Source organism: Cetorhinus maximus, chromosome 1 (genome assembly GCF_964194155.1).
Source record: "Cetorhinus maximus chromosome 1, sCetMax3.hap1.1, whole genome shotgun sequence".
NCBI classification, from domain to species: Eukaryota; Metazoa; Chordata; class Chondrichthyes; order Lamniformes; family Cetorhinidae; genus Cetorhinus; species Cetorhinus maximus.
The window spans coordinates 101,811,030-101,932,925 of record NC_135879.1 but is presented as its reverse complement, the minus strand read 5'-3'; the positions used below and the strand labels follow the sequence as shown (position 1 = coordinate 101,932,925).

General features: G+C 44.3%; 1 protein-coding gene across 1 annotated transcript; it reads right to left on the bottom strand.

Annotated features, from left to right (window-relative positions):
- Positions 1-8,853: 8,853 nt before the first annotated feature.
- On the bottom strand, positions 8,854-47,642 carry znf518b (zinc finger protein 518B). Its single transcript, XM_078554151.1, has 2 exons — positions 47,197-47,642; positions 8,854-15,315 (listed from the first exon to the last, which is right to left on the bottom strand). The coding sequence occupies exon 2, from the start codon at positions 14,991-14,993 to the stop codon at positions 9,519-9,521; it is 5,475 nt and encodes a 1,824-aa protein (XP_078410277.1). The 5' UTR covers positions 14,994-15,315; positions 47,197-47,642; the 3' UTR covers positions 8,854-9,518.
- Positions 47,643-121,896: the final 74,254 nt, after the last annotated feature.

The following is a 121,896-nucleotide window of genomic DNA, read 5'->3' as shown; positions in this document are numbered from 1 at the left end:
GTGGGGAGTCGGAGTCTATCCCGACAGGCAATGGGCACTAAGCAGGGTACACCCAGGACAGGATGCCAGTCCATCACAGGATACACACTTGCGCGAACACACACACACGTACTGGGAGGCAATTTACCATAGCCAATCCACCTAACCAGCGTGTATTTCGATGGTGGGAGGAAACCGGAGCACCTGGTGGAAACCCACACAGACACAGGGAGAATGTGCAAATTCCACACAGATAGACACCCAAGGCCAAGATGGAACCCAGGTCCCTGGAGCTGTGAGGCGGCAGTGCTAACCACTGCGCCACCATGTCGCCGCACTGTCATACCTTTTAATGTATTTTCCTAATCCATCTCAGCCAATTTGCCCCTCATACCTTCATAATATTCTTTGTTCAATTTTAACACCCTAGCTTCAGTTTGAACTGTCTCACTTTAAACATAATGTAAAATTCTATCATATTATGGTTACTCATCCCTAAAGGCCTTTTACAACTAGACTATTTATTATCCTTTTCTTGTTACATAATGCAAGATCTAAAATAGCCTATTCTTGAGTCGGTTCCTCAACATACTGCTCTAGAAAACCATCCCTAACACACACCAGAAACTTGTCCTCCACTAATTAGTGCTCATTAGATTTACCCAGCCTATATGCAGCTTGAAGTTGATCATAATTACTGTATTACCCATGCTACAGGCATCTCTAATCTCTTGATTAATACTATGCCCCACACTACCACTACTGTATGGTGGCCTATAAACACCTCCTATGAATGTTTGTGTCCCTTGCTGTTTCTTAGCTCCACCCAAACGGATTCCACATTTTGTTCTTCTGATCTGAGATCCTCCCTTACTAATGTACTGATCCCATCCCTTGATATCAGTGCACACCACTTCCTTTTCCTTTTTGTCTGTCCTTCCTAGATGTTGACTATCCTTGAATATTCATTTCCTAGTCTTGTCACCCTGTAACCCCGTTTCTGTAATGACAATTAGATCATATCCATTTATCTCTATTTGTGCCTTGTTACAAATTCTGCGTGCACAGCCTTTGATAGCATTAAATCCTCCCATGACTGTAGAAAATCTGATAGTCTCCCCTAAGATTCCTACAACAATGCAGTCCTGTATTAATTTATCTTTGATATTCGTCTAAGTCAGTTAGTCAATATAAATTATTAATCAAGGAATCTATGCTGTCTCCCGGTCTTTGGGTACATCTATTGAACTTCGCTCTTTCCATGATTGTGTCCTTCTAAGGCTGAAATATGTATCAATGGCCTTTATAACACCTTTGTATGTTGCCATTTCTTCATTTATGCCTTATCTGACCAATAAGTCGTCTGCATTACCACCTATGACATAGGGAAGGGTACTGACCTGCTCCTTGCTAGGCTTCTCTGCTAGTCCCTAATGGTTCTGTACCTGGTAAACCTATGACTCTAATTCTGTCACTTCCCAGCTTTATCTGAGCCTTGTTTGTGGTTGAAACACTCCGGTAAGGATAAGATTTTCTCCACGGCTTTTCTTCATTCTAGCCTTTCTTGAGTTCTGTTGCCATTTTTCATGCACTATACTTTCTTGCAGTTGTTTTCCTTGCTACTTTTTCAGTCTCTGGACTTTTTCCCTCTATCTTCAGTCTTGCAAGGAATTTTTACTTGGTACTTTTTCTGTTATCTATGCTGCTACCACCATCTGTTATCACCATTGTGGGTCTTTAGTTGTCCTTGGTTAGGATCGATAGGGACTGCAGTTAGTAAACTTTACCTTTTATTAAACATTCTGCTAACAATATACAGGACAAGTCTTAGCACGAGACTTCACACAGAACCATCCCTCAATGGGCTCTGCTGTCATGTGATCTTGCATCACTGATGATGTAGTCTGTCTATTTACATATTTAACATTGACCCGTTACATTGCACCCTGCTTTCAATCTCAGTTCTTATAAATAATTCTTTCGGAAAAACAATTTTTAAAAATTTCTGACGCATGGGAGTTACGGAGTTAGTTTGGCCAACTCACGCGATCGATCACAAACAGTTGTAATTATGATCTTTTAAAAGCTTTTAGCTTTTTGTAATTATGATCACTGAATCACCTCAAGTTTATCAATGTAACTCATCCTTTTGCATTAGCTGCATGTATACTGATTTACTTGATTCTCCAAAATAATTTAAGCTTCACAAGTTGCAATGAAGATTCAACTGGCCATTGATACTGCTTGAGAAGCAGAACAGCAATGTGAATATCATAATTACAGTAAGTTTCTTCAGTATATTCTGCCTTTGTTGGTACTACATTGGATCTAATTACTCTAATCCAATACCCTCACCCCGTCCCACCGCCTCCCCATTCTTTCCTCATTATCTTCAATATTTATGAGGTGTTCATCTTAAATATAATTAGCTTTTTGTGCTAATGCATTTTATATTCTAATCAGTCTTTGCCGTACAACCGCAGACGGGAACAGAAACACAGTAAAATTTGAAGCTACCGCTCACTTTCCCAGCTCAGCCGCATGACGTCCCAATTTTTCCCGCGCAGTCAGTCAGTGAGTTATGCTTGTCTGCCTCTGTCTGCAGCAACTGGGGTACAAAAATCCAGAGCCCATTTTACACTCGCTGCTCCAGGTGCTTCCCAAGGTTAAAGGGGCTTTGGTCTCACCGTCTACCCCTTTGCTATTTGGCAATAAACAGCTAGTGTGTCCAAAGCTGCCCCACCAGGGTTTGCTCTCCATATTCGTCATTGCTGCCTCGGACTAGAAGAAGCTCGCAACCCCAGAAATACATCTTTGTGACCCCATTGGGGGTTGCGACTTTCAGTTTAGGAACCATTGCCTTAGAGGATGAGAGTGGGGAATTAATAATGGAAACGAGGAAATGGAAGAAACTGCTAACAAGTATTTTGTATCTGTCTTTACAATATAAGGCACAAAAAGCTATCCCAAGAGTAGCAGAAAATAAAGAGGTAAAAAGGAGGGTGGAACTTTAAACAATCTAGAGAAAAAATATTAGGAAAAGTAACAGAACGGAGGGCTGACAAGTCCCTTGAACTTGGATGGCCTATATCCTTAAAAGAAGTAGCTGTAGAAATAGTGGATGCATTAGTTGTAACCTTTCAAAATTTCCTAGATTCTGGAAAGGTCCCCGCAGATTGGAAAACCGCAAATGTAATACCTCTACTCAAGAAAGGAGGGAGAAAAAAAGAACTATAGGCCAGCTAGCCTAACATTTGTCATTGGTAAAATGTTAGAGTGCATTATTAAGGAAGTAGTAGCAGGACATTTAGAAAATCTGAATATAATCAGGCAGAGTGAACATTGTTTTGTGAAAGGGATTTTCAAATTTACAAGTTCTTTGAAGATATAACAAGCAGGGTGGATAAAAGGGAGCCAGTAGATGTAGTGTATTTGGATTTCCAAAGGTGTTTGATAATGTGCTATGTAAAAGGCTATTTCACAAGATAAGGGCTTATACTGTTGAGGGTGATATATTAACCAGAACTGAGGATTCACTAACTAAACAGGGTTGTGATAAATAGGTCATATTCAATTTAACAAACTGTAACCAGTGGAGTGCCACAGAGATGGGTGCTGGGGCCTCAACTATTTACGATCTATATTAATGACTTAGATGAAAGGACTGACTATATTATGGCCAAATTTGCTGATGATACAAAAACAGAAAAGAAGGCAAGTTGTGAGGATATAAAGACTCTGCAACGGGATATAAATAGGTTAAATAAATGGAGAAAAAAAATTGGCAGATGGAGTATAATGTGGGAAAATGTGAGGTTGTCCATTTTGGCAGGAATAGAAAGCAGGATATTATGTAAATGGAGAGAGACTGCAGAATTCTGCAGTACAGAGAGATCTTGGTGACCTTGTATATGTATTGCAAGAAGTTAGTATGCATGTTCAGCAAGTAATTAGGAAGGCAAATGGAATGTTGGCCTTTATTGCAAGGGAGTGGAATATAAAAGTAGGGAAGTCTTGATACAACTGTACAGGGCATTGGTGAGATCACAGCTAAAGTACTGTGTTTGGTCACTTTATTAAGGAGGGATATACTTGTATTGGAAGCATGTCAGAGAAGGTTCACTAGGTTGTTTCCTGGGATGAAGGGGTTGTCTTATGAGGAAAGGTTGAGCATGTTGGTCCCAAAGTCATTGAAGTTTAGAAGAATGAGAGGTGATCTTATTGAAACATATGAAATTCTGAAGGCACTTGACAAGGTGGATGCTGAGAGGATGTTTCCCCTTATGGAAGAATCTAGAACTAGGGGATACAGTTTAAAAATAAAGGGGTCTCCCATTTAAAACCGAGATGAGAAATTTCTTCCCTCATGAGGACCATTAGTCCTTGGAAAACTATTCCCCAAAGAGCAGTGGAGACTGGGTCAGTGAATATGTGCAAGGCTGAATTACATTTTTGATCAACAAGGGTGTCAAGGATAATGGAGGGCAGACAGGAACATGGAGTCAAGGCCACAATCAGATCAGCCATGAACTTATTAAATGGCGGAGCAAGCTTGAGGGGCTAAATGACCCATACCTACTCCTGAGTCTCATGGCCTTACAAATTGAAAAAGTACAAGTAAATCACTGGAAAGAGTGTTTGGGGTCTTGATTGGTGAGAAGAGAGGAGAGAAAAGGACATGTGTTGCATCTCCTGTGCTGGCATGGAAAGGTGCCAGGGGAAAGAGAGGGGTGTTGGGAGTAACTGAAGAGCGGACTAGGGTGGTACAAAGGGAAAAGTCCCTTCAGAATGCTGAAAGGAGAGGGCAGGGGAAGGTATGTTTGATGGTAGCATCATACTGGAGGTGGCAAAATGATGGAAGATGAATCATTGAATACAGAGGATGGAAGGGTGGAGGTGAGAACAAGGGTTATCCTATCATGATTCTGGGAGGGAGTAATGCATGAAAAGTGTGTGAAATAAGTCTAACATGGAGGAGGACCCTGTTAATCACGCTGGGGTAGTAATCCTCAATTGAGGAAAAAGGAAGACACACCAGATGTGCTGGTATAGAAGGTTGCAGAGGCAATGGAGATGGAGGAACTGGGAGAATGGAACTGAGTCCTGACAGGAAACAGGGTGTGAAGAAATGTAGTCAAGGTAGCTTTGCGAGTCCATGTATATTAGTTGATAGCCTATTCCCAGAAATGGAGAAAAAGAAGTCCAGGAAGGGAAGGAAAATGTCAGAGATGGTCAAGGTGAAGGTGATGGAAGGGTAGAAGTTGGAAACAAAGTCAATGACATTTTCCATTTCATAGTGAGAGCAAGAAATGGCAGTGATACAATCATCAGTATTACAGAAAAATAAGTGACAAAGAGGGTCTGAGTAGGATTAGAATAAGGAATGTCCCACATATCCCACAAAAAGGTAGGCATAGCTAGGACCCATGCAGATACTCGTAGAGGTACCTTTTATTTGGAGAAAACGAGTGGAGTTGAAGGAGAAGTTGTTCAGTGTGAGAACAGCTTCAGACAGGCATAAGAGATAAAAGTTGGATTCGGACTGGCTGAGTCTACCTTCAAGGTATAAAAGAGACCTCAAACCATACTGGTGGGGGATGGAGGTATAGCATGATTGGACGTCCATGGTGAAGAGGAGAGGGTTCGGGTCAGGAAACGAAACTGTTGAAGTGACGTAGGCATCGGAAGAGTTGCGGACGTAGGTAGGAAGAAACTGTACAAGTGGAGAAAAAATAGAGTTGAGATAGGAAGAAATAAGTTCAGTTAGGCAGTAGCAGGCTGAAACAATGAGTCAACCAAGGACAGTCATGTTTATGGATTTTGGAAAAGAGGTAGAATCGGGCTATTCAGGGTTGCGGGATTATGAGATTGGAAGCCATGGGGGAAGATCTCCAGATTATATAAGGTGAATGACAGTCCTGGATACAATGGCTTGATGTTCAGTAGTGTGGTCATGGTCCAGGGGAGGTAGAAGGGAGTGTTGGAGAGTTGGTGTTTGGGCTCTGCTAGGTAGCAGTCAGTAAGCCAGGTAACAACGTCACCCTTGTCACCCTTTCAAGTAATAATAAACTTGTGCTAAGCACTCATTTGGCCACACTGTAGCACAGTGTACTTTTCTGACATTGGGTCAGAATGTTAAAATGCTCAGTGAAGTAGCAGTCAATATGTTTTACTTGCTTCATAAATTTGATCAAAAAAAAACTGATCTATAAAATTAAATATCCAAATTAGTCAGATCCCATGTTAGAATAGAGAATACCTTTCCACATGGAATAGTTTAGGTTAACCATACCTAACTTTGTTCCTGACAACAACACTGGATATCAAAATTTAAAAAGAGAAATTCCATTCTGCAGCACATTAAAGTACGCATTACAATGTCAAAATAAAATGGAGAAGTGTGCAGATATCTGGAAAAGTCAATTCATTGTTCATGCTGTTACCAAAAATGAAGTTTTTATTTTGTCAAATTTATGAATTCTTCACCAACAATGTTCTTTCCACTATAATACAACTTAGCCAATTTCTTCTGAAATTAATTATTCAAAAGGGACATTTAAACCTATTTTCCATACTCTCAATTCAGGAGAATGTATTTGGAAGCCTACCAACCCAGAGATACTATGCTAGGTTTACTCTCAATAATGTGAGCAATGGGAGTCTATGTAAAGAAACCTCAATTTAGATAAAGGAGCAAAGTAACTAATGGTCATTTTGAAAATAAAAGAACATCATTTTTCATTATTGGTTGAGTGAGCTCATATTGCGCTGTTTTTCTATAGGGCCACATCCAAATCTGTCACAATTTTTCTCTTTTCCATTCATTCTCTGCCAATGACTAAAATTTAAACAAAAGGAGATTTAGGGGCATAATTTAATGTTCCCCTGGAATCGAGCTGGGCAACAAGCAGGGGCCACGCCACATGCCACAGCCTGCTGGGGACTTCCCCATACTTGCACAGCTCGTGCTCAACCAAGAGACCCACCAGCAGCAATTGCCACCCACCTTGTCTGCCTTTTAAACTAACCACCCTCCCGACGATTCCTTGACTGGGCCCTGCAATCCCACCTCACTTACCTTTCTTCCAAGGCTGCAGGGACAATCTTCCAGCCTAGGCCTACTGCAATACCAGCACTAGTCACCATTCCTGGTGGTGCTGCCAGTACTGGAGAGCTGCCTGCTTCTGATTGGCTGGCAGCTGTCATAGGTGGGAAATTACTCCTGAAGATGCCAAGGGCCCCTTTTCCAGCCCTGATTAGCATTAAACTGCATTTTCTTTTTTTTTGGGGGGGGGGGGGGGGTGGAATGGCCACAAACAGGGTTGTCACCAGCTCTCCAGCTGGTGGATGGGGCCCACCGCCGCAGCCCTAGGAATGAAATTTCTACTTAAACAGAATATTCAATTTTTACTGGCTACATCTGTAGGTAAAGTCCAACAGTGTGGGCTATGCAATTAGAAGAAAAACATGATTTAAAATGCTCAGTGAAGCAGTAGTCAATATGTTTTACTTGCTTCGTAACTTTATGAAAGAAGAAAACTAATTCATAAAATTAAATATCCAAATTATTCAGATTCCGTGTTAGTACCAGACAAATATGCATTCTAACTACAATAATGATAGTGGCCTACAAAGGAAGATAGTTGTGGTTGTTGGAGGTCAGTGATTGCAGCTCCAGGACATCACTGCAGGAGTTCCTCAGGATAGTGTCATAGGCTCAACCATCTTCAACTGCTTCATCAATGACCTTCCCTCCATCATAAGGTCAGAAGTGGGGATGTTCGCTGATGATTGCACAATGTTCAGCACCATTCGCAATTCCTCAGATGCTGAAGCAGTCCATGTCCAAATGCATCAGGACCTGGACAATACCTAGGCTTGGGCTGACAAGTGGCAATTAACATCCGCGCCATTCAAGTGTCAGGCAATGACCATCTCCAACAAGAGAGAATCCAACCATCACTCCTTGATGTTCAGTTACATTACCATCATTGAATCCCCCACTATCAAGATCTCGGGGATTACCAGTGACCAGAAGCTGAACTGGACCAGCCATATAAATACTGTGGCTACAAGAGGTCAGGAGCTAGGAATCATGTGACGAGTAACTCACCTCCTAACTCCCCAAAGCCTGTCCACCGTCTACAAGGCACAAGTCAGGAGTGTGATGGAATACTCTCCACTTGCCTGGATGAGTGCAGCTCCCAAAACACTCAAGAAGCTTGACACCGTCAAGGAAAAAGCAGCCTGCTTGATTGGCACCACATACAAACGTTCACTCCCTCCACCACCGTGCACAGTAGCAGCAGTGTGTACCATCTACAAGATGCACTGCAGGAATTCATCAAGGCTCCTTTAACAGCACCCCACGACTGCTACGGCAGATAGATGGGAACACTGCCACCTGGAAGTTTCCCTCCAAGTCACTCACCTTCCTGACTTGGAAATATATCACCGTTCCTTCAGTGTCGCTGGGTCAAAATCCTGGAATTCCCTTCCTAACAGCACTGTGGGTGTACCTACACCACATGGACTGCAGCAGTTCAAGAAGGCAGCTTACCATCACCAATTCAAGGGCAACTAGGGATGGGCAATAAATGCTGGCCCAGCCAGCTACACTCACATCCCATGAATGATTAAGATAAAAAAGGGCATAAAATTATTTCAGGAAAAAAAAAGCAAGGTTTCTTCCAGGGTTCAGGAATTGATACAGAAGTATTTAACGGATGGCAGCCATTTTTAAAAAATTCTGATCGAATTACTTTGAAAGCTCCCTAATCTCTTATATGCTGGCAGGAACCTTGAGTATTAACTATTGATGAATTCAAGTATTATTGCGTAGTGAGAAGTATGTAAGACAAAGTTTCAAAGCAGTTGTGAAAATTTCATCTCATTTTCTTTATTAAGACAAATATCAAACAAGCAATATGCAAAAAGTATCAATTTTCTGAGCACAATTTACTGTAGTATTTAATCTACTGGTACACAAGTAGTACTGTACACATCATCTATTCCTATACACTCTAATTTGACAAGAATACTTAAATGGGTTAATAAAATTACACTGCTTTTTTAATAAAATACAATAGCACTTGTTTCTCAATAGTGTTTCATTCATATCTACAAAATGTGAAATATTAAAACTGAGTAGAAGTTAGCAGTGTGAAAATTAAATAAATCTGCAAATTCTAATACCTCATTTCCCCCAATATATCTTTGCAATTGGTACAATCACACTAGAACATTCCGATTTTCCTTACAATTGTACATCTTTAGTGACAAACAATATTGTTTCCTTTTTGATATAACTTTACCCCATACTTTACCCAAGGAACAGCAGTTTGTAGTCAGCTTATCTTTCACTGCAAAAGATCAATTTTATTTTACAGCAACAAGTCAAAAAAGGACACAGACTTCAAACCAAAAGATGAATCAAAATGAATAAGTCCTTGTCATTTTGAACTTCTGTGTACTCGTACATTCTGGGCCAAAACCACCTCTGAATCTTCAGCCTCAAGGTCCAAAGTTCCTCTGATCTGTCATTCTATATCTGATTTCCTTTGCACATTCAATACTTCAGCTTCACTTTCCGTAATTTCTTGAACAGTAGCAACATCATTCCAGTCCCGGGTGGCTTCCATTAAGTGACGTTGTCCATGAGCAATCCATTCTTCTTGATCACGAAACATCCGCCCACAAAACCAACAGTGAAATTTAAACTGCAAATGCTCATCCTGAACATTTTTTACTATCTGATAATTATTTTTATGAATCTTCTTTAGTTTCATTTTCAACATATGTCTTTCCTTCACTGGACTAACTACCTTGCAGTTATGCCATTTGTCAAATAAAATACCTCTGTTTTCAAATTCCTGTCTTTGATGTTTTTCCTTTAAATTAAGAGAAATAACAGTTCTCTCAGATAAAACCACCTTGAGTACATGACCTCTGTACTTCCCTATTGTTTGCATTACATTAGCTACCTCTTGAACATCTACATCTGGATGGTTTAACACAACTACAGGCTGATTGCGACGAGGGCATTTTACCAACTGATTTTCACTGAATGGTTTGAGCCTCAGTTTGCGGGCAGTCTTTAATATCTCACTGTCATTGGTAACAATAGGAATAAGACCATCTTGCCTTTTTATCTTTTTTAATAAGATATTATTCTGTGAGAGATCAGGTTTTGTTTTTCTGGTATTTCGGCGTTTCAAAGGTTCACCTACGCTGGACTTTAAGGGTCGCGATTTCTGACGAGCAGCTGTCTTAACTGAAATAGTGTTACATGTGTTTGGTCTGTCAACTGAAACAGAAGATTGATCTTGGTTACTTTTCTCCTGGCATTTCACCTTAGAAGAGCAATTTATCGAATCGACTTTGGCACAAACTTTGCGCTTCTTTTTCACAGCTGGTGCTTGCAGTTCTGAACTTCCTGCCATGCTACATGAAACTGGTGCGGAACACAATACTTGAAGATTTTGTGACTGGTTGACAGATTGATAATTTACAGTAGAAGCTTTCTGTTTGGAATCATCAGCAGCATTCAACACTCTAAGCACAATACCACTTGGAACAACCTTGTAAGTTGTTTCATGTTTAGAACAGTCAGTGTCTTTTACTAGGTAATGAAGAGGTGGTGTGTTTTCAAGATTAACTTGGCTTTTTGTGGAACTGAGAGGAAATGCAGAAATACAGGATGAAGTAATATCTGATTTGGACTGCGGTTGTGGAAAAAGGAGATTTGGCATATCTTGTCCCACACTGTTATTTCCAGAACCATTTTCACAAGGAGAGTTTGGTACAATGTTCTCAATTTCAGCAGCATTTTCAAGATTAACAAAATCTACAGCCTCTTCAGTCTGGCTAGATGCATCTTCTACTGCTTTATGAAAGCATCTGCTTTGATGGATACAAGGAGGTAAAACAGAATGAATTTTGCTGATTTTACTAGAAGGTTTTAATTGAACTTTGGTATGATTGCTTTTGTTGTCTACAACAGATGACGTTAACAATGAAATACTCTGTAGTTTTGCTGTAGATGGAAGTGTTAACTGCTCTGGGAGCTGCACAGTTTTGCCAAGGCTAGAAGGTGTATGTTTAAGTTTCTCAGTGACATCAGTGCAGTTAACGTATTTAGGATCTGCACTTGAATTGCAGCTTGAAGGAAACAAAGGGACTTTGCTTTGCAAACTAATCTGTTGGCAGACTTTCAAAGAGGATGCACTAGTTGTAGGTGTGTCATCTTGTAGTTTTTCTGAGGAATGAGAAACATTCTGGTGAAAGAAACATCCCCCTGAACTGCTAGTGTTTGGTTCACAAGTTTTTGAAAATGCAACTGGCAAGTGATTAAAAGTTGAAACTTGCTGTTTAAAAGCATTTGACACTATTCCAGAGGGAGCAGATGTAACTAAAAAGGCATCGCTGAAGTTGTGAAAAACTGAAGGCTCATCAACTCCACCTATAGCTGAAGATAAAGCATTTTCAAGTGATTTATTTTGAAAGGATACACTTACTGAGGATAGATTTGGAAAAACAGTGTGTTTGGGGAACGAGAAGGGTTTAGTTTGGTAGTTTTGTGTCATACCAAAGCTATCCATCTGTGCACAACATTGCACTGCTGTAATATTATTACTTGTGGAAGACAGTCCCGAAGATACATTGGCACTGCTTTGATTTAAAGAAAACTCACTAGAATATAGATTATGTGCACCCTGGATAACATGGACATTGTCCACAAACTGTTGGAACAGATTTGCAGAGCTACCTTGAATCTCAATAAATGACACTGGAGGCATAGAAGGAGCCAATGGTGGCAATAACGAAAGATACTCAGTCAAGTTAACACCACTGGATAATTGAAATGGGTTTCCATCCACTACTGATGGACCTGATGTTGTACTGAGGTTTCTGTTTTTAGAAGTTTGCACACACACTGGATTCTTGTGACTTAATGATTCACTTGTATGTTCTTTTCCCTCAAGCTGGATTGTGAGACTTTTACTATTTGCCTGAATCTGAGAACATAGGTTACTTTGAGAGGGGTTTAGAGCAGAGGTGAATGAAGTACATTTGTTGTCTTGGTCATTATCCCATCGAATACTGTCTGGAACATTATTAGTACCACAACTAAGAGAAAACACTGAAGAAATTATAGGCCATTGTTTTTCAACCGAAGGATCCTCAATGGACTTGGCAGTATCCAAATCACACTGGTTACAGAAATCACCGAAGTCTGTATTAATTGCAATGTCTTGTGATATGTCCTCCCTAGTTAATTCACTTTTATCATGCAATGGTGACAGTATTTCATTCATGAATGCCGCAATGTTTGAAGACACATCGGTAAACAAATTAGGAGCAGCTCCTGTTGCACTTAGACCAATTGCTTTATTTTGCAAAGACTGATCATGTATCTTCGTACCCAAATACTGACTGCAGTCTACAAAATTAATTTCATTATCGTTTGCATTAATTTTTCTATGCTTCCACGTGTTTGACTGTTGATGAGGCAAGTCTGGTTTCGTTCTGCTGTTTTCACACTTTCCCAATGTACAATATAAATTGCTAACACAATGGGCTTCATCTTGATCTTGAGTAGATGCAGATGTGATACTATGATTCTCTACCACAACAGAGCACATACTATGACTTTCAAATGTACTTTTACAAGCTTCAGGATGACTGGGTTCCTTATCAACAATACCAGTGCACTGAGATTTCAAATATTCTGCATGAAACATACTTTTGGGTATAATTATGGTTTGTTTTACAGATGAACAGTTAGGTGTAATTTGATGATCACTGAGTTTAGAAGCTACTGTTGTATCATCGTTGGATGAGGTGGGGGATAGCTGACATGGTGAAGCCTTACTAATATCAAGTGGTTTACGGCGAGATGCGATACAAAGCTGTGTACTGGCTTTAGTTCCATCATTTGGCAAAGATTCAATTGATTTGCTAGTAATTTTGCAACTGGAGTCTATCAATACTTGAGAATCACACACATGGAAACTTTTATTGGGCAACCCTGGCACAGCCTTGGGCAACTGTACAAAAGATTTCTCAAAAGTTGTTTCAACAGACATAACATCTTCAATACAATCTGTACTTTTATTATTGAATCTCGATACATAAAACTGGTGTCCTTTTGAAATAGATTCCTGTCCTTTACTGGCAGCAACTTCACAAGCTAAGTAAGAGTTTGTACTTTTTTGTGTTTCCTTAGATTCAGAAAAAGTTAATGACTCCTTATTAGTTTGATTCAGGATCTCTTGGGTATCTGCATTCAAAACCTTCACAGTGGTTTGGCTGCCTAAAGCCCCTTGCTGAAGATAATGCGTCATTTCATCCAAATCATCTGGGGATGCAAGGGCATCCTTTTGTGAACAGCAGGTCAGGTCAGTTTCTGTTGGTTCACTGCCTTGTGGCTGTTCTACAACTACACTCTGGTTTTGTTTTGGGCTACTTTCATTTCTACTTTCCAATATGGAAGAATTGTTACCTATAGATTCTACATCAACTGAAGACTGAGGATTTGAAAAGACCATTTTAGTGTTTATTCCCATATTCTTCTGATCAGCATCAACAACTTCATTCAAAGGACCTACACAGGGTAATTCATTATGATCTACAATTTTTGTCATTAATTTAGACGAATGATTTGACACACTGTTCTTTTGTGGCTGAGCCATTTCTGTATCCACATGTTGCATTTCTTGCATTGGAAGTGTAATCATTCCTGATGCACCAGCTGTAGAAACTTGTGGTATTAGTTTGAACACCAACTGTTGTTTCCCGTTAACAGTTTTTATTTCGATTAGCTGAGCCAAGCAGTTAGAAGGAATAACCATCTGTGCTGGAGCAACCAGTGTTAATGGTGTACCAGGCTGAACAGTGTGTTTAGAAGATGCAAGTACTTGTAGCTGAATCTTTCTCGCATCAGTGGGAGAGCAATTCAGATGTTTAATATGTTCTATAATTGATTTATCCACACCTTTATTTTCATTGGCACTGTTTATACCTGTCTCTGGAAGATCAGCAATATCCAAGTCTTGCACTTGCACAGAAGTGCTATTGGGATTAGAAGTCAAAGCTGCTGAATTTGCCATGTGATCATGTAGATTAATGTTAGCAGAATTCTCATTTTGTGTAACTTTGATGATATTCTTGGGTCTGGAGAAAGCCTTCTTCTTATGGCCTTTCCTCATTGGTAGAACAAGCGCAGATCCACCATTTTTTATGATGTCTCTGTGTACTCCCTTGGTATGTTTCACAACATAATCCTTTCGGACTGCGCCATAATCACAATACCTACATTTAAAAGGAAATGTTCCAGTATGCTGTACAGAGTGACGCTGGAATTCTCCCCTAGTGTAACAAACACGATCACATCGTCCACATTTGTACTGAATTTCTTCATGTCTCAGAATGTGTTTTTGAAAAAGAAGTGGATCTTTTGTTGAAAACCTGCATTTATTACAATACGAAGTATCAGGCTTTACATGCCTAGTTTTATGTAGTTTCGCTTCTCTCGGCAAGGAGAGATCTTCCTTGCTGTCACTGAGTTCTGTGATTAACGTTCTGTCCATTTTGTGAGAAAGTGCATGTACATTCATTTGTTCCACACCATCAACAGTGAAACCACATCTGCTACAGACAAATACAGGTTTGTCTTCTGGATGTTTTTGCTGGCAGTGTTCCAGAAGTTCTGTAAAGCTGAACTGCTTGATATCTTTGCACTTAACACAAAACATTAACATTTCATTTATTTCTTGTCCACATCCTGCTATATGATCATAGATTTCTATTCTCTCTTTACTTAATCTCAAATTTTCCTTTGACTGCTGCTTTTTAGCACTCAAGTAACTCTTGATTGCTACGGTCTTCCTTGCAGTCTGCTTTCTTCCAGTACCACATTTTATTGAAACTTCTGAAGCATTATAAGCAAAATTCTTCTTCCCTGTAAGATAATCTATTTTTGGCAACAGCACTTTTAACCATTTAAGCTGCATTTTTCCTTGAAGTGTTCTTAAGCTTCAGCAGATTTTTGAAATTCTGAAAGTTGTGCTACATTAGTTCTTCATTGTTTCCTATTCATTGCTCAAGGCAATTAGAAAATCGATCTACAGTAATCACCTGCAATGCTCTTCTATATACATTTCATCATCTCCAATAAAAATCCAGGTCACCTACTGCAATTTAAATGAAGAACCACCTCCAGAAATGAAAAGGGCTTCCTTTCTGCAAATGCTATTTGAACAACTTCTTTATACCAAGTTCGGAATTTCAATACAGCAAGGATAGTCCATCTTAAATACACTAGAATGTTTCCATCTATAACAAGAAAAATGGAAAACAAAATTAGTAGCTATAAAATATTATATGGATTATGAAAATCTGTTTCACCAGGATCTCAATACATAAAGAATGAAGAAGTAAAATTGGTATTCATCACAAAATCTTAATTATCCACAAGTTAAAAGCTGTTTGGGAAAGCACAACGCTTGGAAGTCCAACCAGCGATGCCCCAAAAATGCTCATTTCTTAAATCCATCTTTAAGTCCAATTGCCGATAGAGATTTAAGGTTGGTTTCTCATGTCCCTCAATTTCCTTACAAATTGGTAAAAAAGCTCAGATAATGTAATTCTTAAATTCCAACTGAAACTTCCATGTGATCCTCACTTTTGCAAAAATCAAGTTTCAATATGTAAAATGACTTGAAACATCAGTGAATATAAACACAAGAGAGACAGCCGATGAAAATTAGCCTATGACAAAGGCAAAAATTTGCAAACGCATGCCCTCTTCCCAAAATAAGGAAATTCACAAATATGAAATGCAATTCCACCTATTACAGGATAATGATATCCAAATACAAAACTAAACCTCAATGTCAATTATAAGCAACTTGCATGTAAAATAAAACATGGCTGGAAGCTTAAGAGAACAAACGGAGAGAGAGAGTTAACTTTTCAGGTCGATGACCTTTTATCAGAACTGGGAAAAGTTGGTTTCAAGCAAATAAAAGGAGGGTGGGAAAGAAACAAAATGGATGGTCTGTGATAGGGTGAAAGATAGGAGAGATTAAATGACAAGAGACTTGGCGATGTAAGGCCAAAGGGAGTGGTAATGGGATAAAAAGAAACAAACAGAAGATGTGCCCAGAGGGCATGTGAAAAGCAGAATGAGGAACAACCACCCTTCAAAAGGGAAAAACAAAACTCAAATCTACAGGGAAAATTGAAAAAAGGGGGGTAGAGCCTATGGTCTGAAATTGTTGAACTCAAAGTTGAGTCCAGAAGGCTGTATCTTGAGCTTACATTGCATTTCAGTGGAACAGTGCAGGAGGCTGACAGCAAGAGATGCCAGTGCAAAAACAAGGTGGAGGATTAAAATGATAGGCAACTGGAAGCTCAGGGTCATGCTTGAAGACTGAACATAGGCGTTCCACTGTCACGCTATCTGGGTTTGGTCCCCCCAGTGTAGAACAGACTACATTATGAGCAGTGAATACAGTATACTAAATTGAAAGTAAATGTACATCACTGTTTAACTTGGAAGGTGTGTTTGCAGCCTTTGACGTTGAGGAGAAAGGTGGTAAAATAAAAGGGCAAGTGTTGCATCTCCTGGTCTTGCATGGAAAGATGTCATCAGAAAGGGAAGGGTTTTCTGGGGTGACTGAAGACTGCACCAGGCAAAGATGCTGGAGGGACAGTATCTTTGGAATGCTGAAATATGAGAGCAGAGGAAGATGTGATTGATGGTATGATGCTATAGGTGGTGGGAGATGATCTGTTGAATACGGAGGCTGGGGAGATGGAATTTGAGGAAAAGGGGGACCCTATCTTAGCTCTGGGAGGAATGGAAAGAGGCAAAGCGAGAACTATGGAAAATGGAACAGACGGGGTCAAAATTTGAGTTGACTTGGGGGGGGGGGCGGGGGGAACGGAATGGAATTCTCAGTTGAGGAAGAAGGAGACACATCAGAAGTGCTGAGGAGTGTTAGTGTGTGTATATTGGGGAGGGGGAAAGAGGGTTTGGGGAGTGGACTGTGCCTTCATAGGAGGGGAGGGGGCGAAGGCTGTGTCCCTGTGTGGACGGTTGAGAGGTCTGTGTCCCCATGGTGAAGGTGGGGGTGAAGGGTCTGTAACCCCATGCGGCAGGAGATGGGGAGCGTCTATATCCCTAAGGGGAAGGTGGAGGGTGTCCCCCCCCACGGGGAAGGGAGAGGGAGGGGAGAGAGGAAGGGGAGGGGAGAGGGGGAGAAAGGGGCTGTGACCCCATGACCCCTCCCAGCACCAACCGTCCGCTCGCGCGCCGGCCGCCGTTTTGAAGATGGAGACGGCGGGTCCGGGGGCTTGGAGCTCAGGAACAGTCCACCCTTCAGTCACTTCCCCAAGATAAAATATCACGGCGGCAGGACGGTCGGCGAGCCCGCGTTTTTAAAACAGAAACTCTCCAAATAAAACGAGAGCTCGACTCTCGGCTCCGAAACCAACATCGACCCAAACAAAAGACAGAGAGAAAGAGAGAGAGGGAGACTTACAACTGGCTCAGCTCCTATAAGGAGGATACTCCCTTCCTGCCATCCTTCATTGTCAAATCCCCTTAATAGTGATGGACAAATAGTCCCTGGAGAACTATTTGGCCGCCTCAGCACAAGCTCCGTTGACGGCGGCGGCTCACTGGCAGTTCAGCATTGTGTCCCGCCGCTGGCTGCTCCTATTGGCTGCACGCTTGAGTATAGAAATCTACTGGCAGCAGCGATCCCCATCCCGCTGACTGAAATAGAGAGAGGGCTTTACTTCGAACCGAACTCAGTACATTCCATCCGTGTTCAGACAGAAAGCTACTTCCAGATCTGGATCCGTTCCACACTTGTTAAAACTCTTACAATGCGAAATAGTAAAAAGCGGGGTTTTTTTTTCTGGGAAAAAAAATAAAAATTGTTCAAAACCTAATCCGAACCCGCCTCTCCACCCCCACACACGAAAAGGATCCAAGGGCTGGTTTGTTAGCTACGTTAGAAAAGTTGAGACTTTTTGTTGACGATCCCAACTCCAAAATAGAAGCGCTGTACTCAAACCAAGGTGAAAACCGGGTTCATCGACGCCCCTGAAAAGATTTCTACCATTTTCCCCTACATCGTTGGGCTCATGAAACGCTGCCAAGTGACAGCTTTGGGTTCGCCACAGGATCTCCACGTGGTTAGTTTTCAGCTACCAACATTTTAACAAAATTATATCTCTTGAATGGATGGCTACTCCGAGTTTGCTCCTTCAAGAGGTCGGCTACTAAATGCACAGAAATATTCACAGCATACATTCACCTAAAATTTAATGCCAAGATTAGAGATAGAATGACATGTTTTACGAGAAGCCGCTGACATGTAATTATTTATAATTAATCTCGAAATGCCTTTAATCCCATTGAACAGCCTTGCCGTGAACATCTTGCTAAGGGTTACGCGTAACCATTTCACCATTCTACAATTGTCATTTATTAGCAGTGAAACTGGATTTTCTTCAAAGTCACAAGACGAGTAATGGACAATCTTAACCAACACAAAACTGCTAATGAGCCGCCGCAATGAAAGGCTAAACGAACATGTAAAGAGATCATGTAGAAACTGGGCCTTTTATACCCATCGTGGTGATTACAAAAATCTACATGTGTCATTTATAAAAACAGTATTGGCTATTACTTATATTGCGATTCGGTAACTTTAAATGATTCGCAATAAGAACTACAATTGCAATCTCTCTTCACCCATGTTTAAATGTACATCATGCCTTCACCATCTCAGACTTGACTTCTTAAATTTGAACTCCAACCAGAGGAGAGCTGGACCTGAACTAAATCAAACCGTACAGGTCGCCCGTTTGTCTGACGCAACTTAGGCGGAAACGCCGGGAAAAACTTTCTTTCGGGATTTCCGCTGTTTTCCTGAAGTAACGGCAGGAAAGGTCACCCTCATAAAAGCGAGGTTCAATGCTTTCAGAATACATTGTACATGGACTGTGCTGGCTTTCAGCCGGGAAAACTAGATTAGGAAGATCTTTCGTCAGTGACCAGATGGGTTATGATGATCATCCTCGTGATTCTCATCAGTTAAATACACACAAGACAAAAACAGAATTACCTGGAAAAACTCAGCAGGTCTGGCAGCATCGGCGGAGAAGAGTTGACGTTTCGTGTCCTCATGACCCTTCAAGCAGAACTGAGTGAAGTTAGGAGAGGGATGAAATATAAGCTGGTTTAGGGAGGGGAGGGGTGGTTATAGGGACAAGCAAGCAGTGAAAGGAGCAGATAATCAAAAGATGTTACAGACGAAGGAATAAAGAGGTGTTAAAGGTGGTGATATTATCTAAGAGAATGTGCTAATTAAGAATGGATGGCAGGACACTCAAAGTACAGCTCTAGTGGGGGTGGGGTGGAAAGACTGATAGGGTATTATAGTTATAGATTTAAAAATAATGGAAATAGGTGGGAAAAGAAAAATCTATATAAATTATTGGAAAAAACAAAAGGGAGGGGGAAGAAACTGAAATGGGGGTGGGGATGGGGGAGGGAGTTTAAGATCTAAAGTTGTTGAATTCAATATTCAGCCCGGAAGGCTGTAAAGTGCCTAGTCGGAAGATGAGGTGCTGTTCCTCCAGTTTGCGTTGGGCTTCACTGGAACAATGCAGCAAGCCAAGGACAGACATGTGGGCAAGAGAGCAGGGTGGAGTGTTAAAATGGCAAGCGACAGGGAGGTTTGGGTCTTTCTTGCGGACAGACCGCAGGTGTTCTGCAAAGCAGTCGCCCAGTTTGCGTTTGGTGTCTCCAATGTAGAGGAGACCACATTGGGAGCAACGAATGCAGTAAACTAAGTTAGAGGAAATGCAAGTGAAATGCTGCTTCACTTGAAAGGAGTGTTTGGGCCCTTGGACAGTGAGGAGAGAGGAAGTGAAGGGGCAGGTGTTGCATCTTCTGCGTGGGCGTGGGGAGGTGCCATAGGTGGGGGTTGAGGAGTAGGGGGTGATGGAGGAGTGGACCAGGGTGTCCCGGAGGGAACGATCCCTACGGAATGCCGCCAGGGGGGTGACCTTAAACCAGCTTATATTTCACCCCTCTCTTAACTTCACTCAGTTCTGCTGAAGGGTCATGAGGACTCGAAACGTCAACTCTTTTCTTCTCCGCCGATGCTGCCAGACCTGCTGAGTTTTTCCAGGTAATTCTGTTTTTTTGGATTTCCAACATTCGCAGTAGTTTTTTGTTCTTATATAAATACACACAAGAGCTTGGTTTTTTTTTGGGAAACAAAAACCTACAGTCCAGAACTAATGGCTTATTCCAAAGGGCCAGGTGTTTCACCTCAAGCCAATACAAAATAGGATATATCAATAAAAAAGATCTTCGTGTCAAATTCGAGCAGATGAAACAATGTAAACACATGCCTAAAACAATATTGACAAGTGACACGATGCCAAGGTAGGGCTTTACAATATTTTCTATGATTGTGTTAGTTAATGAATTTTTTTCCATTTATGAGAGCTCTTTTACAAATCAGTTGATCAAGCTTAGTATCATGATCAGCGTTAGTTCACAGAGCCTGGCTGTATCATTAACAATTTTTTGTCCATCCCTCACTTTAATGTTCTCAGCATCTGAGTTAGACAACAAGCTTAATATATTCAAAGTTAGCATAAGACTTTGACATTTCATGCCCTAAGAAGACCTTACAGTACATAAAATGGATGTGGTATGCCTTTTTTGGATTAAACTCAATGTTGTAATACTGCTAGATTGAAGCTGTGAACATGTCAACGTTTCAGGTTAGACTGGTACTTGAAGATGAATGAAGGCACATGTGATTAGGATTACTGCTCACAGAGGATAAACACCAATGTTGATTGTTTAGGCCAAACAGCTGTTTTATGTAAAAGTACCTGATCTAATTTTTTCCAATATTAAAAATACAATACAAACTTGAAAAAAAGAGATTTTTTTATGTCTCAACTCATTATTTAAGGAGTACACCAGACCAAGTGTATGCAACACATACAAAATCCTATCTATAAAAAAACTGTTTTAAAAATCCAGCTATTCAAAAAAAGGACAGGAATGTCAATGTAATTTTAAACCAAAATAATCTGATTGTATTTAGCTAGGGCCAAATTTAACAACTAGAAATCTTTAAACAGAAAACAAGTTTGGGTTATTTTATTGCTTGCAGTATTTCTAAATATTCATTTTATCTTAATTTTGATCTAATCTGGCAGCATACAAATGTAACACTTTGATTTATTGTTAGTAATCAAGTACACAAAGATTCCAATCAAACACATATTTGAAATAATCTAGCATTGTTTAATTTGCTTTTCGTATTTGTACCACTATTTTGGTTAATATCAAGTGGATTTTCTGGGCCTCAAATGCATATTGGCCCCTTTAGCAATGACAAAGCAAAAATCATCTAGTAAGAGTGCAAATTTAAAATATTTGGACAGAAAGGCCTCATAGCAAAACTATGCTACATAGTATGTAGATAGGGATTCAAGTATTATTTCTGAGTTCACCACTGTATCTAAATTGATTTTAAGAAATAGAACCTAGAAAAACAAAGGCTAGGATTTAACAAAGGCTAGCAGAAAATCCAAGGAGGTAGACCCCAGAAATATCCTGGTAAAGGTAATAAACAATCATATTTGGGTTCAGGAATTCAATAAAACAAAATTAGCCCAAAATTCCAGAGCAAAATAAAATTCTTCTGTTGTAAATGGAAAGCTTCAATGAAATGAGGAATACTTCAATTAAAACACTTCTATTCCATTCAGCACAATTAAGTCTCCCAAAGTTGCCTGCTTACAACTGAAGGTGTGTTGTTCTCCTAATCCCAAGATCCACAAGAAGCTCTGTTACAATAAAAAGTTCATTTGTTTTATGCAGGAGATAGCTCTGTGACACAAGCCAGTAATCATGAGGTGCCTGAACAGAGTAGATAGGGAAATACTGTTCCCACTGGAGGAAGGATTGAGAACAAGAGGTAATTGGCAAAAGAAGCAGTGGAGACATGAGCAGAAACTTTTTCATGTAGCGAGTGGTTAAGATCTGGAATGCACTGCCTGAGTGTGGTGGAGGCAGCTTCAATCAAGACATTCCAGATGGAATTGGATTATTATCGGAAAAGAAAGAATGCGCAGGGTTACAGAGGGATGGCACTAGGTGCATTGTTCATTCAGAGAGACAAGACAGGTTGAATGGCCTCCTCCTGTGCTGTAACAAAACTGTGATTCATTTACTTTGCTCGATCAGGCCTCACCATTATGGTATAGGAATATAGGACTTAGGAGCAGTAGACCATTCAGCCTTCAACCCTACTGTGCCATTCAATAAAATCATAACTAATCTGATTGTGGTCTCAACTCCACTTTGTCATCTACCCGCCCCCCCATAACCCTTGACTTCCTTGTCTATCAAAAGTCTGTCTAACTCTGCCTTGAATAAATTCAATGACCCAGTATTAATTAATTACTTAAATTACTTATGGGTATTCACTTACCATACATTTTCAAAGTTCAACAAAATTGATCTATCCAGAATGTTAAGCAGTATATTCAAAACTTCTATGCTTAGACATATTGGATACATCAGTCTACTTAATATGGACACAAAACTGAATAAACATACACAAAATGGATAAGTACTTTGACTCGCCCCGTCAGAAATATACTCTTGCTGCCAAACTCAATTCTTCAACCTCTCTTTTTGAAGAATTGGGTGCTAAGATTGTCCTGAGCCACAGCATCACATTAGTGATGTCAACATACACACTGTATGAAGTAGGTGCTGTATGAGATGTTTTTCAGCATAAAGTTCAAGGAACATTAGGGTTTCAAGCTTAGAATTGAGAGAGGATCAGTTTTTACCCAGCCGATCAAAGAAAGTTGTCAAAATGGTTTAAAACAAACTGTTGGAAATAAGCTGAAATAAATTTTAAATTATTTATTTTCTGGTTGCCCTCCTGTGGTGCTGCTCATGGAAAATGATTAAAAGCTTGGATTCATCTTCACATAACCGCCTCTGCCTTCATCTCATAACTGTGCTTTACTTTTTATTTTACACTCTAAGGGCAGAATTTTGTCCTTGATGGGTGGGAGGGCCCCAACGGCTCGGCGGCAGGCAGGCAGCCGATCGCCGCCACCAAAACGGGCCCCGCCGCCATTTTGAGTGCGGGGGGGGGGCGCGGAGGGATTCCCCAACTGTCAAGAGTGTGCTCTTTCGCGCATGCGCGCGAAAGCGGGCACATCTCCCTGAGACTAAGTGCTGCCTCAGGGAGAGCACTGACAGTTTTTGTAAGCTGAAAAATAAAAGAATTATTAACATGTCCCCCTCATATAACAATGTCACACGAGATGGGACATGTTAATAAATGTCACATAAACTTTATTAAAGTTTTTTAAAACAGACATGAAACCTCATCCTGCCGGTGGATGAGGTTTCTTGTTTTTTCAGAAGCCCGCTGGGGCTCCTGGCCTGCCCGCCAACCTTAAGGTTGGACGGGCAGGGCCTTTAATTGGCTTAATTATCCTGTCAATGGCCTCAATTGGCCATTGACAGGTCGGCGGGTGTACAACTGATTGCGCTGTCCGCCCGCCTTCCTGAATATTTAAATGGGCGGGATGACGTCGGGGGTTCCCCCTGATGTCATCCCGCGTCATTTTTGCGTTGGCGAGCGGGTCCCACCCCCAAATCGCCGACAGAAAAGTTCTGCCCTATGACTCAATAGTTTAACTTGCTGCTAAAATTTTTCATAACCTGTAAATCTGTCCTTTATTGTTTAGTTACTTTGTATCTCCTCACTGGTTGTACATCTTGTTTATGTTCTCTTTCTTTCAATCTGTGGCTGCCACACACTTTGGGCAGAATTTTTCACTCGGCATGCGGGCGCGCTCTCGGCATACTCGAGCACAAAATAGCGTGCGATGATGTCGGGTGAGCATCTCGACGTCATCGCGCACTCGCGCGATATTTTGGTTGCCGGGTGCGAGCGGGAGCCGCACCCGCCAATAATTAGGAGGCCAGTTAAGGCCATTAAAAAGGCAAAGTAAGCTGTAGTTTACTTTACTCGTGTGACTTTGCACTTGTTGCGTGGGCAGGCAGGCAGCCGACCATTTCAAAAACCTCATCCAAGGGCGCGATAAAAAGGGTCAGCAGCACTGCCACTGTGAGTGGTGAGGAGTTTTGGTGGTAGTTTGTTGCTGGTTGCTCATTGGTACTTGGCAGCTTCATCTCCATTCAGGGCTTCATTGTTAGCATTTCCAGGCTTTGTTTCAGGACTAATTGGTGTCTCCAAGGCCCCCAGAGGATTCAGACCGTGCGGATCCTTCCAGGTATCAGACAACCTTCCATTACCCTGGTAATGAGGATTGTGGTCTCCGCTGATGGCACCTACTCTGAGGAGGAAGAGAGGGGCAGAAGGGAGAGGAGGCCAGGTGTCCCTATGCAGCTTCCAGGGGAGTGACCTGTGGGAGGACAGGCGCAGGCACAAGGGAGCAGGGCCAGCAGGAAGTCCAAGTTGGAAGGGACCGCAGAAGACTCCACTATCCTGCTGCCAGGGTTTACAGGCGGCAATGCAGCTACCTCAATAAGTCTGAGGTGCAATGCCGAAGGATGCTCTGCCTCTCAAGGGAGACCGTGACCTCCATTTGTCAGATGATAGGGCCTGAGATCAGCTCTGACTGTGTGGATGGACACTTCATGCCAGTGGTACTGAAGGTCACAGTGGCCCTCAACTTCTTTGTCTCCAGCTCTTTCCAGGGATCAGTGGGGGATCTGTGTGGAGTCTCCCAATCAGCTGTCCACAGTTGCGTCAAGTTGGTGATAGAAGCTCTGTTCAGGCGGGTATTGACTTTTGTTCTTTACAATACGGATGAGCCAGGCTGAGCGAGCCAGAGGCTTTGCAGTGATTGCTGGGTTCCCCCATGTCCAGGGTGCCATCGACTGCACATATGTGGCCATCAAGGCGCTGGCGGGTCAGTCAGGTGCCTTCGTCAGCAGGAAGGGATTCCACTCCATGAAAGAGCAGATAGTGTGTGACCACAGGATGCAGATTCTGCAAGTCTGTGTGAGGCACCCTGATACACTCCCAGGTGCCAAGGCTCTTCAGTGCTGCAGCCCGACTGGATGGATGGCTGCTGGGTGACAAGGGCTATCTGTTGAAGAGCTGGCTCATGACACCTCTCCGCCATGCAAGAACAGAGGCAGAGCAGCGTTACAATAGGAGTCATGTCTCCACAAGGCCCGTGGTAGAGAGAACCATAGGTCTTCTCAAGATGTGCTTCCGATGCCTGGACCATTCAGGGGGCGCACTCCAATACCCCCCAGAGCGGGTATCACTGATAGTGGTTGCATGCTGTGCTCTCCACAATCTGGCACTGGCAAGGGGGGACCCACTGGATGAAGACGATGTTGATTCAGCTGCACAGGCCACAGATGATGAATCCACAGATGATGAATCCAATAGTGAGTGAGAAGAGCACGATGAGGAGAATGCTGAGGGTGTGGAAGCAGACTTCGGTAACCTCCAGGGAGGCAGGGACGCCTTGATCCAACGCTCCTTCTGCTAGGCTACCAAAGATCTGCTTCCACCTCATGCCAGGGCTGCCACCTCCATCCCAGGTATCTGAAATGACCCTATCGTTTGCAGCCAATGTCCACGCAATGCCTGTGCAGCAAAGTATCGAGCCACTCACAACCATCATTATATACTGGAACACCCTGCACCAAAAGAAAAAAGGTGAAGTGTACTCAGGCCCTCAGAACCAAAGCAAATTTAATGTCATTGTCACGTTGAAAGCATAATGACCTTACCATTACTGGTGTTGATGTCCGCACTAGCAGACATATAAACCAAACCTAAATGAACAGAAAATCACCCGTTAACTGTCTCTCTTGTGCTAAGGTGCCTTTAACTTGCGTTTCCAAGTGCTATGTCTTGGTGCCCCCCTTTGCTGGCATTGGAGACAGCCTGCTGTCTTGTTGGTCTTGATGACCTTGGCGGTCGTCCTCTGGCCAGTGGAGCCTCAGCTGGCCCCACCTGGGAGGGAGCGGCCAGTATGACAGCTGGCATTTCCCGAGTCGCAGCCTCATCAGATGCAACGGTCACTGGTGGAGGAGTTGCGGCCGTCATCCAGAGTGCCCTGAGAGGAGCTTGCAGAGACGTCAAGTAGCTCATGCGCCAACCTGAAGTTGCTCTGGACCACCCTGCTTACCATTGAAGGACAGACCTCTAGCTGGGATACTGGGTGCCTCAAGCATCTCCCACTCTGGCACTGACCACCTGAGGTCATTGCCTGTGTGAGAGCTTGCAGGTCCGAGCGCTACCACAGGAACCCCTCATTCTGTCCCTGGAGCTGCCTCTCCATGAGAGTCACCACTCTCCCAATGGAGGAAACAGTGCACTTGGCCATGACAGTCAACGCAGTGCTCATGCTCCGCATAGACTCCTCCACAACGGAGACCATGGCATGCAGACCCTCATGGATCTCTGTCAGATCCTCCTGCACATCTCACTGGACATCCAGCATCTGCTGCCTAATGGACGACTCCAGAGGCTCATCATCAGCCTTCGAGTGAGCGTCATCCTGGTTGCCATCAATCCTCCGACTGCCGGCGCCCTGGGCACTCTCTGCCTCCGCCTGCACCTCCAGCGAGCGTGAAGTGCCCTCACCAATGTGCAGTGACGGTCTAGCTGCTCACCTAATGCCCACCAAGATGCTGGTATCTGCGCCAGTGCCTGGTTCGGAGAGTGAGTGTGATGCAGGTGCAAATGAAGCCCAGTGGTCCTCCAGTGTCAGGGGTGGCCCTTCGGGGTCCAGAGAGCGACTGTGTGCTGGTGAATCTAAAAGGGTAAACAAGGACATGTCATTAGTTAAAGTCATCACACTGTCACTGTGCATACCAGGCACCCTGGTGAGACCATGGAGATCTGCATCACAGTGCCATCGTCTTTTAATGATCAATGGGAACTCTGGGTTTAAGGCTCCCTTCAACGAAGAAACTACATTAGAATGGTTGCACAATCCAAAACTCTCACCGCTGTGCACTGTGCTTTTACCTTCGCCTGATATCCCCGCCTCTCCATGCCCAGTTGCACATGGAGCGTAAAAACAAAAAACTGCGGATGCTGGAAATCCAAAACAAAAACAGAAATACCTGGAAAAACTCAGCAGGTCTGGCAGCATCGATGCTGCCAGACCTGCTGAGTTTTTCCAGGTATTTCTGTTTTTGCACATGGAGCGTGCCGGCTCTCCTGCTCAAGGGTGTCCTGCTCTAACTTGGTGAGCAGCAGCAGGTTCCACCTGTACGTGACCTCTCCAATTGTTTATGGCTTGCCTTCTGAAAGGACAGAGGAGCATTGATTAGTCCACTGTCTACCTGCAACACCACTGCAGTCTGGCCAACCCCAGCTGAGGAACACCTTGCAGGGCACATCCATGAGTGCAAGGCACTCAGTCCAAGCAGCCAGGGCTCAACCCCTTAGCTAGCTCCGGCATCATTAACAGTTAGGACTCAGATTCTAGCACCCCTGAGGTCCACAGGAGGATGCCACACCTTAACACCTCTGCACACTGACCCATGCCAACACGGTACTCACCCTTCCTGAGCACAGCAGGTCATTGAACCCATTCCAGCACTGCACCCATGTGCACTGCACCACATCATTGCTAGTAACCAGCGCTGCCAGCTCCTCCCATGCCCTCTTTGAGAGGTGCAGTGGCCTCCTCCTCCCATCTCTGGGGACAAGGGTATCCCTCCTGGCAGCCACCTCCTCCAGGAGGACCACGAGATATTCATCCGAAAAGCGGGGGGCCGAGTGCCCACCCAACCTGCCCTCCCCCCTGGCTTCTCCAGCCGCACTCAACTTCATCACTTTGCTAACGCCGAACAGATGTTCTTCTGTGGCAGCCTTCCAAGGGCTGCCTATGCCGTTTTTAAACAGACCACTGAGTCACCATTGGACCCGGAGACTGATTGGCACCAGGTTCCGCTCAGCCCTTCCTGACCAGTGAGGAGCCGCGTTTCATGCTGGGTGGGCCTTAATTGGCCCACCAGCGTGAAATCGTGGTCAGGGGCCGATCACAGGCGGGCCCATTTCCTGGCAGCTCCCAGGCCCGCCGATTGTGTGCACCCGCCAAGGGTAAAATTCGGGCCTTTCGTTTTATGAAAAACACTTTAGAATTTGCTTCAGATTTTGGGGGATTTCCTTTTCCACCTTTGACTCACACTATTTTCTTGGGAATCCACTTCTACTTTGTTGTTTAACTTCATTCCTTAGGTTCAAATTACCAGTTGTAGGCCCACAACAATGTTTGGGGAAAAGACAGAAAGAAGAAAGATATAATTTTACCAAATGGTACACCCAGGGCAGCTCATTTGTTCCGGCATGCTTTCATGCATTCCAAAGATTTCAGCAAGGATATAGCCTGCCTTAGTGCAAACTAGACACTGAAACTTTATTCTCCTCCTTGCTTCTTGGACACTTTATAAGTGGATTCAGGTTACTCTGCATGCTATTTTTAGTGCATCGATTAACAAGCTTTTATCAAAATTATGTATTTTAACTGAACTTTTAAAAGAAATAGATGCATGAAAGTAGAGTTTACATCCTCTGACAACTAAGGAAATGTCTGGACTTTAATCTCAGCAGTCCTGACATACTTAGAGCTAAATATAGAAGTTACATACATTCAAACGAACATATGAATTAGGAGTAGGCCATTTGGCCCCTCAAGCCTGTTCTGATATTTGATAAGATCATGGCTGGTCTGATTGTGGCCTTAATTGTACTTTCCTGTCTACCTCCTATGACCTTTGACTTTCTTGTTAATCAAGAATCTATCTAACTCAGCCTTAAAATTATTAAATGATCCTGCCTCCATTGCTCTCTGAGGAAGAGAATTTCACAGGCTAATGATCTTCGGAGAAAAAAAATCTCCTCATCTCCGGCTTAAATGGGAGACCCTATATTTTTAAACTGTGTCCACTAGTTCTCCCATAAGGGGAAACATTCTCTCAGCTGCCCTCCCACCGCCCCCTGCCACCCCGTCAAGTCTCCTCGGGATCTTTTAAGATCACCCTCAATCCTCCAAACTCCAGTGGATACAGGCCCAACCTGTCCACCTTTCCTTATAAGATAACCCCAGGAATCAGCCGAGTAAACCTTCCCTGAACTGCTACTAATGCAAACAGCTGAACTTCCGAGGTGAGGTGAGAGTGACTGTCTTTGACATCAAGGCCGCATTTGACCGAGTGTGGCATCAAGGAGCCTTAGCAAAACTAGAGTCTATGGAAATCAGGGGGAAAACTCTCCACTGGTTGGAGTCATACCTAGCACAAAGGAAGGTGGTTGTGGTTGTTGGAGGTCAGTGATCTCAGCTCCAGGACATCACTGCAGGAGTTCCTCAGGGTAGTGTCCTAGGCCCAACCATCTTCAGCTGCTTCATCAATGACCTTCCTTCCATCATAAGGTCAGAATTGAAGATGTTCGCTGATGATTGCACAGAGTTCAGCACCATTCGCGACTCCTCAGGAACTGAAGTAGTCCATGTCCAAATGCAACAAGACCTGGATAATATCCAGGCTTGAGCTGATAAGTGGCAAGTAACATTTGCGTCACACAGGTGCCAGGCAATGACCATTTCCAACAAGAGAGCACCTAACCATCACCCCTTGACATTCAGTGGCATTCCCATCACTGAATCCCTCACTATGAACATCCTGGAGGTTACCATTCACCAGAAACTGAACTGGACTAGCCATATAAATACTGTGGCTACAAGAGCAGGCCAGAGGCTAGGAATCGTGTGATGAGTAACTCACCTCCTGACTCCCCAAAGCCTGTCCACCATCTACCAGGCACAAGTCAGGAGTGTGATTGAATATTCCCCACTTGCCTGGATGAGTGCGGCTCCCATGACATTCAAGAAGCTTGACACCATCCAGGAAAAAGCAGCACGCTTGGTTGGCACCACATCCACAAACATTCACTCCCTCCACCACCAACGCACAGTAGCAACAGTGTGTATCATCTACAAGGTGCACTTCAGGAATTCAGCAAGGCTTCTTAGACAGCATCTTCAAAACCCAAGGCCACTACCATCTAGAAGGACAAAGGCAGCAAACAGATGGGAGCACCACCACCTGGAAGTTCCCCTCCAAGTCTCTCAGCATCCTGACTTGGAAATATACTACCGTTCCTTCACTGTCGCTGGGTCAAAATCCTCGAACTCTCTTCCTAACAACACTGTGGGTGTACCAACACAACATGGACTGCAGCGGTTCAAGAAGGCAGCTCACCACCATCTTCTCAAGGGCAAGTTGAAATGGGAAATAAATGCTGGCCCAGCCAGTGAAGCCCACACCCCATGAACTAATTAAAAAAATTACATCCTTTTTCAAATAAGAGGACCAAAACTGTATATAGTATTCTAGATGTGGTCTCATCAATACTCTGTACAACTGTAGTAAAACTTCAAAACAAAAACAGAAACAGAAATACCTGGAAAAACTCAGCAGGTCTAGCAGCATCGGCGGAGAAGAGCACAGTTGACGTTTCGAGTCCTCATGACCCTTCAACAGAACTAAGTAAAAATAGGAAAGGGGTGAAATATAAGCTGGTTTGGGGGGTGTGGGGGGGGGGGTTGGTTGGGACAAGAAGCCAGTAATAGATGGAGATAACCAAAAGATGTCACAGACAAAAGGACAAAGAGGTGTTGAAGGTGGTGATATTATCTAAAGGAATGTGCTAATTAAGAGTAGAAAGCAGGACAAACAAGGTACAGATAGACCTAGTGGGGGTGGGGTGGGCTGAAAGAACAATAAACCTGTTGGACAATTGCAAAGGCTGAGGCCTTTGATAACTTTGAGAAGTTATCTTTTCCTTAGACAATTTCAAGATTGTTGACAGGACCCATGTCAAATTGATTGTTCTGGAAATCAGTCAGGACAGAAGCTTTGTTTTAGGTGTTAACTAATTATGCATAGTCAGTGTATTAATAAGCATGAGAAACTGAATGAGATGTGAACATTCACTTATCTGCATGGTATACAATATATCTGGTGCTATGTTATTAATCAGGGATTAGCAAATTTGAATAGGCTCTTGGATTAAGTCAGGGGAATGCTCCTTTAAGCTTCCATTCTGATTACAGATAGGAACTCTGGGAAGAATTGGAAGTTCTTGCCATTGTACAGATCACATCATGAAGATTTACAAGGGATTATTTTATATTAAAGTTCTATTAATCATAAAGCTGTATAAGAAATGGATTCTAAAAATGTAGAATGATTCTCTTTATTTTTTAAAGACTTGAACTGTTTGTCACGTCTGCATATTTGAATGTCTTATACCAGGAAGGAGTTGAGGAACTAATAGCGTAGATGGGGATAATTTCCTAACCTTTTTAATTCCATTACAGTAAAGTGTGTCAATTTCTTGCTAATTAACATAATAAGTTTAAACTTTCCTTTTAGCAGCGGTCCAAACAAAAGGCCCAGTATCTTTACAGGCCAATGTGGTAAAATGTATCATCCATGAACATCAAATCATCTACAAGGCCGAAACAGAATTCAAAGCCCAAACTAGACATTAGTTTAACACAGGTTCTTATTCTCTAATAAAGATATTTTTCACAGATGTAATAATCCTTTTTATTATAAATCCATAATTTATGCCTGGTAATAGACCCCTAAATTAAATGTGAAATGTTGATTATTTGGAGAAATACTTCTTATTCCGGAACAAGATAAAGAATAACTCTGATTGCACCTTTTGCCCCTACAGCCACCGCAAATGGGCCAGTGATGCCCACATCAAGCTTTTTTTTAAAACAAACACAAAAAAGGGAAATTTTTATTTGGGATTTGAAATTAAATTGAAAATAATTTTGTAGTTTAGATTCGGCATGGTTTTATCAAAACAGTTAACTATATTATGCCATAACAATGTTCAATGGCTATATTTGTTTTCGTTGCTGACCAAAGACAGAGGGTTGCAAAGCACATTAAAATAGCATTTTGCAGTAATTTCTACTCATTTATAGCATCAAAAAGTTTCAATGCTGCTGGGTGTTTTTGTGGTTTCCTTACATCTGGCTGGAACCACCTGGTAGCAAAAATAAATCAGCAGCATGCAGTTATCAGCAGCATACAGTTATCCGCAAGTCTGTGTATTACTAATTTTGTACTAATTCAAACAATTAACAGTTATCCTATTCAAAAGATATCTGCTGATATACTGTAGTAAGTACAGAAAAGCTGTGCAGTGGTCTTCATGGGGTGGATATCTTAACATTGAAATTTTAGGGGCCAGGCAAAATTTAAATTCACTAATCTGTATATCTCAAGTCGCTTCTACTGACAGGTCAAAGTGTGTTTATTTAAGATTTATCCTACAATGAGATAAAAGCTCCAAGTACAGCCCTCTTCAGATCATCAAACCCCCAAGTATAGTATATAAGCACAAATAGAACAGAATCAATTTGAGGGTCAGATTGCTAAAATTGGGGCCATAGGCCATATATCTGTGACCCAAATCATGGACGGGTGTAAAATCTATGCTCACTTTAAGCCAGCAACAGAATGGCTAATTACTGCATGCCGATATCAGATTAATTACATACACCTAATTTAAGTAGTGAAGTTACATCTATCCAGATAATTGCAGATGCAAGAGTAGTACCAGTTTCCAATGGTTCCTTTCACTAAATGCAGTCTCCAGCAGATTCTTATTTGGCCAGTTTCTCTTCAACATATCAGCAGATTTTTAAAAGTAAAGTGATGAACACATCAAAAATTTCAAACATTAATTTAAATGGCTGGGCACACACTGCACACTTCCTATTATGCAAACCCAACAGCCGAGGCATAAAATATATAATACAGACTTATTGAATTTTAGACCAATAATACAACTGAGGCAAAATGATATCAAAACAACAAACAAGAAATAACATTTGAACTCTGAAAATTTGGCTGTTAAAGATTACAAGTTATGTAGCTGCTTTTTTACCCCCTTCAAAACCCTAATTTTCTTCCCCATACTAATTTTAAACATTGAATTATTGTTGAAATCATCGCCCTTCCTTTTAAATTTATGTACAGTGAGGCAGACAATAACCTAGTCTGATGCAGAGCCTTGACATACTGTTTAACAACGAGCTGAACTTCTTTCCCAGCATCTCATCCATTTCCAAAACCAAATTCATTCACCACTGAAATCCATACACCTCCTTTCCCTCTAACTCTCCCAATTGCTACCAAAAGCCTAATCTGAACATTTACCAACTTGTGGCCCAAGTTCTCCAAAAAAGTAATAACTTATGCCATAGCCCACTGCCTCATCTGCATATTCCCATTCCTATCTTTGACATGTTCCAGTGACTTTTCCAGACCTCATTAGATTAATGTTTAAGATCATTGACCTGATTTTTAAATAATGATGTCCTATCCTATCAAAGCAGCTTCCTATAGCCATACATTTCCATTCACATCCCTTGCTGTTCTGACATCAGCTTGCTTCTCATTCCCTATTTTCTCTGCTGCACCACTTAAACTCAGGTACCTGCCACTAAAGATCCTCCCCTCCTTTTTCCCAACTTTAAAAAAATGTCTTCTAAAATCTCTTCAATGATAATTTTGACCCTCATATCTAACTTGATGTTTCCTCTTTTTCAGTGAGCACTTCCCCGTTGCTCTATAAAGTGCCTTGAGGCATTTTGTCATGCTTCGAGGAGTGCTATATAGAAATGCAAGTTGTCAGTGTTACTGTTCTAGGGTTCAGTTTAGAACTCTTAATCCATCAGTTAAGAAATCTGTGAAACAGTCTGTGATGTCTCGTCAAATAATGAGTGTACACACATCCTACAACTCCATCATACAGGAATGCTGTAATAACAATAAAAGGACTTATTAATATGGTCAATGAGGTAATTCAATGCATAACAGTTTTTGGTTAAAAATACTTTTAACAATATAACAGGTTGTCCAGTATGGCTACTTTCACCATACCATTGAAACTCTTTCGAGTTATCAACAGTCACAGATTGCAACTCTTTCGAGTACAATCACAGTTCTTGGTTTCTGGGAGTGGGACATGAACCCACAACCCTCTGATTCAAAGGCGAGGGTGCTATGAACTGAGCCACAGCTGACACCTCACCATACCATTGAATATGAATGAGAAGAATTCCTCTGCTTAAGTCTTTCTGTAATCTGGTAAATTAGTGATACTTATTGAAATCAGCTGGAAATTCGGACTAGCACAATGCCTGAACGCAATCGTGTTCAGCATCTGGAACATGCCAGCATTGGCAACTAGAGTTATGTACCACAACACAAGGGTGAAATTCTTTCTGTCCATAGCTTTAGCAATAAAGTCAGAACAAAATTAGGGTCCCTGCTGATCCCCAACAGGCTAGTAAATGGCTAGATATTCAAAGAATTTGCTCAAAATTGTTTGTTTACAAGTTGTACTGTGAATCAAAAGTGATGCTTGGCATAAGTTATGCCACAAAATATCAAAAATGAGACGAATAACGATTAGAATTAGACCCATTTCTAATCTAGAAATACAAGAAGCTACTCTATACTGGAAGTCCAACTCAATTTCACAATGACTGAATGGTGTTTTTTTAGCCTGGTTGCAGATCATCAATAGTCTTAAGTCCAGACATTCACCATGTTTTGTCCAAGACTTTCAAGTCAAGCTAGTTCTCACAATTAATGAGTGACTGTGACCTCCACCTTATTTCTTAAACATGCATGTTTGTAAGTTTTCATAGCATACATACAAGATAATCCAATTGGAACTATTATTGCTCAAGCCATTGGCAGCTGGGGGTGAAAAGTAAAACAGCTGTGTCCTATAAGCAGCAGCAAGTTCCAGCTGTAACCATGGTAACACTTAGCCAATAACGATCACTGAGCTTTTTGTGGTGTCTATAACACAAAGCACATTTATCTTTTCAGCTTACTGGTATGTCCAAAATTTACAGTACATTCCAAAACCATCCAATTTGAAGGAAATCAGAGGAAAATAGGACAGATCATTTAGCCTCTCGGGCCTACTCCATGGGATCAGGGCTGATTTGCGGCCTCATTCTATATACCCTCTGACATTTTAAAATTTACAATTTATCTAGCATGAACTGCAATTTGTAGAAGAGTTGCAAACTTTTACCACCCTTTGTGTATAGAAGTGTTTCCAAATTTCACTCTGGAAAGATCTAGCTCTAATATTTAGACTGAGACCCCTAATCCTAATCAATGGAAATTATTTCTCTGTATCTATCTTATCTGTTCCCTTACTTTTTTGAAAACGTCAATCAAATCACTTCTTAGCCTTGTAAATTCTAGGGTATACAATCCTAGGTTGAGAATTTCTTCTCATAATTTGACTCATGGAATCCAGGTATCATGCTGGCAAATCTACACTGCAATATCCTTCTTAAAATATGGTGCCCAAAACTGCTCATAGTATTCCAGGGTAATCGAACTAGTCTTTTGTATTGCTGAAGCATAACTTCTGCCCCTTGTAATCTAGTCCTCTAGATATAAAGACTAACATTCTCTTAGTCCCTCTGACTGTTTTCTGTACCTGTTCGTGCCATTTTAATGATTTATGTACCTGGACCTTCAGGTCCCTTAGGATCTTTGAATCTCCACTGTTTCTAATTTTGCACCATTTAGAAAATACCCTGTTTTAGGTCCAAAGTAAATGACCTCACATTTACCTACATTGAAATCCATTTGTCACAGTTTTGTCCACCCATTTAATCTATCAATTGGATATGTGGTTTTCTGCTTCATCATCTAACTCATTAATAAATATGGTGAAAAAATGAGACTTCAACACAGATCCTTACAGACCAGTAGTCACATCCTGCCTATTTCAGTACCTATACCAATTCCATACTCTCTGACTCCTGCTGCTCAGCAAGTTTCTAAGCCAATAATTCGCTTTCAATTCCATGGTCAGAATTTTACATTCAGCGTGCAGGCGCGCGATGAGGATGCGCAGTAAAATGATGCGCGATGACGTTGGACGTGCATCCCGATGTCACCATGCACCGTCGCGATATTTCGAAAGGAGGCATGCCCGGCATTAATTAATGGGCCAGTTAAGGCCCTTGAGGCACCAATTGTTTGTGATTTTACGCAGCCCGTGCGATTTTCAAGACGTTGCCAGGTAATGGAAGGCTTTCTGACACCTGGAAGGATCCACACGGTCTGAATCCTCCGGGGGACTATTGGAGACACCAATGGTTCTGAAACGTGGCAGGCGGATAGGCCACATTTTCAAAAACCTCATCCATGGGCGGGATAAGAGGGGTGAGTGGGCTTGCTAATGTGACTTGTTTGTACCTTAGCTTATTATGTTGCTGCTGCTTGCTTGTGCGAACAGGACAACTTCATTTCACTTCAGAGCTGTTTTGACAGAAATAACAGCCTTCAGTTCAGGACTCTGGAGGAGTCATACCACTTGGGCCTTCCAGCTATCAGACAGCCTTCCCTTACCCTCGGAATGGGGATTGTTGTCTCCGCTGGAGGCACCTCTCTGAGGAGGAAGAGAGGGCCAGAAGGGGGAGGAGGCCAAGTGTCCATTTTCAGCCTCCAGGGGAGCGACCTGTGGGAGGACAGGTGCAGGCACAAGGGGCGCAGGGCCTACAGGAAGTGCAAGGTGGAAGGGGCTGCAGAAGACACCACTATCCTACTGCCAGGGTTTACAGGCGGCGATGCAGCTACCTCAATGTGTCTGATGTGCAATGCTGAAGGAGGCTCCGCCTCTCAAAGGAGACAATGAACTCCATCTTCCATCTATCAGATGATTGGCCCTGAGGTCAGCTCCAACAGTGTGGGTGGACACCCCATGCCAGTGGTGCTGAAGGTCACAGTGGCCCTCAACTTCTGTGCCTCCAGCCCTTCCCAGGGGCCGGTGGGTGATTTTTGTGGAGTCTCCCAATGAGTTGTCCACAGTTGTGTCAAGCTGGTGACAGACGCTCTGTTCAGGCGTGCATTGGCTTTCATTCATTACTGCACGGATGAGGCCAGCCAGGCAAAGCGAGCCACAGGCTTTGCAGCGATTGCTGGGTTCCCCCGCATCCAGGGTGCAATCAACTGCACAAGTGGCCATCAAGGCGCCAGAGGGTGAGCCGGGTGCCTTCATCAACAGGAAGGGATTCCACTCCATGAATGTGCAGATAGGATCCAGATTCTGCAAGTCTGTGCAAGGTACCCAGGCAGCTCCCATGACGCTTACATCCTGAGACACTCCCAGGTGCCGAGGCTCTTCAGTGCTCTAGTCCTGCTGGATGGATGGCTGCTGGACGACAAGGGCTATCCCCTCAAAAGGTGGCTCATGTTGCCTCTCCGCCATCCAAGAACAGAGGCTGAGCAGTGGTCCAATAGGAGCCATGCCTCCACAAGGGCAATGGTAGAGAAAGCTATAGGTCCTCTCAATATGCACTTCCAATGCCTGGTCCGTTCAGGAGGCGCACTGCAATACCCCTCAGATTGTGTGTCACTGATAGTGGTTGCATGCTGTGCTCTCCACAATCTGGCACTGGAAAGGGGCGAACTGGAGGAAGAAGATGTTGACGCAACTGCTCTGGCAGCAGACAATGAGTCCAGTAGTGAGTCCGAGGACGAGCACGCTCAGGAGAACGCTGAGGGGATAGATATAGATGCTGATCTCGGCAACCTCCAGGGGGGCAGGGATACCGGGGAGGCTTTGATCCAACGCTCCTTCAGCTAGCCTACCAAAGAAGAACCACCACCACATGCCAGAGCTGCAGGCTCCATATTCGATACTTGACAGGAACATTTGCTTGATGAACAACATGCACTATGTGCCATTTCAATAAAGTTCAATGACAAACAAGTCACTTATAACATCATGGGTTACCCTGTACCTGCAGAACTAATGAAGCACCCAGAGGCTTGTTGAACACAAACACATTTAATGGTGTGGTGCCTGGCATACATAATACAAATTAAATTGAAAGGTGTTCCTCCATCACACCTAATAATAATTAACTTAAAAGTGGGGAAAAAATATCACCAGTGATAAGCCCATGTTGTGCTTAAGGTGCTTTAAGTTTTTGCTTGCGGGTGCGATGTCTTGGTGCTCCCCCCGCGCTGGCACCGGCATTGGAGACAGCCTGCTTACTCTGCTGTCCTGTTGGCTTTGACGACTTTGGCGGGTGTCCCCAGGCCCACGGAACCTGTGCTGGCCCCACCTGGGAGGGAGCGGCCAGTGCCATGGTTGGCATCTCTCCAGTTGCTGCAGCCTCATCAGATTCCACGGTCACTGGCAGAGGAGCGGAGGAGCTGCTGCCATCATCCAGAACGCCCTGACAGGAGCCCACAGAGACAACAAGCAGCTCGTGCGCCAACGTCAGGTTGCTTTAGACCTCCCTGCTCACCATTTATGGGTGGGCACTTAGCTGGTCTACTAGGTGCCCAATCTATCTCCCACATTGACAGTGACCACCTGAGGTCATTGCCGGTGTGAGGGCTTGCAGGTCCAAGCGCATCCCCAGGAACCTCTGATTCAGCTCCTGGAGGAGCCTCTCCACGGGAGTCACCGCTGTTTCCATGGAGGAGGCAGTGCGCTTGGCCGGGGTCATTGCATCACTCATGCTCCGCATGGACTCCTCCACAACGGACACCATGGCACACATTCCCTCACGTATCTCCGCCAGATCCTCCCTCATGTCCTGCTGGACTTCCAGCATCTGCTGCCTTAGGGATGATTCCAGAGCAACATCATCAGCCACCGACTGAGCATGTTCCTGGTCCCCAGCAGTCCTCCGACTGCCGGTGCCCTGGCACTCTCTGCCTCACCGGTGCCCTGGCACTCTCTGCCTCCACCTGCACCTGAAGTGAGTGTGAAGTGCCCTCACCACTGTGCACCGAGATACTATCCACTGATCTAATGCCCACCGAGGTGCTGGTATCTACGCTGGTGCCTGCCTGGCTAAGAGGGTGTGACGCAGGTGCATTTCTATGGTCGCTGTCCTCTGGGGTCAGAGGTGGGCCTTCAGGCTCCTCACCCTGATGGGCTTCTGGTGACCCTGAAAGGAAGAACAAATACATGTCATTAGTTGAAGTAGTTACACTGTTACTGTGCATGCCTGGCACCTGATCAGGGTGCCCTCATCTTTCCATTATCAATGAGGATTCCATGTTCAAGGCTCACATCAATATAGAAACAATAGCAGAATGGTTCTTATGACAGACATTGTGACCTCAGTGCACTGCACTCTTACCTCCCTGTAGCACCCCAACCTCACCGCGGCCGGTTGACCTAGGCGCATGGCACCTCTCCAGCTCCAGGGCCTCCTGCTCGTATCTACTCATGATTAGAAGGTGGGGCAGTCCTCTGTCAGTCCACAACCTCTCGGCATTGTTATGGGATGTCTTCTCCTGAAAGGACAGAGGAGCATTGATTAGTCCACCCTGTACCTGCATTGCCATTACAGCCTGGCCAACTCCACCTGAGGAATACCTCACAGGGCTCAGCCGATTGTGACCCTGGATGCCACCTCCCAGGCATTTTTGGTGTGGTGGGGGGGCCTCCTCCTCCTGTCCCTGGGGACAAGTATATCTCTGCGTGCTGCTGCCTCCTCCAGGAAGCAGTGAGACATTCATCGGAAAAATACGGGGCCAACTGCCCCGCCAGCCTGCCCTCTCGCCTGCCGTGTTCAGCACTTAAGTGCTCCATGCCGAGGTTTCTCTGAGTCACTGGCAGCCTTTGCATGGCTGCCGTGGCTGCTTTTGAGTTGGCTGCTGGATCGCCAATGGACTCAGTGGACATTGAGCTCCCGTCCCCGCCCCCGCCCGCCCCATATCACTGTTGCCGCTTTTGCGTCTTACGCTGGGCGGGCCTTACTTGGTCGGGATCCCGACTGCCCCTGCCCACTCCCGTTGAGCCCACCCGACAAATGTAAAATTCTGGCCCATGAACTTCAGCTTTCGCTAACGATCCCTTGTGAGGGTCTTTAATCAAATGTTTTCTGGAAGCACATATAATTAAAATAACATAAATATTACTTTGAAAGTAATTAGTATTGATAAAAGAAGTAGCGCAGGAGGAATTAATGGGAATGAAAGCTGACAAATCTCCTGGGCCTGTTGATCTACATCCCAGACAGTCGTAAGAGGTGGCTGTAGAGATGGTGGATGCAGTGATGGTCATCTTCCAAAATTGTTTGGATTCTAAAATGGTTCTTGAAGATTGAAAGGTAGCAAACGTAACCCCACTATTTATGAAAGAAGGAGGAGAGAAAATGGGGAACTACAGACACGTTAACTTGATATCAGTAGAAGGGAAAATGCAAGAATCAATGAAAAAGGATGTGATAAATGGGCGCTTAGAAAATAATGGCGAGATTGGACAGAGTCAACATGAATTTATGAAAGAGAAATCATGTTTGACAAACCTGTTAGGAGTTTTGAGGATGAAGCTAGCTGGGAAGTTAAGGGGAAACCAGTAGATGTGGCGTACTTGGATTTTCAGAAGGCTTTCAATCACGTCCCACACAAGGAGGTAGTAAACAAAATTAGAGTACATGGGACTGGGGTAATATACTGGCATCGATTGAGAATTGCTAATGGACAAAAAACAGAGAGCAGGAATAAATGGGTCATTCTCAGGTTGGCAGGGTATGACTAATGGGGTACTGCAAGGATCAGTGCTTGGCCCCAGCTATTCACAATCTATATCAATAATTTGGATGTAGGGTCCAAATGTAATATTCCCAAATTTGCTGATGACACAAAACTAGGTGGAAATAGGAGTTGTGAGGAGAAGGCATAGCAGCTTCAAGGGGATTTAGACAGGCTAAGTGAGTGGTTTGAACATGTCATAGAATATAAGGTGGAAAAATATGAAGTTATCCATTTTGGTACGAGAAACAGAAATGCAGATTATTTCTTAAATAGTGAGATATTGGGAAGTTAATAGCAAAATATTGCAGATGCTGGAAATCTGAAATAAGAACAGAAAATGCTGGAAAAACTCAGCAGGCCTGGCAGTATCTGTGGAGAGAGAAACAGAGTTAATGTTTCGAGTCCGTATGATACTTCAGAGAGATTGGGAAGTGTTGATTTCCAAAGAGACCTGGGTGTCCTTGTTCATGATCAGCTGAAAATTTCCAAGATGTTCCATCAACCTATCCTTAATTATAGACATTAGTAGTTTTCCAACAACAGAATTTAGGCTAAGTGGTCTATAATTCCCTAGTTTTTCTCTCTCATCTTTCTTAAATACCGGAGTGATATGCACATCTTTCAAATATAAAGGAACACTCGTGAATCAAGAGAACTTTGAAAGATTATGATTAACATTGCTGACGCACTAACCAAGAGGAGATAGCACTGGGTCTGATCAAATTTTTCAAATGTCCTTCGATATGAAAATGGTGCCAGGATCAGGTGAGTAACAAATGTAATGAACTGTGCAGGATGGAAGATAATGATTAATTGTGTAACTATAGACCAGTTATTTGAACATCAGCTGAATAAGAGTTCGATTGAATGACATGAAATAAAAGGTTTGGGCACATGGAGAAGGGTTGGGAAAACTTTGCCCTAAGTTTTAATATGAGGTTCACTTTTGCTCGATTATACAAGAATGGATATCTATAGACACACATCTCTATAAAGGATTTGGACTTGAGAGTCAACAGTATGAGAGAGATGGATAAATTTGCAATTATATAGCATCTTTTTTTGTTCTTAAGACATCGCAAAGTGCTTCAGAACCAATAAAATACAAACCTTCCTGAAGACGAAAGTTTGGAGTTTGAAAAACAGTGAGGGAGTCTGTAAAGAATTTTAGAAAGACATAGAGAGTTAGCAGAATGGATAAGCAAATAGTAAATGCAATTTAAGTTGGATGTTTGCAAGACAATGAATTTTGGGAGAAGAAAAAGGAATTACCATATGCATTAAATGGAAAAAAGCTGAACAATGTCAATGAACAGAGAGGTACAGAAATTCAAATACGTAACTCCATGAAAATACAAGTAGAGGTAGATAAAACCATCAAAAAAGTTGTACCTTATGTTTGATACAAGGATAGACTTCGAGAGAAAAAGATAACAAGTAATTTGTACTAGGAAATCATTCTGTACTGTACTGTTTTATAAGGAGGGAAAACAAAGCTTGCATTTGAATAATGCTTTTCACAATCTCAAAATGCTTTGCAGTTAATGAAGTACTTTTGAAATGATTCACTCATGTTTTCCATTCCCTAGCCACTGACTCCAACCATCTAGCCTCTGAGCATCCTGGATTTTAATCACTTCATCATGTCACCATGCCTTCAGCTGGCAAGTCCCCAACCTCTGGAATTCCCTCCCTAAACCTCCCCGACTCTCTTTCCTTGTTTAAGCTGCTCCTTAAAATCTACTTCTTTGACCAAGGCTTTGCTTATTTGTGCCAACATCTCCTTATGTGGTTCAGTGTCAAAATGTTGCTTGATAACACTCAGGTGAAGCACCTTGGGACATTTTATTATGTTAAAGGCACTATATAAATCCATGTTGTCATTATTGAGGGAAACCTGCCACTCAATTTGCACACAGCGTATATGGTCCCACAAACAACAATAAAATAATGACCAGATGAACTTTTTTCATTATATTAGTTAAGGGATAAATATTGGCCAGGAGAGATGAGAAACTATATTGATAAGGATAAGTGGGACTATTGCTGCTGGAGCAGAAAAGGCCAAGAGGAGATTTAACAGGAGTTAGGAAAATTATGAAGGGTTTTGACAGAGTCAATAGTGAAAGACTAAATCCTGTGACTGGAGAGTTTGAAGAGTCATTGATTTAAAATTGCCACAGCAAAGTGTTAGACATGGAAATGATTTGGCATATTTGGTGATAATTTGGGCTTATAAATGTACATTGTAGAAGCCTATTGGTTTATGAAAAGTGAAACAGTAAAAAAAATCATTATTTTTTCAAAAAGCAGCAATCTTCAAGTGACAAATGAGAGGAAAGGTAAGTGTAAGATAGTGTTTAAGAAGCCACATTATTCCTGAACTGATAAAGAGAAAAGGAGCAAGACACATTTCTTATTTATATATGTAGGTGGCAAAGAAGGGCAGATTTTAGCATAACTATATTTCCTTTCTCTCATTGACCAATAACTTTTCAACATTCACTGGATGAGTTCACAAGTGAAGAGTGACTACTTGGGCACTGTGTTGCAGTTCTACCACTGAGTTGCCTGAAGGATTAAAAATGAAATAGAATGTGTATGATGGAGGTCATTTTAAAAGGCTATTTGCATTGGATGGGGACACATTAATCACATAATATCAGAGTATCGATTTCAGAAATAAGCAACTACTAATAAGCCACGCATATTCAGCCCAGTCATGGGAAATAATCAATATACATCACATTCATCAAAATAAAATTTAATTCTTCAATATGTAGTAATGACATGGCATTCTGTGATTGTAAATGTTGTGTATGTCATCAGTCATCAAAAATTATCTAAAATAGAATAAGTACCCCTAATCCAATCATGAATACATTTAATGAATTCAATTTTTATCCTAGTGTTTCACAGAATCACAGAATTTTAACGGCACGAAAGGAGGCCATTTGGCCCATTGTGTCTGCACTGGCTCTCCAAATGAGCATTATGACCTAGTGCCATTGCCCTGCCTTTTCCCCCATACCTCTGCACATTGTTTCTATACAAATAATCATCTAATGCCCTCTTGAATGCCTTGATTGAACCTGCATCTCTTCCAGGCAGTGCATTCCAGACCCGAACCATTCGTTGTGTGAAAAAGTTTTTTCTCACATCACATTTGCTTCTTTTGCAAATCACTTTAAATCTATGCCCTCTCATTCTTGATCCTTTTACGAGTGGGAACATCTTCTCCCTATCTACTCTGTCCATCCCCCTCGTGACTTTGAACATCTCTATCAAATCTCCTCTTAGCCTTCTGCTCTCCAAAGAGAACAGTCCCAACCTCTCCAATCTATCTTCATAACTGAAGTTTCTCATCCCCGGAACCATTCTTGTAAACCTCTTCTGCATACTCTCCAATGTGTTCACATCCTTCCTACAATGTGGCACCCAGAACTGTACACAATACTCCAGCTGAGGTCTAACGAGTGTCTTCTTTAAATTCAGCATAACCTCATTGCACTTGTACCCTATGCCCCTAATAATAAAGCCCAGGATACTATATGCTTTATTAACTGCTCTCTCCATCTGTCCTGCCACCTTCAATGATCTATGCACATATACACCCAGGTTTCTCTGCTCCTGCACCCCCTTCAAAATTTCATCCCTTATTTTATATTTTCTGTCCATGTTCTTCCTACCAAAATGCATCACTTCACACTTCTCCACATTGAACTTCATCTGCCACCTATCTGCCCACTCCACCAACTTGTCTTTGAAGTTCTGCACTGTCCTTCTCGCAGTTTACAACACTCCCAAGCTTCATATCATCTGAAAACTTTGCAATTGTCTACTGCACAACAAGATCTAGATCATTAATATATATCAGGAAAAGCAAGAGTCCCAATACCGACCGCTGGGGAACTCCACTACAAACGTTCCTTCAGCCTGAAAAACATCCATTGACCACTACTCTCTGCTTCCTATTTTTCAGTCAATTTTGTATTCACGTTGCTACTGTCTCTTTTATTCCATGAGCAATAACTTTTCTTACAAGTCTGCTGTGTGGCACTGTATCAAATGCCTTTTGAAAGTCCATGTACACCACATCAATAGCATTACCGTCTTAGACCTTTTCTGTTACCTCTTCAAAAAAACTCCAGCAAGTTAGTTAAACACAATTTCCCCTTTAGAAATCCACGCTGGCTCTTCCTTATCAATGCATATTTTTCCATGTGACCACTAATTCTATGCCGAATAACTGTTTCTAGAATCTTGCCCACCACTGAAGTTAAACTGACTGGTCTATAATTGCTGACATCTGTACGTTGCTTACGTATCCTTCTTCCTTCACCGAGGTTTCCCACCCACTGTGGTTGGCAAGGCCCTCAACCGTGTCCGACCCATCTCTCATGCCTCTGCCCTCACATCTTCCTCTCCCTCCCAGAACCATGATAGGGTCCCCCTTGTCCTCACTTTTCACCCCACCAGCCTCTGCATTCAAAGGATCATCCTCCACCATTTCCACCAACTCCAGCATGATGCCACCACCAAACATATCTTCCCTTCACACCCCCTCCCCCATTGGCATTCCAAAGGGACTGTTCCCTCCGGGACACCCTGGTCCACTCCTCCATCACCCCCAATACCTCATCTCCCTCCCATTGCACCTTCCCATGCAATCGCAGAAGGTGCAACACCTGTCCCTTTATCTCCTCCCTCCTCACTGTCCAAGGTCCCAAACACTCCTTTCAGGTGAAGCAGCGCTTCATTTGCATCTCCTTCAATTTAGTCTACTGCATTCGCTGCTCCCAATGCAGTCTCCTCTCCATTGGAGAGACAAAACGCAGACTGGGTGACTGCTTTGCGGAACACCTTCGGTCTGTCTGCAAGCATGACTCAGACCTTCCTGTTGCTTGCCATTTCAACACCCTATCCTGCTCTCATGCTCACATGTCCGTCTTTGGCCTGCTGCAATGTTCCAGTGAAGCCCAACACAAACTGGAGAAACAGCACCTCATCTTCTGATTAGGCACTTTACAACCTTCCAGACTTAACACTGAGTTCAACAACTTCAGACCATGAACTCTCTCGTCCATCCTCACCCCCTTTTTTCAATGTTCATTCTCATTTCTTAATTTTTATTTTTTATCTACTTATTTTTATTTAAATTTATTTTTATTCATTGTTTTATCCCCTTTTATCCTACTTTCAATCTTTTGTCTCACCACTGTCCCCTCACCCCACTCCACCCCCACAAGGGCCATCTCTCACTTGTTCATGTTGTTCTTTCCAGAGTTCTTACCCCTGTCTGCCATTATCATATTCTGCTTTCTGACCTTAGTGCCACCATCAGCATCTCCTTTAGCCAGTATCACTATCATTAACACCCTTTTGTCCTTTTTTCCATGATATCTCTGGCAATCTCTCTTTTGCCTCCACCTATCCACGGGCCTTCTATCCAGCTTCACCTGCTCCACCCCCCTTAAACAGTATAAATTTCATTACATTTTTACTTCTCTTTAGCTCTGAAGAGTCATATGGACTCGAAATGTTAACTGTGTTTTTCTCTCCACAGATGCGATTAAACCTGCTGAGTTTTTTCAGAATTTTCTGATTTTGTTTCAGATTTCCAGCATCCGCAATATTTTGCTTTTAACCTTTTTTTTAAAACAAGGATGGCACATCATTCGAAGAGCTTGATAACATTATTGTTGTCTAATCTTTAGGCATCAGATATTTACAAGACATTTTAATGTGTTCTGAAGGCGTTTCCTAAACCTGTCTAAAAATCTTAACAGATTTACGCCGGAGGCCGAACTGTAATCTAATATCCTTCCGTTCCAAATCCTCAAGGTTTCCCCCAATGTTTCAAATGTGTGTGTAGCACAAAATAATTTCGAAGAAAAATAAGATGAGAAACTTAGGGCAGTTGAGGTTTAACTGCGATCGAAATTCTACATAGTTTTGCAAACTTTCCGCTGATGTTTGTTTCCACCACTTTATTTGCTCGATCATTGACCTTGAAACTCTGCGACATAGAAGAATATTTACTTTGATGTTAAACATGCGGTGCACCACAGCAATTTCACACTTTATATCACCCATTGAAAACAAACTCGCACGAATGAAGATGAATTATTGATCAGTTGTTTGGATCACTCGGCAGTGACACTACAGTATCATTGAAATCCAAAGAGACTCCAGTCTTCCTACAGATTGCCCCAAAACTTTGCGCTAGAGCACGAGGATCCGATTGGCTGCCCCGTGACTGTCTGGAAAAAACAAGTAGATTTCTACTGCTGAGGCTGAGAGAGAGAGAGAGCAGGCTGTTGGCGCCAACATAACTTTAGGCAAAAATCAACAACCCTTTCTCCAATAACTAGCCTTGTTGTTGTTTTTGAACTAAAGCCTCTGTCACCCGAATGTGCCCGGGCTGCAGAAACAAAGCTGCTGCTCTCTGGCCAGCCAGCCCACTCCGCCTGTCCAGACCCTCACAAACTACTCACTCCGTCCAGTAGACAGGCAGCAAAAATACACCGCCTCACTCTCCCTTCAATTCAACGAGAAATCAAAAACCAGTCCGTCTCTCGCGCCATTTTAACTCCCGTTTCCCTTGGAACAGCAGCGGGAAGGGTTTTTTTTCCACTCTGGTCCCCGGCGGCGACGGCGACATGTACAGCTGGCATTGGGTTCAGTTCAGTTCATTTCCCACCAGCAAAGAGTGCTTTGACTCGGACAACTCAACAGAAACTCATTTAAACTGGAAACAGAGATGCAGCAATGCAAAATGTGTACTATCTCAGGAATTCATCATTGCGAGGAATGCAACAACTAGTTGCACTATTTAATGGGCGCAGGGATACCATTCTGCATACTTTCCGTAACTCAGCTGCCATTTTCCTGGGTACGTTTATTTTATATACTGTATAAACTCGCAGTCCAGGCTATGTCAATAATTAATGAGTACAGAACGCACTTAAATATGTGCACAATAGAAAAAAACTGTACTCGATGTTCTCGTGTAACTCCTTCTTCAAATAAAGGCTGTCTGAAGCAAAGTGTTTTTGGATTGAATCTCACTTCTGTTGTGAACAGATTACGGAGTCTTTCCATTTCCTACTATTCTATCGTATTTTAGATGATAAATTCCAATGTGAAATCCAATAGGGACTTAATAAAATGGCGTTTCACAAAACAATGTCAAAAAGCAACAGCATTTTTAAAACCAGCAACGTATCTTCAGTTCGGATATTGTTTTAAGCTTATGTTGATAATGATATGAATGCTTGTTCTCAATGCGCCACTAAATAGCGTCTACTTCCAATCCTGTTTTACCATACATTCTCTATTATTTGCAAGTATTTTACGCCAATGAAGAAATAGTTACTATGTTCCATATTACATCGAATTTAGATTAGCAGCCCATTATTCGTTTAGGTGCAGAATGCTAAAGTTTGAAAAGTAGGGCCCTAGCAAAATAACTGACATTGTGGTTTTGAGGCGTGAGTTCCAACACTCTGCTTCATCCTTTCATGATTGAGACAAATTAAATAATGCAAGATACACTTTGCTTAAATTTACTGTAGCTAAGGTGTCCTAAGCTCAACCATCTTAAGTTGCTTCATGAATGAATTTTCTTCCATCATAAGGTCAGAGGTGAGGATGTTCGCTGGTGGTTGCACTGTATTCAGTACCATTCACAACTCCTCAGATATTGAAGCAGTCTGTGTCCATATGCAGAAGGACCTGGCTGGATATGTGGCAAATAACATTCATTTCATGTAAGTGCCAGGCAATGATTATCTCCAACAAGAGGAAATCTAACTATCTCCCCTTGATGTTCAATGGTTTATCACCACTGAATCTCCCATTATCAAAATCCTGAGTGTCACTATTGACCAACAACTTAACTGGATAAACTATATAAGTATTTTGGTTACAAGAGCAGGTCAGAGCCTGGGAATTCTGTGGTGAGCAACTTACCTTCTGACTCCCCAAAGCCTGTCCACCATGTACAAGGTTTAAGTCAAGAGTGTGATAGAACACAATTCACTTGCCTGGATGGGTGCAACTCTAACAACACTTAAGCTCGAAAGCATCCAGGACAAAGCTACTCATCCACCACCTTAAATATTTACGCCCTTTACTGCTAGTGCACAGTGGCAGCAGTGTGCACCATATACAAGATGCACTGCAGTAACTCAGCAAGCCTCGTTTGACAGCACCTTCCAAACCCAGTACCTCTACCACCTAGAAAAACAAAAGCAGCAGACACATGGGAACACCAGCACCTGCAAGATCTCCTTCAAGCCACACAGCATCCTGATTTGGAACTATTGTGTTGTTCCCTCAGTGTCACTGGGTCAAAATCCTGGCACTTCTTTCCAATAGCACCATGATGTACCTACAGCACATGGACTGCAGAATTTCAAGAAGTCAACTCACCATTACCTTCCACAGGACAATTAGGGATGGACAATAAATGCTGGCCTTGCCAGTGACACTTGCATCCCATGAATGAATAAAAACAACATACAATTACAGTACAACATGACTATGCTTCAAAAATATTAATTGGCTGTAAAGCATTTAAAAACATAAGAAATAAGAGCAGGAACGGGCCATTTGACCTCTCAACCCTGATCTGCCATGCGATAAGATCATGGCTGATCTGATTGCGGCCTTAACTCCACTTTCCCGCCTGCGACCCACAACCCTCAACTCCCTTGTAGATCAAATTCTCCCTAACTCAGCCGTGAATATATTCAATGATCAAGTCTCCACTGCTCACTGGGGTAGTGAATTCCAAATGTTTCCCCATACGATAACACCTTCACTCCAGGAGTCAGCCTGGTGAACCTTCCCTGAACTGCCTCCAATGCAAATATATCCCTCCATAAGTAAGGAGACCAAAACTGTACAAAGTATTCTAGGTGAGACCTCATCAACGCCCTGTACAGTTGCCCTGTACTTTTATACCCCATCCCCCTTGCAATAAATGCCAACATTCCACTTTCCTTCCTAATTACTTGATATACTTGCGTGCTAACATTTTGTGATTCATGAAAGGAGAACATCCAGATCCTTCTGTACCACAGCATTCTGCAGTCTTTCTCCATTTAGATAATATTCTGCTTTTCTGTCCTTCCTGCCAATGTGGACAACCTCACATTTTCTCACTTTATACACTATCTGCTGCATTTTTGTCCACTCACTTTATATCTCTTTACAGACTGTCTTCCTCACAACTCGTTTTCCTACCTATGGTTGTATCATGTTGCATCCTTAGAACTTAAGGTCGTGAAAGTGCTATATAGATACAAGTCTTTCGTGCCTTCCCTTATATAGGAATTACAGAAGCCGGTCATTGGGCCCAACCGGTAGGTGTTGTTGTTCATCCTCCTCATAGTATTAGCCTTAATGCATTATGCACGGCCTTTTCTCATATACCTTTGTTCCCAATTTTTGTTCAGTTACCTATCTAACTAATTCTTAATGTAGTGTCTGTTGTTATTTACAAATAATTGCCAATAATATGTATGAAATTAAATTCAATAAATTGGTGTTCAACAGTTCACGCTGCATTATAAAAATCGTCAGTTGAATAAACCAAGATTTGACTTTCAGTGATATCAGAATATTGTGTTGACATTTCAATGAGATTTAAAATATTTAAATGCTGAATTGAAATTTTAAAAAGCAAGAAAATAAAGACCATTGATCAGTCGCAGTAAGGCTAAATTGCCAGTTTCCCTCCAACAATTTAATCTCAAAACTTGCGGTTGTATACTATTTGAACCGAGGTAGCACAAACAGAGCTTGATTATTGATGGATATCCTCTTATTTCCGGTTAACTGTTTGGAAGACGCGGAGAAAACCCCTTACTAATTAACTGGCTTATATATAGTTAAACAGAAGGCATGCGTTGCGATGTCCTTACATAGTTTACGCCCACATGCGAACTGTGGAAACGTTCGGAGGGCTATAATTGTTGCTAATGCCATAAAACTCAATAACGGTCACTTTGCATTCATCAAAAAACCGATTAATCGAGAAAAGTTACTTTTCTCTGCACTGTGTCTCTGGATCTGGTTAATTGATATGAATGTAATGTCTAGCAATGCAGAAGTATGCCCAAAGGTTAAGGTCAATAGAAGCAACAGGAACATAAAGATAAAAGCAAAATATTGCGGATGCTGGAAATCTGAAACAAAAACAGAAAATGCTGGAAAAAGTCAGCAGGTCTAATAGCATCTGTGGAGATAGAAAAACAGAGTTAACGTTTCGAGTCCTTATGGCTTCTTCAGAGCATAAAGAACCGTGCGGGTAATCTATGATTTTTACAATAAAGAATCTTTAGTTTCATTAAGTTATGTGTTTTATTATTCTTTGTTCATTAAGGTCTGAACTTCACGGTTTTAGCAGGAATTAACGCTTCCAAAGAGGCCATGTGCATTTCAATTACGGTTCCCTGAATAATATCAGCCCCCGCCTGTAAGGAAAATAGATTTTAAAGTTTCATGAGTGTCCGACGTGTACTTTGTCACATATTTCCGGAAAGTAGTTCTGTTTCTTAGATTGCTGGTAGAAAATAACTCAACACCGACACGTATAGATAAAAGAGATGTGAATTCAGAAACCACAGAGTCTGTTGTCTTACCAGTTGCACATTTGATGAATATGCAATTTTGTCGATTCCACAAAACCTTCGCTATATTAATCTAGCAATTTAAACAAATACGATCGGATCATTAAAATACAGCTTTCTTCCATGGGGGGGGGGTGGGGGGGGTTGACTGTTCCTTAATTGAAAGCTATTATTATAATGTTATTTGCTATAATGCTGTATATCATAGCATTCAAACTGCTTTAATTTCATCCAGTTATTCTGAAGTATTTATGTCTCGGGATTAATGTAGGCAATACAGTCATTTTTTTCTTTGAAAATATGAAATGCAATATTTAATTTTTCAGCACACCCCGTATTTTTAACTGCTGCATGTTAAATTAAACAGTTGTAATCACGAAATTGGAAGACTTTTGACAATGAAATTCATCCTTTTATTCATATCAAATGGTTAAATTGATAGCTGCTTTTTACTGTCAAACAACGTATATATGTCTACTAAAGAAAAAAATCTCGTTGTCCATCAAAAGTTTAAACTTTATATAAAAGCTATCACTTAAGAATTCTGGACTTTCCCCCAATAGAAACAAGTTTATTTCACCCTTCCCTTTGCCTTTTGGTTATGTCCAATTTGACCAAGAAGGTATTGTTTATTTTACTGTTCCTGCTGTTAAATACTGAATGAAGATGAAATAAAACGATTTATTAAAATACTTTCAAGCAGCGGCATTTACGCAGCATTTTACGGTCATCTGCTCTTTAATAACTTTGGACGTAGTTTAAACATGATTTCAAACAATTGAAATGAAGTTGAAGAGAATCATCCATTAACATCCCAAAATGAAAGGTCTTGGATTTGAAAGGTTAACTCTGTTTCTTTCTCCACTAATGCTGCCAAACCTGCTGAGTAATTCCCGGATTTCCTGTTTTTAATCCATGAACAATGCAATAGGGATTACAGGCATTTTGAGTAAAATTGTAAACCCTACACCTTAGTTTTCTTAACTGCTTTTTTCTCTGGCTTATTACTTTGTGAAAACTTTTGATGTGTCATATACTTTATGAGCTTTGAGATATTACTGTGTTTTCCAGAAGGTGTACTATTAACGCATTATAACCCAGATGTTATGTTTGTGTTAAATATAGATGGATTTCATAGGAGTCAAAAATGCAGCTCCTGTCTAAAAATGCTTCATCCATAATATTCCAAAGCTCTACAGATTCATGATATGTCTCTTTAAATTGGAAAATTGCAAATGTAACCTATTGCTTAAGAAAGCTGTGAGGGAGAAACCTGGAAATTATGGACCTGTAAATTGAACATTCATTGTAGAGAAGTTATTGACATCTATAATTAAGGAAAATGCCTGAGCACTTAGAGAAATTTGAGCTGAATGAGAGAGTTAACATGGGTTTGTAAAGTGTAGGTCATGTCTCATGAAGCAAACTGATTTTTTTTTTGGAAGTCATTAAAGTAGTAGACAGGGGAATCTCTATGGACTTCCAGAAGGCATCCAGTAATATTCCAATATAAGCTAAAATTAAATTTTATACAATTGAAGGCAAATTATTGACCTAGTTAGGAGATTGGTTACAAAAAGACAGAGTAGGATAATGGGTTTGTATGCACATATCAGATGGAAATGACTTGTGCCGTCCCACAAGGACCTGTGCTGGGTCTCAGCCATTCACTTTATTAATGGCTTAGATAACACAATAGGGAGCCATATATCCAAGTTTGCCAATGACACAAAGGTTGAGATGGCAGCGGCTGTTCCTTGATTCGAGGATGATATCTACTCAGGGTCGTGGGTTTCTGTCATGGGTCTTCATGTGACTGAACAGGCCAATTCTCGACCCACAGATCCTTGGGCACATGGGGCAGGATGTTCCATGAGGTAGTGGGATCCAGAGTGCAGGATTTGATTCCTTTCCTTTCCTTCACTGCCATCGCTCTGCTTCATTATTAAGACCTTGTGACTCAAAGTGTGATGCAGCTTGATGGACAAATTGTCACCATTTTTATCAAAACGGTAGCAAGCTCCTCCAGTCATTAATGTAAATGCAGTCATGCTTCAAGCAGAGCTACTGCCTTTGAAGTGTTTTATGCCCTTCCCTGGAAAGTAGGTCATTTGAGAGCTGAGAAAACAGGACCGGGCAGGGGAGATGCTTTTTGACCATTCAGACACAGCATCCAGTTCATCAAAGTTGATTTTGCAGGAGTTTTGCCTGAATTCTTGTGGAGCTGGCTTCAAGAAGAACACTGGCGTTGTTCAAAGGTCCTCCCTTTGAGGATGCTGCACAGGCATTGCTAATGGAATTTCTTTAGCATTCTTATGTGTCGCTGATACATAATCCAGCCTCAGTCTGCAGTCTCACTGCAGTACAGGATTGAGGTGATCACTACTGTTCTGCACGCTAGGACTCCTGTTCACTTTCAGAGGTCTTTGCTGTCAATGTCTCACTGCCGTAGTTGTAGAAGGCTGACCTGGTGCAGCTGGTCCGGTGTTGGTTCTCCTCATCGATGGTGGCGATTTGAATGAGGTGGCTGCCAAAGTATGGGAAGTGCTCAACATTCAACATTTATGGGAGGTGGAATATTTGGCTCACCAGATGTGGGTTGATATGCAAGTTCTGTTTCGGCAACATTCAAGGAAAAGCTGTGTTTCTTGTATGCAGAATTGAAGAGATCAAGAGTGGCTTGCAAACCTGGTGCAGAGTGGGCAATGACGCTGCAGTCATCCACAAGCTGTACATCATGTACGTCATGATAGTGGTCAGTTTACTTTTGACATGGAGGCAACTGAGGTTAAAGAGTTTTCCATCTAAGCGGTATTTAATGCTGACACCAGAGCGCAGTTGATCTTTGATAAGATGGACTGTCAGCCACAGGTAGATTGAATGTAATCAAGCAGATGGGAAAAAAATAAGCCCTAACCCAATGGTATTCCAGTTGAGGTTTTCAAAGCTTGCAGACATCTGCATCAAGACTCCATGCACTTACCCTACAGATTTGGGAGAATAAAGAACCCGCCCACTGCCCTCCCCACCTCAACTTAAATCATGTAACAATTCTTTAAGATGGGAGATAAATCATGCTGTGGAAACTATCGAGGTATTCCTTTCCCTCCACAGCAGGGAAAATCCTGACACACCTCCTGAATTACCTTCTTCCTGTGGCTGAGGAGCTCCTCCCACGGACACAGTGAGGCTTTAGACCTTCCAGAAGAACCTTGGATATGGTCTTTGTTGCCAGACAAATCCAAGAAAGGTGCTGAGAACAACACCTGGAGCTCTTCATTGCATTCATCAACCTGACCAAAGCAGTAAATTAATTGTGGATTGTGCTCCAAAGATTTGAATGTCCAAGAAATTTCATTACAATCCTGCAATTACTTCATGATGATACATCTGAAACTGTCTTGGATGGGAGATCTGAACTGATTTCTTCAAAATCTGGACCATACTGGCAAGGCAATGTGTCTCCACACCAAGGTTGTATACTGTGTACAGTTCTGGGCATCACACCTAAGGAGATATTGGACTTTGGAAGCAGTGCAGCAAAGATCTGTCAGAATGTTACTAAGGCTTCAAGGATCAGATTGGGAGATGAAATTACATAAACCAGGCTTGTATCCCTTGGAATATAAAAGGTTAAAGGGTGACTTGATTGAGATATTAGCATTTGCAAGGAATTGATAGGGAAACTTTTTTTTATTGTTACATTATCTTTCAGCATTTATTTTATTTTTGTTTCCACTTTCACATTTCCTCAGCTGGTATTTATCATCATTCTTACACTTTCTCTGAAATTAGTGATTGCATTAATAGGATAATAAATAAAATAGTTGGCAAATATTAATATTTGGTGAATACAGAATTGTTCAAATCTTGAAATTGTAAATTTATAAGGGTCATTTTTGGTGAAAATGTTATATTTATTCATGAGATACATATGAACATACGAAATAGGAGCAGTAGGCCATTCATCGCTTTGAACTTGCTCCGTCATTCAGTAAGATCATGGCTGTTCTATTTGTATTCCAAGTTCCACATTCCCATCTACCACCAATAACCTTTAATTTCCTTGCCTAACAAAAATCTATCTATCTCTGCTTGAAAAATATTCAGTGAGCCCCACCTCCATCGCCTTAGGAGGCAGAGTTCTAAAGTTGCACAACCCTCTGAGAGAGAAAAAATTCTCCTCATCTCTGTCCTATAAGGGCAACCACTAATTTTAAAATAGTGCCCCCTAGTACTGGACTCACCCACAAGAGGAAGCATCCTTTTCCATATCTATCTTGTCAAGACCATTCAGGATCATATATACTTCAATCAAATCACCCCTTACTCTTCTAAACCCCAGTGGAAACACGCCTAGTCTGTCCAACCTATCCTCATAAGACAACCCGCTCATTTCAGGTATCAATCTAGTAAACCTCCCCTGAACTGCCTCCAATGCATTTGGATCCTTCCTTAAGTATGGAGACCAAAACTGCACACAGTATTCCAGATGCGGGCTCACCAATGCCCTGTATAACTGAAGCATAACATCCTTATTTTTATGTTAAATTTCTCTCATAATAAAGGATAACATTCCATTAGCCTTCTTGATTATATGCTGTACCTGCATACTAACTTTTTGTGACTCATGCACGAGAACACCTAGATTCCCCTGCACTTCGAAATTATGCAGTTGTTCTCTGTTAAAGTAATACACTGCTTTTTTATTCTTCCTGCCAAAATGAACAACTTCACATTTTCCCACATTATATTCCATCTGTCATATTTTTGCCCACTGACTCAACGTACCTATATCCGTTTCTTCTTCACAACAAACTTCCCTACATATTATTGTGTCATCTGTAAACTTAGCTACCATGCTTTCACTCCCCTCATCTAAGTCTTTAATGTAAATGTAAAAAGTTGAGGCCCCAGCACAAACCCCTATGGGCCTCCACTTGTCACAACCTGCCAATCAGACAAAGACCCATTTATGCATAATCTCTGTTTTCTGCCAGACAATCGTCTATCCAGGCTAATATGTTACCCCTACACCATGGCCTTTTATTTTCTGCAATAACCTTTGATGTGGCACCTTATCAAATGCTTTCTGGAAATCCAAGCACAGTACATCTACCGGCTCCACTTTATCCACAGCACATGTTACTCCTTCAAAGGACTCTAATAAATTGGTTAAACATGATCTCCCTTTCATCATACCATGCTGACTCTTCCCGATTACCTTCAGTTTGTCTAAGCGTCCAGCCATAACCTTCTTAATGATCGATTCTAACAACTTCCCCACGACAGACGTCAAGCTAACTGGCCTATAATTTCCTATTTTCTGCCTCCCTCCCTTCTTCAATAGAGGGGTTATATTTGCTACTTTCCAGTCTGATGGAACCTTTCCAGAATCTAGACAAATTTGGAAACTTAACACCAACGCATCTACCACCTTATTAGCCACCTCTTTTAAGAGCCTAGGATGAAGTCCATCTGGACCCGGAGACTTGTCAGCCCACAGCTCCATCAGTTTGCTCTCTACTGCTTCCCTAGTGATTTTAATTTCACCAAGTTCCTCTCTGTCCTCCAAATCCCGATTTACAGCTATTATTGGAATGCTTTTTGCACTTTCGATAGTGAAGACAGAAGCAAAATATTTGTTCATGTGATCTGTCATTTCCTTATTATCTACCATTAACTTCCCATTCTCACTCTCTAGAGGACCAAAACTCACTTTACCTACACTTTTCCTGTTTAAATACCTGTAGATACTCTTGCTATCCATTTTTACATTTCTAGCTAACTCCCTCTCATACTCTTATTTGTTTCTCCAGGTTAACGTTTTTGTCATTCTCTGCCGTTCTTTATATTCTGGCCAGTCATCTGACCTGCCACTCATCCATGCGCAGTTATATGCTTTTTCCTTATGTTTGTTGCTTCCCCTATCTTCTTCAGTTAACCAAGGATGGTAGGTCCTCCTTTAGAATTTTATAGTAGGAATATGCTTATTCTGAGTATTCTGAAATATCCCCTTAAATGTCTGCAATGTTTCTCTATTGATCTATCCCCTAGCCTAGTATCCCAGTTCACTTCAGCTCGCTCAGCTTTCATGCCCACATAGTTGTTGTTATCTAAGTTTAAAATATTAGTCTTGGACCCACTCTTCTCCCTTTTAAACCAGATGTAAAATTCAATCATTTTGTGGTCGCTGCTACCTATGGGTACCTTTACTCTGAGGTCATTAATTAATCCGGTCACAAACACAATACCAAGTCTAATATAACCTGCTCCCTGGTTGGCTCCAGAACATGCTGCTCTAAGAAACTCTCTCAAAAGCATTCTATGAACTCCTCATCCAGGCTACTACCGCCAATCTGATTTTTCCAGTTTATATTAATCACCCTTAATTAATCACCCACAACTCTTTCTCCGGTACATCGATGATTACTTCGGTGCGGCTTCATGCTCTCGTCTGGACCAGGAAAAATTTATTAATTTTGCTTCCAATCTCCACCCCTCCATCATTTTCACATGGTCCATCTCTGACACTTCCCTTCCCTTCCTTGACCTCTCTATCTCAATTTCTGATGATAGACTGTCCACCAATATCCATTACAAGCCTACCGACTCCCACAGCTACCTCGACTACAGCTCCTCACACCCCGCTTCCTGTAAGGACTCCATCCCATTCTCTCAGTTCCTTCGCCTCAGTCGCATCTGTTCTGATGACGCTACCTTCAAAAACAGTTCCTCCGACATGTCCTCCTTCTTCCTTAACCGAGGTTTTCCACCCATGGTCGTTAACAGGGCCCTCAACCGTGACCGGCCCATGTCCCGCGCATCCGCCCTCACGCCTTCTCCTCCCTCCCAGAAACATGATAGGGTCCCCCTTGTCCTTACTTATCACCCCACCAGCCTCCGTATTCAAAGGATCATCCTCCGCCATTTCCGCCAACTCCAGCATGATGCCACCACCAAACACATCTCCCCTTCACCCCCCCTGGCGGCATTCTGTAGGGATCGTTCCCTCCGGGACACCCTGGTCCACTCCTCCATCACCCCCTACTCCTCAACCCCCACCTATGGCACCTCCCCATGCCCACGCAGAAGATGCAACACCTGCCCCTTCACTTCCTCTCTCCTCACCGTCCAAGGGCCCAAACACTCCTTTCAAGTGAAGCAGCATTTCACTTGCATTTCCCCTAACTTAGTCTACTGCATTCGTTGCTCCCAATGCGGTCTCCTCTACATTGGAGAGACCAAACGCAAACTGGGCGACCGCTTTGCAGAACACCTGCGGTCTGTCCGCAAGAAAGACCCAAACCTCCCTGTCGCTTGCCATTTTAACACTCCACTCTGCTCTCTTGCCCACATGTCTGTCCTTGGCTTGCTGCATTGTTCCAGTGAAGCCCAACGCAAACTGGAGGAACAGCACCTCATCTTCCGACTAGGCACTTTACAGCCTTCCGGGCTGAATATTGAATTCAACAACTTTAGATCTTAAACTCCCTCCCCCCATCCCCACACCGTTTCTTCCCCCTCCGTTTTGTTTTTTCCAATAATTTATATAGATTTTTCTTTTCCCACCTATTTCCATTATTTTTAAATCTACATCTAATACCTTGTCAGTCTTTCCACCCCACCCCCACTAGAGCTGTACCTTGAGTGTCCTGCCATCCATTCTTAATTAGCACATTTTCTTAGATAATATCACCACCTTCGACACCTCTTTGATCCTTTTGTCTGTGACATCTTTTAATTATCTGCTCCTATCACTGTTTGCTTGCCCCTACAACCACCCCCCCTCAACTTCTCTCCCCCCCCCCCCCCCCCCCCCCCTCCCTCACCTTAAACCAGCTTATATTTCACCCCTCTCCTCACTATACTCAGTTCTGCTGAAGGGTCATGAGGACTCGAAACATCGACTCTTTTCTTCTCCGCCGATGCTGCCAGACTTGCTGAGTTTTTCTAGGTAATTCTGTTTTTGTTTTGGATTTCCAGCATCCGCAGTAGTTTTTTGTTTTTATCATAATTATTTCAGTCCCTTTATCACAAGCACCCAATATTTCTTCTTGTATACTTTGTCCTACATTGTGGTTCCTTTTAGGGGGCCTGTAGAGTAAGTGCCACTTGATAGCACCGTCCATGACACCTTCTGTCACCTTACTGATGATTGAAAGTAGACTGAACAGGAGATAATTGACTAGTTTGGACTTGTCCTGCTTTTTGTGGACAGCATATACCTGGGCAATTTTTTTTTACATTGTCAGGGAGATACCAGTGCTGCAGCTGTATTGAAACACCCTGTTCTTGATGCACTTTTATGATTTGTGTTAACAAGAGCAGTGATATTGAATCTGTGAACATACAGATCAGAACCAATTGATCCATTTTCATTTTGATAGTGGCAGAAACATAGTTTATTGATGGACCAATCACCGGATTGTCAACAATGGCCCGAAACTGATCAGAACAAGGGTCTTGGTAGCTTGATGCATGGCAGCCAAACACATTCATGCCATAGGTGGCATTTTGCTTTAAAGATAGACTTAACTCTTTCTCACAGTATTATAATGCTCTTACATGGTATATATTTGCAGCTATTAATAGTGAGAAAATATTATGTTTCATCATATTAACTAAAACAATTTTTAATTCAGTATAGTGTGAGACAAATATCTAGCTCATGGTTTATGTTATTATTTTGGAGGTTATGTTTTGGTTCTAGGAAGATTAAAGTTGTAAAGGGTAACTAAAATGCTGGGCTTTAGAGATTGCCACACTATCTCAAGAAGTGGCAGTTCAGAAGGTTACCCCTGTTTGTTTAACTGAGACATAACAGAAGAGATGGAGTCATAAAACATCCGGTGGGCTTATTTAGCTGGAGAACTGGAGATGTGATGTCCACACTGTTTGCAAAGAAGTGCAGTCCAGAGAGATGTTCTGTTTTGAGAGAGAGAACTAAATTAGTTTGAAAACATTCAGTGAGCCCTGAAAGGCTGTGTTGGCATGGAGATGGGTGGAACTTGAGAAGATTCTCTGGTTTATTTTACCTGTTTATTTGTTGGGAGAGGGAGTTGGTTAAATTTGAACTTGCTTGATTGGCAGCTCACTGAGAAGTCCTGGGAGCTGTTAGCAGGCTGTAGGAAATGAGGGCTCAATGAGGTCCTGGGGAGCTGAGAAGGTGGTGAAAGATCACTGGTTCCATGTCAGGCAGTTTGGGCTCAGAAGAAGCCCTGGGAGCCATTTGTCTCAGTGCAGCCAGGTAACAGGTGTTTGGAGAAACCCAGAGCAGTGCCAGCTTAATGAAGCTAGCAGTCTGTGAAAGAGTTGGAATTGTGCCAGTAATTAGAGACAGGAGTGCAACTTTGTGGAACCATGGAATGCAGTCTCAGGAGAAGATATTGAACCATCGGGAGGTAAGCAGTCATTGAGGCAGTCTTTTAAGGGAATTAAGAGGCTAGATCTTCAAAAGTGAATAATTTGAATCCTCGGGTGAGAGTCAGAGTTTAATGAGATTTTGTGACCCTGTGGTCATTGATGTCTGGGTGGATTGCTGAGAAATCTGTAGGATCTGTCTTAGTCACATCTGCCATTTAATATGCAGCATGGTGTGTCCAACCAGAGTTTGCCTGTTAATTCATATTTACCTCATTTTAGTTTGAATGTTAGCATATAACATAAGTATTATAGAGTGATTTACTTTTCTGACTTTGTATAGTAAATGTTACTTTGTTTAAAACTGTGGAATCTTGTGGCCTTATTTTCTTAATAGGTAATGGGTATTTCAAACTTTGTCTACTTTAAAAAAAATGTTACTGGCCCCTAACTGGATCATAACATAAATTGGGGGCTTACCCAGCGATTCAAATCCACAGACAAATACAGGTGCTGTCACTTGATGGGGTTAAGATTGATAAGATTTTCAAATTGAATTTTACTATACTTATTGAAAAGCAGAATGGCTTTGTCAATTGCTAGGAGTTTTCCAGAGAGGGAAGATTTATCCTTGAATGATTTGCAACAATTAACCAAGGTTAGGTTAAGTACATTAGCAGAAGAGTTATAGTTAGTGTTAAAAGAGGGGCTAAGAAAGCAGACATAGTTGAGCTAATAGCACAGCACTTGAAATTAGAGTAGGAAAAGTTAATCCAGATAGTAATTCAGTTGAATTGGCTGGAATTCAGGGAAAAATTTTCCCCCCGTTAGTGGGGGGGGGGGGGAAGTGTGGGAGCAGGCACGCCTCAGATCTGCGCCCACAATCAGGGGCGCGCCGCCATTATACGTGGGTGGGCTAATTAAGGCCCGCCCAACATGACGTCCGCTCGGAAGTGATATGCGCTCCCTGTGCAGGTGGAGAGGGATTCCCTCAGCTGGGAGTGCGCTCTTTCACGCATGCGCGCGAAAGAGCGCACAGATTTCCCTGAGACTAAGTGCTGCCTCAGGGAGATCGGCTCGGAACTAAAATTTGTAATACAAATGATAAAAAAAATTTCCCTGACATGTCCTCTCATGTGACACTGGCACATGAGTTAGGACATATCCATAACTTTTATTGAAACCTTCAATAAAAATTTAACTACCCTCATGAAACCTCATCCTGCCCATGGATGAGGTTTCATGCTTTTTCCGAAGCCCGCCAGGGCTCCTGGCCCACTAATGACTTTAATTAGTTTTTCAATGGCCTCAATAGGTCTTGGCTGCCCCTCTGCCGACCTGAAAATGGAAATGACACGGGGTGACGTTGGGAGTTCCACCTGACATCATCCCATGTCATTTTACGCGTCGGCAAGCAGGCCCCGCCTATGCTCACCTACCGCAAGATCCTGCCCTCAGTTGCAGATGGAGCAGCTTGAGAAAGAAAGAGGAATGTGAAAACTTGAACCTTAACTCCAGAGAAAGAAGTTAGCAAGGGAGGAAAGAGAATAGGAAAGACAGTTTCAAAGAGAAAGGGAAATTAGGCAGTATAAACTGGCTAAAGAAAAGCCTAGGTTACAAGATACAAGAGAGTCTAGTAGTTCGGATGATGAGTGGAGTCCTACTCTGAGCTTTGATATAGCAAAGAATCTTTGCCTAGTGCCTAAATTCACTGAAGACGGAGTTGAGGGATATTTTATCTTGTTTGAAAAGTTAAAGTAGCAAAAGGACACATAGACTCTCATTTTGCAATGTTTTGTTTGGGAAAGCTATGGATGTGTATTCTAGCCTTTCGGCAGAACAATCCACAGACTATGAGACAGTTAAAGCTGCGACACTTAATGCATACCAGCCTGTCCTTGAAGCATATAATTTGAAATTTCAGGCTATAAAGAAGAGTCTGAATGAAACATTGATAGAATTTGCTAGGGAGAAAGAAATGTTGTGGGATCAGTGGTTTTGGGCACAGAAACCTGAACAGTATTTTGAGAATATGAAACAGCTAATGATAATGGAAGAATTTTGAAATAGCATCTCAATATATAACAGGTCACATCTGGAAGAGCGCAAGGTTTCTAATTTAAGGGAAGCGGTAGTCTGGTAGATGAGTATGATATATTACATAGGCAGTTAGGGGGCAGTAGTTCTCCATTTGTAAACCCACAGGGAAGCTGGAGGAATTAAAAAAGAGTCTAGCTTTGGGGAGAAGGTAGAAGCTGTTCCAGTCAATAAAAATTATAATATAGAGAATAAAAGTGATGTAAATAAAAAGTATGTTTATATTGCCATAAGCCAGGGCATGTAAAAGCAAATTGTTGGAAGCTGAACGGTAAACTAGTGGCAGTTGTAGGAAGGCTTAAGGAGTCATCAGAAAAGATTGTACCAAAAAAAGAAATGGGTGCTAAATCAGTGGCACTGGTGCAAGTGACAGGAATTTCCACAGAGAAATCTGCATCAGAAAATGAAGATTGTGAGAAACCCCTTGCATCTAATGTTTTTACCTTGGGAATAGATAAGGATGCAAAGGATTATAATGGGTTTATATTCAAAGGGAAAGTCACTCAATTTTTGAGCAAGAGCTCAGAAAGATTGTCATCCCGAGAAATAATGGTCCAGTTCAGAGCTTATTGTTAACAAAAGATTTAGACCTTTCTTCAGAAAGTTTGCTGAATCAGAATGTATTAGTACAGGGTATTGATGGGAAATGTGTGCCTTTCCTATTGCATAAAGTAAATTTAAATCGTGCTCTAATGAAGGGGTCTTTTGTGGTTGGAATTGTTCCTAGATTCCCTATTAAAAATATAGATTTTATATTGGGAAATGACATAGCAGGCAATGTTGTTTTTCCGCAATCTGGGACAGTATGCCACCATTCAGGAATGGTTCCTCTGAGTAAAAACGCCTCACTTATCTGTGATCCAGTTAAGAAATAAACTGATGCAAGAAAAGATACTGATGGAATAATTCTAGTAATGAACAGTACAGAGATAGCAAAGGTGTCTGCAGAATTTCCAAATCAAACTTCGTATTAGAAAAGATTGAGACCTCAGAATGACCCTAAAAGGTTAATGACCGTTAACCCGGAATTAAATGGTCCTGTCAGTGATGAAACAGCACATGAATTAACCATGTCTGTCAGTATAAAGATATAGGATACAGCAAACAAATCCAGGCAACTAGACTGAGTTAAAAAAGACCAGTTATAATGTCAAAATAATTGGAATAAAGTAATTTTTGAATTGCATGGATGACTCGAAGGCCAGAATTTTCTGGCCCCGTTGGCATCTGGCGTCATGGCGGACAGGGTGGGACAATGTGGCAAGTAGGCCAAAAATCAGTTTCACAACGTCGTGAAATCAGTTTGCAATCATATGATCCACCCGTCAATGGCGGCCCATGTTTCCCACCGCCGCATGTCAGGAACCTAATTTCAATACCTTAGCATCTCAGTATAAACCCTGCTCGCTGGAATCATCCCCACCATGCTGGATCATCCAGGTAATCGCGCTGACGTGTTTCACAACTGTGCATAAGCAACGTGCACCTGGCGAGCTGCACTTTACTCGGGACTTCAAGGTTTGTTTGCCTACCTTGCTTTGAGCAGCACATGCGGTCATCAGTGCCAGGCTTCGAAGGCAGCACCAAATAACCTTTTGGGGGGGTGTAGGGGCTAACAGGCAGGTTTGTACTTACCAGACCAACTGTAAGGCTTTTCAACGACTGCAGTTCCAGGGCTTACTTGGGGAACGGGGAGAAGTGGCCTCAGGCAAGGAAAGAGGCTGCAGGGTGAGGGTTATACTGGGAAGGGGGGTATCCCAGATGTGTGTGGGGGTACATGCTGATCTGTGCAAGTGGCTTCAAATGGTGAGGGCTGAGGAGGCAGTCTCCAGGGGAGGTGAGGCCAGATGGAGATGTGAAGGTGTGTGTGAGAGAGTGAGTGGGGATGTCCCTTGAGCTGTGAGTGAGGTGAGATGCCAGTGAATGTCTGATGGCCTTGTGAGTGTGCGAGTTTTGAGTGATAAGATGGTTGCCATACCCTGGTGGCATGGATGAGATCATTCATCGTTTTCTACACTGGCCAACCTCTTGTGTGCAGCATTGGCACTGACCATCTCTGTCACCTGCTCCCAAGCCAGAGTGGTGAGACTGATGGGCCTCCTGCAGCCAGAGCAGGGATAGGGGATGGCGGGGCAGACCTCCACGGCATCCGGAAGGCGTCCCAAGAATGTGCCATTGAATAAGAGAAGGGCTGCACTCTTGTCGGCTTTTGGGGCTATGTCTTCACCAGAGCAGTCCCAGGCAGCAAGCATTGAGAAGTGTGCGCGCAGCTGCATTTAAATATGGTGCCTATGTGAAGAAGCAGTGAGGTAATGCATGACAGGCAAATTGTAGCCGTCCACCAGTGAGATGGTATGTTTCCTGTGTTTGCATTATTAATGAAGTGGGAATGGGATGATACAGAGCGAAAAACTGCCATTGCGGCCAGTGGGTAAAACAATTTCTTTTTGCCTGCAACCACACTTTGTGCAAATCTGGGCTGATTCTGCGTAAAGTCTTAAAAAGAAAATTCAAGATCCAAAATGAGTAGGCTCTTGATTTTGCTAGGAAAGAATTAAATAAAATTTGATCTGAATAGGAGCTAGAGAAACTGAAACATTACAAATTATTTAAAGACCAGACTAAAGCCTTTCTGCTTGAGCCTAAACACATTTGAATGATATTCTTAAAGTGGCTAAGCAAAATTTTGATCTAAGAAGGAATGAGATGTTGGCACAAAAAGAAGCCATTTTGAACTTGTTACATACATAATAGGAGCATAAGTAGGTCATTCGGCCCCTCAAGCCTGCTCCGTCATTCAATAAGATCATGGTTGATCTGTTTATGTTTCGAATTCCATATTCCCATCTACCCCCACTAACCTTTGATTCCCTTGCCTAACAAGAACCTATCCACCTGTGCCTCAAAAGTATTCAATGAGCCCACCTCCACCGCCTTCAGGGGCAGAGAACTCCAAAGTCGCACAACCCTCTAAGATAAAGAAATTCTCCCCCTAGTCCTGTACTCAAACCCAAGAGGAAACATCCTTTCCACCTCCACCTTCTCAGTACCGTTCAGGATCTTATATACTTCAATCAAATCATCCCTCACTTTTCTAAACTCCAGTGGAAACAAGCCCAGCCTGTCCAACCTTTCCTCATAAGACAACCCGCTCATTCTAGGTATCAATCTAGTAAACCTCCTCTGATCCGTCTGCAATGCTTTTACATCCTTCCTTAAATAAAGACACCAAAACTGCATACAGTATTCAAGATGTGGTCTCATCAATGCCTTGTATAACTGAAGGATAGCATCCTTACATTTTTGTTCAATTCCTCACATAATAAAGGATAACATTTCATTAGCCTTCTTAATTACTTGCTGTACCCGCATACTAACTTTTTGTGACTCATGTACTAGAACATCTAGATCCCTCTGCACCTCAGAATTCTGCAGCTGTCCTCCATTTAAGTAATACTCAGCCTTTTTTATTCTTCCTGCCAAAGTGAACAACTTCACATTCTCCAACATTATATTCCATCTGCCATATTTTTGCCCACTCAACCTATCTATATCCATCTACAACCTCTTTATGTCCTCTTCACAACATACTTTCCTACCTATCATGTGTCATCTGCAAATTTAGCCACCATACCTTCACTCCTCTCATCCACGTCATTGATATTAATTGTAACAGGTTGAGGCCACAGCACAAACGCCTGCGGAACCCCACTTGACACATCCTGCCAATCAGAAAAATACCTATTTATGCATATTCTCTGTTTTCTGCCAGCCAGCTAATCTTCTATGCTAATATGTTACCCCTACACCATGAGCTTTTATTTTACGCACTAACCTTTGCTGTGGCACCTTATTGAATGCCTTCCGGAAATTCAAGTACAGCACGTCTACAGGCTCCCTTTTATCCACAGAGCATGTTACTCCTTCAAAGAACTCCAATAAATTGATTAAACATGATTTCCCTTTCACAAAACCATGCTGCCTCGTCCCGATTACCTTGGGTTTCTCTAAGTGCCCAGCTATAACCTCCTTAATGATTGATTCTAACACATTCCCCACTACAGATGTCAAACTAACTAGTCTGTAGTTTCCTATTTTCTGCCTCCCTCCCTTCTTGAATAGAGGGGTAATATTTGCTACTTTCCAGTCTGATGGAATCTTTCCAAAAGCTGGTGAATTTTGGAAATTTAACACCAACGCATCTACTATTTCATCAGCCACCTCTTATAAGAATGTAGGATGAAGTCCATCTGGACCCAGAGACTTGTCAGTCTGCAGCTCCATCAGTTTGCTCTCTACTACTTCCCTCGTGATTGTAATTTCACCAAGTTCCTCTCTCCCCTCCAAATACCAATTTACAGCTATTACTGGAATGTTTTTTGCATCCTCTATAGTGATGGCAGAAGCAAAATATTTGTTCATGTGATCTGCCATTTCCTTATCATCTACTATTAACTCCCCAATCTCAGTCTATAGAGGATCAATGCTCACTTTACTTCCTCGTTTCCTGTTTAAAAACCTGTAGAAACTCTTGCTATCCATTTTTACATTTCTAGTCAGCTTCCTTTCTTTCTCCTGATTAACCTTTTAGCCATTCTCTGCCACTCTTTTTATATTCTGACCAATAACCTGACCTGCCACTCATCTTTTCACAGTTATGTATTTTCCTTAAGTTTGCTGTTTTCTTTAACTTCTTTAGTTAACCACGGATGGTGGGTCCTCGCCTTAGAATTTTTCTTTACAGTAGGAATATGCTTATCTTGAGTATTCTGAAATATCCCCTTAAATTTCTGCAATGCTTCTCTATCGATCTAACACCTAGCCTAGTATCCCTGTTCACTTTAGCTAGCTCAGCTTTCATGCCCACATAGTTGCCCTTATTTAAGTTTAAAATACTAGGCTTGGACACCCCACTCTTCTCCCTTTCGAACTGGATGCAAAATTCAACCATGTTGTTGTTGCTGTTACCAAGGGTGCCATTACTCTGAGGTCATTAATTAATCCTGTCAAATTATACAAAACGAAGTCTAATATAACCTGATCTCTAATCGGTTCCAGAACATGCTGCTCTAACAAACTGTCTCAAAAGCATTCAATGAACTCCCCTCCCAGGCTACAACTGCCAATCTGATTTTTCCAGATTATATTAATCACCCATGATTATTGCAGTCCCTTTATCAAAAGCATGCAATATTTTTCCTTGTATACTTTGTTCTAGATTGTGGTTACTGCTAGGGGGCCTGTGGACCACTCCCACTAGTGACATCTTTCCCCTACTATTCCTCATCTCCACCCAAACTGATTGTACATCCTGATCTCCTAAACCAAAGTCACCTCTAACTATTGCACAAATGCCATCCTTGATTAACAGTGCTCCCCTCCACCTTTACCTAGCTTCCTGTTCTTGAATATCATACATCCCTCAATATTCAGGACACAATCCTTGTCATCTTGCAGCAGGTCTCCGTAATGGCTATCAGATCATATTTATTTTCTTCAATGTGCGCTATCAATTCATTTACTTTGTTATGAATGCTACGTGCACTCAGACACAGAACCTTTAGTTTTGTCTTTTTGCTATCTTTGTAATATATAGGGTGGAATCGTCCCAGATTTGCACTTAAGTGCAGTAGCGAGTGGGAAAAAGAATGTTTTTTCCACCTGTCTCAATGACGGGTTTTCGCGCAGCATCGTCCCAATCCCTCCCCATTAATCATGCATTCCTGGGAAACACGCTCACACTCTCTCCATCTGTTTTCATGCAAGAGGAGCTGGCTCACAACAGCAGAGAGCGGTCCCAGACCTGGGATGGAGTGGCCGACATTAGGCCCCTCACTCACTTTGAGGAGCATGCCATCAACATTGACTGGTGAGGATGTGGATCGTGCCTGTGGCAACGGTGAGGTCTGTGGCGAACACCCTTGTGAGGATTCAGCACTACATCATCTCTTTCTCCACTCAAATGTGAGTGCTCTCTCTCCTGCTTTTGACTGTGCTGTGCACAGTCCCATGCAATAATTATCTCTGTTTCACAGGGAGCTCTGTCAAGCAATTGACACCCTCAGCCAGCCAGTCCGTCAGCTATATCCAGGCCTCACCTCCAGCCAAGAGGACTCCTCCTCCATTGAAGAGCTAGAAATAAGCAGCCTGGAAAACCTATCACAGTGTGTACCCACACCCTCTGCCAGTGTAGTGACACACACCTCTGTGGGACCTAGATCTAGAGCAGACTCGGGTACACAATCTGGTGGTCACCACAAGGACACTTGTCTGCAGCAGGAAGAGGCAGGTTCAGCCAAGACCCCAGCACTCGGAAGACAGCTGGGGAAGAGGCATCTATGAGGTCCGTCAAATGACGAGCCTCTGGATTTGGCCTTCAAATGCATCCAGCAGAGTCAGCAGAAGGCGGGGGAACGTCACGCAGAGCTGTTGGAAGCCCTCAACAGTGTGGCATGCAAGTCGGAGGAGTGTGTTCACCTGCTGTCTGACGAAGTGGTGTCCACATGTATGTGTCTGGAGGTCTTCATGGGGAGGATGGCGGACACCATGGAGACCCTTGTCCAACAGAACGCGGAGATATGTGCAGAGATGCATCCATCAAGGTAGCCATGGGTGAGTTCCTGCTGTGGTGACGCGAGAGGGAAACGGGGTACCTCGACATCCCTCCAGGTGCTCCTTCCCCTCAAGGAGTCAGGCCGGGCCCTCGGACACCCGAATAGAGGAGGAGTGGCAGCTGGACACCCCTGGGTCACCGACTCGGGAATCTGCTCCCTCTGAGTTCCCTTTGCCTGTGACCCCCTCAACCTCATCCTCTGTGATCACAGAGGGAGAAGCTGGCCCATAGGAGGACAGCCAAAGCAAGCCAGGGCCCTCAAGGCCTCGGCTCTCCAGAGGACCCACGCCAAAGGCGTCAGAGACAACAGGGCCAACCATTGCAAAAGCTGTCTTCACCCCTGCTGCGGATGTCAGGGCAGCAACCAGAAGTCTAAGGTGTTCAAAAGTTAAGAAATTCTGACCACAGTTGGTTGAATGGGTGAACACATTTTGTCACTTTACAATGTGGAAATATATTCACTTTCACTCGATAATGTGTAACGGTGTCTTTCAGGTTCATTGACAGACTTCACGAGTCCTCCCACTGCATCTCCCCCCCACTAGGAGTTCAGCTGCATGCAGCCGGCCCACGAGTGATTCTGGAGGGAGATGTCTGTGTCACAGGGCCTTTTGGAGCCTCGTGCAAGCACCCCTGGGTCATCCACTCAAGAATCTCAGAGGATGTCCTCTCCCTCCGAGTCCCCTTTGCCTGAGAGTCCCTTAACTTTGTCCTCTGTTACTACAGGGGGAGCAGCTGGCCAATGAGTGATCCTGGAGGGAGAAGTGTGTGTGTGACAAGGCCTTTCGGAGCCTCTTGCAAGCGCTCTCCCACACATGTAGATCCTTCATGTATCATACTCACTTCAATGTCCTGAACATTTTGAATGCTGGGGTTCGCTTTCAGTTGTCCATCTGATCTGACCTGCATCTCCGCCCACCCAATGATCACACTCCCATGCAGCACCTGATCTCGCCCACACAACTGTCATTTCATTTTCGATTTAGACAGCATGGTCTGGATTCACTTTATCGTCAGGTCTCCCAACATTTCCCCTCTCTCAATCACTCATTTCCTCTTCTCCATCACTGTTGACCCCACCGCCCCCCGGCATCTCCTTCCATCTCCCCTCCTACCAACCACAACCCTTTTCCTTCAGGGGTGTCCAGGTGAACATGCACATTCCCTTCCTTACCGAAAATCCCACCCCCATCCACATTAACCTCCCCGACCTCCTCCTTCCCACCCTGGAGGTCCAAGCCTGCCTCTGAAACCTCAGCAACCACCCTCACCATTCCTTCTACCAATACAGTCACACCCTCACCCTCCCACCATACCACCTCACTCTGCCTTTGGTCATTCTCACCATTCCCTCTTCCACGCCCACTCTCAGTTCCCTCTCCAGGAGGCAGTCATGGACTCATCAGAGCCCTTCCTTGCACGTTCACCTAGATATCTCCCCTTCCAGACTCCTTCCCCACACTCCCCCCGCCCCCCCACTTAGTCCTTCCTCCTCCTTGACTCCTTCAGGCACTCTTAATTCTTCTGCCACCCTTATTGCTTCCCCTCTTCGGACTCCTTCCTTCAGCCTTACCTACTTCCCACTTCCTGACTCCTTCAGATGCCCTTAGTTCTTCCTATACCCTTACTCCTTCCTCCCTCCACACTCCTTCCCCACCCCGGACTTCTTCCTCCCTCCAAACTGCCGCCCTTACACCTTACGCCTACCTCCCCAGCTGCCATCTTTTCCATATTTTCCCCTCCTCCCCAAGTAGTCCCTCCTCCCGACACCTTTGTTTCCCCCACCACCCGACACTTTTGCTTCCCCCCCCCAACCTCCCTCCAACCCTCGACACCTTAGTTTCCCCCCACCCCCATACCTTTGTTTCCTCCGCCAACTCCGGCATCTTCATTTCCCCTCCGCAACCTCCCCACCACCGACACCTTCGTTCCCTCCCACCAAACCTCCCCCCCAACCCCGACACCTTCATTTCCCCCCCACAACGCCTGACACCTTCGTTTCCCCCCCAAACCCCCCACCCGACACCTTCATTTCCCCCCCAACCCCCCTACCCCTAACACCTTTGTTCCCCCCCACCCCCGACCCCCTTCGTTTCCTCCTCCCCCACCCCCGACCCCCTTCGTTTCCTCCTCCCCCACCCCCGACCCCCTTCGTTTCCTCCTCCCCCACCCCCGACCCCCTTCGTTTCCTCCTCCCCCACCCCCGACCCCCTTCGTTTCCTCCTCCCCCACCCCCGACCCCCTTCGTTTCCTCCTCCCCCACCCCCGACCCCCTTCGTTTCCTCCTCCCCCACCCCCGACCCCCTTCGTTTCCTCCTCCCCCACCCCCGACCCCCTTCGTTTCCTCCTCCCCCACCCCCGACCCCCTTCGTTTCCTCCTCCCCCACCCCCGACCCCCTTCGTTTCCTCCTCCCCCACCCCCGACCCCCTTCGTTTCCTCCTCCCCCACCCCCGACCCCCTTCGTTTCCTCCTCCCCCACCCCCCCTTCGTTTCCTCCTCCCCCCACCCCCTTCGTTTCCTCCTCCCCCCACCCCCTTCGTTTCCTCCTCCCCCCACCCCCTTCGTTTCCTCCTCCCCCCACCCCCTTCGTTTCCTCCTCCCCCCACCCCCTTCGTTTCCTCCTCCCCCCACCCCCTTCGTTTCCTCCTCCCCCCACCCGTTTCGTTTCGTTTCCTCCTCCCCCCACCCGTTTCGTTTCGTTTCCTCCTCCCCCCACCCGTTTCGTTTCGTTTCCTCCTCCCCCCACCCGTTTCGTTTCGTTTCGTTTCCTCCTCCCCCCACCCGTTTCGTTTCGTTTCGTTTCCTCCTCCCCCCACCCGTTTCGTTTCGTTTCGTTTCCTCCTCCCCCCACCCGTTTCGTTTCGTTTCGTTTCCTCCTCCCCCCACCCGTTTCGTTTCGTTTCGTTTCCTCCTCCCCCCACCCGTTTCGTTTCGTTTCGTTTCCTCCTCCCCCCACCCGTTTCGTTTCGTTTCCTCCTCCCCCCACCCGTTTCGTTTCGTTTCCTCCTCCCCCCACCCGTTTCGTTTCGTTTCCTCCTCCCCCACCCGTTTCGTTTCGTTTCCTCCTCCCCCCACCCGTTTCGTTTCGTTTCCTCCTCCCCCCACCCGTTTCGTTTCGTTTCCTCCTCCCCCCACCCGTTTCGTTTCGTTTCCTCCTCCCCCCACCCGTTTCGTTTCCTCCTCCCCCCACCCGTTTCGTTTCGTTTCCTCCTCCCCCCACCCGTTTCGTTTCGTTTCCTCCTCCCCCCACCCGTTTCGTTTCGTTTCCTCCTCCCCCCACCCGTTTCGTTTCGTTTCCTCCTCCCCCCACCCGTTTCGTTTCCTCCCCTCCTCCCCCACCCGTTTCGTTTCCTCCCCTCCTCCCCCCACCCGTTTCGTTTCCTCCCCCCCCACCCCACCCCCGACACCTTCGTTTCCTCCCCCCCCCCCCCACCCGACACCTTCGTTTCCTCCCCCCCCCACCCCCGACCACCTTCGTTTCCTCCCCCCCCCACCCCCGACCACCTTCGTTTCCTCCCCCCCCCACCCCCGACCACCTTCGTTTCCTCCCCCCCCCACCCCCGACACCTTCGTTTCCTCCCCCCCCCCCACCCGACCCCTTCGTTTCCTCCCCCCCCCCCACCCGACCCCCTTCGTTTCCTGCTCCCCCACCCCCGACCCCCTTCGTTTCCTCCTCCCCCCACCCCCTTCGTTTCCTCCTCCCCCACCCCCGACCCCCTTCGTTTCCTCCTCCCCCACCCCCGACCCCCTTCGTTTCCTCCTCCCCCCACCCCCTTCGTTTCCTCCTCCCCCCACCCCCTTCGTTTCCTCCTCCCCCCACCCCCTTCGTTTCCTCCTCCCCCACCCCCGACCCCCTTCGTTTCCTCCTCCCCCCACCCCCTTCGTTTCCTCCTCCCCCCACCCCCTTCGTTTCCTCCTCCCCCACCCCCGACCCCCTTCGTTTCCTCCTCCCCCCACCCCCTTCGTTTCCTCCTCCCCCCACCCCCTTCGTTTCCTCCTCCCCCCACCCCCTTCGTTTCCTCCTCCCCCCACCCCCTTCGTTTCCTCCTCCCCCACCCCCGACCCCCTTCGTTTCCTCCTCCCCCCACCCCCTTCGTTTCCTCCTCCCCCACCCCCGACCCCCTTCGTTTCCTCCTCCCCCACCCCCGACCCCTTCGTTTCCTCCTCCCCCACCCCCGACCCCCTTCGTTTCCTCCTCCCCCACCCCCGACCCCCTTCGTTTCCTCCTCCCCCCACCCGTTTCGTTTCCTCCTCCCCCACCCCCCACCCGTTTCGTTTCCTCCTCCCCCCACCCGTTTCGTTTCCTCCTCCCCCCACCCGTTTCGTTTCGTTTCCTCCTCCCCCCACCCGTTTCGTTTCGTTTCCTCCTCCCCCCACCCGTTTCGTTTCCTCTCCTCCTCCCCCCACCCGTTTCGTTTCCTCTCCTCCTCCCCCCACCCGTTTCGTTTCCTCTCCTCCTCCCCCCACCCGTTTCGTTTCCTCTCCTCCTCCCCCCACCCGTTTCGTTTCCTCCCCTCCTCCCCCCACCCGTTTCGTTTCCTCCCCTCCTCCCCCCACCCGTTTCGTTTCCTCTCCCTCCTCCCCCCACCCGTTTCGTTTCCTCCCCTCCTCCCCCCACCCGTTTCGTTTCCTCCCCTCCTCCCCCCACCCGTTTCGTTTCCTCCCCTCCTCCCCCCACCCGTTTCGTTTCCTCCCCTCCTCCCCCCACCCGTTTCGTTTCCTCCCCTCCTCCCCCCACCCGTTTCGTTTCCTCCCCTCCTCCCCCCACCCGTTTCGTTTCCTCCTCCCCCCCCCACCCGTTTCGTTTCCTCCTCCCCCCCCCACCCGTTTCGTTTCCTCCTCCCCCCCCCACCCGTTTCGTTTCCTCCCCTCCTCCCCCCCACCCGTTTCGTTTCCTCCTCCCCCCACCCGTTTCGTTTCCTCCTCCCCCCCCACCCGTTTCGTTTCCTCCTCCCCCCCCACCCGTTTCGTTTCCTCCTCCCCCCACCCGTTTCGTTTCCTCCCCCCCCCACCCGTTTCGTTTCCTCCCCCCCCCACCCGTTTCGTTTCCTCCCCCCCCCACCCGTTTCGTTTCCTCCCCCCCCCACCCGTTTCGTTTCCTCCCCCCCCCACCCCCGACCACCTTCGTTTCCTCCCCCCCCCACCCCCGACCACCTTCGTTTCCTCCCCCCCCCACCCCCGACCACCTTCGTTTCCTCCCCCCCCCACCCCCGACCACCTTCGTTTCCTCCCCCCCCCACCCCCGACCACCTTCGTTTCCTCCCCCCCCCACCCCACCCCCGACACCTTCGTTTCCTCCCCCCCCCCCACCCGACACCTTCGTTTCCTCCCCCCCCCCCACCCGACACCTTCGTTTCCTCCCCCCCCACCCCCGACACCTTCGTTTCCTCCCCCCCCACCCCCGACACCTTCGTTTCCTCCCCCCCCACCCCCGACACCTTCGTTTCCTCCCCCCCCACCCCCGACACCATCGTTTTCCCCCCCCCCCCAACCTCCCTCGCCTCAACCTCCTCCCCCCGCCTCAACCTCCCCTCAGCCCCGACACCTCTTCCTCTCCCAGTCGATCCTAGACCTTCCTCGGTACACTCCCAGTACATCTTCCTTTTCCAAACCCCCTCGACCATCATCCATTGTGACCAAACCCTCAACGGTGACTTTCCACCTTCTGTGAGCTGCTTTGCAGCAGAGCCATGTCCATGAGAATGCGCCCAGCATGCCATGCACATTCCTCCAAGGTCCCATTGCAGTTGGGCTCCAGCATCCTCTGCTCCTCCAATGTCCGCGATGTGACTAAGGCACCAGTGGTAAGTTCCAACTTCTGCATGTCACACTTGTCAAGCTGTGTTCTGCAGTAGCATGTTTTCCCGCTGACATGGATGGACGATCCAGCATGGGGTGATGATTCCGGCGGGCTGGCCTTATAATGACATGCAGATGTATTACAATGAGGTTCCTGACATCCAATGGCAGGAAACGTGGCCAACCATTGACGGGCAAAGAGAATTATTGCAAATTGGTTTCACATCATGAAACTAATTTTTAGCCTTCTCGCCATATTGTCCACTCACGCTACCGAACTCACCTGATGCCAATAGACACGGAAAAGTCCAGCCATTGTCTTGACTGTTGGTGTATCCTTAGGTTTTATCTCTCTGTCCCTTCCTGGTCTTCTATGACCCTCATTTCCCATATTATTGTTATGCTATATTATAAAGGGTAAGGTAACTAAAATGCTGGGCTTCAGAGATTGCCAAAACATCTCAAGAAATGACAGTTCAGGAGGTTCCCCTATTTGTTTAACTGAGTCAGAACAGAAGAGATGGAGCCATAAAACAGCAGGTGGGCTTATATAGCTGGAGAACAAGAGATGTGATGTCTACACTGCTTGCAAAGAAGTGTAGTCCAGAGAAATGTTTTGTTTTGAGAGTTAGAACCGAATTAGTTTGAAAGCATTCAGTGAACACTGAAAGGCTGCATTGGCATGCAGTTCAATCTCGTGTGGTTTGTAGCTTACAGAGAAGCCCTGGGAACTGTTAGCAGGCTCCAGGCAATGAGGGTCCAGAGAAGCCCTGGGCATCTGAGAAGATGGTGGAATGTCACTGGTTCTGTGCCAGGCATTTAGGGTTCATAAGAAGCCCAGGGAGTCATTTATAGTTCAGTACAGCCAGGAGATTGGAGTGCAGAGAAACCCAGGTGCAGTGCCAGCTTAGTGAAGCTAGCAATCTGCAAAAGAGCTTGAATTGTGCTGGTAATTAGAGGTGGGAGTGCAGCTTTGTGAATCCCGTGGAACGCAGTCTCGGGAGAAGAGGCTGAACCATCGGGAGGTGAATAGTCATTGAGGCAGACCAAGTTGGTGGCGTATGAGGGAATTCAGAGACTAGATCTTCAGAAGTGAAATGTTGGAATCACTCACAAGTGAGAGAGCTTTAACAAGATTTTGTGACTCTCAGTGATCACTGGCCTCAGGGCGGGTTGCTGAGGAATCTGTGGGATCTGTTTTGGTTGCACCTGCCATTTAATGTGCAGTGTGGTGTGTTCAAGCACAGTTTGTCTGTTAATTCATATTTATCTCATGTTAATTCTGAATGTTCAGAGTGTAAGGTAGATATTGTAGAGTGTTTTATTTATCTGTCTTTGTATAGTGAAGTTTATTTTGTTTATTCAAAACCATAGAATCTTGTGGCTTTATTCTCTTTAGCGGGTAATTGGCATTTCAAACTTTGTCTACTTTAACCAAAAAAGTTTTGGTTCCTAACTGGATCGTAACAAGTGTCATCATTAACATATACTCCTTTTCTGTTTAACTGTCACTTTTCCTTTAAGGCGATTTAATAGTTTAAAATAAATTAGATTATATTTTTTGCACATTTTCACGAAGTGTCAACAGTAAATGAAATGCTTCTTCTATTTTCAGCCGATCAATAAGTAAATACATATATATAGTTTGCAGGTTTCCAAGCAAATTACTATTAACATACAATATAACTGAGTTATCGGTTTTCTGGATTAGGCATAGCTTTGTGCTTACTCAAAGTATTCCAACAATATGCAATATTGAATACATTGCATGTTTTTTTCTTTGCATTACCTGGATACCTGTAGTGAATTGTGCTACCAGATATAAGATCATATTTCTTTTTAGCACATAACTTGTCAGTAATTTAGTCATAAAAATGCTTACGTTTAAAGATTACAATATTACAATGGTGAATGCTGATTTTGAAATTTCAGAAAGATAATCAAAAATAAAAATGCAAGATGAAATAACTCCTAACTTCAGTCGGTACTCATTGGAGTATAGAAGAATGAGGTGTAACCTTATTGGAACATATAAGATTCTTAGGGGGCTTGACAGGGTAGATGCTGAGAGGTTGTTTTACCCTATGGGAGAGTCTAGGATCAGAGGGCATAATCTCAGAGTAAGGGGTCGCCCATTTAAAACAGAGATGAGGAGGAATTTCTTCTCTGAGGGTAGTGAATCTGTGGAATTCTTTACTGCAGAGGGCTGTAGAGGCTGGGTCATTAAGTATATTCAAGGCTGAGATGGACAGATTTAATCAGTAAGGGAATCAAGGGTTATGGGGAAAAGGCAGGAAAGTGGAGTTGAGGATTATCAGGTCAGCCATGATCTCATTGAATGGCAGAGCAGACTCGATGGGCTGAATGGCCTACTTCTGCCCCTACATCTTATGGTCTTATGGACCCAATCTTTGTCATCCTGCTGCCATGTCTCTGTAATTTGCTATCAGATCATATTTATTTAATTCACTGTGGGCCATCAATTCATTTACTTTGTTACGAATGCTTAGAGCATTCAGATAGAGAACCTTCAGTTTTGTCTTTTTGTTACCTTTGTAATATTTAGTCTCGACTGTTGATGTAGTCTTAGGTTTTTTTCTCTCTGCCCCTTCCTGCCATTCTCTGACCCCCATTTCTCACATTACTATTGTTCCTTGACTCAGATGTCCCGAAATCTGGCACCAGGCAGGCAACATAGCCGCCTGAACTCTCGTTGTTCACTGTTGCAGAGAACAGTGTCAATCCTCCTCACACTATACTATCCCCTACTATCACTACATTCTTTTTTGCTCCTCCCACTTGAACAGCTTCCTGTACTAGTTTCCCAGTTCAATTTGGCTAGCTCAGCTTTCATCCACACATAATTGCCCTTATTTAAGTTTAAGAAGCTAGTCTTAGACCCGCTCTTTCCCCTTTCAAACTGGATGTAAATTTCAATCATGTTGTGTTCATTGCTACCTAGGGGCGCTTTTACTTTGAAGTCATTGGCCATGGCCAGCTAGCTCATCCACCTTGCAGACTTTGCTTTCATCCACACAGGTTGTGAGCAGCTCAAACCTGTTTGAGGATTGCAAAGACTGAGGCTCTCCCCTACTGTCTGTTTGGTCGAATTACCTGCCTCACTGACAGTCACATCCTCCTGTCCCTCACTGCTGACAAAAACAGATGACCCTCTTCTAAGACATGTGACTGTCTTCTGGAACAAAATATCCAGGTATTTCTCCCCCTCCCTTATGTTATGCAGTGTCTACATTTCGGCTTCCAGATCAATAATCCTGATGTGGACTTCCTCAAGCTGGGGAAGTGATAGCATAATGGCATTGTCGCTGGACTAGTAGACACAGGGTAATGCTCTGGGGACCGGGGTTCAAATCCTGCAGATGGTGGAATTTGAACACAATTTTTTTAAAATCTGGAATTAAAAGTCTAATGGTGACCATGAAACCATTGTCAATTGTTGTAAAAACCCATCTGTTTCACTAATGTCCTATAGGGAAGGAAATCTGTCATCCTTACCTGGTCTGGCCCACATGTGACTCCAGACCCACAGCAATGTGGTTGATTCTTAAATGCTCTCTGAAATAGCCTAGCAAGACCCTCAGTTGTAACAAACCGCTACAAAGACACAAAAAAGGAATGAAACCAGAGGGACTGCCCGGCATCAACCTAGGCACTGGAAACGACAATGGCACTCACAGTTCTGTCGACCCTGCAAATTCCTCCTTACTAACTTCTGGGGACTAGTGCCAAAATTGGGAGAGCTGTCTCACAGAATAGTCAAGCAACAGCATGACATAGTCATACTCACGGAATCAAACCTTACAGATAATGTCCCAGACACCACCATCACCATCCCTGGGTATGTCCTGTCCCACTGGCCCAGCAGAGCTGGTGGCATACAGTTGGAAGGGAGTTGCCCTGGGGGTCCTCACCATCGACTCCCGACCCCATGAAGCCTCATGACGTCAGGTCAAACATGGGCAAGGAAACCTCCTGCTGATTACCACGTACCGCCCTCCCTCAGCTGATGAATCAGTGCTCCTCCATGTTGAACATCACTAGGAGGAAGCAGTGAGGGCGGCAAGGGCACAGAATGTACTCTGGGTGGGGGATTTCAATGTCCATCACCAAGAGTGACTTGGTAGCACCACTACTGACTGAGCAATAAATGATATAGCTGCCAGACTGGGTCTGCGGCAGGTGGTGAGGGAAAAACATTCTTGATCTCATCCTCACTAGCCTGCCTGTCACAGATGCATCTGTCCATGACAGTATCAGTAGGAGTGACCACCGCACAGACCTTGTGGAGACGAAGTCCTGCCTTCACACTCCTCCTCTATCGTGTTGTGTGGCACTACCACCGTGGGATTGATTTCAAACAGATCTAGCAACTCAAGACTGGGCATCAATGAAATGCTGTGGGCCATCAGCAGCAGCAGAATTGTACACCAACACAATCTTTAACCTCATGGCCCGGCATATCCCCCACTCTACCATTAGAATCAAGCCTGGGGATCAACCCTGGCTCAATGAAGAGTGCAGAAGGGCATGCCAGGAGCAGCACCTGACATACCTAAAAATGAGGTGTCAACTTGGTGAAGCTATAACACAGGACTACATACGTGCCAAACAGCATAAGCAGCAAGTGATAGACAGAGCTAAGCGATCCCACAACCAACGGAGCAGATCGAAGATCTGCAGCCCTCCCACATCTAGTCGTAAATCGTGGTGGACAATTAAACAACTCATTGGAGGAGGAGGCTCCACAAATATCCCCATTCTCAATGATGGAGGACCCAGCACAGTAGTGCAAAAGATAAGGCTGAAGGATTTGCTACAATCTTCAGCTAGAAGTGCCGAGTGGATGATCCATCTCGGCCTCCTCTGGAGGTACCCAGCATCACAGAAGCCAGTCTTCGACCAATTCGATTCACTCAACATGATATCAAGAAACAGCTGAAGGTACTGGATGCTGCAAAGGCAATGGGCTCTGACTGTATTCCAGCAAAAGTACTGAAGATTTGTGCTCCAGAACTAGCCAAGCTTTTCCAGTACAGTTACAACACTGGCATCTACCTAGCTATGTGGAAAATTGCCCAGCTATGTCCTGTACACAAAAAGCAGGACAAATCCAACCTGGCCAATTACCGCCCCAGCAGTCTACTCTCGATCATTAGTAAAATAATGGAAGGGGTCATCAGCAGTGCTGTCAAACGGCACTTGCTTAGCAATAACCAGCTCACTGATGCCCAGTTTGGGTTCCACCAGGGCCACTCAGCTCCTGACCTCGTTACAGCCTTGGTTCCAACATGGACAATAGAGCTGAACTCTCGAGGTGAGGTGAGAGTGGCTGCCCTTGACATCAAGGCAGCATTTGACCGAGTGTGGCATCAAGGAGCCCTATCAAAACTGGAGTCAATGGGAATCAGGGGGGAAACTCGCTGCTGATTGAAGTCATACCTTCTCTCAAAGGAAGATGGTTGTGGTTGTTGGAGGTCAGTCATCTCAGCTCCAGGACATCACTGCAGGAGTTCCTCAGGGTAGTGTCCTAGGCCCAACCATCTTCAGCTGCTTCATCAATGACCTTCCTTCCATCATAAGGTCAGAAGTGGGGATGTTCGCTGATGATTGCACAATGTTGAGCACCATTCGCAACTCCTCAGATACTGAAGCAGTCCATGTACAAATACAACAAGACCTGGACAATATCCAGGCTTGGGCTGACAAGTGGCAAGTAACATTCGCACAACATAAGTATCATGCAATGACCATCTCCAACACGAGAGAATCCAACCATCGCCCCTTGATGTTCAATGGCATTACCATCACTGAATCCTCCACTATCAACATCCTGGGGGTTACCAGTGACCAGAAACTGAACTGGACTAGCCATATAAATGCTGTGGCTACAAGACCAGCATGTGTGCAAGAAGTGTGTCCAGCTCCTGGAAGCTCGGGTTTCAGAGCTGGAACAGTGGCTGGGGACACTGTGGAGCATCCACGAGTCTGAAAGCATCATGGATAGCACATTTAGAGAGGTCGTCACACCGCAGCTGAAGGGACTTGAGGAAGGAAGGGAATGGGTGACCACCAGGCAGTCCAAGAGCAACAGGCAGGTAGTTCAGGAGTCTCCTGGGGTCCCATTCGCAAATCGGTATTCCATTTTGGAGGCTGATGAGGGCGCTGGTTCCTCCAGGGAGTGCAGACAGAACCAAGCCAGTGTGTCTGGAAGGGAAACTATTGGAGAAAATTCTGAAGGAGAGAATCTATCTCTACTTGGAGAGGCGAGGTTTGATCATGTTTAGTCAGCATAGCTTTGTCAGACGATGGTCATGCCTAACAAATTTGATTGAATTTTTTGAGGAGGTGACCAAGTGTGTAGATGAGGGTAGTGTAGTTGATGTAGTTTATATGGATTTCATCAAAGCCTTTGACAAGGTCCCACATGGGAGACTTATAAAGAAGGCAAATGCACATGGGACACAGGGTAATTTGATAAGGTGGATTCAAAATTGGCTTAGTTGTAGGAGAGAGGGTGATTACAGAAGGATGCTTGAGTGACTGGAAGCCAGTGTCCAGTGGCATACCACAGGGATCTATGTTGGGTCCCCTATTATTCATCATTTATATAAACGACAGATGACTATGTGGGGGGTAGGATTAGTAAGTTTGCGGATGACACAAAGATTGGCCGGGTGGTTAACAGTGAGGTTGAGTGTCTTGGGCTACAGGAAGATATAGACGGGATGGTCAAATGGGCAGATAAGTGGCAGATGGAATTTAACCCTGAAAAGTGTGAGGTGATACACTTTGGAAGGAGTAATTTGACAAGGAAGTATTCAATGAACGGCATGACACTAGGAAGTTCTGAGGAACAAAGGGACCTTGGCGTGTGTGTCCATAGATTTCAGAAGGCAGAGGGGCATGTTAGTGGGGTGGTGAAAAAGGCATATGGGACACTTGCCTTCATCAATCGAGGCATAGATTACAAAAGTAGGGAGGTCATGTTGGAGTTGTATAGAACCTTGGTGAGGCCACAGCTGGAGTACTGTGCGCGGTTCTGGTCGCCACATTATAGGAAGGATATGATTGCACTGGAGGAGGTGCAGAGGAGATTCACCAGGATGTTGCCTGGGATGAAATATTTAAGTTATGAAGAGAGGTTGGATCAACTTGGGTTGTTTTTGTTGGAGCAGAGAAGAATGAGGGGCGACCTGATCGAGGTGTACAAGATTATGAGGGGCATGGACAGGGTGGATAGGGAGCAGCTGCTCCCCTTAGTTGAAGGGTCAGTCACAAGGGGGCATAAGTTCAAGGTGAGGGGCAGGAGGTTTAGGGTGGATGTGAGGAAAAACCTTTTTACCCAGAGGGTGGTGATGATCTGGAATGCACTGCCTGGGAGGGTGGTGGAGGCAGGTTGCCTCACATCCTTTAAAAAGTACCTGAATGAGCACTTGGCACGTCATAACAATCAAGGCTATGGGCCAAGTGGTAAAAGGGATTAGGTAGGTAGGTCAGGTGTTTCTCACATGTCAGTGCAGACTCAATGGGCCAAAGGGCCTCTTCTGCACTATGATTCTGTGAAGAGCAGGTCAGAGGCTAGGAATTGTGCGCTGAGTAACTCACCTCCTGACTCCCCAAAGCCTGTCCACCATCTACAAGGCACAAGTCAGGAGTGTGGTGGAATACTCCCCACTTGCCTGGATGAGCGCAGCTCCCACAACACTGAAGAAGCTGGACACTGTCGAGGACAAAGCAGCCCATTTGATTGGCACCAAATCCATAAACATTCATCCCCTCCACCACCAACACACAGTAACAGCAGTGTATACCATTGACAAGATGCACTGCAGGAATTCACCAAGGCTCCTTCAACAGCACCTTCCAAAGCCATGTCCACTACCACCTAGAAGGACAAGCAGATAGATGGGACCACCACCACCTGGAGGTTCCCTTACAAGTAACTCACCATCCTGACTTGGAAATATATCACTGTTCCTTCACTGTCACTGGGTCAAAGTCCTGGAACTCCCTCCCTAACAGCACTGTGGGTGTACCTACACCACACAGACTGCAGCGGTTTAAGAAAGCAGCTCACCACCACCTTCTCAAGGACAACTACAGATGGGCAATAAATGCTGGCCCAACCAGCGAAGCCCACATCCCGTGAATGAATTAAAAAAAAGCTTCCTGCAGACATGTTTGTCATGGATCGCCATTGGCGTCCAAAAGCTCCCACATCTCACAGCTGCAACATAAGTTAGAATGGCAGGACAGGTGTTATGTTATTTAGTTAATTTACTTTAATTACTTTCTTGCTATGTATGCTATACTTTTCTGTGTTTATTGAATGCTAGTACCAGTGACAACTAAAGGATATATGCTTGTTAACTACAAGGTGTGTGATTTAGATGTTTGTTTAAATTACTTTATGTTACGAAACAGCAGTTTGTAAAGGCTGAGTTATTTAAAATCCCAGAGGGAAATTTTAAATAACTGTCATAACCTATATTTTCATTTGGTATGTTTTGAGTTGCAGCTCTAAATTCAGGAATAAGACCACCAATTTACAACAAATTAAACACATACACATGGCTACAAATTACTACTATCATGACTTTTAACAAATTCCCAAATTAATCTCCACCAAGATAACAATAACAAATAGACTTAACCAGACACCAGGCAAAGCATTTTCACCTTACGAATTCAAAATGAGGTTCCTTTCAATTTGTTCCTTTGCAGACGCTTGTAGGCTTACAGGCTTAGATCTTACATGCCTCTGACCTGTACACACAAAACTCCTTTCTGTTATACCCAGCCTTCGCCTTTGAATGTAAATTCTCATTGAATCACCAAGCCCTTTGAACTCCTTTCGAAGTACCAATTTTATTAGTAATATAAACATTGCTTGGTGTCTCCTAGCTAGGTGCAAGATTTCACTCCCACTCTTGAATGCTCTATTCAACAAAATGCAAATATACCTCTACCTACTGTTTACATCTCAAAAATACTCTATATCAAAGCACCCAGACTTGCTGGTTTTAATCCAATTAACACACACAGACTAAACCTGTATTTTAAAAAAATAATTTCGAAAAAAATTATACACATTAATATCTATTCCTGACCCTTTATTTTTATTTTTTTTAAATCTTTGTTTGATTTTTATTTTAAAGTTTTAGTTCTTTTTATTTATAGATCTATCTTAACTCACCTGTCTAAGCTGGTTTCTCACACACAGTCCCTTAGAATGAGCACTTACTGGCCAATCAACCTACTAGTTTACTGTGACTTTTTGCTTTTTTTCTCTTTTCCCCCAGACTGCAGCTGAAACAGCAGCTGAAACAGCATGCCCCTCAGCTCCCGAATGTCTCCCACAGATCTGCTTCGACCCCCTCTTACTTCTGGATGTACTTCTGTTTGGAACATAAATTTGTTCCCCGTTATCTGGTCCTCCATCTATTTTCATACCCAACTCAATAACTTGGTGTAACAGATATTTGGATAGCACCAGTGTTTTTGCCCTGCACTAACTTGGTAATGTCATTCCTGTCAAATTTAGCATTATAGCTACCACCTCAGGATGTACATTATGATACAGAATCTTTCCTATTGAAATCAATACCAAACCATCTTTTGGTCCCTCCCTGTATTTCAGACAATCCGGTTCACTTGCCCTAAGGAGTATTGAACGTGTGTTATAGTTCTTTAAAACACATTGTGAAGCTGCCCACTGTAACTATTTGTGGGTTCCTTTGTTTACAACTACAGTCATCATCAGAGCCACACGGGACAAGTTGGTACATAAGATGGGAGTCTCCTTCCCTTGGTTCATTCTCCATCTAGGGTTTGACATACATTTCGCCTTGGAGTACTGTTTTTGCTGGCTTTGCTGGAACATTATCGCCCCTAAGAAATATATTGTTTCCTGCTATTTGGACCAACATAACTGGATATAATTATCAGGTTGGCCCATCATCATTATTCTCGGGCTGTCTCCTAGGTTATAATCTCACACATTTTCCTATTTGCCACCCTTCCCAATTTGTCTCAAAGCAACAAATATGGAATGTCTAAGGGGCAGAGTAGTTTCCCTGATACAAGTATCTTCTATCGAAATTCACAGATTAACATACTCCTTTTCCTTCCTTTATTCACATACTCATCGCATATCTTGAAGAAAGCAACTGCCTGGACAATCACTTTTAACCTCCCCATGGTATTCCCACATATGTACCCTTCCTGGCTCCCCAGGAGTTACCACGGGTTCGGATAAAGCAAAATCTTGACCACTAATGTTGAACCAAAGAAGTTGCCTTTACAAGCTAGATTTCTAAAATACACTGATGTCACCTCTTCCAGAATATGGATGGCTATTAATAGGTGACTGATCATTAATGTTTAGGCCCACATCTTCGACTGGTCGTCAATCTGGATTTTTGAGTTTTTCTGAGGGAGTTAAGAGTGGTAGAAGATGGGAAGTGATGTTCCACAAGGATCAGTAATGGGACCACTGCTGTACACAATTTACATTAACAATTTGAACACTGAAATCAAAAACACAGTTTCTAAATTTGCACATATCAAATGGGGGAAATAATCATTACCGAGGACAACTAACAAATTATAGGAGGACATTCATAAACCTGCAGAATAGGCAAATAATTGGCAAATAAAGTTCAACACAGATAAATGTGATTGGAAGAATAGGGAGATCTCTTGAAGGTGCAAGTTTAGATGGGGTAGAGGAACAAAGGAATCTCAGAATACAAATACATCCATCACAAAAAGTTGTGCTACAGGTTAGGAAGGCCATAAAAAAAAACGTAAAACATGCATTAGTTTTTATATCTCGAGGATTAGAATTGAAAAATAGGGAAGTTGTTAAAACTGTGTCAAACCTTGGTGAGACTATACTTATGAGTACTGTGGGCAGTTCTGGTTGCCATATTATAAAAAGGACATGGTGTCACTGGAGAGAGAGTGCAGGGAAGATTTACAGGGATGACCATAGAAGTGTGTAGGTATACATATCGGGAAAGGATTGACAGGCTGTCTCTTCTCTCGAAAAAAGACTGAGGGGTGACCAATAGTGCTCTGTATAATTATGAAAGGTCTTGATAGAGCGGATATAGAGAATGTTTTCTCATGTGGGGAACAGCATAACTAGAGGCCATCAATATAAGATGAAATCCAACAGGGAATTTTACCCAAAGCATGGTAAGAATATGGAACACGCTACTACATGGAGTGGTTAAAGTGATTAAATACACTATTTAAGAAAATGAGAGAGGGAAACCAGGGAATTAAAGACCAGTTGGCCTAACGTCTGTTTCAGAAATTGATGGAATCTATAATTAAAGGACAGAGTAACTAAACATGTTGAAAAAAATTCACCTGATCAGAAAGAGCCAGTATGGATTTGTAAAGAGGTCATGCTTGATAAATCTGATTGAATCTTTTGAAGAAATGACTAAAGTAGTGGATAGGAGATTGTCTATGGATGTTATTTATGTAGTGTAAGGGTAGGCATATATAGGGTTAATGTGGGACTGAGTACAGTACCACCCATGCAGTGATGTAAGAAGGCACATGACCCAGACCCAGGGGTCAGTGTGGTGTTGAGCAAGACATGTGTAGACCGAAGCATGGAGTCAGCTTGTAAGGGCGTGAGAGTCCCTTATGGAGTCTCACTTAGGTTTGGAGCCATACTCTGGACGTAATAGGAATGTGTGACCATGCCAAGTAGTGTTATATTATAGATACACACTATATTAAAATGTTAACCCCAAATTGGTCTATTCAAGACAGCTCCCCAAAAGGGTAAAATTCCCCTTGGTTCTGTTAAGAAATAGAGATAGTTTAAGTAAGTTATATTTGTATTTGTAGGCATTAGGAATGAGTTTCAGCTTTAAAGTTCGTTTGATTTGTATTTCTGTATTTGTGGGTTAAGAAAAAGTCAAGATGAGTTTCAGTTTAACTTTAAAATTCATTTAAAATGCATTTCTAATGAGAGTTTCACCACTCTAAGCTAGGTAAAGCAAACAAGAGTAAAAATAACCTGGGCTGTTGCCTAGCAATAGGGGTCCAGAGAGGCAGGTCCCTCCCAAAGAGACACACAGTAGAAACTAGAAACAGCAGTTTGATTTGGAAGCTGTTTGAGTTCAGTTGGTTTTGAAAGTAGCTGCCAGGAGAGACTAGAGCAAAGGCGCCAGATAGCAAGTCCCAGGTTAAAGAAAAGACCCAAAATCCAGGGGAGCGGAACAGGAGAAAGTCCAAGCAGACCACCTAGTCAAAGGATGGACAGGAACCTAGAACAGGTCCTATTCTGTGAAGTTAAGAGTTGGGGGGCAGGGAGAAAGGCTCCAAGCTTCAGATTTAAAAAGATAAAAGCTGCAGAAAGCAGATTTAAAGCAAGAACAGCTTGCAAGGAGCAAGATGGTCCAAAGAGATGGCTGAAGGTCTGTAACTCTTTGCTATGGGTATGTGAAGAAGTGGTGTACTGTTGACAGCTGAGTCGGTGAGAGAGAGCGCATGGAAGAAAGCTTGAATGTATGTGGTGACTCAGGGGAGAGGAACATCGGAAGAAGGGTTTGAAACCCTGGAGGTGAACCCTTGCAGAAAGCAACTGAGAGAAAGCATCGGTTTGGGAGAAGATTCCAAAGCAAGTCCGTGGAGGGTGGAGATTGGAAACCCTCGTGTGAAAGATGGAATTCAGCAAGACTGTTTGGCTCATGGTGTAACAAGAGTCTGGGTTGTGGGGCGGGGGGGGGGGGGGGGGGAATAGAGTTGAGGAGAGATCCATAGCATCTGTGTGGGGTGGCATCTGTCGCTTGATTTCAGAATGTGCTGTGTCTGACCGCAGGTCGCCTGTTGGTTTACATGGACTATGTACTTACTGTGAACATTAGAGTATAAGATGGCTTTGTAACTTGGGTTATCCTTACAAATCTGTAAAGGTATAGTTGTGGGTGAAGGAGTATTGTAATATAGTTCATCTTTTATTGTTTAATAAATGTTTTGTTCTTTTGTTAAAAGTTCATCAGTTGACTTCAGTGACTCTGTTTAGTAGCTACTTTCCATGTATCTAAACAAACAAAAATTAAAAGTTAGGATCTATCAAGCTGGGTTCCACCCTGGGATCAGGCTTGTCCAGGGGTCAGCTGGGATCACAAAAGAGTGTTCATACATCACCAAGTCTCTGAATAACCTTACAACGGGTGGGCACTTCAGTCAGTCACTCCGTTCACGGCCCTTCCTCCCATAGTCTGGAGTGGTTAACTAATCCACTCCAGCTGCAGCACTGAGTCCTGGAAGCAGCGTCCCCTTAAGCCAAATTTATGGCTCTATTCCAGCATTTCTCAAAAGAAGAGTCTGGTAAACATGAGTACTTATCAATTCTTCTCATAAGCACTGCAAGGCTTCATAGACTTTACCATGTTCAAGTTGTTTATGCATCTTTTGATGGGATAAACGTCTCCCATCTGCCATCAATCAGGTTGTATGTCTATCGATTAGACTCCATCTCTTCATTCCACACCATAGCTGACCACATGTGTAAGGCTATTCATTGTCCTGGCTTGTAGTTCGAGGGTCATCAAATGCAGTAAGAAAATAACTTCTAATAAATAAAAGACAACTTTTATTTTAGTAGTCTAGCTTAAAAAAGGAAAAAACAAAAAGATGTAGACCAAGTACCAGCTCTGAATGGCCAGTATGAAAACAAGATCTTGGGAAAATATCTACAGTTAATAATATTACTATTGATTAATTATTTGACTTAATCAAAGCACAACAACAGACTAGAATTTTCCTATTCCATTCGTGGTGGGTGGGAACGGAGAATCCAATGGCAGGCAAAAAGTTGCAAACCCACCATCATAAAAACAAGTCACAATTCTCCCGATGGTGTCTTCATGGTGGGTCGGTTATCCCGCCGACTGGTGGCGCAAACTCCATTTGCATTCATTAGCATGTTATGAATGCTCATTAAAACAGCTGCTCACCAGAATCTTGCCAAGCCTTCCAATATTCCGTCACGCTAGGGGGAAATTACATCGGCCTCAAACCCGTTTGAAAAGGAGTGGTGCGCACAAGTTGGGCCTCAGTTCGCTGGTAACTTCAAGGTTACCTGCGATAGCGCTGCACTGGTCTTGTTGCAATGAACGCCACTCTGTTGGGATTTGGAAAGTCAAAATGCAATCCATCAGAATCAGCACGGTTTTATGAAGAGTAAATTGCGTTTGACTAATTTGTTAGAGTTCTTTGAAGATGTGGCAAGCAAAGTGGATAATGGGGATCCTGTAGATGTAGTATATCTGGACTTCCAGAAGTTCTTTGATAAGGTGCCGCACAAAAGATTAGTCCACAAGATAAGATGACACGGAGTTAGGGGTAATATATTAGCTTGGATAGAGGATTGGTTAACCAACAGAAAGCAAAGAGTCGGGATAAATGGGTCTTTTTCTGGATGGCAAGCTGTAACTAGTGGGGTGCCACAGGGTTCAGTCCTTGTGCCCCAACTATTTAAAATCTATATTAATAATTTGGATTCAGGGATAGAAGGTACTACAGCTAAATTTGCAGATGACACCAAAATAAGTGGGAAAGTAAGTTGCAATGAAGAAATAAGAAATTTACAAATGGATATGGACAGGTTAGGTGAATGGGACAAAAGTTGGCAGATGGAGTTTAACATGGATAAGTGTGAGGTTATCCATTTTGGTCGGAAGAATAAAAAGGCGACTTATTATTTAAATGGAGAGAAACTGCAGAATGCTTCAGTGCAGAGAGATCTGGGTGCCCTCATGCATGAATCGCTGAAAGCTAGTATGCAGGTGCAACAGGTAATAAGGAAGGCAAATAGAATTTTGGCATTTATTGCTAAAGGAATAGAGTATAAAAATAGGAAAGTGTTGTTGCAACTGTAAAAGGCATTGGTGAGACTGCACCCGGAGTGCTGTGCACAGTTTTGGTCCCCTTAGGTGAGGAAGGATGTAGTTGCATTGGAGGCGGTTCAGAGGAGGTTCACTAGATTGATTTGAAAGATGGGGGACTTGTCTTATGAGGAGAGATTGAGCAGTTTAGGCCTATACTCGCTAGAGTTTAGAAAGATAAGAGGAGATCTAATTGAGGTTTTTTAAGATGCTAAAGGGGATAGACAGTAGACGTCGAGCAGATGTTTCCCCTTGTGGGGCATTCTAGAATGAGAGGCCATAGTTTTAGGCTAAGGGGCGGTAGATTTAAGTCAGAGATGAGGAGGAATTACTTTTCTGAAAAGGGTCGTGAATCTGTGGAATTCACTACCTCAGAGTGCAGTGGTTGCCGGGATGCTGAATAAATTTGAGGAGATAGACAGATTTTTAATGGGTTGTAAGGTTATGAGGAGTGGGCGGGAAATTGGGAGTTGAGGCCGAAATGAGATCAGCCATGATCGTATTGAATGACAGGGCAGTCTCGAGGGGTTGAATTGCCTACTCCTGCTCCATGTTCTTATGTTCTTATGTTGGGGCTGTAGGGTTTGACTGCTCCTTCTCTTTGCGTTCATTGTCCCGAGGCACACCACTGTGCTGTGGTACCTCCACTTTCAGAGACTAGGGCCTCCACTTCAGAGACTAGGGGCAGAATTTTGCCCTTGGCGGTCTCGGCGATGACAGTCGGAAAGCCAACCGCTGCCTACGATCGGCACCGCACTGCGATTTCATGCTGGCGGGCCAATTAAGGCCCACCCAGCATGAAACGCAAGTGACAGTGCTGAGCGCTGCCTGTGCAGGAGGAGGGGTGGGGTAATGCGAGCGGGCCAAGCGTGAACTTTGCGCATGTGCGCGAGTGAGTGCTACATAATGCCTCAGAGATGAAGAGATATAACAAAAAATAATAAAGAAAATAAAAATGTAATAAAGCATGTCCCCTCATGTGACTCTGTCATGAGCAGGAACATGTTATTAATGAAAAATTAGAGCTTTTATTTGAATTTGCTTTTGGAAACATCATCCTGCCCGATGAGGTTTCCAAAAAAAAGCAAAGGCCACTTTGCGTTTTTACCTGCTCGCCAACCATTAGGTTGGAAGGGCAGCGAAAAATTTACGTTAATTGATAACTTAGTGGCCTTAACAGGACTTTTAATTGTCGGCGGGTGCGCTGCCAGCTCCGGCACACGCCCGCCAACCGAACTATCACGCGACTACGCGCTGACGTTGACATGCTCGGCCGACAACAGCGCACGTCATTTCACGCTTGAGCGGGTTGGGCGTGCGCCCACCCACCGAGCGAAAATTTCTGCCCTAGCACTTCAACAGGGTGGGCTGACGAACACGATGGGGGCAATGGGGAGGTAAGGCTATGGAATGGCAATGAGAGGTAATAGTAAACAATGGGGGCAGTGGGGAGGGAAGGCTGTGGAATGGCAAAAAGAGAGAAGGGCAAACGCTATGGGGGTTTTCTGGAGTTAACCTCTAACCTCTTGTTGCTGCAGGAGTCTGCTTACAAAAAAAGGAACATTTCCTTGCGATGAAAGCCACTTAAAGGCAATGGCTTCATTAGCACTACTAAAGGGGCTACTCAGTGGCTACACATCACAATCGCTGCATCTCAAGAGTAACACATAGGAATGTACATATAAACAAGGAGCAGGAGTAGGCCATTCGCACCCTCGAGCCTTTTAATTTAATAAGATCATGGCTGATCCGATAGTAACCTCAAATCTGCATCCTACCTACCCCCGATAACCTATCACCCCCTTGCTTACCAAGAATCTTTCCACCTCTGCCTTAAAAATATTCAAAGACTTTGCTTCCACCACATTTTCAGGAAGGGAGTTCCAAAGACTCACGACCCTCAGGAAAAAAATTCACCTCTGTTTTAAATGGGCGACCCCTTACTTTTAAACAGTGACCCCAGTTCTAGATTCTCCCACAAGAGGAAACATACTCTCCATATTGACCCGTCAAGACCCCTCAGGATCTTATATGTTTCAATCAAGTCGCCTTTTACTCTTCTAAACTCCAGCAGATACAAGCCTAGCCTATCCAAGCTTTCTTCGTAAGACAACCCTCCCATTCCATGTATTAGTCTGGTAAACCTTCTCGGAACTGCTTCCAAAGCAGTTACATCCTTCCTTAAATAAGGTGACCAATACCGTACACAGTACTCCAGATGTGCTCTTACTAGTGCTCTGTATATTTTTGTATTCAATTCCCCTTGCAATAAATGATAACCTTCTATTAGCTTTCCTAATTACTTGCTGTACCTGCATACTAGCCTTTTGCAATTCATGCACTAAGACACCCAGATCCCTCTGCATCTCAGAATTTGGGAATGTGGGCAATAGCGAAGGAGGCACAGCTGTATCATATATGGCTTTCCATCAATGAAGGCCTGTCACGTGTTCACCAGATATGACACTCCTAATGGGCCAATGGTCCTCCACTCATTGGTCATTAATATGCCACATCAGAGAATGGAGCACAGAGCTAGGTTGGGTCACTCATCTCACTTAAACTTTAGCATCCTAGGTTCAAGATGTTACATCTGCAATGCCATCTTGGTCACCTCGATGTGTGCGCTAGTATCTCAGGGACAAGGTAGCATCAGCCACCATGCAAGTAGGGCAGGACAAACTATGGGCCCTTACAGTCTCAAAACGTGTCACAAAATCACAGTGCAGAAGAGGCCATTCGGCCCATCGAGTCTGCACCGACACATGAGAAACACCTGACCTACCTACCTAATCCCTTTTACCAGCACTTGGCCCATAGCCTTGAATGTTATGATGTGCCAAGTGCTCATCCAGGTATTTTTTAAAAGGATGTGAGGCAACCCGCCTCCACCACCCTCCCAGGCAATGCATTCCAGACCGTCACCACCCTCTGAGTAAAAAAGTTTTTCCTCACATCCCCCCTAAACCTCCTGCCCCTCACCTTGAACTTATGCCCCCTTGTGACTGACCCTTCAACTAAGGGGAACAGCTGCTCCCTATCCACCCTGCCCATGCCCCTCAATCTTGTACAACTCGATCAGGTCACCTCTCAGTCTTCTCTGCCCCAACGAGAACAACCCAAGTCTACCCAACCTCTCTTCATAACTTAAATGATTCATCCCAGGCAGCATCCTGGTGAATCTCCTCTGCACCCCCTCCAGTGCAATCACATCCTTCCTATAATGTGGCGACCAGAACTGCACACAGTACTCCAGCTGTGGCCTCACCAAAGTTCTATACAACTCCAACATGACCTCCCTACTTTTGTAATCTATGCCTCGATTGAATTTCATTTTCTTGCCCCTTGAATTATTAATGCCTTCAATGTTTCCTTTCAGAAAGATGGCAAAAGCATATATGGATCCAGGGCTCAATGCTGCCTTTGGTCAGGGTCCTAATACCATGGAGGAGGTGAAGGAGGGAGAGGTGACTCTGCGTACAGCTCCAGCAGGAGGGAGGGACATAATCAAGCAGAGCCAGAGCATGCTCAGGTGGGTCAGGAGAAGACACCCAGACAATGGGTGCGACTTGCCAGACCTAAGGTTTATCGTCCAAGAATCTCCTATTTACAAATGAGTGAGAGGCAGTGCCGTGCACATCTGCACTTGTCCTGAGCTCTGGTACATCGCATATGCCACCTGTTGTCACCTGACGCCATGTGGAGTTGGAGGTATCCCCTGCCAGTGGCTTTGAAGGTGACCGCAGCACTTCAACTTTTAGCCTCTGGTTCTTTCCAAGGATCAACAGGGGACCTGTGTGGTGTGTCTCACTCTGCAACACATTGATGCATAAAAGGAGGTCACAGATGCCATTTACAGGAAGGCCCATCATCATGTCAGGTTTGCTCTGGATGAAGATAGCCAGGCTGCAAGATTCACCGGCTTCGCCGCCATCTCAGGCTTCCCAACAGTGCAGGGTGCAATAGACTGCACCCATGTGGCTATATGGGCTCCATGGCAGCAGTCCCTAATGTTTATAAACCGCAAGGGCCATCATTCCATCATTGTACAACTAGTGTGAGATCACTGGAAGCACATACTGCATGTTTTGTGCACAGTACCCTGAGAGGTGCTATGGCTCCTACATCCTGAGCCACTCCCAGGTGCGTGAGATTTGAGGGGCCATTATATCTGCAGGGATGACTGCTTGGGGATAAGGGATACCCGTTGCAACACTGGCTGATGACACCACAGCGTTGCCCTCAGAGACGTTCCGAGCAGAGGTACAATGCTGCTCACTGGTCCAAACGCTCCCTTATAGAGCGGACCGTAGGGCTTCTGAAGATGCGCATTCAGATGCTTAGACCGCTCAGGTGGCTCACTCCAATACACTCCCAACAGGGTTTCCCACATCATCGCAGTGTGTTGCGCCCTTCACAATCTGTCTATGCAAAGAGGTGACCCCACCTGCCAGAGGATGATCTGGAGGAGGATGAGAGCTCATTGGAGGATAAAGATCCGGAGGACCGAGAGCCTCAGGAGGCTGCTGAGGGTCAGTACGAGTGCAATCATGCCATGGAGGAAGGAAGATGTGGGACACATGTCCGTGATACTTTAATTGCTGATTGGTTCCAGGAAGAGTAAAAAGTCAAGTGAGGGAATATGGCCACATCTCTCCTAGCTCTCAATTCCATTTTCCTTCAACTCAGGTAACGTACACCCACTTGCAGCGAGAACAATTCTTCATTCACACTTGCCTCATGAATTGCCAGGCCATGATCTTTGCTTTGGTCCGTAGGGCCCTGTGAGTGAGCTCACTCTGAGAATTGAGAGTCCATTTCGGAGCAAGAATGATGCGAGAGAAGACTTGAAACCTTCGCCGCCATCTAGTGATGCAAACATTGCTGCGACTGAGATATGGACATGCCTAGGGATCTCCTCCTCCCGTGCATTTCTTTTCTTCTGCCACTACCACTGAAGAGACACAAGTGCCACTAGCTTATCAATGCTGATGAGCTGCCCTCGCTCAATGGTGTTCTTTGAGGAAGAAGGGTTAGAAATGCTTACATCACACACTTCCGATAAAGATTTAAACACATCTCCCTGATATCACAGAAGGGGTGCGATACTAATTCAACTGAGGTTGATGTCACAGGAATGTTAATCTCATAGTAGGACACTATGGGTGGGAGGAATGCTAAGCCTCAAAATAAGAGGATTCCAAAGTACAAAATCACAATGCCTTCAGTTGACAGGAACATTCATATAACCATCAAAAGTATTAACAAAAAAGTGAAATTTATTTACATGTCTCGTACACCCATGACCCAAAAGTGATATCGATTTTTCTTAACTTTTCCAACTCTAGTGCTACGCCTAGGTGCAGCCCGATATCTGCAGCAGAGGTGGAGGCAGCCTGCTAACTGCTACATCTTGATGTCTGTGATGACCTTGGTGGAATTCCTCCAGTGGCCTGGAGGGCCCTGGCCTAATAAGGGTCACCTGCTCAGGGTCAGAAGTACCCACGGCGGCCTGAGAAACTGGAGTGGATGGGGTCACAGTCAAAGGGGACTGTGAGCGGTTGCATACCCCGAGAGGACCACCCCAGGGTGTCTGGCTGATGCTCATCCTCCTGTGGGTGCCCAAGGGCCCTGCCCTGACATCTGCAGGAGATGGTGCACCTGGAGGGGGTTCAACTTGCCTCATCCCCATGTCACCTACATCTTGATGGTGCCCACCAGGATTTGTGGCCATGGAGTGCAGGGCCGAACACAAATCCAGGGAGACATGCTGGACCAAGGTCTCCATGGTGGTTGCCAGCCTTCCCATAGTGACTGAGGTGCTCACATGTCAGAGCCACAACATCAGACAGAATGTGGACGGACTCCTCCATCGTTCACTCTAGTCTGCTGAGTGACTGCCAAATCTCTGCCTGATGTTCCGCTGCCTGTCGTTGCATCTCCAGCATAGATTTGGCAGCCACTACCAGAGGCTCATGATCTGACTCAGACCGAGCTGGTGGCTGGTCTCCAGAAGCCCGAGTGCCAGAGAACTGGGCTGTCCCTGCCTCCGACTGCTGCGGGGACGTATCAGTGAGGTGCTCCCCAGAAAGTGAGCCCAAGCCTAATGTACATCTGTGCCCCACGAACCTGTGTTTCTCTGAGGTGGTGGAGGGTGCGTATTAGTGCCTTGACGGTTTTTCCAGAGCTTCCTCCTCAGATGAAGCCTGGGGGCTTGCACTGGTAGTGCTGGACTAGCTTGGGGACCTCGATCTGCTGGAGCTTAGAAAATAGAGTTTTAGCTAATGGGCATGAGCTGGATAAGACTGCACATGACTCACTGTGAATGTCAGGATTTGATGAAGTGATCGAGCTGTGATCCGTACTAATTTGATGGGAGAAGCTGATCTCCCCTTCCCCACAGGAGCGATCCCTGTCCCCCCTAGCCAGCTTGGCTGCAGCCTGCTCAAACACAGTGAGGGCGATGATGTTGGATGTCTCTCCCCTGGTCTGCGCTCTCTCGTGCCTGTTGTGCACCACCTTGGCCTGTATGAAGAAGAAAGAAAGGCATGTGATGAGATTGGATGGAGTAGAGGTTGAGTGAGATGCATGTCCTATGTGTGTGGTGATCCCTCCCAAGAAGGGCCAGAGCATGGAGTGTGAGCAACATGATAGATGGGATGGTGGTGATGTGAAAGTCTTGGTGAGAGAATGGGTGTTGATGTGTCCTCTGCTAATTTATTTAAAAATTCATTCATGGGATGTGGGCTTCACTGGCTGGGCCAGCATTTATTGCCCATCAGGTGGTGGTGGTGAGCTGCCTTCTTGAACCACTGCAGTCCATGTGGTATAGTACACCCACAGTGCTGTTAGGGAGGGAGTTTCAGAATTTTGACCCAGCGACAGTGAAGGAACGGTGATATATTTCCAAGTCAGGATTGTGAGTGACTTGGAGGGGAACTTTCAGGCGGTGGTGTTCCCATCTATCTGCTGCTCTTGTCCTTCTAGATGGTGGTGGTCATGGGTTTGGAAGATGCTCTCGAAGGACCTTGGTGAATTCCTGCAGTGCATCTTGTAGATGGTACACACTGCTGCTACCTTGCGTCAGTGGTGGAGGGAGTAAATGTTTGTGGATATGGTGCCAATCAAGTGGGCTTTGTCCTGGATGGTGTCAAACTTCTTGAGTGTTGTGGGAGCTGACTCATCCAGGCAAGTGGAGAGTATTCCATCACACTCCTGACTTATGCCTTGTAGATGGTGGACAGGCTCTGGGGAGTCAGGTGGTGAGTTACTCGTCACAGGATTCCTAGCCTCTAATGGTTGTGAGAGACCCCTGAAAAGAGAGTAGCCATTTGAGTGCATGATGCCACGATGAGAGTTTGATATTGGAGGGTGTTGACTTACCTGACGGAGCGGATGAGGTCATTCATTCTCTTCCTGCCCTGGGTAGCACTTCGGGCACAGGTGCCAGCCATGCTGACCTGCTCCACAATGGTCTCCCAGGCCAGGGAGGTAAGGCTGCTGTGCTTCCTGCAGGCATCCCTGGGATAGAACGCTTGCCTGTGTGCCTGCATTCACCATATCAAGGACTGGAGGGTCTGGTGCATGAAGCAGGGTGCTGCTTTCTGTTCAGGTTCTCGACCTTCCTCTTCTGGCTGTCAGATGTCTCTGGTGGGCTGGAGAGAGAGAGAGAGATTATGTGTTGGACTGGCGTTTAAATATGGTACCCGGACCTTCGATCCCGCCAGTTGACGGCGGGTGAAAAAAAATCAGCTCCCGACCCTCCAGGTCATTCAGACCAATATGCACCTCTGCATAATTCATGAGGCTCCAAGTACAGAATCGGGCGCGAGTTGCCACCATTACAGACAGCAGGCTGGGCACTGAAACTACCCATCACCACGCTTAGTTTCATTATGGGAAAATTCTGCCCTTAGTTTAAATCAAGGTCTATGAAGTAACTTTAAATATTTAATACAGGCTTAAAATCATGAGCAAAGCAGAAATAAAATGCAAAAATTCAAAATTGCTCAAATTAGTGGCTGCAGGCCTCAGGCTTATAGTTCCGAACTTGTACTCTTTGCTGTACATGTGCAACTAGTTCTAGTACTTAATGAAGACTTACTGTTAACCTATGGAAGACTATGGAGACGACTTTAAGACATGCTGACCTGTAACCTTCACCCCACAACATGGTCACTAAAATGTAGAGACAAACCAATATTCTGGAAGACTGAGAAAAATTCAACAAAGCATTCTGACCTGAAATAAGCTCCAGAAGAAGCAGAGGCACAGAGGGAAAATCGCCAGGCTAAGCTCCAAAGAAAGGCTTGGAAGTTGAAGTTAGAGATTTGAAATTCCTTACTGTAGAAGAAGCCTCCATTCAATCTCCTTTGGAAGTCTAGCTTCAGAGTGCAGAGTCAACAGAACCTGCAAGGGTGAACTAAATCTTATAATTCCAGGCTCTAGCAAGTCCTGAGATATCTTTAAAGTAATTCAGTGTAAGAAGCACTGAGAAAGAATCCCATTGGTTAAACCTGATCCCAGAGTTGGAGCCCAAACATGTGGCTTCTGAGCTGATCCAAAAACAAAGAAAGAATTAAATATTTTGGGAATGTCACGACCTTTCAGCTCTGTAAAAAGCAAGCAGAATCTCCAATTTGACCAACTCGACAGTTTAAAAAGTAAACCGCTGAACAAAAGTCTTCCAAAAGTCATTTGATAAAGTCCCTCATAAGAGACTGGTTAAGTTGAAGTTTATGAAATTGCAGGCAAATTATTGACCTGGTTAGGAACCTAGCTGAGCAGCAGGAGATAGAAAGTCAGGATAAGGGGCAGGTATTCAGGTTTGACCAGTGGTGTCCCACAAGGATCAGTATTGGGGCATCATGTATTTATTGAAATTAATGACAGAGGATTGTACAGAAAACCGCATATCCAAGTTTGCAGATCACACAAAGATAGGTAGCATTGTAAGCAGTGTAGATGGAGCATAAAATACAAAGAAACATTGATAATTTAAGTGAATAGACAAAACTGTGGCAAATGGATTTCAATGAAGGCAAATGTGAGATCATCCACTTTGACCTAAAAAGGATAAAACAGGGTACCTTCTAAATGGTAAAAAGCTCAAAATAGTGGAGGTCCAAAATGACTTAGGGGTCCAAGCACATGGATAATTAAAATGCCATGGACAGGTGCATAAAATAATCAAAAAACAAATGGAATGCCAGCCTTTACATTTGGAAAATAAGAATACAAGGGAATGGAAATCATGCGTCAGCTATACAAAGCCCTGTTTAGACCACAACTAGAGAACGGTTCTGGACACCATACCTTATGAAGGATATATTGGCCTTGGAGGGTGTGCAGTGTTGATTTATCAGAATGATCCTTAGACTCCAAGGATTAAATTACAAGCAGCAGTTTTACAAAGTAGGGTTGTATTCCCTGTAATTTAAAAGGTTAGGTGGTGATTTGATTGAAGTTAAGATATTAACGGGAGCAAATAGGGGAGATAGTGAGAAACATTTTTTGCTGGATGAGTAGTCTAGGATTTAGGGGGCATAATCTAAAAATTGGAAGTGAAATTAGAAACCCCTTCTGCACAAAGGGATGGAATGTACTTCTGCAAACAGTAATCAATTAAATACCAGACTAATACCTGGAATGGGTGGGTTGTTTTATGAGGAAAGGTTGGACAGACTTGTATCTGCTGGAGTTTAGAAGAGTAAGAGGCAGCTTGATTGAAACGTACAAGATCCTGAGGGGTCTTGACAGGGTGGATGTAGAGAGGATGTTTCATCTTGTGGGAGAATCTAGAATTAGGGGTCACTGTTTAAAAATAAGGGTTTGCCCATTTAAAACAGATGAGGGGAATTTTTTTCACTCAGAGGGTTGAGTCTTTGGAACTCTCTTCCTGAAAAGGTGGTGCAAGCAGAGTCTTTGAATATTTTTAAGGCAGAAGTGGATAGATTCTTGGTAAGCAAGGGGGCGATAGGTTATCGGTGGTAGATGGGATGCAAATTTGAGGTTACTATCAGGTCAGCCATGATTTTATTAAATGGCAGAGCAGGCTCGAGGAGCTGAATGGCCTACTCCTGCTCCTTGTTCGTATGTTCATAATTTTAAATTTGAGATTGAATGCTATTTGTTAAGCAAAGGTATTAGGGGATATGTAGCTAAGATGGCTATATAGAATTGGGTTGCAGATCAGCCATGATCTCCTTGAATGGCAGAAGCTGCTCAAAGGGCCTAAGTGGCCTAAGCTGGTTCCTATGCCCTTATGTTCAGTTGTCTGTTGTGAAGTACCTAAGAAGTGACAGAAGCATCATTTACTCGGGGTAAAGCTATTATCACTTTCCCCATTGAAATGAGACAACAGCAAGAGAGGACACAATGATTATTTTAGGTGGCAGATTTTCCAAAGTCTCTGTTCAATCTGCATGAATGACCATGAGCTCTGGTAATCGGTTATTTTAATACTCTGTTCCACTCTCATTTGATCTCTCTGTCTTCAGTCCCCTAAACTGTTCCGTGAAGCACAATATAAGCTTGAGGAACAATTATTGATAAGGCATTTTACAGCCTTCCAGACTCAACGCTGAGTTCAACAATTTCAGATCATAACCATTGCTCCTAGATTTTTGTACAGCAGCTGATGATTATGATTCCCAATTATACGGAAATTATAGCAAAATTGGAGTCATTGGGAATCAGGGAAAAAATCTGGTTGGAATCATACCAAGCGAAAAGGAAGATGGTTGTGGTTGTTGGAGGTCAATCATCTCAGTTCCAGGACATCACTACAGGAGTTGCTCAGGGGAGTGTCCTAGGCCCAACCATCTTCAGCTATTTCATCAATGAACGTCCTTCCATCATAATGTCAGAAGTGGGGATGTTCGCTGATCATTGCACAATGTTCAGCACCATTTACGACTCCTCAGATACCGAAGGTCCATGTCCAAATGCAGCAAGACCTGGACAATATCCAAGCTTGGGCTGACAAGTAACATTCACACCACACAAGTGCCAGGCAATGACCATCCCCAACAAGAGACTCTAACCATCGCCCCTTGACATTACCATCACTGAATCCCCCACTATCAACATCCTGGGGGTAACCATTGACCAGAAACTGAACTGAACTAGCCATATTATTACCGTGGTTGCAAGAGCAGGGCAGAGGCTAGGAATCCTGTGGCGAGTAACTCACCTCCTGACTTCCCAAAGCCTGCCCACCATCTAAAAGGCACAAGTCAGGAGTGTGATGGAATACTCTCCACATGCCTGGATGACTGCAGCTCTGAGAACACTCAAGAAGTTTGACACCATCCAGGACAAAGCAGCCCAATTGATTGGCACCACAAACATTCACTCCCTCCACCACCAATGCACAGTAGCAGCAGTGTGTACCATCTATAAGTTGGTACACACTGCAGGAACTCACCAAGCCTCCTTAGGCAGCACATTCCAAACCCACGACCACTACCATCTAGAAAGACAAGGGCAGCAGACACATGGGAAGACCACCACCTACAAGTTCCCCTCTGAGCCATTCACCACCCTGACTTGGAAATATATCACTGTTCCTTCAGTGTCGCCAGGTCAAAATGCTGGAACTTCCTCGCTAACAGCACTGTGGGTGTACCTATGCCACATGGACTGCAGCAGTTCAAGAAGGCAGCTCACCACCACCTTCTTCTGTCTAATTAGTTAATGTATCATATCTAAATTGTTGCTTCTTAATAACCTTAATAAACTATCCTAAAGCTACTTACAAATAGGTGACTGCCTATCTTAGGTATCTGTGGCCCCTGAACCCAGGAAAATCATACAGTTGGTGTTAGAAGTGGGATACACAGTAGTTGAGCTATCACTGAAATTTGAGAAGCAACAGTCTTAAGATTGTAGTTAAATGCGTGGAGGAGTTAAGTGAAACCAGAAGTTACAATGGCATTGGCATATGCTAAAGAACGATTGATGGAGTGTCTGACTGAGAAACTGGAACATCAGGAGCAAGAGAAGCACTGGGGCTTATAGAAGAATGTGATGGAGATTATGAGTCTATTTTTCATAAATTTTCTAAAGAAATTCAGAAGGGTAAGATTAAGTTAAAAAACAGTCTGAAATAGGCTGGCCTAGGGTGCCCATGTGTGTGCATTACTTCTAAATAAAACATATAAAGAGTCAAGGGAACAGGTTAATAAACTGCAAAAGGAAAGTGACAGCTTATACACTCAGTTACTATGAGAACAGGAGGCATGTGAGGAGGCACATTATAAAAAGAGGTAGATAGAACAAATACTGAAACAAATCACTGAATTACGAGCAGAGAACGTGTAGTGAGGCGAAGTTGGTGTGCATAGTCACATAGGCCAGGGCACAGGGGGATGCTGAAGGACACTCTGGCATTTCTAAGGAGGAGGCACCAATCGTGCACAGGCACCTTAACCCCAGTGAGGTTAGGGCCCTGAGGGAAGAGTTGGGGATTTCAATGGATACAAGTTCTGACTTCCTTCTCCGAATGCTGGTGGGAAAGTTTTAAAGCCTCACACCCAGAGTTAGAGAATGGGAATTGTAAACAGATCCTCCTAGCTGCATGCTCCCTAGACTCAAAGCGAGAGGTGAACCTAGATATTTTGTTGAAAGGCTCGCTCAAGGAGCTAGAGGATGACCAAGGGCCCTAGGAGAGGAGAACATTGATTTTCATGAGGTCCTAGTTAATATCAAACAGACCACCACAGAAAGCCCGGGTGCATTTGCGGAGAAACTTCATCACTATTACCGGAAGACCCGGTTGGACGAGGCAGGTGATTCGGATAATGAGGGTCATACTGTGATTCCGAGTTTCGAGAGCCTTTACCTGAAAGGGCTCCAGCCATTAGTCCGTAGCACATTGGGTGTTTATAACAGTAAGACCGTAAGCTGGGATGAGTTGACCACTATGCCATCACGGTCTGGGGACAAGTCCGTAATAACATTCCTCAAATACCCGCGAAAGCAACTGTCGAGGGCCTCTTGCCCAACCAGAAGTCTGGGTCCCTTAAAAATTCTATGCAAAGAAGGGGCATTCAAATTTGTTTTTTTTAAACTGCAATCGCATGGGGCATTACACCTGCGATTGCCGTAGTAGACATTCAGGGGTAGAGGCTGACAAGAATAACGAGCTCTGCTTCCTCCTCTGGTACAGACGAGTCCCGACCCAGTCGAATAGCATCTAGCGAGGGTGGAGGCCATGAGAATTGGAAATGGGACTTACCACGTAGCCACAGCGGTGTCTCAGCAGTCCAGTCCAGTGCGCCAGCCTCCACTGTGACTCCTACCAGCCTTCCCGTGACAGATGGTTTCCTCCCTCCGATACGGTGGCCATGGGAGACCGGCAGTCCACACTGTTCAATGCCGTCAGCATTTAATGCTATTCGACTCCGGCTCCTCCTCCACCATTACCAACGACCCCCACCCGGACCCTATGAAGGGCCCACTGCAAACTTTAACAGGATTGACAATTCAGCTCAGACATCAATCCATGACTCCCTCCCATAGAACTAAACGCAGACGGGATCTGAGTCACGGTTTTGTCTCCGATTTATATGGTTATGCATGATGGCCAGGGACTATTGGGTAACAACGTGCTCAAGAGTTAGAGTGGTAATTGATTATGCCAGTAATTGTATCTGGTGGACCCTTAAGAATGGACCCCTGACTTCGGTGTCTAGTGTGCATTGGGTCTTCGCGATTGAGAAAGTTGAGGAGTACGAACCAGTCATCGCGGATGACCCTGGGGTTCAGGCAATTCTCGAGTCAGTCCCAGGCGTGTCCGCAACTAGCATGCACGATTGTGGCAGCATGACCGGACCTGAGGAATTTAACGTGCCGGTACATGCTCCCGTGAAACAGTACTCCTACTCAGTCAACAGTGTACCGTATATCCGGGCAATATTGAGTCATTATTAAAGCAGGGTGTTGTCCAGAAAGGCACGTTTACCACAAACTACTCAATTTGGCCAGTTAAAAAAAAACAGATGGAATTTAGCAGCTGACTATCGATTATCGGAAACTGAACTCAATCACCCCAGTTTGCACCCAGGCAGCGCAGGAAGCTCCCACCCTACTCCAAGATTTCCAGTGGTGGTACAATTTTGTCTAACCCGGACATTTCAAATGACTTTTGGAGTATCCCAGTAAAACAAACGGACCAATTTAAGTTTGCCTTCACCTTCGAGGACTAGGGCTACACTTGGACATGCTTGTCGTAGGGGTTTCACAATGCCCCTACCATGTTCCATAAAGGCATAGCTGGAGTGCTGAAAGGCTTCTCACAACCCTCCTGCCTACTCCAGTACATCAATGACCACCTCCTTGCCACTAAGGACCGCCCCCAATATTTAACCCTCTGAAAGAAACTGCTGCAGTTACTAAAGGAGGCCGGACTTAAGGACCACGTCACCTTCCTGGGAATCCAAGTCGGTTCATCTGGTAAAGGCAAAATACTGTGGATATTGGAAATCTGAAACAAAAACAAAAAATGCTGGAAAAGCTCAGCAGATCTGACAGCATCTGTGGAGATAAAAACTGTGTTAACGTATGACTCTGATAGCTCTGGGGACTCGAAATGTTAACTCTGTCTTTCTCTCCACAGATGCTGTCAGACCTGCTGAGTTTTTCCAGCATTTTTTGTTTTCGGTTCATCTGGTATTAGCCTTGATTAGCACAAGATTGGGACCCTCCAACATTTGCCCCTGCCCACCTCGAAGACTGCCTTATGTTCCTTCCTCGGGCTGGTGGGGTATCAACGGACTTTCATTTCTCGATTTGCAGAAACCGCAGCGTCACTTTATGCATTGCTCAGAGGTGACAATGACCAGGTTCGGTCTAAGTGGACTGGGGAATACACCGAAGCAGTTAAACAGCTGAAAACAGCTGTTGTCCAGGCGAATGCTTCATAGCGCCAAACCCAAACAAGGCTTTTCACATGGAGGCAGGAGATACAGTAAAGGATTTCGCAACTGTTCTTTGCCAAGAGAATCAGGGGAGACTGCTTCCAGTTGCATTTTCTCCCTATTCCTGAGAGGGGCTGAATTGACTTACTCTGCCTGAGAGAGACACTTGCTGGCTACATTATGGACCGTTAAACGTTTCACTTACATCACAGGCTTCAACAAAGTGATACCTCACAGCCCACATACTCCCCTCAATCTACTGCTTTAGCTGGGGGGACATACTCATGTCATCAGCCCGCCTGAGTCACTGGACATTGGAATTTACCAGTGCGATTTGAAAGTGACATCAAACAAACTACATTATTGTTGCAGCGGCTCATGTATGACAGGCTGGTGCACGAGTGTCCATTACCTACTTTGGACTTCCGCACTCCCTTAGTCCGAGCGGAGCCGATCGACACAGCGTTGGACATCTTCATTGATGGATTGTCATTCCACCAGGCTGGCAAACCATACACTGGCTTTGCTGTCGCCATGCCAAATGAGACTATTCAGTATAGATGTACCCCCCACTCTGCACAATACGTCGAGGTGGCTGCACTGGTGACTGTCATTCAGGTTACTAGTTGCCAAAGCGTTAATGTTTGGTCCGACAGTGCCTACGCTATCAATGCCCGGCTTTCTTTGCCACTGTACGTGCGGAATATTTTTTGTGTAGTCAATGGTAAACTCTTATTATACACCAATTTGTTCCAGATCCTCAATGCAGCATTAAGGTGCCATACGGAGACTGTTTACGTGGGCAAAGTGAGGGCCCATTCCCGCTCCATAGAACCCCTCGCCATAGGCAACTTCATAGCAGACTAGGCAGCAAAACAAGAAGCCATAAAAGTTCCCATGTGGATAAAACCCCCGGAGCCTGTCCATCTATAGCGGCGATCAGTCCAGTTAACGACCTCCCTTCCCTCCACATATGATTCATTCCCAACTGTCATTGCTTGGCACCAGGAGGGTCAGCTCCTGCCAGCCGCAACTCCTTGGGCTCAACTGACATCTATCTATCAGGCAGACTCCAGTATGTCAACTCCCATCCTCATGTATGATGGTTCCCCTGGGTCCTCGGTTGCTTGCGTCCCCCCGATCCTGGGAGATGAATTGTTCGAGTTGTTACATACTCAGCCCACTAGAGGGCACTATTCAGCAAAGGTCACTCTGGAGAAGCCTCTGCCATGGCTTTGTGCCCAGGCTGCGAAACAGACTTTGAGGCCAAAACTCGGAGGTGTCTTCTCAGCCTCCAGCATAACCCAAACAATAATGCTAGCCGGGCATTGTTACAGAGGTCACCCCCGCTAGATGGGCCTTGGACACATATCAAGATAGATTTTATTGGGTCTCTTGCCACAGAACCCTCAGACAAAAAACATTGTCTGGTCTTAATAGATAAACTCACCAAATGGATAGAGATCTTCCCCTGTAGAAAGGACACAGCCCTCACCACAGCCAAGCCACTGCTGTGTGAGGTGATCTGCAGATCAGGATTAACAGTGACCAGGGCTCACACTTCATTGGAAAGGTTTTTTCAGAACTCCAGTGCCTTATGAAAATTGATCATAAGCCACACATGGCACATCACCCACAGTCATCAGGGGTAGTGGAGTGGGGTAGCCGAACCCTCAAAACATGCTGAAAAAGCTTTGTGAGAATTACCCCACACAATGAGTTGACATGTTACCCATGTCCATAATGGGTATGGCCATAAGAGAAACCCCACATGGCACTATGGGTATCTCCCCCTATCAAGCCATGACAGGCCGGTTAATGAGAACACCCGCCCACCTACTTATTCCTCCCCTCACCCTACTTCTGCAGGAATGGTCAACCAGAAATGGCTGGAATCCATGGTAGAGCATATCAAAAAAAATGGACAAGTTTGTGGCCCAACGTACAGGGAAAAGTCAGCAGCAAATAAGAAAATATTTTGACAAAGGGGTCAGGACATTCAAGTGCCAAGTTGGGAAAACTGGTTATGGTCCCAAACTATTTAAGGAAAGAACAGGGGAGGCAATGGTGTAGTGTATTGTCACTGGACCAGTAATCCAGAGACCCAGGGTAATGCTCGGGGGACCTGGATTTGAATCCCACCACGGCAGATGGTGGAATTTGAATTCAATAAAATATCTGGATTTAAAATTCCTATGATGACCATGAAACTATTGTCGATTGTTGTAAAAACTCATCTGGCTCACTAATGCCCTTTAGGGAAGGAAATCTGTTGTCCTTACCTGTGACCCCAGCAATGTGGTTGACTCTGAAATGGCCTAGCAAGCCACTCAGTTGTAACAAACTGCTGTGAAGGCACATAAAAGGAATGAAACCGGACGGACCACCCGGCATCAACTTAGGCACCAGAAATGACAACAGCAATCTCAGCCCTGTTGACCCTGCATTGTGGGGACAAAGTCCCCCCTTCACATTGAGGATACCCTCCATCGTGTTGTGTGGCACTACCACCGTGCTAAATGGGATAGATTTCGAACAGATCTAGCAACTCAAGACTGGGCATCCATGAGCAGCAGCAGAATTGTACTTAAACACAACCTGTAACCTCATAGTTTGGCATATCCCCTATTCTACCTTCACCAGGGTCAACCCTGGTTCAATGAAGAGTGCAGGAGCAGCACCAGGAGCATACCTAAAAATGAGGTGTCGACCTGGTGAAGCTATAAAACTATATGCGTGCCAAACAGCATAAGCAGCAAGTGATAGACAGAGCTAAGCGATTCCACAACGAACAGATCAGATCTAATAATTTCCAATAATTTATAATTTTTTTACAACTATATTTTTTCTTTTCCCTCCTATTTTTAAATTTATTTTGATCTATTGTTTCATATCCATCTTTTAGCCCATTTCGATCCCGTCCCCCTACCCCACCCGCACTAGGGCCATATGCCACTAGCTTGCTTCCCTTAATGTCCCCATTAGCACATCCTTTAGATAATATCACCACCGTCAACATCCCTTTGTCCTTTTGTCTATGACATCTTTGGCAAGTCTCTTCTTGGCCTCCACCTATCACTGGCCCCCTATCGAGCTCTCCCGTCCCACCCTATTCTACCAGCTTATATTTCATCTTATTTCTATATGTCTTAGTTCTGATGAAGGGTCATAGGGACTCAAAATGTCAACTGTATCCCTCTCCACAGATGCTGTCAGACCTGCTGAGTTTTTCCAGGTATTTTTGTTTTTGTTCTAGATTTCCAGCATCCACAATATTTTGCTTTTAGATCAGATCTAAGCTTTGCAGTCCTGCATCCAGTCGTGAATGGTGCTGGACAATTAAACAACTCACTGGAGGAGGAGGCTCCACAAATATCCCCATCCTCAATGATGGAGGAGCCTGCACAGCAGTGCAAAAAATAAGGCTGAAGCATTCGCAACAATCTTCAGCCAGAAGTGCCAAGTGGATGATCCATCACGGCCTCCTCCAGAGGTCCCCAGCATCACAGATGCCAGTCTTTAGCCAATTCAATTCACTCCACGTGATATCAAGAAACGGCTGAAGGCACTGGATAATGCAAAGGCTATGGGCTCTGACAATATTCCGGCAATAGTACTGAAGACTTGTGCTCCAAAATTTGTCGTGCCCCTAGCAAAGCTATTCCAGTACAGTTACAACACTGGCATTTACCCGGCTATGTGGAAAATTACCCAGGTATGTCCTGTATACAAAAAAGCAGGACAAATCCAACCCGGCCAATTACTGCCCCATCAGTCTACTCCCGATCATCAGTAAAGTAATGGAAGGGATCATCAACAGTGCTATCAAGTGGAACTTGCTTAGCAATAACCTGCTCACTGATGCCCAGTTTGGGTTACACCAGAGCCACTCAGCTCCTGATCTCATTACAGCCTTGGTTAAAACATGGACAAAAGAGCTGAACTCCTGAGGTGAGGTGAGAGTGACTGCCCTTGACATCAAGGCCACATTTGACCGAGTGTGGCATCAAGGAGCCCTAGCAAAACTGGAGTCAATGGGAATCAGGGGGAAAACTCTCTGCTGACTGGAGTCATACATAGCACAAAGGAAAGTGATTGTGGTTGTTGGAGGTTAGTCATCTCAGCTCCAGGACATTACTGCAGGAATTCCTCAAGGTAGTGTCCTAGGCCCAACCATCTTCAGCTGCTTCATCAATGATCTTCCTTCCATCATAAGGTCAGAAGTGGGGATGTTCGCTGATGATTGCACAATGTTCAGCACCATTCACGATTACTCATATACTGAAGCAGTCCATGTCCAAATGCAGCAAGACCTGGACAATATCCAGGCTTGGGCTGACAAGTGGCGAGTAACATTCGTGCCACACAAGTGTCAGGCAATGACCATCTCCAACAAGAGAGAATCCAACCATCTTCCCTTGATGTTCAATGGCATTACCACCACTTAATCCCCCACTATCAACATCCTGTGGGTTACTATTGACCAGAAGCTGAACTGGGCTAGCCATATAAATATTGTGGCTACAAGAGCAGGTCAGAGGCTAGGAATCCTGCAATGAATAACTTACCTCCTGACTCCTCAAAGCCTGTCCACCATCTACAAGGCACAAGTCAGGAACATGATGGAATATCCCCCATTTGCCTGGATGAGTGGAGCTCCTACAACACTGGTGAAGCTGGACACCATCCAGGACAAAGCAGCCCACTAGATTGGCACCTCATCCATAAACATTCGCTCCCTCCACCACCAACGCACAGTAGCAGCAGTGTGTACCACCTACAAGATGCACGGCAGGAATTCACCAAGGCTCCTTAATCAGCACCTTCCAAACCCACGATCACTACCACCTACAAGGACAAGGACAGAAGATAAATGGGAACAATACTACCTGGAAGTTCCACTCCAAGTCACTCCCATCCTGACTTGGAAATATATCGCCGTTCCTTCACTGTCGCTGGGTCAAATCCTGGAACTCCCTTCCTAACAGCACTGTGGGTGTACCCACACCACATGGACTGCGGTAGTTCAAGAAGGCAGCTCACCACCACCTTCTCAAGGGCAACTAGGGGTGGACAATAAATGCTGGCCCAGCCAGCAAAGCCCACATCCCATGAATGAATAAAAAAAAATGTTTTTGAGCCCAGACTTGTGGGACCCTATCCTGTAATCGATAGAACGAGTCCAGCAGTGTACCTAGTCCAGATTTCAGATACAAAAGGGGAAAAAAGACCCAAATGGCTGCATAGCAATCTGTTAAAAATTGTAAAAAGAGTACATATTGCACAATTTCTGTTCACTGATCAACTGAGTCTCCATCCAGATTCACACTAGGACTGGTAATACTTACAAATGTCATCCAAACAATGAGTATCATTATCATCGTGAGACAAGGCTTGGTTCTACTCTGCAGAAACACAACCACACAGAACCCTCAGGTTGAAGATGAACTACGCGGCTGTCACTCAGGAGATGGGTGTGATGTGACCATTTATTGTGATCAGTGTAGGTGGGAGAGGCCCAATATTAACGGACCATTCATGGTATATGCACAAGAGGGGGGAGTGTTAAAGGTGGTGTGTTGATGTGCCAAAAGGACATAAAGATAACACCAAAGTTCCAACTGGGATTGGAGAAACCCGGGATCTGGCTTCATGAACTTCACCAAGATCACCTCGAACAGTGTAGGGATCCCATACTTAGGACAAGACCAGGAAACACTGAATTGGCCAAAGATGAACCAAAAACACCAAGGGATGATAGGATGTTTCAGTGCAGAAGCAGGGGGATGACAGGAAGAAGTCCAGCAAGTTGATGTAAGGAAAAAGGAAAGCAAAAACCAGAGATACCAATGGGTGGAATAAAGCCAATGCAGAGAGGTGTCCACCATTAGACATAGGGCCAGTGAACAGATGACTAGTCACCCACACCCACAAATGACTATAGAACGTTGTGAGGTATGAGATAGTACCGGTCATACTACACTGTGGGACTGGTCCACTCCCTCAAGGATTATGCCCATCAGGACACCGAGCATGCTATGATCAGTTGGTAGGAAAAGTGGTAAGGGATGTCTTGGCAAAGAACCAAGAGCAGGATAGCTGGGGAGCCTGGAACGAAAAAGGCAGGTCAAGTGAGGTAGGCATGATAAAAGAAAGAAGGGGAAAAAGGGAAAGAAGAGGATTGTGAGAGGGCCTTGTGAGATAGAAACATATGCAGGAACTGCCACCTGGAATCAGGTGGATATAGAAAGCATGTGGGAGCAGAATGAAGTGATGAGGAAAAAACTAAAAGATATTTTATCGGGAACAAATCAAGAGGCAAGGGATGTCATCCTGGAATTGTCCAAAGGTCTACTAATGGTTAGAGACGAGGTGAATATCTTCCAAGAGATTCAGGAAGCAATCAATGAGATCATTAAAGACCAGGGTGAGGCAGAAAAGAATATATCAAAGGCCATCGCCTGCTCCATCTATGGGAGTTAAATGCTTGATAAAGTCATGGTTGGACTCAATGACATAGAAAACAACCAAATTCCATCCTTTGTAAATGATAGCATGATCAGATTATAATGAAACAAAAGGAGTCAGACAGCATGGGTTATCATGACCAGGGAATTATACTATATACTGGTACTATAAATATACTGGTACTCTATTTCCAGTAGTCTTATGGCTACCTCATCTCCGAGCAGAAGACGAATTGGAAGTATTTGTGGTGGAATCCGTAGGACCACAGACTAGGGGACCCATTCATCCCCCAATCCTGATAATCAGGAGTCAAATTTGGGACAGCCCAAACACTGATTATTGCTCAGAGAGAAGAGGTGCTTACTTGTGCCATCGTGATGTCAGAAATCCAGGGAAACCAGCCTGTGGCTTCACCCTAGATTCAGAATCACCCACCTGTGACATAAATATCCAGAAGTGGGGGGAGAATGGTGTGGAATGTGTGTATCTCTAGATGGGGACCTATTGTGTCAAGACTAATGTCAGAACAATGATACATGGAGATAAAGTGTGTCCTATTCTGGGATCCACCTTCTGTTTCAAACCCACTGAAGCAACTATGCTAGGAAGTCACCTCCTGGTCCCCATATCCATACATAACGTTACGGAATTAAGAATCAACATCTCTATGCAAAACGAGGCCCTTAAGGCCGTTTCCCAGTTTGGCCACCCAATTCCCCTATTGCTGATAAACCTCAAATCAACCTTAGATAGGACCAGCACATCGGAAAAGCATCTGGTTAAAATGATCCAGCGGAATAAAGAAATAGAACAAGAAATCCAGAAGTTACAAGAACGTGTCTGATATGAACTGGTATATAATGTCAGTCAAACTCCCTGGTTGAGGATGCTTGCTCTACGTTTGGTAATCACCCAGAGCTCGATTATTAACAGTTCTAATAGCTTTAGCTTGTTATCTATGATGTATAATTAAGAGATTAGGGAGTTGCACCTGTACTTTAGAAATAACTAGGTTAGCCAGGAATTAGTGAGAAGTCAATAAGGATATTTCCTTCTCGAAGTGGGGAACTATAAGAAATTAGGTCTCCAAATAAACCGATATTTTCTGCATAAGTTTAAAACCCTTGTAAACCTAACTAAAAAGCTTTCTAAAAGGCAACAATTCCTAAACAGTTTTGGGAACAGCAAGGTCACTTGGTTCAAGCTGCTATGTTGACATTCCTAAGTTGGTAGGATGGCGTCTTGGGCACCCCCTTATCTATGCAATTGTTTAGAAAGCACCAGGATATGATCCTCAAAATGATGTAAACGATAAAGCTGACCTTAAGCAGGGTGACAAACCACCCTGGTAATCACCCTGACAGTTTAGGTACCTGTCCTATATCCATTGGTCAGAAGGTTTTAGATAGATGATTGACACTGGGTAAGCTACCAGCCCCCAGAAATAGGGTATATCATTGGGTGCATAGGAGGTAGGTGGCTAGAAAGAGAACCACTGCCTGGAAGAAGACCAAGATCCCCCAGACATCTCAGCCAACCTAAGGAAAGGGCAAATAAAGAAAAGGAAGACTGCTGTCCGCAATAAGCAAAGGGCTGTCACCCCCACCACCTTGGGGGCTACAGAGATCAGCTACTTTCGTTTGTCCATCTTCCGGGATCAGTAAACTGCTTTCAACTGTCACAGATTGTAAACTTCTTCTATCCAATTAGTTCATGCATCATATCTAAACTGTTGCTTCTTAATGACCTGCATAAACTATCTTAAAATTACTTGCAAATAGCCAACTGACTATTTTAGGTATCTGAGGCCCCCAAACCTGGGAAAATCTTACACAGGAGTGGGACAAAGGGAGGAGTCAGCTCCCTCCTCCGACCTGGTCATAATGTCTTCATCTTCCTCCTCCTGTACCTCTTCTTCATGCTCCAGCTCCTGAGCTGCTCAGCTTATAGCTGGTGACAAGGGCTGTCTCCTCATGATGGTGAGATTTTGCAGTATGCAGCAGGCCATGAAAAATCTTGACACAAGCTTTGTCAGGTACTGCAAGGTTCCTCCAGTATATTCCAAGCAATGGAAGTTGTGTGGAATCTCTTTTGGTTATGGTATAGGGCAAAGTTAACATGTAGCACCTGCATAGTGATATGCATGCAGTCAATGACACCTTGCACCGTGGGATGGGGTTAGCTGGAGCATGGAGCTCCAAACTAGAACTGTTGGCATTAAATCAGCTGATTGACATCATGATCTGCCTACTTTGCACACTTCTAACAGGCGTTCACTGTAAAGATGCTAACTGCCTTACCACTTATGCAAATTACCACCCACAAGTGACTGCAGTTTTGTCCTCAATCAGCATTAATGGTGCCCAAGCAATGGATGCTACTGATCCAAATTTCAGGCCTCATACTTCAGTAAAATAGGGTCTTGGCCAACTGGCAAAACATGCAGTTTACATAAACTGATATGACTGGGAAACATTGTTCAGGCAAGCAACCCTGCTGTTAGAGATTCTATTAACACAGTAAAGGAATGTCCCACAAGCGTTTATTCAACCTTTATAAGGTAAGGCTGTTCTTTAAGTATGGATCCAGTTGACTTCTCCTCGAGCAAGTTCGCTTTTTGTTTTCTCAAATGAAAATGCACTCAAACCCAAAAAACCTCAGCACTTAGTCCAAAACTATTGGTCAGATTCTCAAAAGTTTATATGATTTTGGAAATGTGTCTGTAGTGTGATTTTCTCCTGATACGCAGATACATATACTTTCTGTTGCAGGGGAACCTTTGGGCAGAATTTTACAGTTTGGGGCTGGATTTTACTGAGAACATCGGGACTCTGACATCAGGCTCAATTTCAGATCGGGAAACATGGAAATGGTGGTGGCGGGATGTCACTCCTGATCTTCCTGGAGGCAGCCAATTAAGAAGTCGACTCCAAGAGCCCTGTTCAATTAAGGGCAGCTGGTGAACCAGTCAAGTGGGAGGCCCAATCAGAGGGCCTGCTGCGATGGTTGGCCTGCAGATTCACCAGATGAGGTGGGTGCTGCTGAGGCAGGAAGGAGACTGCAAGGACATCTCAAAATAGAAGCACTCTCTGCAGGATCGTAAAATGTTAAAAATCCCTCACGGGCATGTGGAGGAAGAACCCCTCCACAAGATGGCCTACAGTCACAGCTGTGGTCATCACACCCCAGTGGGTCCATGCGGGAGTGATGGAGAGGAAGATTCATACACCCACCGCACCGCCCCCCAGCCCATCTGTCACAACAAGGTCGCCTCCAGTTCAATTCCAGGCTCCGGCCTCGGTAGGGGATGGCCAGCAGAGGGAAAATCCCAGCAGCAACAGCATCACTCTCCAATTAGTCCAATAATGGGCCAAAGAGGCTACCCACCTCTGCTGTCCTCTGACCTCTGGCAAGATTGCTCGGAGGTGAGAAAGCATTGGGTAGCTGACCCAATGCACTATATTCCAGTTTTGCTTTCAATGCTGCCTCCTACGTGAAAAATTTAGCCCTTGTCTCTGCCAGACTGACAGGACCAGTAGAGGTTTGGGAATTTGTTGGACTCATCAGCAGGCTTTGCAATGGCTCTTCAACTGAACCATGGCATTGACATCCCACTTCTGTGTTCCCTAACCAATCAGGGAGGGCAGGCAGAATCACATGCTGGATTTTTAAAGAAATTGTTCGTTCATGAGATGTGAGCGTCACTGGTTAGACCAACATTTATTGCCCATCTCTGACTGCCCTTGAGAAGATCTGTCAAAGGAAGGATTTCCAATTAAAGGGGCCTCAGTAGGGGTTAGAAGGTTTCACCTGCACTTGAATTTTTGAGGCTTTAGCAACCACGGAACGGATAAGAGACCTGGGAAGGCTGCTCCCTAGGTCCCTGACTTGGAGGTGCTACTGTGGGATCGGAGGGTGAGTTCTACCAAGGACGGGAGGAAGAGGGCAACCTCTCCAACCAAGCAGGCATGGGATGTGATAACTTGGATCCCAAGTCAGATGGTGAAGCATGAAACTAGACACAAATCCTTTTCTTGATAGTTGGTTTATTTACAGAATGCAGCATTACACATGTCTGCTTCCTGCCTACCAACAGCCAGTGTCACAGGAATCTTTCGTTATCCTATTTCAAACCAGAATAAACAAATGAAATAAACTAATGATCAACTCCTTGGAAAGGGATTCTAGAAGTTTACTGTAACTAAAACAAAAAATTTAACAAAACTTATCAAATCAAAATTACATTTCTGGAGGTGATGGTGCACTCCAGCCCCCCTGGCATCCACCAGTCAGGGAAGGCCTCAAGCATACTGGTGGACACAATATGCTTGCTCTCCAGGGAGAGAAAAATCAGGAAACCTTTCTTTATACTCTTTTGAGCAATCAAAACAACAAATGAACAAATAACCAAATGATCAATCCCTTAAAGGGGCACTGTAACAAAAAAAAACTTGAAAGGAAACACCAAAATTAAATTAAAATGTTGCTTTGGAGGCAGATAATGCACGCTAGCCTCTGTGGTGCACAGTGGTCATGGAAGGCCTCAGGCATACCTTTTCTACTGCATTCTCCCTCTCCTGGGGCACATGCAAAATGTTTCTTTATACTCTTTTGAGTATATCAATTAAAACAAATCAACTAGTCAACTAACAGCCCCTTAAAGTGGCATTGTACAAAAAAAAAATCAAAACTTTAAAGGAAACTTATAGAATGAAATCGAAATGTCACTCCCAGGTCTGGTGATGAACTCCAAACCCTGCGGCAGCCACTGGTCACAGAATACCTCAAGTGGATACTGAGTGTACCTTCTCGAGGGACACCTGGGAAATCATTCTTTATATGCTTTTGTCATGTTACAACTGAACGGCTTGCTAGGCCATTTCAGGGGGCATTTAAGAGTCATCCACATTGCTGTGGATCTGGAGTCACGTGTAGGTTGTACTTCAGCCCCAAGCTCCTGACCTTTGGCCACTTGGTGTGGAAGGGCGTGGGGAGATCAGAGGACCTCCTCATGGGTCTGCTTCTGGGCCTGGACAAGGTGTCATGCTTCACCATCTGACTTGGGATCCAATTTATCACATCCATGCCTACCTGCTTGGTTGGAAAGACTGTCCTCTTCTTGGTAGAACTCACCTCACTGCAGCCCCTCCGGTCCCACTTATGCTTTTGAGTAAACAAAAACAAATGAGCAAATTAACTACCAACTCTCTTTATACTCTCTTTGAGCAAATGAAGAAAACAAATAAACTGATTAACAAATTGAGAGCCCCGTAAAGTGCACTGTAACCAAAAGCACAAACTTCAACAGAAACTTAACAAACTTTAATTAAAATACCATTTTGAGGGGCTGATGATGCACTCCAACCCCTGGGCTGCCCACCGGCCAAGGAAGACCTCTAGTGTACTGGTTGTCATCGCATGCTCCCTCTCCGAGTGTAAACATAGTCACGGAATAGGGGTCCCCTCCATGGCCTGCTGCCTGGACTGGTTAATGACCACTTTGTCTAGGCCCATGAACAGACACATGAGGAGTCCTCTAATCTGCCCATGCCCCTCCAAAGATCAGGAGCATGGGGCTGAAGTACAACCTACATATGACTCCAGATCCACAGCAATGCGGCTGACTCTTAAATGCCCTCTGAAATGGCCTATCAAGCCACTCAGTTGTATCAAACTGCTAGAAAGTCAATAAAGAACAACATCTGGCAGAATGCACTCTGGGTAGGGAACTTCAAAAGTGGCTTGGTAGAACCACTACAGGCCGAGCTGGTCGAGTCCTAAAGGGCATAGCTTCTAGACTGGGCGTGCAACAGGTGGTGAGGGAACCAACAAGAGGGCAAAACATAGTTGACCTCAACCTCACCAACCTGCCTGTTGCAGATGCATCTGTCCGTGACAGTATTGGTTGGAGTGACCACTGCATAGTCCTTGTGGAGATGAAGTCCCATCTTCACACTGAGGATACCCTCCATCGTGTTGTATGGCACTACCATCATGCTAAATGGGATAGATTTCGAACAGATCTAGCAACTCAAGACTGGGCAACCATGAGGTGCTATGGGCCATCAGTAGCAGCAGAACTGTACTCAACCACAATCTGTAAACTCATGGCCCAGCATATTCCCCACTCTACCATTACCACCAAGCCAGGGGATCAATCCTGGTTCAATGAAGAGTGCAGGAGGGCATGCCAAGAGCAACACCAGGCATACCTAAAAAAAATGAGGTGTCAACATAGTGAAGCTACAACACAGGGCTACTTGCGTGCAAAATAACAAGTGATAGACAGAGCTATGTGATTCCACAACCAACAGATCAAATCTAAGCTCTGCAGTTCTGCCACATCCAGTCATGAATGGTGGTGGGCAATTAAACAACTCACTGGAGGAGGAAGGTCCACCATATTCCCATCCTCAATGATGGGGAGCCAGCACACCAGAGCAAAAGATAAGGCTGAAGCATTTGCAACAATCTTCAGCCAGAAGGGCCGAGTGGATGATCCGTCTCGACCTCCTCCAGAAGTCCCCAGCATCACAGATGCCGGTCTCCAGCCAATTCAATTCACTCCATGTGATATCAAGAAACAGCTGAAGGCACTGGATACTGCAAAAGCAATAGGCCCTGACAACATTCTAGAAATAGGACTGAAGACTTGAGCTCCAGAACTTGTCGCACCCCTGGCCTAGCTGTTTGAGTAAACTACAACACTGGCATCTACACAACAAAGTGGAATATTTCCCAGGTACGTCCTGTACACAAAAAGCAGGATAAATCCAACCCGGCCCAATTACCGTCCCTACTCTTGATCATCAATAAAGTGATGGAAGGGATCATCAACAGTGGTAGCAAGTGGCACTTGCTTAGCAATAACCTGCTTACTGATGCTCAGTTTGGGTTCATTCAATTACAGCCTTGGTTCAAACATGGACAAAAGAGCTGAACTCCTGAGGTGAGAGTGACTGCCTTGACATCAAGGCAGCATTAGATCAAGTGTGGCATCAAGGAGCCCCAGCAAGACTGGAGTCAATGGGAATCAGGGGAAAACTCTCCACTAGTTGGAGTCATACCTAACACAAAGAAGGATAGTTGTGTTTGTTGGAGGTCAGTCATCTCAGTTCCAGCATATTGCTGAAGGAGTTCATCAGGGTAGTGTCCTAGGCCCAACCTTCTTCAGCTGCTTCATCAATGGCCTTCCTTCCATCATAAGGTTAGAACTTGGGATGATTGCATTCGAGACTCCTCAGATACTGAAGCAGCCCATGTCCAAATGCAGCAAGATCTGGACAACATCCAGGCTTGAGCTAACAAGTGGCAAGTAACATTCGCGCCACACAAGTGACAGGCAATGACCATCTCCAATAAGAGAGAATCTAACTATTGCCTTTGACATTCAATGGCATTTCCATTGCTGAATCCCCCACTATCAACATCCTGGGGGTTACCATTGACCGGAAGCTGAACTGGACTAGCCAAATAAATACTATGACTGCAAGAGCAGCTGAAAGGCTAGCAATCCTATGCTGAGTAAATCACCTTCTGACTCCCCAAAGCTTGTCCACCTTCTACAAGGCGCAAGTCAGGAGTGTGATGGAATATTCTCCACTTGCCTGGATGAGTGCAGCTCCAAGAACACTCAAGAAGCTTGATACCATCCAGGACAAAGCAGCCCATCTGCGTGGCATGCCATCCACAAACGTTCACCGCTGCACCACCGACGGAAAATGGCGGCAGTGTGTACCATCTACAAGATGCACTGCAGGAACTTACCAAGGCTCCTTAGATAACACTTTCCAAACCCATGACCACTACCATCTAGAAGGACAAGGGCAGTAGCCACATAGGAACTTCACCACCTGGATGTTCCTCTCCAAGCTACTCACCATCCTTACTTGGAAATATATCGCCGTTTCTTCACTGTCATTGGGTCCAAATCATGGAACTCCCTCCTTAACAGCACTGTGGGTGTACCTACAGCACATGGACTGCAGCGGTTCAAGAAGGCAGCTCACCATCACCTTCTCAAGAACAATTAGGGATGGGCAATAAATGCTGGCCCAGCCAGTGACACCCACATCCCATGAATGAATTCTTTAATATTTTAAAATCCTTAACCTTGATAATACAACTAACATACCATTACCAGGATTCCCAGCATTTTCCTGGTCACCGCTCCTCAGAACAACACCCCTTGCAGCTGCATTCATTTGTCTCTCTCCAGGAACGTCATATTCCCATCTGAGCAGCAAACACTCACACTCACCCTCAGCTTATTGCCCTTTTGCACCCGTGCCTCACAGTCAACCTTCACAAATGTTGTCATTTTCTGCTATCCATGCAAGACATTAGTAACATTAATAACTCTCTGCTTTCCCTCCTTGCAGGAGAAGCAATCACACAACCTTTGGGGGAGACAGAGATATGAAAGTTGTGAGAGGAATGGGGTGGTCTTGAATGAGATAGCACCTTGATGACCACTAGTAATTCATGCCCACCTGCCTCACTGGGAAGGAGGCCTTGTTCCAGGAGGCTGCAGATGTTATCAACAATCTGCTGTGAAAGCCTGAGCCTGCAGAGGTACTGGTGCTCAACATGTCAAGTGAGCTGATCCTCTGCCTGTAGACCCTGTGTTAGGGGTCTTGCCTCCTTGAATCTGGACCTCTGTGTCCATCCCCTACGTCCTGTGAAGTGGCATGTGGCTGAAAATGCAACTGGTGCTGCTGCTCATGTTCCTGCTGCTGCTGTTGCTGCTGCTGGTGTTGACATTGCTGCTCATTTTGTTCATCATCAAAAGTGCAAGGTAAGCTGCTGCCCATGTCATGGTGAAGGCTGGCAGCAGGAAAGTGCTAAAAGATGTATTCTATAGGCTTCCAAATAGTGAGAAAGAGATAGAAGATCGAATTTGCATGGGAATCACAAGAGGTGTGTAAGAAATATGGAGTGGTGATATTAGGGGACTTTAATTACCCAAATATGACTGGGATAATGTTAAAGAAAAGGGTAAGGAGGGTGAGGCATTTCTGAAATGTGTTCACAAGAACTTCCTTGACCAGTATGTTCCATGTCCAATTAGGAAGGAGGTATTGCTGGACCTGGTGCGGGGAAATAAGGTAGGCCAAGTGGACCAAGTGGTCTGTGGGAAAACATTTGGGTTAGAGTGATCATCATGTCAAAAGGATTAGATTAGTAATGGAGAAGAACCAAGTAACAATCTGAAGTAGAACTTCTAAATTTGAAGAGGACTAACTTCAATGTGATGATAGGGAATTTAGCCAGAGTAAAATGGAACCAAAGACTGACAGGAAAAACCATACCAGAACAATGCTTGATCCTTAAGGAGGAAATGCTTCAGGCACAGGATATGTACATTCCAACAAGGGCAAAAAAGGTAGGGTTCCTTGGATAACAAGGCGTCATGAAACTATTAACGTATATAATGTTATTGGAAATTATTTTTTTTAAATAGAGGTTTATTCTGTGGGTCTGTCTGTGTGTGTGTTAATTGGATTAAAGCCAGCTAGCCTGGGTGCTTTGATGTATAGTAGTTTTGAGATGTAAACAAAAAGGTAAAGAGTATATTTGCATTTTATTGAATAGAGCATTCAAGAATGGGAGTGAAATCTTGCACCTAGCTAGAAGACACCAAGCAATATGTTTATATTACTAATAAAATTGATACTATGCAAGGGGTTTTATTGTTAGAAGAGATGGAGTTCAAAGGGCCTGGTGATAAAATGAAATTTTACAAAGAGAAGTGCTGGGTATAACCTGAGGGGAGTTTGTGTTTGCAGAGCAGAGGCATGTAACATCTAAGCAGCTGGAAGCCTACAAGTGTCTGCAAAGGAACCAAATTGAAAGGAACCTCATTTTGAACTTGTAAGGTGAAAATGCTTTGCCTGGTGTCTGGTTAAAGTCTATGGGTTGTTGTTGCCTTAGTGGAGATTAATTTGGGAATTTGTTAAAAAGTTATGATAGTAGTAATTTGTAGCTATGTGTATATTTTTAATTTATTGTAAATTAATAAATGTCTCACTTGGTTTTATATAAAAACCTCTTGAGAACTGGTGGTCTTCTTCCTGAATTTACAGCTGCATCTCAAACATATAGAAAATATAGATTATGACAGTTATTTAAAATTTCCCTCTGGGATTTGAAATAACTCAGCCTTTATCAACTGCTGTGTCACAACAATGGAAGATAGAGAATATGACAAAGCAAAAAAAGGTGTATGATTCTTGTCAGTGAATTATTTGAGCAAGAACCAGGACAAATATAATAAATTTAAGGGGGAAGTAGAGAGGAAAATAAGACTGACAAAGAGAGAATATGGGAATGCAATGACAGTTAACATAAAAGGGA

What these genes read in the sequence shown, in the direction of transcription:
- znf518b (XM_078554151.1), bottom strand. Translation starts at nt 14,993, where the DNA reads ATGCAGCTTAAATGGTTAAAAGTGCTGTTGCCAAAAATAGATTATCTT.